The 144179-nt window shown below is 42.8% G+C and overlaps 2 protein-coding genes across 3 annotated transcripts; one reads left to right on the forward strand and one right to left on the reverse strand.

Annotated features, from left to right (window-relative positions):
* Window positions 1–883: 883 nt before the first annotated feature.
* XRN2 (5'-3' exoribonuclease 2) lies at window positions 884–87272 on the forward strand. Of its 2 annotated transcripts, XM_030558127.1 has the most exons (30): window positions 889–1066; window positions 15493–15620; window positions 15704–15815; window positions 19918–20029; window positions 21520–21578; window positions 21656–21745; window positions 22923–22995; window positions 23112–23162; window positions 23538–23695; window positions 24162–24236; window positions 24331–24464; window positions 24593–24650; window positions 24745–24852; window positions 28129–28173; window positions 29688–29825; window positions 33882–34000; window positions 36537–36672; window positions 48660–48767; window positions 48849–48938; window positions 49432–49504; window positions 53257–53340; window positions 55502–55599; window positions 55689–55768; window positions 57570–57626; window positions 62052–62120; window positions 62203–62337; window positions 63883–64016; window positions 74144–74213; window positions 80767–80911; window positions 86685–87272. In XM_030558127.1, exons 1-30 carry the CDS (start codon window positions 992–994, stop codon window positions 86745–86747), a joined length of 2877 nt encoding a protein of 958 aa, XP_030413987.1. In that variant the 5' UTR covers window positions 889–991; the 3' UTR covers window positions 86748–87272. The 2 variants fall into 2 exon arrangements, with proteins under 2 accessions (XP_030413988.1, XP_030413987.1); XM_030558128.1 differs by lacking the exons at window positions 63883–64016; window positions 74144–74213; window positions 80767–80911; window positions 86685–87272 and having other exon boundaries at window positions 884–1066; window positions 62052–62124; window positions 62203–62274.
* Window positions 87273–94214: 6942 nt separating this feature from the next.
* NKX2-4 (NK2 homeobox 4) lies at window positions 94215–97052 on the reverse strand. Its single transcript, XM_030554316.1, has 3 exons — window positions 96668–97052; window positions 94434–94882; window positions 94215–94355 (listed from the first exon to the last, which is right to left on the reverse strand). Exons 1-3 carry the CDS (start codon window positions 97050–97052, stop codon window positions 94215–94217), a joined length of 975 nt encoding a protein of 324 aa, XP_030410176.1.
* Between the last annotated feature and the right edge of the window lie 47127 nt (window positions 97053–144179).

The following is a 144179-nucleotide window of genomic DNA, read 5'->3' on the forward strand; positions in this document are numbered from 1 at the left end:
ACACTCTCTCTGTGTGTGCGCACGCACGCCAGAGAGATTCATGCTACCGGTGGGTGTAGAGGACACCAGTAACTCAGACACAGGTTAGGGGTTTGTTACAAGAGTCGGTGGGTGAGATTCTGTGGCCTGCGTTGTGCAGGAGGTCAGACTAGATGATCATAATTGTCTGTTTTGTACGAGTCAAGCAGCCCTCAGCCCGATCCTGCTGGAATCCTGCCAGCGCACAGGCGTCATGTCACAAATTGCAACAGCCACAAGGGATGGGGGCTTCCTTTTTGCTGCCCTGTCACGACTTGCTGCCTTGTCCCTGGGGGCACGGGGGTAACTCTTCTCCCCCTCGCTGTGGCTCTGCCTGGCAGGGCCGTAACCCGCTGGCCTCCACCCCCCCCCCCGGGTTCTGCAGCTGTCTCAAGCCCACCTGAGGGCAGCGGCTTCAGCAGATGCCACTGAGCATGCTCAGTCCGTGAGCGCATGCGCAGTGACAACTCGGCGGCCCGTTCTGTCAGGCCCTTGGGGACAAGCTCTAGGGGGCGGACAGAGGTTGGCTCCGCACGGGCGAGCCCCTAACGGCCCACGTAGCCTGGCGCCCCCCGGGCTGCCTGCAGTCTCAGGCCCGCGTGTGGGAGGCGGCGCGGGAGGGGCTACTGAGGGTGCCCGGGCCTGAGGCGGGCAGGGCCCTGCGCACTTCCCGACTCTGCTACCAACAGGGCAGCTCCCCCCTCAGCAGGGAACAGGGCTGGCCCCGCCCCTAGCTCCTCGAGGGGCGGGGGAAGCAGAGAGCCCGCACTGCGCATGCTTGAATATGACAGCCCGGAGCCTTTTGAGTCACGTGACTTAACCCGTTCACTGCCACCCTCTCCTCCTCTGCCTGCCAGCACTTTCCCCCCATCATGCCTCGCGCTGCCCCTTGCCCCGGAAGTCCGGTTGTTGCCGCCGCTGCCTGGATTCCAATTCCATCTAGGCGGCCGCCGCTGCGTCCCCAGGCGGGGCCATGGGAGTCCCGGCCTTCTTCCGCTGGCTCAGCCGCAAGTACCCCTCCATCATCGTCAACAGCGCGGAGGAGAAGGTGAGGCCGGCCCCGCCCCGCCCCGTCCGTCCCGGGGCTCGGCCCTTCCCGGGGCTCGGCCTCCGTCCGCCCAGCAACCCTCCCGCCCGCCCGTCCTGGGGATCGGCTCCCAGCAGCCGCCACCTCCCCTCCAGGCCCAGGGCTCGGCCCCAGCGACCACCTGCTCCCTCCTCCCGGGGCTCGGCCCCAGGACCCCCCCCGCGCTCGGGGGCCCGGCCGCCCATGAACCACAGACACCCCCTCCCCCCGTCCCAGCTTCCGCTCATTCCACCTGGACTCCGGTAGCTGCGGCCGGGGCTGACTCTGTAGCCATTCCAACCCCTGGGTCGAGCTGGGAGCCCGCTCTCCCTCTGGGCCGGGAGCTCTGGCCTGATCTTCAGCTCTCCCTAGGTGAGTCTCCTCAGCCCAGCCCAGGCTGAGTGTGGGGATACAGCCACCACATCTTTCAGCGTGGAGATCTGGTGATCCCTTGACTGTATTGCACTGTGTGTGTGTGTGTGTGGTGGATGTGCCCCCACTCAGTCACGGGGACGGGTGCCCCCCCCCATTATGTTAGGCACTGTACAAGTATGCAACAAAGACACCATTTCTCTCCTTGTGAACAAACAAAGGGCTGAAAAACTCATTAGTATGCTGCAGATTTGTGGCCTTGCTGTGTTAAAGTGCATGGTCAGTAGTCTTTTGATACATTTTGGTGGATTGATTTATATCTAGCAAATGCTGGCTTGTCTTATTTAGTGCTAACTAATCCTGTGGCACTGTGCAGGTAATAAATAATAGGGAAGAAGCTGAATAGTGGTGCCATTCCAACATCAGCCTGTTAGTTCTTTGAATGGAAGCTTGAAGTTTTCTTATTATGTGACTGCTGCTGTTTCCAAATGTTCTGAAAACTGGACCTTTTATGTAACATTTCTTACTGTATTTTCTGCAAAACTCGAGAGAACTGAGCTTTTTTGCTGCTAAGCTATAGTTAGTATCAAGTAATGATTTTTGTGTTTCCCTCTCCCATGCCCTCCTGGGATTGTAAGTCCTTGCTTGCTGTCTTTTCTGCTTTCCCCCTCTTTTCATTTTGCGTGGCACAGAAGCTAGTACGTCATATTTATTATAAGCGCTTTTAGTTCTATTTATGCCATCTTCTGTTGGCACTATCATTAATGACAATTCAACTTTAGTTACCAGAAAATCATTATTGCTTAATGACTGACTGGATGCATTGCCAAAAGTGAATCTGATGGTCTTTAGCACGTCTGGTCATTAATTGGCGTGAAATGTCTGACCTAGAGGTCACTGTTGCTGCTATTAAACTTTGGCAAAATGTGGAAAATGTAAAGGAAAAAGTACCGTTGAAAGTTGAATGACCTGATGCTGTGGAGATGGGGTTCTGTTTATAGTGCTGATCTCTTCTGGGTTGTTAGGCCTGTACAGTAAGTAACCAGTAGGAAATATTCTGTAAGATTTATAATTGTTAACAAACTGCAGAGATGTGGAGAGATCACAAGGTTTTTTAGCATGTACAAAACAAGTGACTGAGAACGCTTCTCAGCTGCAGAGTTTTAGGTTTTAAAGCAACAAAGTTAGATGTAGTTTTACAATACTGATACAAAAATAGCAAAGAATCCTGTGGCACCTTATAGACTAACAGACATTTTGGAGCATGAGCTTTCGTGGGTGAATATTCACCCACGAAAGCTCATGCTCCAAAACGTCTGTTAGTCTATAAGGTGCCACAGGATTCTTTGCTGCTTTTACAGATCCAGACTAACACGGCTACCCATCTGACATTTTTGTATCAAGTATCAGTGTTTCATCATAACCAATTACAAATAAACTTGTGTAGGCTGTGATATAAAAGTAACTATTGTAGACGTCATACTTTAGGGGTGGAAATGGTGTAATGGGAAATTTTGGAGGAAGAATGATTGGGCACATTTTGTTCACTTAATCTTTTCTCCTATATAGTCCTCAAACCACGTAATTGTGCTTATGTTTTCTCTGACTTTTCTTCAATTTCTTCATAATTTTTTTGGTATTGAGAGGTATAACTGTACTCTGACCTCTTGGAAGATTTTCAGGTGTTTCATGATCTCTTACCTATCCGTTCTATTCTTCCAATATTTAAATGGATGATTCAATAGCTTAATAATGAATATTGTCAAACAGTTTTGGTTTTTTTTCTGTCAACGGTGGAGTGGGGGTGGATTAACTTCCCTTACAGCAGTTGCTTGAGTTGAGTTTAAGTAATAACTTCTAGATTGGGGTAGGCAAACTGCTGCCCAGGGACTGCATATGAATCTTCAGATATTTTAATCTCTCTCTTGAGCTCCGGCTGGGGAGTGGAGTCAGGGGCTTGCTCCATGCATGCTGGGGCTCCATGCAGCTCCCGGAAGCAGCAGCATGCCCCCACTATGTATAGGGGCAGCCAGGGGACTCTGCACACTGCCTCTGCCACTCCCGTTGGCCAGCAATCGCAGCCAATGGGAGCTGCAGGGGCAATGCCTGTGGACGGAGCAGCGCGCAGACCCACCTGGCCATGCTGCCGCACAGGAGCCGGAAAGAGGGCATGCTGCTGCTTCCAGGAGCTGCTTGAGGTAAGCGCCGCCTGGAGCCTGCACCCCGACCTCCTCCTGTGCCCCGCCACATCCCTGATCCTCCTTCCGCCCTCCGAACCCCATGGTCCCAGCCCGGAGCCCCCTTCTGCACCCCCAGCCTCTCATCCTCAGCCCCACCCCAGAGCCTGCACCCCCAGCTGAAGCTCTCACTCCCTCCTGCACCCCAACCCCCAATTTTGTGAGCATTTATGGTCCGCCATACAATTTCTGTACCCAGATGTGGCCCTCGGGCCAAAAGGTTTGCCCATCACTGTTCTAGATGAAGGTCTAGAAACTGCAGCTTTTCTTGCTTCACTGTGAAAAATCAAGCAACTCCTTCCTATTTTTCTTGGGTTGGAATAGGAGCCAAACACTTTGTGTACTCTCCATATAAGATAAAGGAAAAATGGCAAGAACACAGATTGAAGATTGGTAGTTTTCAATATTGTATCACTTCTCTTTTCAAATGAGCTTCACAAAGATAACAGTGACAATAAAATGCACACTGAAGATGACATTTGTAAGTACTTTACTAGTTAAATAGCACTTACAGAAGAGAGAATTTTATTAAACTAAGGCAATTCACAAGCAAAAACCTTGAATTAATGTTAAGGTTGCTCTCATAAATAAACTAAACCATAAAATATTAGGAATTTAAGGATTAAAAAGGAGTAAAAGGCTGCAAAGTCAAGCACTCAAATTAGGAAATGCCAAAGTGCATTTATTTTGATTTAAATCAGATTCCCGTGCAACCTTTATTTGCCCCTCGTGTATGTATGTGTTATGATAGTCTGACACGATCTCCCTTTTAAATCAAACAGGACGCCAAGGTTGTTGAGTGGGGTAGGATGGATGTGCTGTGGGACTGGATCAGTGTAGTAAAGAAGTCTGTTTTCTATAGGGTTCCTGCTTTTTTTTTTTTTATTGCGGACGTTGAAGGTTTGTGATGAATGAGGCAGGGAATTGCAGGAATAAGGGCGATGGCCTTGTGATCAGGGCAGTTGAATGCTGCCCTAGAGACTGGGGTTCTATCCCTACCTCTATCCCAGAGTTCCTGTGTGGTGCTGGGTAAGTCGCTTTACCCCCCCCCAGACTTTTCATATGTAGGCACTTCTGCATCTAACGAAAGGCTGTATCATAATGCATACACACCAGGGAGTTAAATTAAGGTTGCATGGGCAATGTTCACTCTGGTATTTCCTAATGTGAAAGTACCTGATTTTGCTATCTTTTTCATCCTTAAATTTAATCCTTAATTTTGTATTTCCTAATTATGGTTTTTAGCTTACTGATGAGAGCAGCCTTTGTTTGTGTGTATATCATTGAAAAGCTATTTTCATTTGATCAGACATCTGTGGAAGGGTAAAAGAAAAATACATAAAATCTTTATCTTACTAAGATTGTGATCACTTTCCCATCTTTTGTAACTACAATCTTCACATCCTGGACAGCTCTTTGAAGAATTTAAAGTATAATTGTGAGCGTGACTAATGTTTGGGACCACACTAATTGGGTGTTTTTTTAAAGTAATTGCTATTATGAGATTGCATAGAATCATGGGAACTAGAAGGGACCTCAAGAGGTCAGCTAGTCCAGTCCTTTGCACTCTTGTCAGGAGTGATTATTATCTAGACCATCCCTGACAGGTGTTTGTCTAACCTGCTCTTAAAAACAAACAAACAAAAAAACCTCCAGTGATGAGGATTCCACAAACTCCCTAGGCAATTTATTCCAGTGCTTAACCATCATAACCGTTAGGAAATATTTCCTAATGTCCAACCTAAACTTCCCTTGCTGCCAGGGTTGATAAAAATCAATGATTTTAAAAAATATTTTGATTTTAAGTCAGATTTTTTTTTTTTGGTAAAATGCTTTTCGAGGAAAAAAACTATCTAAAAATAGTTTTAATTAAGATACATTATAGCTCAAAGATCTCTCATCATGGAATTGGGATTATAAATTCTAATTCTATAGTATGAGACAATGTATTCATGTAAAGTTTAAGAAAAATTTGTAAATGAGTTCCAATAGTTCATGCATTAGGGACCCAATCTTATGGGGTTCCACACACTTCTGTATAGATTATGTAGATTAATCTTTCTATCTGCCCAATGGGACTCAGTGCTCAGTCTAGAAGATATCATGAGATGCTTAGTTTTGTAGCTCTCAAACTGTGGATTTCCTCTCCAGAGGTAACAACATGCTTGTTAACAGCAAAAATGTTTTAAATAAATAAATAATACATAGAGGTGAGAAATTACAGATCTCAACTCTGTTATCCCTCTGTAAATGTGTGTACACAAAGTCAATCCCTTACCTCTCTCTAAAAGTGCAAAGTTTCAAAAAGTTGAATGAATAGAAGATTATTGGGGGCAGTAGAGATTTGGACAAGGAGAAGTCTGGAGATAAATGTGAGAAGTGAGGGATATATGCTTGTTTTGTTAAAATATTGTATTTGTGCTGTTGGAGAGAAAAACAGAGTACTTAATGTTGTTTTAGTTAAATAAAACAGTTTAAATGTCTGTCTGGTGATGTTTTCCTAATACAGCATGGCAAGAAAATCCTCCAAATATTAATGATTAACCTGTTGAATTGGAGATCATAAATATCTGCTTCAGTTACCTTTGGTAAATGAAATAACCAAACAATCGTTAATTTTCTGATATAGCTGTAAAACTAATCTGAATTTTTTTTCTAAAATCACTGTTTAAAAATTTATAGTGTGTACCTTCTAAAAATGAAATCTACATCTATCTCTGAGTTGTGAAGAATATGTGTTAAGATTATAACAACCAAGAATGCACTTTTATGTAGAAATCCATAATTAAATCGAGTCTTCTTGACTAGTAATTTAAATCAAATCCTCCCTTCTTGCTGCAATTTAAGCCCATTGCTTCTTGGCCTATCCTTAGAGGTTAAGGATAACAGTTTTTCTTCCTCCTTCTTCTAACAACCTTTTATGTACTTGAAAACTGTTATCATGTCGTCTTCTCTTCTCCAGACAAAATAAACCCATTTTTCCCCCCAATCTTTCCTCATAGGTTGTGTTTTCTAGATCTTTAATCATTTTTGTTGCTCTTCTCTGGATTTTCTCCAGTTTGTCCACATTTCCTGAAATGTGTTGCCCAGAACTGGACACAGTACTCCAGTTGAGGTCTAATTAGTGTGTAGTAGAGCAGAAGAATTACTACTTCTGTCTTGCTTACAACATTCCTGCTAATACATCCCAGAATGGTTGCTTTTGTTTTGTTTTGTTTTTGCAACAGTGTTACAATGACTCTCTCATTTAGCTTGTGAACCACTATCATCTCCAGATCCCTTTCCACAGTACTCCTTCCTAGACAGCCATTTCCCATCTTGTATGTGTGCAGCTGATTTTCTTCCTGAGTGTAGTACTTTGTTTGTTCTTATTGAATTTCATCTGATCTGCTTCAGACCATTTTTCCAGTTTGTCCATATCATTTTGAATTTTAAACCTCTTGTGGAAACAGTTTATGGCAAATTTAATTTGTCAGATCCTGATGGTCTTACATTGAATAGTGACTTACTCCATGAGTAAATCCTAGTTTCCATGGGACACTACATGGAATAAAGTATATTTGTGATTGTTGGTATTTAAATCCAGCAATAAATTTAGAAGTTGAGTTGGATCTTGTGGAAGCTTGTCTCTTTTTGAAATATAAACATGTCGATCCTTGCTCTTTTACTTTACAAAGAGAGAGAAATAAACTTGTTAATCTTCAGTCAGTCTTTCTTTTATTCTTACTGATTGATTTAAGATATTACAAAATCCTGGGGAGAATATTAATCAAATTCACATGCCCTAATAAAGCAATAGCTGGAGGTCTATTTTCAGTTGTTTGAACAATTTAGTTATGTCACAAGAGACATCATTCCCAGATACTTCAATCCATTACAAGATTATTTTTCATTGAAAATTTGATGGCAGGGTATTGGTTATATGAGCATATAAGGGTGAAATAAAACCAAGCTGCTTTACAAAATCTTAAAAAAGAGCCTGAATATAAGCAAAATATAATCTTGAAGGTGAAGCAAAATATCACCAGAGGGCAATTTTATCATATAGTTCAATATCATATAGTTGTAAGCCTTTTATACCTGAATCAGTTAGCTATAGTGAGATATTTGATTGAAAGAACAAACAGAAGTGAAGAGAAGACAGCTGTCTTGTCCCATTATATAATCTGTCAGACTTAATACTTTTTTTTTTAAGTGAAGCTCTCAGTTGACTAGGAAACTTCATAATATTATATCTTTGTTCAAAGATGAGTAGAAAATAACTGTGGCTAACAGACCCTGTCAATGCATCTGATATAAATTTTTGCTTAATTCTCCATATTACATAATGTTCTTATTTTATGATTAGTCAAATAGTCCGAGATGTACCTTCACTGATCTGGATGCGTAGTAGAAGGGAGAATCAGAGAAAGAAAAATTAGCTTTATAAAAGGCTGAAATTATCCTGATTATAAATCTTGCCATCTGATTTCTTTAATCTTGAGTATTTTTTAAACATTGATTCTTGCTTCAAGAGAAAAATACTGGCAGGATTCTTTGTTTTCATGAAGTATGGACTATCTGTAAAAGATGTGAAGCAAGATGCTATTTTTTGACTTTTAAAACTAGAGTACAAGTTCTTTTGGATCTGGTGCATGATCTGTGATATTTTGTGCTTTCAGTTCTCTATTTGAATCTGGTAATACAAGAAATGTAAAGTCTTACCAAGAATGTACAGATATGGGAAACTGATGATTTCATTGTAAGGATGCAGTCAGTGATGATAGTGCATAACAGTAACTCAGAAGAGATTTCATAAAGGTTCTTTCAGACTACGGAATGATGCCACATGAGTTCGAGAATCCATAGGATGAGATCACTAACGACTGCCCTCATTTATTCCCATGTTCATAATCTGAGCACAATAAAGTGAAGTTTGAACAATATTTGTTGTTATTAAGGCTGTCGATTAATCGCGCTTAACTCATGCAGTTAACACAAATTAATCATGATTAATCGCACTTTTAAACAATAGAATACCAGTTGAAATTTATTAACTATTTTTGGATGTTTTCTACATTTTCAAATACACCTCTACTACGATATAACGCAACCCAATATAGCACAAATTGGGATATAACGCGGTAAAGCAGCGCTCACAAAGGGGTGGGGCTGTGCACTCCAGTGGATCAAAGCAAGTTTGATATAATGCGATTTCACCTATAACGCGGTAAGATTTTTTTTGGCTCCCGAGGACAACGTTATATCGAAGTAGAGGTGTATATTGATTTGAATTAAAACACAGAATACAAAGTGTACAGTGGTTATTTTATATTTATTTTTTATTACAAATATTTGTGCTATAAAAAGCAAAAGAAATAGTATTTTTCAATTTATCTCAGACAAGTACTGTAATGCAATATCTGTCATGAAAATAGAACTTACAATGTAGAATTATGTACAAAAAAAAACTGCATTCAATACTAAAACAATGTAAAACTTTAAAGCCTACAAGCCCACTCAGTCCTACTTCTTGTTCAGCCAGTCACTCAGATAAAAAAGTTTGATTATATTTCAGGAGATAATGCTGCTGGCCTCTTATTTACAGGAGATAATGCTGCTGGCCTCTTATTTACAATGTCAACTGAAAGTGAGAACAGATATTCACATGACACTTTTGTAGCAGGCATTACAAGGTATTTACATGCTAGATATGCAGGGCCGGCTCTAAGTTTTTTGCCGCCCCAAGCAAAAAATTTTTTGGCCTCCCTCCCATCCCTTTTTTTGACTTTTACACAGAAAACTTTGCAAATGTTTCGTTTCTTCCCCTTTTTTTGTTTGACTGTTTAAAATTAAAAAAAAATGAAAACAGAATTTGTAGTTAGTGAAATAAAACAATTTCCTGCTAGTGTACTCATTTAATTTTAACAAAATCACGATTACAAACAATTTGGGTTCAACTATACACTGTAATGGAAACCGTTAGTGTCTTCCAGTGTGCCCAGTTTCTCATAAATTAAAAGAATTTATATGAACTGATTTTTTTTGTGTGTTTATACTTGCATAGTCTTTTAATAATGCAGTGAAATCTAAATTGTTTGCAATGGTACTTTCAATTGACAAATGATTTTTGAGACATGGTGGTCCTCAAATAGTTTTTTAGTAATTTCAGTTTTGAGAAACTACGCTCACCAGAAGCCACTGATACTGGTAATGGCGACTTTTTAAAAATACTTATTTGAAGTATGAGAGAGTTTTTCTAATTCTTTTTGCTGTCTCTCTCTTTGTTACCGGTAGGCAGCACCGGAGTGTTTTTGTCCCTGCATTTTAGCCCTATAACCACTGGCACCGACGCCACACGGAAATTGGTGCGCATGGTGCTGATAGGGCAGCACGGTACACACAAGTAATCGTGATTCCTGGTTTAATTAATCAATAACTGTTAACATTTACACATTTATGTATGTTCGCATTATGACTGACCGTGTCACGATGTGACAGGACTTTTTCATGTCATGCTCCTATCATGCTACTGGACATTTTTTGATCTGCATGTATTTTTCCATACATTGGTGGATTTTTCCGAAAAAAGAAGGATGGCCAGAATGCTGCCCCTGGAAATGTGCCACCCCAAGCATATGCTTGCTTTGCTGGTGCCTAGAGCCGGTCGTGCAGATATGCTAAACATTCGTATGCCCCTTCATGCTTTGGCTACCTTTCCAGAGGACATGCATCCATGATGATGACTCTCGTTAAAAAAATAATGCATTCATTAAATTTGTGACTGAACTCTTTGGGGGAGAAGAGTATGTCTCCTGCTCTGTTTTACCCGCATTCTGCCAGGTAGTTCATATTATAGCAGTTTCGGATGATGACCCAGCACATGCTTTTCATTTTAAGAGTACTTTGACTGCAGATTTGACAAAACGCAAAGAAGGTACCAATGTGAGATTTCTAAAGCTAGCTACAGCACTCAACTCAAGGTTTAAGAATCTGAAGTGCCTTCCAAAATCTGAGAGGGATGAGGTGTGGAACATATTTTCAGAAATTCTAAAAGAGCAACACTCCGATGCGGAAACTGCAGAACCCGAACCATCAAAAAAGAAAAATCAACCTTTTGCTGGTGATATCTGACTCATGATGATGAAAGTGAACATGCATCAGTCTGCACTCCTTTGGATCGTTATTGAGCAGAACACATCATAAGCATGGATGCGTGTCCTCTGGAATGGTGGTTGAAAATGAAGGGACATATGAATCTTTAGCCCGTCTGTCAAGTAAATATCTTGAAATGCCAGCTACAACAGTGCCATGTGAATGTCTGCTCTCACTTTCAGGTGACATTGTAAACAAGAAGCAGACAGCATTATCTCTTGCAAATATAAGCAAACTTTTTTATCTGAGTGACTTGCTGAACAAAAAGTAGAACTGAGTGGATTTGTAGGTTCTGAAGTTTTACATTGTTTTGTTTTTGAGTGCAGTTATGTAACAAAAAGAGAGTGCAATTTACAAATGTAGATGCAAGATAAAGAGATTGCATTATGGTGCTTGTATGAGGTGATTTGAAAAATACTATTTCTTTTGTTTTTAAAGCAAAAATATTTGTAATAAATCTAAAGTGAGCACTGTACACTTTGTATTCTGTGTAGTTGAAATCAATATATTGGAAAATGTAGAAAAAATAAAATATTTAAATAAATGGTATTCTATTATTGTTTAACAGTGCGATTAATCACAATTAATTTTTTTAATTGCTTGACAGCCCTAGTGATTGTATCAGGCCATTTAAAAATATTCTCGACTTCTGCCTTGAGATGTAGTATATATTATACCTTATAACTGAAAAGACTTTAACTCCCTTTCTCAATGCAACTTTTTAATGTTGAAAGTGTTTTTCTCAGCAGGTAAATGAAGGTGATACCCTAAACTTGCTTCAGGGTTTAATGCTCTGTTATTACAGTCAAACTTTAATTTCACTTTATTAAGATTCCCATAGCATCATCTTAAGCTATACACACCAGTTGAATGACCAGCACCATTACTGAGTTAAAACAGAAACATTCAGGAGCATGATCTGAAATGTTTCCAGTACTGAAACTTGTCTTGTTGAGTTAAACACTGATTCTCAAGAGGGAAGTTAAGCAAAATCTTTAGGCTGCTATTCAATATCAGTTACTACACAAACTTCATTTTGAAGCATTCCTGGTTGCTATGTCTGTAATGTACCTGACGCTCAACTTCATTTCCTACCTTTCTGTAGCTATCACCTGATCAAACGTATTCCACTTTCCCACCCACATGCAAACACCTTACTATTAACATAGCTATTATACACCAGGTTATCGCTTCCCCCTACGGCCTTCTTTCCTGTACGCACTCCTACTCTACACTTCCCTCTCCCAGCAGTAATAGCTAAAGATATTTGAAGTGGCTAGATGTGTTGTGGGGGGGTGTTTTGGTAATGGAAGTTCTAGAAGGTAGGTATTTCTAGGGAAAGAGTCTCATTGATGGGCTTTGGATCAAGCCTCAAGACACAACTGTGCAGTGATCACTTAAAATGTGATTATTAACAGCTTTTGCAGAGTGTCAATGGTTTGCATCATTTACCAGGACTGGGAGAAATGGTCCATGTTTGCTGCCCAAGAGGGAATGAGTTCGTTGCATGAGGAGCATAGAGGCTGATTCCGACTTGGGCTATGATTGAATGCCTCTTTTGTATAAAAGCTGCTCGGATATGTCTATGGGTTTGTTTGTTTGTTTGTTTGTTTTTAAAGTAGGATGACATTGCATTGTCCTTATCAAGGCTGTGGAGGCAGATCTCAATAGAAAAGGTGATTGGGTGTTCTAGTACTTGTAGGCTGAGCGTACAGGTGGTTGTGGGGCTGTGTGCTCTTGGTGTATGGTCTTTTTCTGAGTGGCATGCACTTAATATGTGTCAGGTGCTACCACAATCTAAATAACCAACGACAAATTGTAATTGATTTATGGAACCATAATTTGGCCCCCTTGTGCCTGTGCATTGAGTCTCTAATTACATGATCCCATACATTTTTTTTTTTTCAACAGAATCTCTCCCCTTCAGTGCACAGGATGAATGATGCTGAGGGAATAAAGCAGCTTTTCAGTATCTTTGTCCTTATCATTCAGTGTGTGGCCCCATGCCTGCCTTACTGCATTATTTAGTTCTCACTACACTGAACACAGAATTATTAATTTCCTCAAGGGATTTTCTGTGGTGCTTGCTGCCATAATACTGGAGTCTCACAAAGAACAATCAGTTTGTCTTTGGAACACCTTTGTGAGGTGCAGGGATGGTTGTATGGGGAGATTAAGATCAGAACTCACAAAAGTCTCCACTAATTTTGGGCGCTTCAGAGATCAGGCCATCAGGAGTATCCTCGTCCTAAGTTTTAAGACACTATAGTACTACAGAGGTGCTAGAGCTCTTCAAAAATAATTTCTAAAATTTTAATAATGGATAGATTAGATGTCCTTAAATAAAAGGACTGTGACTGCTCCCCTTATAAATAGTAAAGAGGCAGGACCAAAGCATGACTGATTGTGAGACAGTAGAATGACCATCTCCAGAAGTTTGAAAATTCAGAGGTTTGAAGCCTGTAATCTGTTTGGCTTTCAGTGCAATCTATTCAACTGTTTGTTTTTGGGTCTGTTCATTAGATAAGGGCATTTTACAGCGTGCCAGACTGGAAAGAAGAACTTGGGGAATGAAAATTGGAAACTAGTTATTTGGCTAAGGGAAAGTAGAGTAATCAATTTTGTATTGTTATTGGTCACAAAAATAAAGACATCAATCTGCTTTGGAGACACCTTCCTCAAACTGAAGGGTGATGGGTGGTGTCTGAGCATCCCAAAACATCTGGTAGCCAGTGGACAGAATGAGATGTCTTCCCTCCCTCTCCACAAAAGGGAAAGCTGACTACTGGGGGGAAGAGGGTTGGCAGGATCACATCTGTCTGTGTACAGGGAGCAGGAGGAAGCTAATCTTTCAAGGCCAGGCTTAAACTCTTCTCACACTTTGAACTATAAATAAAAGTAATGAAGACGGTTAACTCCAAAGCAATCTGCAAAGAGTTACAAAGGGATCTCACAAACATGGGTGACTGGGCAACAAAATGGTCGATGAAAATCAGTGTAGATAAATGCAAAGTAATGCACATTAGAAAATATAATCCCAACTATACATTCAAAATGATGGGGTCTAAATTGGCTGTTACCACTCAAGAAAGAGATCTTGGAATCATCATGGATAGTTCTCAGAAAACATCCACGCAATGTGCAGCAGCTGTCAAAAAAAGCTAACATTGTTAGGAACCATTAGGAAAGAGATAAGACAGAAAATATCATGCTTCTATATAAATGCATGGTACACCCACATCTTGAATACTGTGTGCAGATGTTTTTACCTCATCTTAAAAAAAATAATCTATTAGAATTGGAAAAGGTACAGAGAAGGGCAGCAAAAATAGTTAATGGTATGGAACAGCTTCCATAGGAGGAGAAATTAAAAAGAGGGACTTTTCAACTTGAACAAGACACGACTAAGTGGGGGATACAATAGAGGTCTATAAAATCTTGACTGGTGTGGAGAAAGTAAATAAAGAAGTGTTATTTTTTCCTTCACATAACACCAGACCTAGAGATCATCCTATGAAGTTAATAGACAGCAGGTTAAAACAAACAAAAGGAAGCACTTTGTACAATGCACAGTCAACGTGTGGAACTCTTTGCCAGGGGATCTTGTGAAGGCCAAGACTATAACAGAGTTTAAAAAAAGAACTAAAGTTCATGGAGGATAGATCCATCAATGACTATTAGCCAGGATGGGCAGGGATGCAACACCTGCTCTGAGTGTCCCTAGCCTCTGTTTGCCAGAAGCTGGTAGTGGGTGACTGGGGATGGATCACTTGATGATTGCCTGTTCTGTTCACTCCCTCTGAAGCACCCTGGCATGGCCATGGTTGGAGGACAGGATACTGGGCTAGATGGACCTTTGGCCTGATTCAGTATGGCCGTTCTTAACTCATGTTTCCCAAAGTTAGAGGGAAAGCAGGTGCTTCTTTCCTATCCCTTCACAGTTATCAGATGCTTAGCATAATGAGCATGAGTGCTTCTGCTGTGCCCCCAAATCTAATAAAATAAAGACTGGTCATCTGTTCACCATGATTTTGACTCTTCTCAAAAGAGAGGGACAACTGAAAAATAGTGGTGTCTTTTTGTTTGATCTGTGCTGTAAAGCTAAATATTTAATATTGGAGAAATAAATAATGGCCCTCGTTTATCTAAATGTGCCAGTCCAGCTCTTACATAAAGTTTAAAGACTTAAGTAGGACTGATATTGTAAAACTTCCTACTGATTTATAACTGTAGACAGGCTTCTGCGTCAATCAGATTTACAGAAGCCATGTAAGGTCCTGCTGGCTCTACAACGTTCTCTTTTGCAACATTATTCTTGCTTTTGTGGACAGAGGGGAAAAATATAAACATGTTAAAGAACAATGTTTAAAACTCAGTTATGTTACCTAATTGTAGTGGGAGTGTTTTGTTTAATTGTCTGTGGACATATAACAACATATAATGGTTGCCCAGAACCATTTTTAAACAAAGCCTATTTTGTAGTGTAGACACGGTCTATGTGTAATTGTGTTGTGGGCTGACATGCAACTGCTCTTTGCTCCTTCACCTTTTTATTTTTATTTTTTTTTAATCTCATTTGGGTCTGACGTATTTAAAGCTTCTTTGATAACAAAATTGTTGGAAATATGGCAAATCCTGAAAGGCTTGTTATTCCTGTGTTCACAGCCTAAAGAATGCAATGGCATCAAAATTCCAGTTGATACCAGCAAGCCTAATCCCAATGAGGTGGAGTTTGATAACCTGTATTTGGATATGAATGGTATTATCCATCCATGTACACATCCTGAGGACAAGTAAGTGACTCTTTCATCACTTCATAAATAGCTTGTATTATATATTATCTGAAACATTAACAGGATATCTTGTTAAATTGTAGACCAGCTCCCAAAAATGAAGATGAAATGATGGTTGCCATTTTTGAGTACATTGACAGACTTTTCAACATTGTCAGGCCAAGACGACTTCTCTACATGGCAATAGATGGAGTAGTAAGTACCGAAATGTTTGTCCTCTTTCCATGTAGTACCTAATTGCAATGCTAAGGTTGATTCCGTCTGCTTTCATAAACTTCAGTAGGCAATAATTTAGCTTTTCATTGAATGTGTATTGTTTTAATTACAACACCCAGTATTTGGCTAACACTTCACCTTGACATATGTCAAAGAAATGTTAGCAAAGAAAGCTTTCTTGTCTAGTGTATTATATCGGGGTGGAGGGTTGTGTGGGATAGCTTCTGCTTTGCTTCATCAGCGCACAAGTCCATTGTAAATAAGGGCTGGTCTAATGGTCCCTTCTGGCCTTAAATCCCATGAATCTATGAAATCAGTGGTAGGTTGTGCCGCAAGCAAGCTTTAAAAGATTAGAAAAGCCTACAAATGGACACTCAAAATTTAGCAGCTAATTTAATTGTATTGTAAAAGATTTAAATAACTCAGCTACATTTGTTGTTTGACCTTCTTCCCCAGCGTGCCTTGGCTGACTTGTATACAGTGCCCTGGGAAACGAGTTAATACAGGTGTTCTGGTTGAAGGAGCAATCCAACAAAAAAGCATTATTCTAAGTATTCCATTTCTGATTATGTAACCCTGTCAGTTACACTAAAATTTGTTTCACAGACTCCAGATCTATTTTTCTCAGGATTGTAGCTGTGTGTATCTATTTGAAAGATTTCCTCCCTCCCCCCTGCCAAATTGTAGATCTTTAATATCATTTGTGGTGGTCTTATAAACGTTTGTATATGCACTCTATTACGTTGTTTATCCTTAAAAGCAAACAAACTTAAATAAAATGTTATCTGCTAGAGATTTTAGGATCCTGTGCCTCGTGTTACAGTTTATAGTATTATGCGGTAAAAAATGTCATTAGTAAAACCTATTACTTGTGTTTTGAATTGTGTTTAAAGAAAGTTCATACTAAATTTCTCAGTTTTACAGCACTTGTAAGTTTCATGTGTGTTGCCAGGGAAATTTTAAATGCTTACATATGGTGCATGGCTGAGACTTGGATGCTACTAGCACCCACTGCTGAGTTTTCTCACTGAGAGGCACTTGGCAGCATTATAAAAGGCCTTTCTACCTTCAGTCATGTCTCTTAAGTTGCATCCTACCTCGCTAGCAGATGCTATGTATCAGATCAACTTTGGCAATGATGTAGTGGCTAACTTCTTTGATCAATGCATTATTGAGCAGTAATTGGGGATGGATAAGGAAAATAAAGGGATGCATTGCAGCAGACTGCTGTTCCCGTCTGCGCAGAACTCCTGTGATCAGTGTGAGCAGCAACTTTTCCCATTACTGTGAATAATCAGCAGAAGCTTCAGCAGACCCACAGACAGTTCTGGGTAACTCTAGTGTAGATTCAGATCTGGGCAGGCACTCATTCTCCCTTCTCCTTCCCATCCCCTAAAGACACGGGGAGATGGCAAAGATCTAATGAGGAATATCCAACAGTAGAGGGTAAGACATAAGAGGAAAAGGAATTCCCAGCCTTCCTTTGTGACAACAGTCTTGGCTTGGATTCAAGTATCTTATCGGACTGCTTACTTGGTTCCTCCAGATAGTCCTTCAAGGAAGTCCCTAAGAAGCATCATCTTGAGAGTACCTCCTCATCTTGATCATTTACTGCTAACTAATGCTTTGCTCTACAACATACTAACGTTTCCACTTGTTGATATGTTTTTCCTCTGATTTCCAGGGATCTTTGTTGTAACCTCTAATGTTCCTATGGCAAAGCACAACTTTTGCCTTGTCTGGGTTGGGACTAAGAGAATCGTGTTGCCGTGCTTTGTAGAAATCCCAAAACAACAGAGGTAAAGACAGCCCATCAACCTGGTAGAGCAGAAAATATTCAATGGGAGCTTTGCCAATTTTGCGGGGGAAGGGAGCACTTAGCATTATCTAGTTGTTAGTAGATACACCTCTACCCTGATATAACGCTGTCCTCGGGAGCGAAAAAATCTTACCGCATTATAGGCAAAACTGCGTTATATCAACCTTGCTTTGATCCGCTGGAGTGCACAGCGCTCCCCCGCCCCCCCGTAGTGCTGCTTTACCGCATTGTATCCGAATTCATGTTGTATCGGGGTAGTCGTGTATTCTTGAAAGAGCCAGGTGTGGGCAATATCCAAAAAAGCATTTTTGCTGAACTGCAAGGACCAGATTCAGTTAGAACACTAGTGTTCTTTGCCAGCCAAGTGAATGGTTTAAGGGAACAGCTGGGTTTGTCATCTCTGCATTGTGTTCTAACTTATTTTGTTGAGGACACACTGGTAGGTTTCAAAGTGGACTCTTCCATGTTTACCCCATTTCTGAAGATCTTATATTGGGGTGCTTCACAGAGAATGTGGAGTCTGAGTCCTGATAAAACTAGAAATATAGGCATGAATAAGCTACAGCTGAAGAGGAAACTGATGGGTAGGCACCTAGCCAAGCAGCTGGAAGTTTTGCAGAAGCTGAGGCAAGGATGGAGAAAATGGATATCTGCTTCTTGAGTTAAGGGAATCCGTTGCTTTGGGATCATCTCTAGGTCTGAAATTTAACTGTAACAAGAGAGAACCTTATACTTTGAGTTCAGAGCCTGAACTTCAGGAATTTCCCTTATGCTTGCGCACATTTTCCAAGTCTCCATAAGGCATCAGATCAAGAACTCAAACCAAAGTTGAAGGAGAAGGGAGGAAATCTATTGTAAAGTTAACATGCAAAAATTTATTTTTGCTAGTAATAGAACAATCAGTACATAATTATCCAATCCTCGATTTGTGTTTAATCCACAAAGACCTTGAAAAATGAAACATCTAGATTGTAGCACTGTAATTCTTCAGTGGATATTATGTAAAATTATCTTTAGAAATTTGAGCTATGCACCTCCAATACTACTTTTCTTGGGAATGAGGAAGTAATGGCAGAAAAACTTAATAGCAATATAAGCCCATAGCATCTAGCCTTCTGCTCCCATTTGTAACAGAGGAGAGACTTTCTTTTTGATAGCTCTTATGAGAACAATCCCTGGAAAGGGATGAGAAAGTTGAAAGATACAAAATACGACTTCAGATCAGGAGAAAGTTTTTTTGGGGGGGGATGGGGGTGGATCTGCTACTTTCTGCTAATACAGCCTCCCAGTTCTAAAAGAAGAAAGGACGGGCAGTCCCTAAAAGAATGGGAGTGGGACTCTGGATGTCAAGAGAAAATTGGGAGCAGAGTTCCCTAATTAAGTTCTGTTCAGGAGCTGGTGACTACTTAAGAGTTATGGGAGGCTGTTGGCTTTACTGGTTCCCTGGTACTTCATGTCCTGAGATGAATGCTTTTAAGGTTTCTAGAGATGATACCTGAACAAGGCTATTGATACAGGTGAGTGACTAAAAGGATGGCTGAAGTCTGAATCACCAGAAGCCTAAGGGCTTGTCTACACTACCATGTAAGTCTACACCACTTCTGCATTGTTTTGAGGTGGAACAATTACGTTGATGGGATGGCAACGTGCTCTCCCATTGAAATAGTGTGTTTTCACCAGACATGCTACATCGATTCATGGTAGTGAAGACAAGCCCATAGTCGTCTTTAATGTTCTGAGACTGGAGATACTAGGACTTTATTTTCAAAGTCCATAACTTTATCCTAGACCACATGAGACAGCCAGGAAATCCTGAGTCACTACTATTAGTTTGGGGTCACTGCAATTGCAGTGGACCTGGCAGACCACTGTGACACGTCAGAAGCTTCTTGGAGAGCATATTTTGTTTTCACCTGACTTTTATCAGCCAGTGATGGTGAAGGCCAAGTAACAACATTCTTTCCCCCTTCCCTTTTGGAAGTTGCAGACAACTTGCTCAGAAGTTGGCTCAGCAAAGGACACACAGTGATACTAGTGCTGGCTTCCTGTGGTCTTACAGCTATGGGAACTCATTTGGGGGAGAAGGAAATATGTAAAAGAAGGGAAGAGCCAGCTGGAAGATGGAAATTTTTTACGTGATGTATTGTCTAAATAACCCCATAAGGCTGTGTTGGGTGTTACCAAGTCACAGAAAACAATTGAGCAGATAAGGAAAAAAAACATCAAATACAATGTTGAGTAAAATACTATAACACGTTTTAGGCTCCCCGTGCAAAAATGAATCAGCAGAGGTCCAGGAGATTCAGAGCATCAAAGGAAGGAGTGGAAGGTGCAGAAGAGAAGCAAAGAATAAGACAAGAAATTTTATCAAAAGGTACAGATGTTTGCTTCATATCTGATGCTACTCAGTAACTGATGGCTTTAAGTGTGAGAAATTGTTTTGAAATAGACATATTTTTTAAGTATAGCAGAGGCTAGAAACTGCAGAAAAACATAGGGCTCTGTGACTGTTTTTTCATTTATGCCACAGGCATGCATGATATAGTAACTTATGAAAATACATCCTTACTCCAATGAACTTACAATCTAAAGCAGGGCTTTGGAGCTGTGCTCTAGCTCCAGGCAAAAGCCTGCAGCTCCGGCTCCGCTCCAAAGCCCTGATCTAAAGTAAATTGTGCAAAAGAAAAATGTCTCTTCTTTCTCCCATGCACCTCTTGATTTGTTTTCATTTTTTTAAAGTTACGTTAGGAGAGGAGGAGTGGTTGTTGTATGGAGAGCTAGTCAAAAGTGTCGTGGAGGAAGAGTGAAGATGCTTGTCGCATTAAATGAGAGGCAGTGGTATAAGGCACAGCGGTGCAAGTAGGGAAAGGAGACATGGGGAGCAATATTGTGAAATGCAGAGCAGCTGGGCCTGAGTAATGAGCCGTAGTGAAGTGTATTGTTTTGATGCCGAAAGTCACTTGAACTCGATGTGGAAGGAAGGTGCCTCTGAAGGAGCTTGAGGATTGATGTGACGTGATCTGAATGAAAGTAAAAGGCTATTTATTTTAGCTGAAACATGCTGGCTGAATTGGAGAAGTGAGTTGGCAAGGCTGGGTGGCTACAGGCAGTCCATGTGAGACTGCTATGATGTGAACAGGTGTCCTTGCATTGGACTTGGAGAAGGAGGGGAAGACTTTAGAAATGTTAAGGGAGAAGTAACTGGATTTGGTGAGAGCTTATATGTGAAGATAGAAGAATGGGAGGAGTCAAAAGTGACCCCAAAGTTATGAGGTTCAGTGACCAGATGGATAATTAGTGTTGCCAACAATGAAATGGGATAGTGAAGAAGTTATAGGAGGAAAGTTCTTGGAATCCAAGAACAGCTTTAGTTAGAGGAAGTCGCTTCCTGGCACATTCTGCCCAGCATCTTGTAGCAGGGAGAAGAAGTTATCTTTGCAGCTACCTGCATGAACTATTTCATGTTTGCAGTGATGGTGTAGCAATGTTGGTCCCAGGATAGGGGAGAGAGAGAGAGAAAGAGGAGTGAGGTGATTTCTTTTATTAGACCACCTTTTGTTGTCAGAGACAAGCTTTTGAGCTTACACTTTTTTTTCTTCTCACCCATCTTGTTTGAACTACTTCATGACTATCACTAAGTCTTGTTCCTTGTTAATTCTCTTCTTATTTTGATGGAAGATAACGCAGTGGTAACAGCAGCTTGCTCTTGGGTTGGTGGGAACAAAAAATAGTTTTTATTAGAAGGGCTCGTGTTTTTTGTTCACTGTTTCAGATAAGCAATTTGTTTCTAGATAATTCTACAAAAGTGGTGTTAATTTCTTATGATTTATTTTTGATGTGTTTTTGTTAAACCTTTTTCTCTAGGTGGCTTTCTTCCTCCAGAAGAAGTGAAAGAGAGATTTGACAGCAATTGTATTACACCAGTAAGTAGTCTTGTTAAAACCAGCTACTGCTAACACCTAAATGATGGGTTAATTTATTTTCTTCTATCACCTTTTAGGGAACCGAGTTTATGGACAATCTTGCTAAATGCCTTCGCTATTACATTGCTGATCGTTTAAACAATGACCCAGGGTGGAAAAATTTGACAGTAAGTTTCACACTTTCCTATTTCAAAAACATTAGGTTGGGTATATTAGTCTGAACTATAGTATGATTGAACAGTGTAAATTTAAACAGTAGATTAGCCTTGTCTTCTGGCACTGTGGTGTTATTTGAGATGGGGGTAACTTGTACATCAAGGTTTTTCACCTAAGAGATACATTTCATCCTAATTACACCATCCAGTAGAGCCATTTTTATGATTTTATATAAAAATAGGGTTTAAGGAGCACTATAATAGGATTTGATATTGGAAACCAAGGTACATTGTCTCTATAAAGACTGTATGAGTTAAGACTCTACCCTTCCATTTCCCCCCCCCATTCTTACAGAATGGTTCCCCCCCCCGCTTTTTCTGTATTGGATTTTTAACTTGTGTTCTGCCTCTTATAGGTCTCAGGCCTGAGTTCTTTCTCACTTATTGCAAGTGATTGGAAGAGAACACAATACTAAGCAACCAAAATGATTCCTATCAATTTTATTATCTTGTCTTTCTGGCTTTCCTGTTTTTCCCATCAAATCTTCCTGCTGACTGATAGCACTGCATTTACTGTGTGTTGAGAGGGCAGAATATCAGCCTCTTTAGAGACAGCTGACCATTTCATTTACCCTAAATGGGCTGTTAAAATGTGTTCTAACTGGGGGGCATTTCCCTCCATAAACAACTGAGTTTGTGAACTTCACTGTTGGTCTGTTTGGGTACTTGTATGGTCCTCATCACAGTGGTATCTGAGTGTCTGGGTTTCCAGAGTTCTAAAGGAGGTCTGTGGGGGTCTCATGCATGTTTACACTGCTGGTTGTCCAGTGCAAGTTTTAACTGACTTTTAAACTTTCTTAGAAAACATTGGATACATTAGCTAACTGTCAGTCCTAGTAACTTTATGTACTCTATGATGAGGTTAGTGTATTATTCTAATAGAATTGGTAGAAAATCTGTTTGAATAAAGTAATTTATACGAGTGTAAATAACAAGCGACTCTTAAATTGGGTTCAGTGAGTATAATTCATATTGAAGTAAAGGCAATTTAGATGAAATTACTAAACATTTCAAGTGTTTTGCATTCATAGGGTCAAGACACAAAGATCTTAAACGTTTTCTCACTTCTTAATGTCAACAGCACAGTTAAAAAAAAAAAAAAGTTTACATGGCTCTAAACGTTTTACAGGTTATTTTATCTGATGCGAGTGCTCCTGGTGAAGGGGAACACAAAATCATGGATTACATTAGAAGACAGAGAGGTAAGTTAACTGAAATGTGCATACTTCTATTGTATACTTGTAAGACGTGTTCAGAAGCATTGATGAAATTGTATATAATAGCTTGATTTGAACACACTTATTTTTCTTTTGTTTAGCTCAGCCAAACCATGACCCAAACACTCATCATTGTTTGTGTGGAGCTGATGGTAAGTCCTCCTCCTTTGCTAGCAATGCGTTTGTTGGTTAAGCTTTTTAACATTGGCAGTTTCCAGATGGTGAATAAGTTAAATGCTTAGGTTGATGGATGCATTCAAAGTATCCCGTGGATTGGTTAATGTATTTTTGGAAGTTCCATTTTACCTTTGGGGGCAAGATCCAGTATTATCCCTAGCTGAAGAACTAATTTATACCTGTAGTATCAAACGACACTGATTTTTATAGGACAGTATTTCAAATTGTACTGAATGCACCCACATGTCTTGCTCGCAGTTGTTTAAAATGGAATACACTTGGTTCTTTAACTCATATACAAGCCTTAATGTCTACTTTTCATTACTTATTTTTCTTGCTCTGCTTGATAGCTGATTTGATCATGCTTGGACTAGCTACACATGAACCAAACTTCACTATAATCAGAGAAGAGTTTAAACCAAATAAACCCAAACCTTGTGGTCTTTGTAATCAGTTTGGCCATGAGGTTAAGGATTGTCAAGGCTTGCCAAGAGAGAAACAAGGAGAGGTAAGAGTTTTTTAACAGTTTGCAGTAGTTCTTTGATTGTTGGCTCAACTGTAGTCAAGTTTAGTGTCCACAGATAGTGGGTTTAGTTTTTTCGGGGGTGGGGAAGGGAGGGGTTTGCTGAAGTACAATAGCAGTAATATCAGTGGAATGCCTGACTCTTCTCTTTTTTACTAAAAAAAAAAAAAAAAAAAAAAAAAACGTTTGCACCACAATAAAGTGTCAGTACAGTGCTAATTTGAAACCTACTCACTCTTTTGTTACTAGTTAGCTGGGTAAATCCACCATTAAAGTTGATAGGCAATTTGTCAAAGTAAAAACAGAAGGAAAAATAGTATAAAGACTTCAGGAATTGGACTTGCACCTCTATTCTTAATTCCTTTTCGATTAAACCTTTAATATTAAGCCAAAAAGTTTTAACGTGGGCCAGCGTGTGATTAATACTTTTCCATATTCTTTTGTATTGCAGCATGATCAGTTTGCAGATTGTCCTCCTGGCTCTGAACAAGAGTTTATCTTTATCCGATTAAGTGTGCTGCGAGAGGTATGCAAAATTGTTTTGTAAAGCTGCTTTATGTAAAGTCTATTTGTAGTAGCATCTGACAAACTTCCTAATGTCTGGGTTTTTTTTATTGCAGTATTTGGAAAAAGAACTAACTATGGCCAGTTTACCTTTTACTTTTGATATTGAGAGAAGCGTAGATGACTGGGTCTTCATGTGTTTCTTCGTGGGGAATGACTTTCTTCCTCATTTGCCATCTTTAGAGATCAGGTATGTAAAGCAACTGTATATACAAGAATAGATTTATTTACATTTGTTTCTATAGATATATCTAGCATAACTGTAAACAGGAGTGGCGTATAGACTAGATTTTAAGTATGTTTATTCTTTATTCACAGAGAGGGAGCAATTGATCGTCTGGTTGGCATATATAAAAACGTAGTGCACAAAACTGGGGTACATTTCAACTTTTGTGTTGCTATTAAAAAAAAAATCCAAATTTTTCAGCGGAACCCCCTCCGCCACGTGTATTAACTTGTTTGTTTTGCAGGGGTACCTCACAGAGAGTGGTTATGTCAACCTCCAGAGAGTACAGATGATCATGTTGGCTGTTGGAGAAGTTGAAGATAGCATTTTTAAAAAGAGGAAAGATGATGAGGTAAAGCATTTATGATTTTGAAGTTCAGCTTAGATGGCTTTTATGCAGTGTTTAGTAGAATTTAGGAACAGTTTTCCTTGAAATGTTGCTGTCAAACTGTCCGGAGAGGCTCGCAAGCATGAGTGCCAACCTCGGGGCAGTGTGTCACTTAACTGTTTGTATGTTGTAGAACTAGATTTCACTAGCCAAGTAACAAGTGTGAACTCCTAAAGCACTGTAATGTGGAGTCACGGACAACCTCCTGGGGTACTCCGATCTGTCTTACCAGCGGGTAAGCTTACCTTTGTGATAGATAATCCCTTACCCCAGGCATCATGGCTATATTCAGGTTACTCCAAGGCCCAAAGGACCAGTCGATTATCCCAGGTCAGCTGTACCTTAGATCTCAAACCAAAGATGATGCTTGTAGCCAATCCTATAATACTAACTACAGATTTATTTACTAAGAAATGAGTTATTGACAAGATTAAAGCAGATCAACGTACATATGAGAGTCTTAGGTTCCAAAAGGTAATAGCTGCTATAATATGCTAGCTCTATATGTCCTTTACGGTTGACCCAAGCCAAGCAGCTTGGGGATCCCTTGCTTATGCGTAGAAATTTTTGCCCTGTCTGAATTCCAAGCAACATAGTGATAACAATTCCTTCTTGGCTAGTATTTTTATGCCTTTCCCCCCATGTTCAAATAGTGGGACGAGAGCTTGGACATGTACCCTCTTCGTGGGTGTTGGGGAAGCAGTCAGCCAAGTATTTTGTCTGCTGATGTTCCACAATGGCTTGTTTGGTGTCTATAAGCCACATTTTGTGTGGGAGGTGATGACACCTCTTGTGGTAAATTTAATATTTCACACTTGGTAATGCTTCTTTCCTTACTGGAGTTTTATAGTTAGTTTTTATAGTTGCAGGGAAAACACTTAAATATTACCTTATAATATGAGACACGTTATAAGCATCCTACATAAGGATGCAGTATTAAACAAGCATTTCATAAAGTCTAAACATTAAATACTTTTATAACTCTATCAGTTTTAACAACATTAACACAGGCAAACCAGGCCAGTTTCCAGCTGTGCATCTATCAGTGTTTAGTATGGCAAGAGCTGGCATCTGGTTTGCCAGTATCATCACAGTTACCACTTTGAAAATGTCCATTGTATTGTACAATAATACAGGAAACACTGATAATGAAATAAGGCTGGTCTCTTCGCACACAATTCCCTTTCCTACCTCCCCAGTCTCCACTTTGGGTCATCCTGCTGAGCGAATAATTCGATGGCCTTTCTTTGTCTCTGCCAATACCCAAACAAGACTGTTGTGAAACTGACGTGATTTTTTTTTTTGTTTCACTGCTGCCCACAGTGTAGTGAATAGAACCTTTGAAAACAGACAAACCTGCTTAGTTTCTACTTTGCGGCAACATGGGAAAGTTTTGAGCTCTAACAGGCACTGGAATGGTCTAAAAGATAAGATTTCACTCCACTGGGTATTTTTCAGTTCATATTTAGTTCTTTTCAATCATAATAATTTGAAAATTCTTCTTTTAAAAAACAAGCTTTTTTTTCTTGCCGATGGCCAGTAGGTGAGTGGATTTTCAAGCCCTCCATAATTAATTCATTACATTAGTTGAGGGAATGAGGCTGGCACAGTACATAACACTACTGTAAAGACAGTCCTTGACTTGGAGCACTTACTTCTGTGTAAAGGCTGACCATTTGTTCACTTTTCTGCTTTGTGTCAAACCTGTTAGCTACTCTGAAGGGTTCTTCAGAATTTAATTTACCAATGACTATTTTCGTATTCTGAAAGCATTAACTATTAATGCTTTTTAGAATACAAAAATAATTGCACTTGTTCAGTCCTGTATCACTTGTTTAAAGCTTCTTTACTTTTATGGATTTTCAGTTACATTTTCTTCCAGTGGGTAGATTTTTGACAAATTTCCTGCTAAACGTGTCGGTGGCAGCTTTGTGCATTGTATTAAACTTAGTTAAGTTCTAGAGAAATGTATTATGTTTGTGTTATAATCAGTAAATCAGTGCTGCTTATTTTGAGAAGGGATCCTTCAGCTGCTTCAAGCAAATTCGACTTCTTGGTCAACAATAACTCACTACACTGCAGCATATTCGTAGCACATGGGTTATATTGCTAGAAAGTACTAGGCAAACAATCCTAAATAGCTTATTCATCAAAAGGAGAGTAATAAAACCCCTCAATCAAGAGAACAGGACTATGCTAAGTATCCAGTCAGAAAAACATTGTTTCAATGTTGGCAGGATGTATTGTATGTCATAACCATAATCTACAATTCTCTCAATATAATATATCAAACTACAGTACAAACTTAGCACTTGTAGAAGAACAGGCTTTGGAGCAAGATCCAGGATCTTAAAATAAAAAAGAAGGGCAGGAATTTTTTGAGCCACTAGCAACTGTGGCAAGGAACATGTATCTGTGCTGAGTTACCTGTAGCACCTGAACTTCTGTAGTATCTTCACCCAGGTGGAAAGACGGGCAAAACTCTGTTTTGGCATCTTCACATATGTGCCTTAAAGGCCTTGTTGTCCCAGTGCAATTTGCTGAGTATTGTGAGCCATTCTGAATAGGCATCATGGCTACTGACCTATGAGGCTTGCTGAACTGAACTCTTCCCTGTCCCCACCTAGGATTACTGGTCTATGGCTTTTCTAAGCTACACTAGCATCCTATGGAAAACATCCCCCATTCTATGAACACTTCAGTTTTGGGGGATGTTTTCCATAGGATGCTAGTGTAGCTTAGAAAAGCCGTAGACCAGTAATCCTAGGTGGGGACAAGGAAGAGTTCAGTTCAGCAAGCCTCATAGGTCAGTAGCCATGATGCCTGCTCAGACTTGCTACTTAATCTTTCTTTGGCCACGTCCAGACTAGGAATTAAAATCGATTTTAGATACGCAACTTCAGCTACGAGAATAACGTAGCTGAAGTCGAATTTCTAAAATCGAGGTACTCACCAGTCTGGACGGCGCTCCATCGATGTCCGCGGCTCTCCGTGTCGATTCCGGAACTCCATTCGGATTGATGGAGTTCCGGAATCGATGTAAGCGCGCTCGGGGATCGATACACCGCGTCCAGACTAGACGCGATATATCGATCCCCGAGCAATCGATTTTAACCCGCCGATGCCGCGGGTTAGTCTGGACGAGGGCTTGGTGTGGTGATTAGTGGAGGGACTCAGGAAATATTTTCCTAAAAGACTTGTAAGACTAGGTTATTTTAATTGAGTTTACTCTTGTTTTAGGAGAACTTCAGAAGACGACAAAAAGAAAAAAGAAAAAGAATGAAGGTAAATTTAAGATCTTACTTTTACAGGCATTTTTATATTGTGACAAACAGAAGTTTAGTCTCATTTCAGTAACTTAGATAAAACTGCTGTAACAACTGCATAGTTTTTGCCTTACTGTCTTACAGTGTTTTACAAAAACCTTTTTCTTTTTTTAAAAATTGCAGCATTGAATGGAAAAATCACATAATTAAATCTAAACCTATTTAAAATGGGAGGGGGAATTAAGTTGCTCAAGGATAACAATAAATTTGGGGCCTTTGGAATATAGGTACGTCTGTATAATGTGACTACAGTATCAAATACTTTACAGTACCAGTTGCACAGAGTGATTGTACCATTGGGTTACAGTGTGTCAGCACAGAGGACAGAAGATGCGCCTCTCAAATGAGAGCCTGATTAAGAGTTTAGTAAACTGACTACAGAAAATTAAACAGTTAATGCTAAATCAAGCTTTAACCTTTAAACAGGTATATCAGAATTCCACAACAAGGTTTCCTCTGCAAATGTAACTTGGTTACATTGTGACTAAAGTATATGTGCAGATTTATTCACAGTAATACAAAACACCAGTTATTCACAACGGCAAAGTGTGGATTGTTGACAGCCTTAACATGTACTTGTGCATGTTAAACCCTTAAAATTGCATTTAATTTACGTTTTTTGTACTAAATGTCCTTCCTAACTCTTTAGAATAGATTCTTGCATGTTCATTTGAATCTAGGATTTGTACAATAAACATGTTACTTGATAGCTCATTCAAATAGGTGTAGCTTCTTTACAATGTGATCTAATGATCCAAGAAACCCAGCAGGTCCTCACTGTGCTGGGACTCTTGGCTTCAAGACAGCATCTCTGTGCAGTACTTCTAATATGTCAGAAGCCCCTCAACCATTTCTCAGAGCTTGATGTCTCTTTCTATTTCCTTGAGGCACAAAGACTCTAGATATACAGTGGAGGAGTGTCATAGGATCATCTTCACTTCATTTAACCAAAGTTTTTCCAACTTTATAATGCCCCATTTCATTGAATGTTACGTACATATCAAGTCTAAACTTTAAAATAAGGATCAGCTGAGTATTGCTATCAGAGTGCAAGAAAATGATTTATCATCTTCCTTGAAATGTAAATCCTATTTTTCACGCTCTTAATAGCAAGATGGCGTTTCTTTAGTTAAAAAAATATATATTTTTTTCTTCTGATGTTTTTGGAACTTCAGTACAAAAATGTAACTTTTTGAGAGAGCATTTAATACAATCCTTGAAAATAGGAAGCCCTGAAATTGTAAGTGCCATCTTATCCAAGGGTATGTTTTACATATATAAGATCTTGCTTAAACATACTTATTCTAAGCTGAACTGAATAAGTAATTGTGATCGAACTCTGCTCATTTTACATTCTAGCAACTGATAATCTAAGAACTCTAAAAGAATATCAGCTATATGTGCTAATTTTTATTCTTGTAATCTCCAATATTAGATTTATATCACTGTGTATGTATTTGTTTGCTTTTGTAGAGGGATCAGCCTTCTTTTATTCCTGGTGGCCAGTTTTCCCCTCAAGCTTTGGGGAGAGGAAATAGATCTAGTCCTCAAGCAATCAGTAACCCCAGGCAGACAGCCTATGAAATGAGAATGCAAGACAAACAGAACTCGGTGAGTGAATGTTTAGATTTTAGTTATAAATATAAGAAGGAAAAAAGTAATGAATATACTAATGTTACAATTTACTTCTAAGCTCATAATCACTCCATTTTTACTTTACTTCTTGAAGAACTAACTTAACTAGTCAAGTTTTTAATCAGTTTTCCAAGGCTACTTAAGTCAAGTTTAGTTCATTTTCATATTTCAAATATCATTGATTAAATATTTCTGAAAAGGTAAATATAATGCAAAGAATGCCCTTCCAATCAAAAATAAACACTTTTAAGCAAACTTGAATCATTATGCAAGATTATGGAGTTGAGGCTGTTGTGAGCATGGGATTTAAGAACATGCCGTATGTAGAAATGTAGGAAAAATAAAATCAAACTAAGCAACTGAATTGGGGTTAATTTTTTTTTTAATTATTCATATTGCTAATCTTTTCATTTTTACTTCTGTCATGGTGTGTGACCTGTTGAATGCCAGATCAGTAGGGCTTTCCAATCTCTAATTAGCAAGATATTGTTGGTGGAATATGTTCACAACCTTTTTGTGGTTGTTTTTGAGGTTATAGAACAGTCACTGTAAGTGCTTTAAAATCTGTTTGGTTAATCAGATTGCCAGGAGATTTGTTGCATCTCATAGAGGCACAGAATATGTCAATGGTCCAAATTTGGGGCCCTTTGGCCAAGGGATTCCTGAGCCCCTGGAAAACAGCTCTTCTTAAAGTTGACAATTTCTAGCAACTCTCCCCCAACCTCCTCCACCTCCTTCCCACACAGCATTCAAACCAGTGCTCAGGTTGTTGCACCAGGGTCTCAAATGCTTGAGAGTGATCTCTAATACAATTGCGTGCTAAGCCTCACGTGTGTTCAGGAGCCTGATGGATTACTGTGAGCATGTGCAGATGGGTTAACAGAATTTTTAGTCTTCAAAGTTTCACCCTAGCTGGATAGCTGAAGGTGATAAGCAGTGGTCCTTTTGAACCTGACCCATCCCACCTAGTGTCATTCTGAGTGCTACCTTGGGCAGGAATTTGAAAAAGGTTGAAAGGCATATTGCTAAAATCGGTCAGGGTTGTGTGTGTTGGATGCTTGCTGGCAGTAGAGGAGGTGGGGGTGAATCTGAGTGAGAGGGGCTTGGGGTTACATCTAGGGCAGTGGGATAAATGGAATGAGTTGTAGGGCAGGAGTGGTTTGTGATCCAAATTTGGGGCTGTTTGAACAAGGGATTTGTGAGAGAGAGCCCTGTGATCCATTACACTTGTGAAGTAGGTAGATGAGCCTTAGCCTACCTAACTGGAGAAGCAGATTCTTTTTCAAATAACATTTAAACTTGATCCTCTCCCCCCCCCAGGGCTAGTGGGTGCCCTGCACTCTTTTGGAATAACCCTCAAGAATTTGAGATGCTGATGCGATGATTTGAGCCCTGGCTTGATCTTTGTGTCTTAAAGCTGGCCTATTCTGGCCGTATATTTAGAGCACAGATAGTGATCAAACCAGGGCTCAGATCATTGCACCACGGTCTCAAGTGCTTGCATGTTAGTCCCAGCAGAATACATGTCACTCATTTTGCCCTCTGGGGAAATCAAAGTACAATGCTATTAGAAAAAGTTTGCTTCCCCAGTTAGGTATTCCAGCAAGCATTTGAAGATCCATGTGCCTCATGGATTACATCGCGCATGTGCAGGGTGAGAGTTCAAGAACGCTGCAAGGCACCTGAGCTCAAACAGGACCTCCATAACTCCATGGAAATGTTCTGGCCACTGAACCTGAGCAGCACACAGGTACTGAGTTCAAATCCATCCCAGGTTGGAAACAAACAAACCAGCTATCTCCCAAGACCAGTGAAAGCTCAGTTTTACATAGTAGGGTTTTTTTCCTAATTTTAAATGAAAATATTTTTCATTGGAGACATTAAATTTGGATCAATGTATAATCTATTCTGTGTAGGTTCTTATTCTATGCTCATATTTTGTATGATGCTGGCTAATGCCAGAGCTAGTCATGTTAGCTTTAATTTTCTGTATCCTTTAGTGATTGATAAAAAAATAATCACACCCTCTTGGTCCATGTAGTCTCTGTTCTAGCCCAGGAATGGGTATAACATCCAACTTCCACTCCAGTTCAGGCAGGAAAAAAGAAACCTCTTACAATCCCACCCCTGTGAAATGTCTGCCACAGCTGAATATGCTGGGTTCTTTTCTTGTCTCCAACAGATGGAGATAGCATTCAGGCTGGCTGAAAAATGGGTAGTTATTGTCTCTTGGAACAATTCTGTAGACTGTCCTTTTTGTAGGATTATTTAATTTAAAGTGGGATGTTCTCCAGTGGAGAGTATTTTAGTTTCTTTTCCTCTGTGCTCTGAGTGAATACACCTGTGAAGTTGTAGGAAAAATGGCAGTTTATCTATCAAATAGTGTACCTTTCAACTTATTTTCATTCTTAGTGCAGTGGAGCAGGGGTTCTCAATCTGGGGGTCAGGACCCCTCGGGTGGTTGCGAGGTTATTACATGGGGGATCATGAGCTGTCAGCCTCCAGTCGAAACCCCGCTTTGCGTCCAGCATTTATAATCATGTTAAATATATTTAAAAGTGTTTTTAATTTATGGGGGGTCGCACTCAGAGGCTTGCTGTCTGAAAGGGGTCACCAGTACAGAAGTTTGAGGAGCACTGCTGTAGAGTGTATTAAAAATACTCATCCAGTTGTATACTTTAGTATTGGTTGTCAGTGTTACATACAGAATGACTCTTTGCACATACATAAGTTGTTTAGCTCTGCTTCGTTCAGTGGACCTTAGAAGATGTCCACACTTAATATGCACCTAAGTCAGGCAGCTCTACATTATGTACAGTCTCCCTTTTGAGCACTAGTGGTAAGAAATATCTACTGTGTATGTGCAAATTGTTCTCCCCTGCCTAGTGCCTTGTAATTTAGCCAAGTTCCAAACAGTTTTTGCAAAGGCTTGCTTCACAATGGCCAGGTTTGAACTTCCTAGATTCTGTTTCAGCTATAGTGCTGTTCAAAAATCAACTTTCTATAATGCAGAGGAGTAGCTTCCCTGCTGCTCCAAATATATAAAAATAAAGACTGAACTGCTAATTATTTATACTTTCTAAAAAATGTATTTACTTAGTTACAAATTTCCCATACCTGCCTACGGGAAAACTTTTGGAAAGTTGAGTGACTGAAAACTAGAGGTGGTTGTTATGGAAACATTTAACCAGACTTGACTATAGAAAAGTCACTCGTATGCAGTGTATAGTGAGGATTCCCCTTTGGCTCTATTTGCCCATCCAAACAGTAAATGTACATTTCAATAAACATTTCTCTATTGCTAATAAGTATTTTTTGTCTGGTAAGCCTGGGTAAATAAAAGTTTGCCATTTTAATTTACTACTCGCTTTAATCCTGAAATTTTGTATTTTAAAGCAAAAAATGCATTAAAATTGTTCTTTTGAGGCTTTCATCAGAATTTTAACTTCCTAGCTCTTGTCAGTTCGTCACAATCTTCAGTGTTTAAGTTTTATTTATCTTAAATATCTTCTAACTGTGAGCTGCAGAAATGAGAGAGACTTCCTAAAACTTTCTTCCATGTTAAGATACTTTTATTTGAATAGAGCTCACTTGCAATTTGCAGAAATATTTTAAATTTGGCTGCCAGTTCTGTAAATTCTAAGTCCTCTTTATGTTATAGTCTGTATATGTGACCTGTTTTGCTGCAGTCATAAGCAGAAGTCATAAAATAAGCCTTGTATCCAATTGTTTTTTCTATTCCTACTGTTAGACTGGACTATACCAAATGTTTTGTGCTTTGTCACAGAATTTCATATTTCGTTGTTGGTTTTTGTTTTTACATTCCAATGTTTGATTCCTATTATAAAACGCTATTTCATGCTAGTGGACTTCCTAATATTTTATGATCGTATAGTATGTAGTTTTTTGTTTTTGTTTTAAGTAAAAATAACAAATTTTCTTCATTCTTCACACAAAACCATTAATTTTTAATGAATATGAAATGCATAATAAAACCCTTTTTCCTGTGTTTATATCTGATTATATCCCTAGACTCCTTCTTCATCTCCTAATACTAGTTTCACTTCTGATCGCACCCCGTCCCCCGCAGGAGGAATTAAGCGCAAAGCAGAAGACAGTGACAGTGAACCTGAGCCAGAGGATAATATCAGGTGAAGCCATTTTTTGTAGCACTTTGTTAGCAAATTGCTGAAGTAGATGCAGCCTAATTAATGCTATTTAGCTTAGAGCAGCAGTGCCTTCAGATGCTTTCCTATGATCTTTTTATCCATGAGTAATTAATGTGGAGGGTTAGAATATTCAGTAAATTCCAGTGAGATGTGTAAGCTATAGCTGTTAAATCTAAGTATCTAGATTAGTATGCATACAGGTTTTTGTCCTCCAAGCCACTACTCCCTTTGAGACCAAGCGCTAAATTGGCTAGACATTCAGTGTTTAGCTTTGATTATGTGAGCTGAATGCCACTGTTTTGCAATTGAGTTTTTGAGCTATTTAACCCATAAAGTTCAGTTATACTAGGTGTGTAGCTTTATTTATATTGATTACCGAAATATGTTTTTGGGTTTTTTGAAATATTGATTTTATATTGGGTATGTGTGTTAGCTATGAGCAAGATGCCCTTTGTTTACATAAATGAATAAGGTAGGAATAAGGTGAAAGCAGATTTAGCCAACTCAAATAAGGTTTGAACCAAGGTCTCAAAAGGTGAAAGGCTAGAGAAGTCCACTGTCACTTCATTCCCTATTTAGAATAGCGTCATGAGAAATGTACCAATTGGGGGTTGGCTTTTTTTGCGGCGGGGGGGCGAGGGGAGGACCTAGGTATAGAGAAGAAGAAACGTTTATTTAAGTGTAGCACATTAAAATCTTAGCAGGGTGCAAAGTTTGGGTAACACATTCATCACTGCATCCTGCATTCCATATTTGATCAGTGTCCTTTGATCTTATGCCAAACTATTCTTTCTTTTCTTTCCTGTGCGTTCACACTGAAGTATAAATCAGCAAGCAGGAAACCTTGATTTAAATATTTGTGATATTTTTGCATTTATACTTATTAATTTTCCTAAAGACAGGTTTATTCTCATTTGGTGCAAATAAACATGTTTTAATATATATATTGACCAAATATAGCCGTTACACTAAATTAGTTGTTACTTTTTGCTAACCAGGATGCACTGTCTGTACATGTATGATGAGCTATGTATTTGCTTAAATAAACATTTATTCATGTTCTTAATCTTTACATTTTTATTATGTTAGAAAATTTTGAATGATCCATTTCTTATCTACTAGACTGTCATTTTATTTGTAATTTGTGCAAACTGCATGAAGTGTTAACTATAGTTAGTGAACACACTGTGGGCCAGACTTTCAAAGATATATAGGTGTCTAAAGATGCAGTTAGGTGCCTACTAGGTTTTTCAAAAGTTCCTAAGAAGCTTATATGCTTAATTCTCATTTAAATCAATGCAAATTAGGCTCCTAGCTGGTTTTTCAGTAGCACCTATCTACATATTTAGATGCCTAAATACCTCTGAAAATTGCCCCGTGTCCTTCAGGTTTCTAGAATTAGTAAATCTCATCCTCTCACCTGGTTTTTATTCATAGCTTGGAAGAGGGAAACAAGCTTGCCTATTTTATCAGCTGCCAACTGGTTTTTCAACTTTGAACTAGTCCAAATGAAAATACAAACTGCTAGTTAAACTGAAACCAGAAGTAATTAAAGCAAAAGCTTTGCTGCACAACAAACAGGAAGTACTTGCATTTGGGAAAATAGCAGCACTTCCTCCATTGTAAAGACTGAAAATAGTATAGATCAATGGTTCTCAACCTATTGACCATTGTGGGCTGCATATGCAGCTCTGTGTTTTGTGGGCTGCATCCACGCAATATGTATACTACCTGTATGGTCCCGAGAATGTCACATGGGCTGCTGCTGTGTGCTGATTGGGTTGCAAGGGGACCACTGGTATAGACAGATAGTGCAGTACATGAGCTTGAGTTGACCTCAGAAGTTAGATGGTTTTCCCCCTGATTCTGTATATAATTGGAAAAGAAGCTCCCTTGTTAAGTCCTTAAAACTTGAGGAGAGCGCTCTGATGCAGCATGTCTTTGTTTAAATGCTTTTAATAGATTGTAGTAAGTTTTTAGGTCTTAACATAGGTTGTCATAGCTCCAAATTTTAAACAGGTTTATTTACTTTTAAAAATAAAAATGTATTTCAATTTTTAAAATTTTTTTTAGAACAATCTTTACCCCTTCAAGCAGGGTTCAGGGACAGCACTTTTTGTAGAAATCACAATGCTGTCCAAGCAGCAGAGAATAAGGACTAAACTGCTTCTCAGGGTGTTACTCCTAAATTTTCAAGTTTGGCTTTCCCAGTCATAACTTTCATCTCAGTCTCTGGCCAGTGTGTTTACTCCTCTGGCTTTTGGGTCTCCGTCAGTTCCCTGCCCACCCTCCCTAAGCCCAGGTTTAAATGAGTAGAAGACATTGTCAAACATCAAATGGTAATTTAGGGTGTAAGTGACTTTAAATTGATGCATCTCTTGAGGTGAGATGCTCGCCATACCATTACCCTAACGTTAGTACAGCATTTGCCTTAGCTTTCATTGCAAAATATGTGACATTTTAAATATATAATATGAAAACAATTGTAAACTAAAATCTAATTGTGCTTCTTGTGTAGGTTATGGGAATCTGGTTGGAAACAGCGCTACTACAAGAACAAATTTGATGTTGATGTGTCTGACGAGAAATTCCGTCGTAAAGTTGTACAGTCTTATGTTGAAGGGCTTTGCTGGGTTCTCAGATACTATTATCAGGTACTTAAATTTTTATTCTATGAAGTTTAATTTTCTTCCATTTTTGCAGCCCATCTGTCTTTCAGTCGATAGTGGCTGTAATCTGTTACAGATCGATAGGATTGGTGCTAGGCCCCCAGCTTTGGAACAGTACCTTGGAGGAACCCCTTCCACGAGCCAGACTCCCAAGGGGTCTCACTCTTCCTTCAGGGTAGGCCTCACTGCCTCCTAAGACTGAACCTCTGGGCTGCAGCTCTTTGTCACACTGAGCTCTGTTCAGTCAGTCCAGCTGAGGGAAACCTCCAGGTAGAGACATGTTTTCTCTTCAGGGATTAAGGCGCCTCCACCTAGTATTTACAATGACACTCTTAACAGCTTTTCAGAACAGCAGGGTTTATTAGTCAACTGGACACAGCATAGGACATCTTTAGGGTAGCACGGAGAAATGATGGTTAAAGCATAGTCCATTCTGGTTAACCCAGAGGCCCAGCTAAGCTGTAATGAAACTCCATTTTCAGGCTCTGTCGGATGTTCTTAGTCAGTTTCCAGATGCAAGGCCACTCCAGCTTCTTCCAGAAGCCAACTTTTATCCATCATACCTTCCAGTCCTTTTATTTTCAAGCTGGGGTCTTTACTCAGCTTCGTTGCTGAGAGGCAGAGAAATCCACCTCCCCCTGGGTCCTTTGGTATGTCAGTTTCCTGATGATTGGGTTTTCTACTGTCTTCTCGGGTTTTCTGTTGATATGGGGTTTGCCAGTCCTTTTTAATGACACATTCAGGCTCTCACAGCCAGGAGACACACAGGCCTATGTCTGTTTAGCCTGTGCTATGGGCAAACTTATTCCTTTTTCCCCACTGGCAAGCCATGCAAAATACATAGGGAACTGAGGCACATGTAGGATTCATAAAATATTACAGAAAATTAACGCTTAATCACAACATCAATAAGTCATTTTAATATTTTCTTACGGTAGTCGAACAGCAGAGGATTGTTTCTAAGGGTGTAAAAGCTGTTTGAGTAAATACTCATTTAAATGTCTTGCACTGTAAATATTTGAAGCTACCAAGCTTTTTCTTTGAATTGAAGAAGATAGCAATGCAAGGGCTGGTAAAACTAATTCCAAATGACCAAATGAGTGAAGGGGAAAGAATGCAAAATGCTTGTAAGAATTTGAAAGGTACAGAATTGTCAGTCTTCTCTGTGGATTGTAGTGATGTTACATGAAGTGCATTATAATTGAAGGAATCTAGATCTGATTTAAGTCTTTTGATAATTGAGATGTCAGATTGGCAAGAGATTAGTTAGACATATTGGGGATTGTAGCAGTGATGGTTAATAACTAGTTTCGTGCTCTGAGAACAAAACAAGTTGAAGTTTGTATGAACTGGGAATAGATAGTTTAAATAATATCAAGTAGCAAAAATAGTATGCAGTGGTGGTTTTTTTGTTTGTAGGGTGTCTTCACTGTTTAATTGTTAGTGCTATTTCAATATGAATACGTGATATGTAATTTGGGTTATATTAACTAAATACAAAATTTATTACCAGTTTTTCTTGCTGTTTAGATCAGTCTGCTCGGTCACTGATTTTAATTTGTATTTTATAATGAAATACTCCATTTAGAGGTGGAGGTTAGAGTGAACAGTGTTTTAGGTTTCAGGGAATCTCGAAAAGGCCTGGCATCTGGTGTAGCATTTTCACTTTTATCTAGGTAACGAGGCAGGGTGCTTGCCATTCTTTACATTTTGAGGTTGCATGACAGCTAAGTATGAAGGTTAGAAAGCATGATTGCGTGACCACAATCCACGGTGCTGTGGCATTACCCTCGTTGGATGCAGTTAGTATATTGCTTGTGCACATTCACGCTTGGCTCCTTGCATCAGAGCTGTGCATATTCACCAGGAGTATTTGTTTTGATGCACAGTGTGGAGCACCGTGGGTACGTATCCCAGTGTGCAACTCGCAACCATCCAGTGAACTGTCTTTTTTGAGAAGTTTTGGCAATGTATGGTAGGACGGAAACAAGTTGTGCCGGGGTGACTGGAACTCTGGGGTCAAGTTCCCATATCTTGCAGCTTTCTCCACTCCATACTATCCCATAATTTTAGCTCCTATTTTGAAAATCCCATGAGCCCACATGAGATTTGTCACTGTCTGCCATCTGACAGAAGCATGGAGCCTGCGCAGCTCTACATTATTGTCATGAGCATTACAAGCACAGGACTCTCATTCCTCAGTATTTTCAGATCCTCAAGAAGAGCCATGGGGAACATGACGACTTCCTGATAAGCAGATTGCTGTGGGACGTAGCAAGAACCAATTCTGAGTGGTTGGTGGTGGTCATGGAGTGCTGCTTCTGGGCCTGAGAAACTAGCGCTGGCTGATGGTTGGTGGGACAGCACTGTAATTCAGGCTTGGGATGAGCAGTGGCTGCAGAACTTTGGGATGGGCAAGGCCACGGCCCTGGAATGGTGCCCTTAGCTTACCCCAGTCCTCCATTTCTGGGACACCAAAATGGGAGCTGCACTGACAGAGGAGAAGCAAGTGGCGACTGCACTGTGGAAACTTGATACTGAATTGCAGCTGGTCAGGGGAACTCCTTTTATATTTGGAAAATCCATCCCGGAGGCTTTGGTCATGCAAGTGTGCAGGGACATTAGTCATCTCCTGCTGCGCAGGACATTGACTCTTGGCAGTGTTCAGAGCATAGTGGATGGATTTACAGCAATGGAGTTCCCAAACTGCAGTAAAGCTATAGATAGCATGCACATCCCTATTTTTGGCACCAGACCACCTTGTCACAGAGTACTTCAATTGACAGGCTATTTTTTCTATGTTGGTGGATCACTGGGGACTCGTCAGACATCAGAGTGCATGATGGAAGGTGCATGATGCGCACATATTTAAGAGCACAGGACTGTTCAGAAAGCGACAAGCAAGGACTTTTATTCCCGACTGGCAGATTACCATTGGTAATGTTGGAATGCCAATAGTTTCCAGGGGGAACCATCCTACCCTTTGTTCCCCTGGCTTATGAAGCTGTACACTGGCCTACTTGACAGTGCCAAGTTGAGATTCAGCTACTGGCTCAGCAGGTGCAGAGTGACTGTTGAATGTGCATTTGGTAGGCTGCAGGAATGCTGGCATTGTTCTCACTGACATCCAATCTTGTGAGTAAATGGTATCCCAGTGGTTATAACTGCATAGTTGTGACCTATATAATATCTGTGAAGCCAAGGGGGAAAAAGCTCCTGCAGGGGTGGAGAGCAGAGATGATGCTGAGTTTGAACAGTGAGACTCAACGGCTATCAGAAGAGCTCAGCTCAGAGCTATATGGCTCAGGCAGGCTTTGAAAGAACACTTTTTAAGAGCAAGCTACAGTAATGTGGTGTTTTGTGGTGTACTGTGCTCTACCTGGCTTTGCAGTTTGGAGGCCTGCTAGTTGTGTGGTGCTTGGTGTACATCTACGATAATTGTGCTGCTTGTCACTGATCCTATGAGTTGTCACAGTCTACAGTAACAAGTGGGTGCTTTCACTGCTGGCAGGCATTCTGCAGCACCAGCTGGGAACTAATAAAGATGTATTATTTTCCAAACACTAGTGTTATTGAGTAATGAAAACTCTTTAAAAAAAAACAAAAATCTGTGCAAGTTAAAAGCAAATATATTAAGTTCTGTTCCATCGACTTATGGCTGTAAAGAAGGGGAAGGAACAGTCATTTCCATTTTAGCTACACATGTCAACTGTGGCGCACTCAGGTCCGTATGTGAAGCTGTCCCCTGGTGTGGAGTGATGGGGGGCAGAGGGGTAAGTGATGTGGCCCCCTGATGCCATATGGAATGTTTGGGCTGGTGTGTAGGGGGGTGCTACATTGGAATGCTCCATGGACTGCAAAGGGAAGAAAGCCCATAACTGTTGAAGCTGTAGGTCCGCAAGAATCTGCAGTGTTTTTGTGTTGGCAGCTGAAGAAGCCTCATTATGTCCTGGTGCCTCTCCCTCTTCTTTTCCTGCACCTTTCTCCTGTCCGCTCTCTCCTTCTCCATGCAGTATGCCATTTTAATCCTCCTGACCCTCTCTTCATGGTCCGATGCAGCACTGGCTTGCAGGATCTCTCTGAACATGTCATCCCGAGTCCTCTTCTTTCTCCTCCTTATAACAAGACATGCTTATTGATGCTACTTCTTTTGAGTTCTTGTATATAGTGCAATTCACAGCTCCAGCCATGGTCAGTATGGTCTGCCCGGGTGAGGGGAAATGAGGAGGGAATTGCTAGGTTGCATGAAACTGAGTATCCGACAATGGCACTGAATGCTGGCACCACCTTCCACAGGCAGTGGGGATTTTCGCTGGTATCTCACTCCTGAGGGTGACACAGGCAAAGAGAGCACAGTGGCTGCTGGTAACTCGAAGCTGCCGCGGCCTATAAGGCTGCCATCTCTGGAAGTCTTTTGGGAGAGGATTTTACTGGGCACCTCCATGAAAGTTTTTCATTGTGATCTCTCAGGAGGATTCAAGGGACATCCCTGTATACATAAACTGCTCCGCACGGTCCCCTTTCCTAGCTCTACAGGGGAATGAAAAGCAGATAACGCCATCTCTTTGTTGAACTGCTCTCTTTTCCAGTACAAGTGATTGAATGAAAAGTGAAGAGCTGTGTCCTGTCCCCATCCTCCTCCTCGTCGCTGTTCACACCAATGGCCCATGAGTTAGGCTCCTCATAGCTATTGGCAGCAGTGTGGAGGGTGGTATTACATGTAGCTCTTTGTCAAAGCAGCCAGTCTGCAGCTTGGCATCAGATCATCTGGTGCCTTCTGATATGCCTGCCACTGTTCCTTCACTTCCATGCAGCACTGCTGCTGATCCTTGTCATACCCCCTTCTCCTGGATCCCCTGTGCAATCTGCTTGTAAATGTCACTGTTTCTATGGCTGGCCAGTAGCTGTGTTTCCACAGCCTCTTTTCCCCATGGACAGGACATATTGGATCTCCTGGGCCAGTGCACACCTGGAGCACGTAGCCGGCAGGATCAGCTGGGCAGTTGCACACAACAATGGAGAGCTGCTAGGTGTGCTCACCAAGCTGGACAATCAGGAAAATTTTCAAAAATTCCTACGGTGTTAAAGGGGGTGGAAGGAAGAGTAGGGGGCTGCTGGTCTTTGTGACCACTGGGTAAAGGAGTTCACAGTTGTAACCAGAGTGGTCAGTGTTGGACACTGGGGGACAGCTAGCTGCTGGAGAACTGTTAGAGTTGACATAGTGAAAGTAGTATCTGCCTTCACACTGCATCAACCTCAGCACATGGATCATGGGTCAGCGCCACTCGGGAAGATGGGGTCAGTATGTCAGCGTAAAGGAGAGCTTACATCAGTGGGAGACAAGAAGTGTAGACACTTGCACAACTAGGTCTGCGCAAGGCAACTTATGTGGACCTACTTCTGTAGTGTAGTCCAGGCCTGAGTTGCAGCTGCTGAGGACAAGCTGCCTATTTTTTTTTTTTTTTTTTTGTGAAGCTGTGTGGCTGATTTGCTGAAGAACTGAGTTGGGAGTGGAGCTCCACTTCGCTTGTGGGGCCCTTCTTGAAGAGGGGGATTCTTTCACCTGAGTCCAGAACACTTCTGTCAGGACTGCCTTTAATTGTGCAGATCTCTGTGTTAAGCCCTGCTCCAAGCCAACTGCCTTTCTGTTTAGTATGGCAGTGTGGATTCTTAGAACTCTCCTAATGTCCATTTCTCTCCTCTTTACTTTTTTTTAACGAATATGCAAATTAGGTGTGAATGGCTGGCCGACTGCCAACGTGGCATTCAGTATTGCTGTGATTGTGCAGCCCAGACAAAGGGCAATGTGAATCATAAATGGAACGAAGAGGTTTATAGGAGGAGAGAGTGACAAAACAGAAATTATGTAGTCTTGAGAGAAGATTTAAAAGGTGACTGAAGTATTTACACCTAGCTCAGGGTTATAAAACTCAGCTTGCTATATATAAGGAGGTAAGGGCTCATAAGTTAATTCTTTTGGAGCAGTTTTCGTGTTCTACTCCTGGGGGAATTCTGCACCGCTGCTCAGTGTAGATTTTCATTTCTTCCCTGCCCTGGAGAATTGGTGCTGCAGAGTTGCCGGCCACCACTAGAGGCCTGTAGTGAGGTGGACGGGCCTCCCTCCTCTGGAGTGAGTGAGGGGAGCATTACATGTGGCACCAGAAGTGGGGATTGTCGTCCCCTCCCCTGAGATAAGGGGACGTCTCGACCGCCAAGTGGGGTAGATGCTTCCCTCTACCCCTTCTGAGAGATGCAGAAGATGGAAGTTGAAAGACTGATTAAGTGGCTCGCAGAAAGCCAGCAGCAACTACTGCAACAGCTCGGCAGCCAACAGCAGCAGCTGGGGATCCAGAACCGCGAACAGCAGCAGCAATGTCTGTAACAACTTGTGGCCCTGTGGGCGACCCCAGGACCTCCTCACCCCAGCGCAGCCTTGGGACCTCCGGACCCTATCGTACCCCTGCTCCTGACCTAGATGAAGCCTGATGATGACCCCGAGACCTTCTTAGTCACCTCTGAGAGGGTCACCTTCACCGCTAAACGGCCGACGGCCCAATGGGCCACACTACTAGCCCCGTATTTGCCCGGCCCAGGCCGCCTACCAGACACTTCCTGGGTCCGAGGCCCGTGACTACGCACAGCTGAAGGCCGTATCCTCGACGTCCTGGAAATCACCCTTGAAACCTTCCGACGATGACTCCGGGAGACCTATCCTCGTCCCCGGGTGATAGCCCAGCAGGTGAAGGAGGCCTGCTGGCGGTGACTACAACCAGACCAGCATATGGGGGTCAAGGTAGCAGAACAAGTGGTGCTGGAGCATTTTTTTGTACATCTTGCCAGTTCGTGGAACAACGTGGGTCATGCGCCATCGGCTGACAATGCTGACCTGGGCCGTAGCTCTGATCGAAGACTTCCTAGTGGCAGAGACCCCCATAGGACCGGGGCCCCAGCCTCCACGAGCTGTACCCACCAGGTCCCGGGGGAGAGAGCTTGAGGCCAGAGGAGCGAGCCCTGGCCGAACCCACGATCCCCTGACAGACAGGACATCGGCAAAGCCAGCGGGTGTTTTGGAGGGAACGGGGGCCGTCGGTCGATGCTTCAACCGGGGGGTGACCCCAGCTTATGGAGAAGTTCCCCAGGACACCTATGGCGTCAGACCAGCCCCAACATCCAGATCTGGGTCCGTGTTTTACCTGTGACCGCTTTGGACACTCCACCGGGTGTGCCCTATGATGGACTGCAGTTTTGTGGAGGTCTGCTCGGGGGAGACCCGGGACTGGAGGAGCTTTACAGAGATCCTGTTGGCCATGCGAGGCCGGGCCTTACCAGGGCGAAGAGCCCTCAAAGGGGAACCCCTAGTGGGAGACAACATAGCCCCAGCAGACCCCAACCAGGAGGAACTCTGGGCCGGTGGCCCAAACCCCGATACCCTGGAAGAAGAGGGGAACCTGGACAGCCACCCCCTGAGGGGCCACCCCTGTTAGGGGCAGACTTCAGTTGCGACCAACGGGAGGATCTGACCCTTAGTCGTGCGTTTGAACAGTTGGTAAGGGCTAACGGGACCCTGACGGTATCCCATCAGGCCATTACCTACCCCCATTTTGAGCTGAGGGGGAACCGCCTATATCAGATCAACCAAGAGTCCTCAACAAATTGGACTCGAGCACAGCTTGTAGTCCCCTGCTGCCATTGCCGAGTGGTCCTGCAGCTGGCTCACGATGTTCCCGTGGCTGGCCATTTGGGCCACGAGAAAACCTTGGCCCGATTCTACTGGCCCGGAGTACATAAGGAAGTTCAAGACTTCTGTGATTCATGCCCTAACTGCCAATGAGTTGCCCTAGGGGATACCAAAGGCCCCTCTTATCCCGTTTCCCATCATGGGCACTCCGTTCGAGAGAATCGGCATCGACATCGTGGGGCCCCTGCCTAAAGAGTGTTGTGGGGTTCCAGTACATCCTGGTAGTCCTGGAGTATGCCACCCAGTTCCCAGAGGTCATTCCACTTCAGAATATCACTGCCCAGACAATTGCCACCGAGCTCCTGAAGATCTTCACTCAGGTCGGCCTCCCATGAGAAATCCTGATGGATCAAGGCACAAACTTTACATCCAAGCTCCTCCGTCAGGTCTGCGACCTCCTGGGGATAAAAAAGTTACAGACCTCAGTCTACCACCCCCAGACAGACGGGCTGGTAGAATGCTTTAATTGGACACTGAAAGATATGCTGCAGAAGTTCCCCCTGAAAGAGATGCGCCAGTGGGACCAGCTGATTCCCCACCTGTTGCTAGCCCTCCGGGAAGTACCTCAGTCTTCCACCAAATTCTCACCCTTTGAACTGCTGTACGGCCAGCAGCCCAAGGGGCTACTGGACCTCATGCGGGAGAACTGGGAGCAAACACCATCTCTCACCCACAACCTCCTCCAGTATGTTCATCAGCTCCAGGAACGCCTGACCCAGGTGGGGAACCTGGCAAGAGAAAACTTACAGAAGGCACAAGAAGCCCAGGAGCAAACCTACAATAAGGGATCTGGGGAGAGGACCTTTGTGCCAGGCGACAGGGTCCTGCTGTTCCTCCTATCAGAGGAGTCAAAGCTCCTAGCTCAGTGGCAGAAACCATACGAAGTCCTTCGACAGGTCGGACCTGTCACGTATGAAATATCCCAACCCGAACGGAAAAAGAAAAAACAAATATACCATGTCAATCTGCTAAAGGCCTGGCTGGAGCAGGAGGGGCTCCTGATCACCCCGTACCCCCTGGACCCTGAATTAGGACTGGAACCACCAGATCCCGCTGACTCAGAAGAGCCACAGTTGGGGGATATCCTGGCCGAGGAACAACTGAAACAAGCCAGGGCCCTCTTGAAGTCCTTCCCAAAAACTTTCACCTCAAGGCCGGGGAAAACAACCTTGGTGCAACACAAGATACAGACTATGCCAGGGGAAGTTATATGCGAGATCACTAGACTGTTGCCACGCCAAATGCGGGACCTAGTCGAAAAGGAGGTACAAACCATGCTCGAACTGAGGGTAGTGGAAAAATCACAAAGTGACTGGCGCAGCCCCGTCGTTCTGGTCCCAAAATTGGATGGAACTGTCTGTTTCTGCATTGATTTTAGAAGGGTCAACAACATTTCAAAGTTCGATGCTTACCCAATGCCATGGGTCGACGAGCTCCTAGATCATCTTGAAGATACCCAGTACATCAGCGTGCTGGACCTCACAAAGAGGTACTGGCAAATCCCCCTGAGTTTGAGCGCCCATGAGAAGACGGCCTTCGCAACCCCAACCGGATTATATCAATTTACACGAATGCCTTTCTGTCTTCATGGGGTCCCAGCTACCTTCCAGAGGCTGATGGACTGGATCCTCTGGCCACACCAAGCCTGTGAAGTTGCTTATCTTGATGACATTGTGATCTACAGCCACAACCGGCGGATCACCTCAACCAAGTTGTCACCGCCTTACGAGCCCTCTGGGATGCTGGATTAACGGCCAATCCTAAGAAATGTAAAATTGGCTGTAGAGAAACGACCTCCCTGGGGTACAATAACACACTCACCAACATTTACTTAGGCATAGTTGGAAGTTAAAATAGTAGACTTTAGCTTCAAGTGGCACTACTAAGAAAAATAACCCAAGATCTGGGGGAAGGGAGGGGAAGCTCTACACAGACTTTTTAGAGCTTCCTTTGTATGTTGTACCATATTCCTAGATGTTTGGGTTTCTCTTGTTGTACTCTTCTGTAGGACTACTATTTCTCAATTGAGTGAATTCACTTGTAATCCCTCCCTTTGTTTCAGTGCCTTTAAGATAAGGAAAAATGTAATTTGAGGTACATGTAATACTTCTGTTGTACACAAAAGCAACACTGTTTTGAAGTTGCAGCAAAGGTGGTTTGTACCTTTACACACTTGGCATGATGTGTGGCATTCCAGGCGTCTCTGGGCCCCAAACCCCAATATTAAGAGAATTTAACTTTTCTTTCTCAAAATAAGCCAAACTTTGTTGCCATGAAAATTAATCTCACTTCTGTTCTATCAGTCAAAGATCCTTTCCCAACATGGGATCTCAGATTAGTATTGTTCAGGTTGATGGAGACACCTTTTGAGTCCTTGAGTGTTGGATCATTGTTCCATCTTTTGCCTTAAGAGAGCATTCTTCATCACATTTACACTTGTGAGGAGAGTGAGTTGTGAGATTTGATTGACAAAGTTATCCAATGACCACATACTAATTTCCTCTTCAAAGTTGTAAATTATGCTTTTTGCTCCTCCCCAAAGTATCACATGCATCCTGGGGAGACATGACTTCATACTGAAAGGTTATATGGAATTTTAAACTTTTTCTTAAATGGGACCAAGACTTTGAAGTCACTCAGATGCCCAGATTTAAGGGGATCAGTGTTGAGGGGATACTGTTTCCACTTAATTTTATCCACTTAGAAAGATGTTATGTAATAAGTAGCAGATTTCAATACATAATGTCTGAATACCTGTCTCTCTTCTGGCTCATTTAACTAATACCAAGACAGCATCTGTCTGCCTAAGTAATGTTTCCATACTTGATATTTGCAGGATGCAACATCGAGTTCTGTTCACATCTTTACAACACTATTTTTTTTGACATGACATCTCAAACGGATACCATAAGAGGGCAGCTTAGCAGTCACTATTTATCTAGAACACCTCAGCCTACCATCTTGGGGAATGTATTGGATATGTAGAAGCCACCTTATATATACAAGAAGAGGTTACTTGTAACTGTAGTTCTTCAAGTAGTTGCCTGCACACATTCATACTTCTCTCCTGCCTTATCCTTTTCCTGAGATTTCTACTCTTAGATACTGTTGCAGTTGGGGCTGCATGCCCCTCCTATAACGGCGGCTACCAAACATTCAGTGCTGCAAGGAAGGCTTGTGGCATGGCTTGTTAGAAGGTTCTGAAACTCTATTGTTCCAGAAGCACATGGCTCCAGGGGAATATGCAGAAACTACACTCAGTAGTAACTACTTCTGATAAAGTGACCTCTGTTCGTTTTAACACACACACTGCAGACAAAGTATACACAACCAAGGATTAAGAATTAGGACTAGAACTACGTATGTGCTTGTATGCATTGTGAGGAGAGGGGGAGTGTGCCTGTAATGTCGGAAAAGTCATACTTTAATGAGTAAGGTTGCTACTTTGGCAAGAGTGGCTGTTGGAATACTGTTCAGAGAACCTCTTCTGGATGTGTTTGTGGATAAAGCAGTTCTTTCTCTGGTAACAGGCACAAAGGATGTGTTGACATAAGACTTTGTCTCAAAAGTTCTTCGGGAAGTCCCTACGGTCTCCTTCACTGCCCATTGAATTTAGCCTTCTGCTGAATTATTGGGACTCATCTCTTCAGCCTTGACCTGAACTTTGGTGGAGTAGCCCAATTCCAAACGATATTTAGAACTAGCAATTCTTTCCTCAGTGAACCTGGGAGGTAACTTTCCTAGTTTTGTGACTAAGGATACGAGTCTGTCATGGATTCAGTGACTTCCCAGGACCTCTGCAACTTCTGGGGTAGGAGCTGTGGCTGGGGCTGGATCAGCACCCTTGGGGCTGGAGCAGCAGCAGTCAACCCTTGCCACAGAAGCAGCAGCAGGGCTGGTGCAGCTGCTGGCGGTAAGCCCTTGTGCCACCGGAGCAGCAGCAGCAGGACAGGAGCAGCTGCAAGCCTCTGGCTGTGCTCTGTTTTGTCTGTTTTTCCCCACCCCGGCATTTTTAGTCAAAGTCAGGGATGGTCATGGGCTTCCGTGAATTTTTGTTTATTGCTGCAACCTGTCCGTGACTTTTACTAAAAATACCCTTGACAGAATCTTAACCTTCTCCATGACACATGGCTGTAACACTGGTGCTCATCTTTAGATAGCCACTAATAATATATGTGACTATTTATCTCCTCTGAGCTGTGTCATTTATTAGTCTCTTGTCTTGCAAAACTAGGGTTGTGCTTCCTGGAAGTGGTACTATCCTTTCCATTATGCGCCATTTGCCTCTGACTTTGAAGGTATTGCAGACCTGCCCTCAGACTTTGAGAAGGGTACAAAACCGGTAAGAGACATTCATTTATTATTCTGTCTTTTAATAAGTTATTGGAAGTCACTCACATTTTTCCCTTTTTTGTTTTGGCAGTTCAGACCACTTGAACAACTCATGGGAGTATTTCCTGCTGCTAGTGGTAACTTTCTACCACCAACATGGCGGAAGCTCATGACTGATCCAGTAAGAATCCTTTCTTTCTGCTACTGGTTTGTCTTAAAGGAATAATACTGACCGGGGAAAGTAACAGTTTTACTTGTCTGGTCATACAGCTTTGTGAAACATGAATCTTTTTGTTTCAAATATTGGAATATATTAAATGACTTTTCCTGAGCCCGTTTCTGTAGAGACAAACCAAAATCTCCTCTGATTCCAAGAACCCTGCAAATTATTTCAGGAGTGGAGGCCTAGCGCCATTTTTCTGAACTCCCACCAAATCCTACCCCGCTTGTCTTGTTTAGTCAATCCTTGACTCTCTGTTGGGTTTGGGGGGTTCCCCACAGCCTTCTAGCTTGGATGGTATTTTATAATACAGTGTATTCCTTTTCATTAGCCATATTAAACAGTTTTGTGTTAAGCAGGACAAAGAACAGAGAAGGTTCATCCAGCTCTATGCAGATTTGTGAATCCACTTCCTAATTGTTTTTAATGGTCTTCTGATTTTTCTCAAATGCAGGAATCAAGTATAATTGACTTCTACCCTGAAGATTTTGCTATTGATTTGAATGGGAAGAAATTTGCTTGGCAAGGTGAAATTTAAGATCTTTTTCTATTTGAACTTGAAACCTTAATCTTCGTATTGGGGGGTGTCTGAAAAATATGAACAAATAGGAAAGAGTTTTAATTAGATAATGATTAATGAGATTTACTGTCATATATTTGAATGCATTATTTAAGGAAGGAAAGAGCATTTTACAGCAGATTTTTAAAAATAAATTCATGTGAAGAGCCAATTATGATTCAGTAACTGATCCAGGATTAGCAATGATTAATAGTAATTTTAGCAGTCATTCTGGACTAGTTAATTTTGGCCAGAAATAGATTAATCATTTTTCTATTCTTTATCAACCTTATTATATAATTAAGTCTTTTGTCTCCTTTGCATTTAATTAATGGATCATATTCTGTTCAATCAGTAGTTCATTAGTTCCTTGTGAACAATGCTGTAGGCAATAAAGAAACATTTCAGGTACATACAAACTAAGAATGAAGAAATAATGTATAGTACTTAATGTACTCTTTTTTGTCTTTTTAAAATATCAGTTATATTATTCTGTCAATATTTAAGTTAGGAGTTTTGCCAGTTAAATACAACATTGCCCTTTCATGATACGGCTAGGCAATTATGTGCCCTCCGTCATTGTAGTGTCCTCCCAAGTGTCCAAAAATACCAATAACAAAACATAATTTTTTTCCCAAGTTAATCTAATTCATATAGAATAGCTCGGTTGTTTTAGTTGGTCTACTAATTATAGATGCTGCTAATGATCTTGCTCTAGAAGAAATGGCTACTAATGATTCCTGTGCATATTGCTTATATTAGACAATAGTGAGGAAAAAATACAATTACCCGTGGTGCAAACAGTTGTGCAGAGACCTTTCCACAGGCTCTGGAGTGTGTTCACCCCAGATCTGAACCTAGATCTCCACTGTCCTCTCCCTTTTTGCCTCCAGTGGGTTCATGCACTTTTTCTGACTTACCACCTTCTCATCTGTAGCACCCTCCTAGCTTATGTGGGCATGGTAGGGCCTGGAGGAGGTGAGACCTGGTTGCTGTGTAATGGAGAGAGGTGCTTAAGTTTGCAACAGAGATTGGAATGGTGTTTGTGATGGAAATTCAGGCTGTCTTGGTCAGGTAGTAGCAATGTTCTAGATACTACTTGAATATGGTGGATCTAGAGCTAGACTGAATTTATTCAAGGATAATGCCCAGATTACAGGTCTGAGAGACTGGGACGATGATCATGTTGTCCATGTGACAGAGATCATCAAGGGATGGGGCAGGACACAAAGAGCACAGTTTTGGGACTTGGACAACCATGAGGAGATGTCAAAAAGGCAGGCAGGGACATGGGTTTGAATAGAGAGTGAAGAGGTAGGTTTGAGAGTTATTTGCACAAAGTTGATGGTCAAAGTCATGCAAGTGAATAAGATTTGCCACTGAGGGAGCACCGAGAGAGAGAAAAAAGAAGGCATGGAAGATAGCCTGTGGGATAGTTACCAAAAATTGACGGGAGATAAATAGAACCTTCCAAATGAAACACTGAAAGTCTTATTAGAGAGGTGTATTTTATCATCATCCATCCTCTCCTCCTTATTAGGACATAGGGAATCTCCATTTATAGATCCTGCCCTGAGGGATATCCACACCACATGCTCCTCTGCAGCTGTTGGCTTTCCCCCAGCCCTTAGTTTAAAAACTGCTGTATAACCTTTTTAATTTTAAGCACCAGCAATCTGGTTCCATTTTTGTTTGTGGAGCCCATCCTTCCTATACAGACTCCCCCTTTCCCAAAAGTTTCCCCAGTTCCTACTAAATCTAAACCCCTCCTTCCTACACCATTGTCTCATCTACGCATTGAGACCCTGCAGTTCTGCCTGTCTGTCTGGCCCTGCTTGGCTCATTTAGCCACTTTTCATAGTGGAGTGCAAAACAGTGGATCTTTGTTCAGCCATTCTACTAACAATAGGTGTGTAAATCCCCTTAACAATTAGTCTCTTGCAGTTTTGTTCTCCTAGTTGTTACTCTTTGCACACATGCACCCTCCCCCTGGTTCTGATCCTTTCAGGGAAGTGGACTTGCTTGCTTTGGAGCCAGGGCTGGCTCCAGAGTTTTTGCTGCCCCAAGCGGCGGCGGGGGGCGGGGGGGGGGGAGTCGCGATTGGCGGCAGCTCCACCACACCGCTTTCTTCTTCGGTGGCAATTCAGCAGCAGGTCCTTCCCTCCGAGAGGGACCGAGGGACCCGCCGCCGAAGAGCCCGACAATGCCGCCCCAAGCACCTGCTTGCTGAGCTGGTGCCTGGAGCCAGCCCTGTTTGGAGGGGCATGATGTGTTAACCTTGAGCTGAACTTTGTAAAGGATACTTTCGTAGTAATGGGTACCTGGAAAGGTGCAATGCCATGTGTTACTATAAATTAGAGTTCTAAGTCTTATTTCTGAAATTGTCCAGTTCTAAAAAAAAAATTAATTCAGTTTAGCAAGTAAATACTAAAGATTAAAGTTTTTAAATGAAATAATTGCTTTAAAAAGTTAAGATTCCTGTATTAAGTATATAGAATTTCATTTCTGTCTTTTGTGGAGTATGGTTATAATCAGAAGTGACTAAAATTGGGATTCCATACATGTTTTCTGACTTCTGTATACTAGTTTGTTAAAATAAAATTAAATGTCAGCATTGCAAACACAGCATGAAATCTGAAAATCAAGCTATTCTTGTATATAACATACAATGTTAACATGTAAAAATAGATGCAATATAAAAATGACCCTAGGATTGCTGCTGTCACAATTCAGTGATGCTGCACTTGTATTCCCCCTCCCACCAAGGGCACCGGTTTTAGGATCCTGAGCCATCACCTCCCTCGGGCAGAGACCTGCATCTGTGCCTTCTCACTGGGGTTTTTCCAGGCTGCCAGTCCCCTTCCTATAGGGGTTTCTATAGAAAGTCAGAGTGCCAGAGCAGTCCTGCTTTGCCTTCTCAGAGGCTTTAAACAGTGTGATTAGCCATGGTTTTAAGTTACCACATAGCTAAGCAAGGACACTTACTCTGAAGGTGAAAGCGTTACAGAGAAAACATTAAAACAATAAAAGAATCTGCATGCATGTTACAAAGTTATCAGCGATCACTCCTCCCACCCCTGCTTCCACAAGTGCTCTGATCAGTGTCAGTCCTTTCAGCCCTTCCCTAAGGATTGGGGCCTTCCCTTTGGATAGAAGCTCCTGTCAATTTGCTGGATCAGAAGGACATCTCGGAGTCATTTTAAACTCAGGCTATACATCCTTGTCTGTTGTCTTTGTCCTTTGGAGAATCCATTTTATACTTGTATCAGCAAGTCTCCCTGGAAGGGTGGTACCTGTCTGGAGGTGTTACAACCTAAGTAAATTTGCCTAATCACCCCAACCCCTGTACCGTTCTTAATTCCTGGACGAGCTCTCCCATGGAATTACATGCAGTCCTTGGCCCACAATGATACAAACTGAATGCAGTAAGATACTGTAGAAAATTGCCATATTTGTCAAAGCTGCTTATGTGGTAGTGGATTTGTTTTTGTTTTTTTTTAACGCTTTTCCTAAAGTATTTGGAAAATTCTGGAACAAACTGGAATTAAAATTTTTTTTCAGTGTTGACTGAATCCTTTTGACTGTTGCTTGGGTTTTTTTCTCACTTTCAATGGAAGAAATCAATTTAATCTATCGTTGTTAGATAAGCAGGGTAACTTGGTGACTTAGCTCAATGATTGTGAAAGTTTTGCATCAATACTAATAGCTTGTTTTAATTAGGTGTTGCTCTGTTGCCATTCGTTGATGAGCGCCGTCTGAGAGCTGCTCTGGAAGAGGTTTACCCTGACCTCACTCCTGATGAAAGTAAGAATTATGATATTTCATTATGATGACGGTGATCGTTAAGGCTTTCATTATTAGTGTACTTATCTTTCATGCAGTATTAAAACTCAAATGAACAGGATATAATAGATGGCTGCTATTGATTTCCTTATGTCAAACCGCAACCTTTGCTCCACAAATAATTCAATGGCTGTAAATGGAGTGATCTTTGCTATAAAAACAGAATTATCAGCCTTCACTTGCACTTATTAAAATTAAGCAGATCCATAGCAGAATTTTAACACAAAATCTAATTTTCAGGTTATTGTATGAAATGATTGAGTTGGTACGCCCTACCTGAATGACAAATTGCTAGATGAACACATTTTAATCAAAAGAATGCACTCAATTATTTTCTGTGGTGAGACTGGTTAAAACTGAATGAGGATACACCTGTCCTCTGTCCACTGGACAGTTTGTGTCCAATCAGGATACAGGAATTTTCATGACCAGCTTCTAAGCTCCATGTAGGCGGATTCTTCCAGGTGAGGTGCCAGCTCAAGGTGGCTGTTTCAGTCTGCTTCTGTCTTCAGGGTGGAAAGCCAGGATAAGAAGCTGAGAGGAGGGAAAAAAACCAGTCAGGAACTATAGACTCTCCCCTGGTGTCAGTGCCACCCTTCAGCTTCCTGTTGTGGACCCATTTATGAACAGAGTTCATCAGGTCCACATTGCTACAAGTTTCCCTGGTGGCTTCAATATGACTGGGAATGGGGCTGGTGCAGGTGCTCTCACAGTAGGTCAGGAAACATACCTCCATAGAGCGGGACATCTCACAGTTGGCCACCATGCCTGAGTACAGGAGAAGGAGGAAAGTAGTTTGGAGGGGGATGTCAAGATTACTTTTTCCCGCCCTAACCTCCTAGAGAGACTAAATCCAAGGGCCTTATTCCGACTCAGCCAAGCTTATGCAGTTTCCTTCCCAGTGCTCCAAAGGGGGTAGGTTGGAGCTTTATCTTCCCCAGTCTAACAATCTCCTCCATACAGCCTCCTCTCAGCTTGCTTTCACTTCTGTCCCTCTCCCATCCTACGCTGGGACTCCTCTGCCATAGGTGGCTGTTGAAACCAGGGGATGAATTGGCCAAAGAATGGGAAGGCTCTATCTCTTTCCTTTCCCAGTCCTATCAAGTAAAGGATTCACAAAAAAAACTAACGCAGAGTCCTTTCCATGCATCTCACTGTTATCCAGATAGTAGTGAAAGACTGCTCTGTCCTGAACACAACAGCTGTCATTCTTACATTTGCAAAAGAATTACAATCATAAATAAACTTTTCATGCCCTCCTGGTTCTGCGCCTGAAGGTGGATTTAGTAGCACATCTCACTCCAAACCTCTTCCTTCTCTGGAACTCTTCTTGAACAGGGGTAAAAGCACTTGGATGCAAACAATACCACAGAGGAGAAAAGTGTTGCCATCCTTAGAAAAAATCCTGAAACTTGGGTCAGTCATCAAAGGCCCAGGGAAGCCTCAGCACATATGTTTGATCCTACATAGAGACAATTCCCTTCTCAGACCTTTCAGCAGTTCCTCTGCTTCTGGATGCCAGGGAGAAGAACCTAGAAGCCTGCATTCAGATCCTAGTCATGGTGAAGAAATTACTATTATGGGCTTGTTGGGGGAAAGATTGCTTCCCTAGGACCTCTCCCTGCTTTCATATTGCTCTGCATTTCGGCCTGTTGGGTGGAAAGTTAGGGCATACTAACACACAGGTCCCTACAGGATAAGAGCAGACTAATCTATATTTTGCAGCCTTGCAAGTCATTAACCGAGGAGACTTCCTCCACAAAGCAGATTGTCAGAGCTCCTAATTCCGATTGGATATCTCCGTTCTGATGGACAGAGGCTAGGGCCACATTGATTTGTTTGTACAAGTGTGGTCACACCATTGCAAATAATTAGCAGATAAATATTTCCTTGATTGAGACCCATATCCCCCTCAAAAGTGCAAGCCATAGAGAAGAATTTGAACTTATATCAATGGAGTATGCATTACAGTATCTCCTTAACAGAAATGAAACTTTCAGTAGAGAGTTAGTGAGCTACTGCAGACACTTGTCAACAAAATGGTGCTGTCTTGGCATATATTGCTGCTTTAAATTTCCTTCATGCTGAATTACGGTGCTATTTTCCCTTTCTCCTATTCTAGACAGAAGAAATAGTCTTGGTGGCGATGTTCTGTTTGTTGGAAAACATCACTTGCTTTGTGACTTTGTTTTAGAACTGTACAAATCCAATAGCACAGAGGTATGTTACGTTTTGTTCTAAGGTTATTGCATTTGTGGGAGGGAGTGGTGTGGTTGTCTGCTTCAGCTGAAAAAGTATTTTTTCTATAGCCAGTGGATATACCCCCTGAACTGTGCCATGGAATCCAGGGAAAACTTACTCTGAATGAAAATGCAGTTCTTCCAGATCAGTGAGTATAGCTTTCAGTCTGAGTTGTTTGCTGCTGAAGGATACTTCCTTTAGCTGTGTCTGAACTAAAACAAAACTCCCCCCCTCCCCAACAAAAACCCAGAAAAGTCTGACTTCTCTAAATACTGGGCTTTGGAATTAAGTACTGTTTCCATTAGAGTTCAAAGCAGGTTGCTTGCTATTATCCATTTAAAACTTCAACTAGTGTTTATGGTTTTCCAGTCCCATTGCATTGCTCTGCTTTGGAAGGATTTGCCTTAAGACCTCTGGAAGGTAGTGGGCTTTAACATGCTCGAGAAAGTATCTTCATTATTTATGAAATCAATAGAGGTCATCCTAATTTCATTATTTGCCTTCTGGGAGAGACGGGTCTTATGTATTTGATATGAAGAGAATACTGTGTACCACGTACTACATGGTAAACTTTAACAGCTGAAGAGCTAGTGGTGGTGGGGGGGAGCAGGGGAGAGATCATAAGTGGGACTACTGTCTTCAATAATCTTGTGGTGTTTGGGTGTCTGATCATCTTTCAGTAGATCAGGAGAATCTTGTTCCAGTCTGATGTTGAGGTTGCAGCACTGTGTGCTTTACTGGATCATGCCCATCGAAATTTTATATCATTTGTCTTCATACTATTGTTGAATTCACTAGAGAATAACCCAGAGAAAAGCATGCTTAGTTGTCTGTCTAGGGCCTAGCAGTAAATTAGGAGCATACCCTTTCGATGCGTAATTTTTAAAACGTTCATTAACACAGAGCTTTTTAAATGATGTATTAAGTTAGTTTGTGAAACCCATTTAAATAAGATGCTGAAAGCTCTGATAAACTTTGATTAAACACAACAGGGAAGCTCCTCTAAGAATAACTTCTTCCCAGTCACCCTGATTTGTGTTGATCAACTAATGTAACTTAGGCAAGAGTGACTAATATAGATCCCCACTTCTGGGTCGTTAAACATTGAGGAATTTTATCAAAATTTCCTGCAGAATTAAAGCTGCACCGAAGGGAGCGGTAGTGCAGGTGAGATCTGGAAGAATTAATGCTAAGCAGCTGTGGGACCTGTAGTGCACTCAAGGCACCAAGTTATGGAAGCACTGTCTACACCAGTCCTCTCATAAATCTATCATTGGTGTAGCTGTAAATCAGTGGCAAGTTTTTGCTAAAATTTCCTAGCATAGATGCAGCCCAGGAGAAGGGATCTATTGCCGTATTATACTTAGAAGTATTCTCCTGGAATTCATGTTTTCTGAGGGTAGTAATACACACTTGCCTATGCCTTGGTTTACTGAAGCTGCAGTTTTTGGTCAAAAGGAACTAACAAGTAGATGGTGATCACTGTGCCCAACCAGGGGGGTGCACAGCACTTGTTGATGACCTAAAGGTTGATCCAGTGAGCTATTTAGTACTCTGAAATTGATCACAGGCAGGAGTATGAAACAGGGAGTGAGGCTTTTATTGCTGTTATCTTCAGAGGAGGAGCATACTTCTGATTAATAACAGAGGCAGTTTCCTTCTGCGTGTCAAGTTGTTGACTGCTTGGATTTAAGGGGCACAGTTTAGTTAGAACTGTGCATCCAATGTAGTCTACTTTAATTAGAAAGGAAACTCTTGCATCTTTTGGAAACTACTGTTAAAAAGATGTAAGAACAGCTAGCCATTGGTTAAATTGTAAAGCGATACAATTCTTCAAAACTTCAGTGTGTGTGGGTTATAGATTGCTTTGTTCAGACAGGAACGTGTGAATTATAGCAACAGTCTCAAATTGGGGAAAGTGAAGTTGGTAATTTTTTTCCTTTCATTAGGACAGTAGAGTCTCCTGTTCCATTGTTGCGTGATCTGACACAGAATTCTGCCATCAGGTGAGTTAATGTTGTGTGAATGTGCTAGTGGTTGTGGGGTGTTTTGCTTTTTTTTGCTTACTGAAATGTATCAATCCAAGCCCAGTGTAATCTGGGGTTCTGTAGCTGTTGAACTTGCTCCAGAATCAGCACCTTGTCATAGATTGCTTCAGAATCTAATCTCTTATGCATGTGAAGAAAACATTAAAAGTTAACCAAAGCTACAAAATGTTGTTAACTTTACCTTGTGTTCTGACATGAAGCATGAACTTTGTCATGGTAGGCTGCTGAACCTGAGTTGTCCTTCAGAGAGTATAAACAAGTAAAAAATGCCTCCAACATGTCATATTAAAATCTTCATTTGCATTTTAAAAATATTGCAGGAAATATTCATGACATTGTGCCTATAATGGTGCTCTATCAAACTGAATTGATTTTTGTAAGGGTAAAGATCAATAAAGTCAAATTGACAGTATCCCTTTTTAAAGTTAAACTGCAGTGTAATAGGTTGGTGTCTCAGTTCTTTGGACTGTCCCTGATCTGTAAGAAACCCTTCATACAGCTTTCCCCAATAAGGTTGTCCTTAGGGTTAAACTGAAGAATAGTTCTAAGGGTTTGTTCTCCTTTTTACCTTAATCAGGGAATTTTCCTTTCTCCATGACTCTAGGGCTCTAAAGTTTTACCTTAATAGGGTAGCTTTTTAGAAAGCCACCTACTGCTTGACCCTTTTTGTAGCACTATGTGCTGTGCAAAGGTCATCTGAAGTTAACATTTCTCAGTGAGTCAAACCCAGTGTCAGTCTGATGTGGTCTAAAAGGTTTTCCTCTGTCTGGGATTCATTTCCTTCCACTCATTCCCTTTACACATTGTTGAGGGCTTAAGCAAACCAAAGGGCTTATACCTATGGAGTTATGGTATAACAGATTTTCTCCACTTGGGTTTCTTTGTCCACGTCTTTACTCTCCCCAGGGGGTCTGGTGGCAAAGTTTTATTGCTTTTTTATAAGAAGACCCTTCAAGAGACCAAAGCCCAGAAGACAAAATTCATTTCCTTGTCTTGGGGCAAGGCCCCCAGCCATCTTGCCTCCTTGACTACATGATATTCTGCACTCTTTCCAGTAATCATATCCTAGCAGTTCCAAAGTGCTTTGGGGATTTACCAACCGCCCTACACTGGGCACACTGGTCTCAGGTCCTAAATAGAGGCAGCAGTCTTGGATTACTGCCCTCCCTAGAGCAATTCCTCTCCCTGAACACTCAAATTCCGAGTCCTATAATTGTATTCTTGGCAGAAAATGCTGGAATAAGGCACTGCCAGACTCTCATGCTCCCTTGACAAGCCTTTAAAGGGCTGTTATATCACAGTACAGGCATCCTCTGAAAACTCCTTTGGTCACTGGATCCTGAAGGCCGTTTCCTGTATTTTATTAAAAATATAAATAATCAATACCATCATTGGTGGAAGCTCATTCTCTTTCATGTATCTTTTCTGCTGTTCTGACTTAACGCCTTCATTTGATGATTAAAGGGAGTCTGTCCCCTCTTCTTAGTCTTCTGTTCCTTTTGTGCTATGGCTTTCTCTGTCCCTGTAGTAGAGCCATAGACTGACAGATGGATTCTCCTATGAGAATGGGACCACTTTTCATCTGTAAATTGGAGTCTTCACAGAGAATCCTGCTAATGCATGACAGTCCTCCTGTAATCTGTCATTCCAACTTTCTCTTTGAGGTTGGTGGCACCTGGTAGTGTTTATGGGCCTACTTTGAATGCATAGGTCTGTATCTATATGTGCGGGGCCTGATCAGTAATGTTGGTACAGATTGACAGATGTCTTCTCAGAGAAGACCAAGTGACAGAAAAAACAAGTATCCCACTCATTGTGAAATCTTCACCTGTAGCCACATTTCTTGCAATTTGGCCTACTTTTTGTTGCAGCATATGTAGGAATAAATGTTGACTTTGCCTTAACCATGATATTCTTTATTCATCATGAAGCATACTGTTGTCCAACCAGAACCATACAAATCTTCCAAGGATAAATCTTTAGTCACAAAAGATTGAATTACTCATGCACTTGACAGTAAATTGATTTAGAACCAGAATGCTGTAGGTCATTCTGATTTGCTTTAAGTTGGTGCATTACAATAGAGGGTGTCTAATGCTGCACCTGTAACCTTTCACTTCTGGAGATATATAAAATATTTGAGAGAGAAAATTAGTCATGGTCTGTGTACTCCCTAGTCTCAAATGGGGTATAGCATGGCTCAGTTAGATAGGACTATCTGCTTGCAGGTAGTTCAAGGCTGAAATATCCAGGATGCGCCTGTTCAGGATATTATTAAAAGGACAACATGGTCAAATGGGAATTTGGTCACTTTCTAGTAACAAGTTAAAAGTAGTGTCAGGTACTACACCTACCGCAGCATATTTTTTCTGCTGTAAGCCTTTCCTTCCTTGTTGCGGTGCTCCTGTGAGATACCAAAGGCTTTGACCCTAGTTTGTATCAAGACCCATGGCACCACCCTGCAGTTCTTTCCAGTCACCAGAGCATGTAGTCAGAATCCCTCTAGCCTCCAGCTGGTTTTCCTTCTGACATGTTTTCCTTGTTGGAAACAAACATTTATTATCGTTAGAGTAGATTTATTGCTGTTTCCCTCGTAGTTCTCCTTTTTCATTATTCCTTTTAGTGCGGTAGGTACCCTGCATTGACATAGGGTAGCCAGTGAGATAACAGGTTTCAAATGATGCGCTCCATGTGATTCAACAATGTCTATGCTTAACCCACACATACATTGCCTCTGATGCCTGGGTGACGCTAAGCTTCTCGGCAGGTACTCTGTGTGTCACCAAGGGCTAGAAGAGATGGGAAACCAGGCTCTGGTCACTTCTCATGCAGCAGCTCTCCAGAGTGATTCAGAATGACTTGCATCAGTTGGCACCAGGCCTTTCTTGGTTAAGGCCAAGCCAGAGTGCCATATCCTTAGGTGTGCCAGAGCTATGCCCAGCATACTTGGGGGGGGAGGGGTATACCTTTCCACCCCACTGTCCCCAATTCCAGGGGCTGTTCCACTGGCCCAAGGTAGCCAGAAGAGTGTGCCCCCGTCACCTTGAACAGCTTACTGTACTGAGTCTACAGAATGCCACTGAAGCCAATGTACATATCCACGTATTGGAACAGGCAGCTCAGGTGGGATTTGGGGCGTCCTTCATCAAATGCAAGGGGAAATGGTACTATTCCATGGAAGAGAGTCCCACCAACCCTTTCACTTGCTGGCCAAAAGATGCTTCCTCGAGTGCACAGTTGGCAACTTCTTTCAGTTTTCCCTCCCCTTCCCTTTCCAGAGGGAAAATATGCAGATACAAGAATATTAAATACTGATTAATAAAAAGACTTTATTTACTCTCTTTTTTTTCATGCTTCCTTTCCTTGTTTATTATTTGTATTCACATAGCACCTAGGAGCCCTAGTCAGGGACTAACACCTCATTATGTTAGGTGCTGTACTAGCGCAGAACAAAGACTATCCCTGACCCAAGGAGCTTACAGTCTAAGTCTCTTTACCTCTCAGTCAGCCCACCAAGCAAGCATTACATAAGAATGTCCCTACTGGGTCAGACCAAAGGTCCAGCTGGCCCAGTATCCTGTCTTCCGATAGTGGCCAGTGCCAGGTGCCCCAGGAGGAATGAACAGAACAGGAAATAATCAAGTGATCCATCCCTTGTCGCTCATTCACAGCTTCTGGCAAACAGAGGCTAGGGACGCCATTCCTGCCCATCCTGGCTAATAGCCTCTGATGGACCTATCCTCCATGAACTTATCTAGTTCTTTTTTGAATCCTGTTATAGTCTTGGCCTTCACAGCATCCCCTGGCAAGGAGTTCCACAGGTTGACTCTGTTCCTGTGCATTGCTAACTTCTGCAAGAATGTGAAATACTGTGTGTGGAATCTTCAGTCCCCTTCTTTTCCTCAGGTGCCTGTGGATGTGCTGCTGCACCACAGGATTGTTTTCACTCTATTGATACATAGGATCCCTGAAGATGAGCTCTAAAATGAATGATCTTCTTAGCTAGAGCTTTGGTTTGGGCCTACCATGTTTAAGGGCTTGCAAGGTGCCCTTTCCCTGTTGCATGTAGGACTAACAACTCCACATCCATTCCTGGGCTGACATCTAGTGCAGGGAGAGAGGCATCCCTCTGGAGTATATTGGGGCCTGTTTGAGCCAGTGTATCCCATATGCCCTTGCCTGCACTTTTTGCTGGAAGTTTTGGCATGATGAATAAACAGCACACCAATAACTTGGCAATTAGAAAAAATAATTCAGTTAAGTACGCTGCATCACTTCTGTAAATAATGCAGGAAACTGCTATTTCATTAGGATAGTTTGATCTTATGTATCAGGCCAAATGTATATCCAGCATAACTATCTCAAATATTTTTTTTCTCTTAGTATCAATTTCAAAGATCCACAATTTCAAGAAGACTTTGTTTTCAAGGCTGTAGTATTACCTGGAGCAAAGTAAGTAATTGTCATCTTTTTCCTTCATTTTTATAATGATGCATAGAGAAACAAACTATTGTTGTCTCTTTTTAATATTCAGAAAACCTACACCAGTTCTGAAGCCAGGTGACTGGGAAAAAACCAACAATAATGGCAGGCCTTGGAGGCCCCAGCTTGGTTTTAATCGAGACAGAAGGCCAGTTCATTTGGACCAGTCTGCATTCAGAACTTTAGGGTGAGTAGCAGTGAAAACACTTAGTGAAAGTAGCAATTCTTAACTGCTTTGCTGAGATGCCTTTTATCTTTTCTTTTCTAATAATAAAGGAATATACAATGATCAGTGGTTAAAGTTGGTGTTTATATGTGGGTCACTTAAACAATTATATATTGAAAATCAATACTGATGAGTTACATTTTCAAAATGTTCTTAAATACTTGAATTTTATAGTCGGCTTACATTCTTCTGGTTGATTATTTTTTCTGTAAAGTATTTCTAATTGGCTTTCCTGCTGTGTTTCTTCAACTTTTGCTTCTCCAGTACTCCTTTGAAGTACTGGAAATTACAAGGAGAATATTACAGAGAAGTAATAGTTAAGATTGTGTAACTAGAATTGGGATGTCTTCCATGTTTTTGTTTTCTTAAATGACGTTCGTTCAGAGTTCATGTGGTCTGCCATAATCCATTTGATTTTGATAGTACTTTGGACAAAGATGGAAGTCAGTTCACCACGTTTAACTGATGATGTGGCTCCAAAATTCCAAATGATTTTTCTGAGTATTTAGGAATCCTAGATAGTAATGCTGCAAGCAAAAGGAATGATCTGAAATTTATACATCGGAAACTAATGGTTAGGTTTGTACTTTTCTAAGCTGAGGTGCACAGGCAGGCATGTATAATTTTGAATCTGCTTGTTGGGGAGAATGAGTAGAGCTAACAAGCCACTATTGAGTATTATCAGCGTAGAAGTACAGAAAATGCTTTAAAGGAGGTTAACATTAACATTACCAAACAGCCAATTCAGACTGTCCCAACCGTTTGAACTGCTGGGCTTCAACGTCTTTCTCAAGGAGGAAGACAAAGGCACTAAAGATAGATAAGAGGCTTGGGGAAGGGAGAGAGATGACACTTGTAGAAAGCCAGGGAAGTGGGAGTCTCTGTCCATTGAATTGTGGCCTGGAAGAAAGATGAGGAATGACAAGTTGCAAGCAACACTCTTCCTTCCATTCACACCCTGGGAAATAGAATTGTTTCACTGCAAGTGCACATGAATCGCTTTCCCTCTTGCCATGCTTTGCAGTCACAAAACGACAGCTATGTTGAGAACATGATGTCTTATTAAAACGTTAATTAAAAATACAAGAAAATTCCCAAACAAACCAACTTCAAAATCTTAGTGAAGGTACTTCTACAATGAAACAGCTCTTAAATGTATCTGCATTTTCATTTTTTCTACAGAATATGTATGATAGTTACCTAAACTTTTACACTGTTTGTGCAAACCCCTCCCCCCCCCAAAAAAAAAACAAAAACAAAAAACTACTTTTCTTTGGCAAGCTGTGGCATAAGAGAATTTTCACAGTAAACAAGTAGGTCATAAAATGTGAGTTTCACATTTGTGCATGGGACCTTTACAGGTGGTGCATTACTGCACTGCTCATGAGCATCTCCATCAGCATGCTGGAGAAGCTGCATGTTTGACTGGCTTGGTAGCAGCTGTTCTAGTAATATGGCTTTGAGAAAATAACTTTTGTACCACTTTCCATTTCTTTTACATTACAGCCATGCAATGTCACGGGAAAGAGGACAGTCAGGAAGTGGAGTCTACAGTAATGCAGCACCACTTGGGGCTTATCAGGGAAACCCATACAGACCACTTCTAGGTGGCCAACCACAGATTCCTAAATTGTTGTCAAGTAAGTTTTTTTGTTTTGTACCCCTTCCTCCCCCCTCCCGCATTATCAAATTTAATGAATTTTAAAATTGAACTGTCTGACTTTTATTTTGCTACAACTACATAGTATTCTTCATGATAAAATTGAAGGGCTATTTGGTTTAAGAGCACATTCATGGGTTGCTGACTATAGGAAAGGCACTTAGAATGGTTAGGAGTTACAAGACTTGAGTAAAGTGAATTATGTTTCTGCTTCTTCCTGGGTTCTGATACAGATTCCCCACTGTCCTGCTTTGGAGAAGGGAACCATTTTATAAAACAAAAAGTGACAACTGCTGTAACTGTGCATTACAGCACGAGCCAGTGCTCAGTCTGTGACTATGGTGTAGACAGATGCTTTTTTTTCAGTTTCTTGTCATTCTCTCTCCTCCCCTCCCCAACCCCCAATGTTACAGGTGCTGATGTTGTATGTTAGCTCAGTTGTATTCTTATGTTGGGAGCCAGCCTGTTAAATCACTGCTGAGGAAAGCATTTTTAAAAATTCACTTCATGGTGTTTCTATTACATTGGCAGAAAACAACAAAATAGAAAACTAGTTGCCTGCCAATATAAAACAGAAAAGTCATCAATTTAATTTAAAAGAAAAGACTCTTTTCTCAATCTATGAATGAACATGCTTTTTCAGAAAGTAGAAGTACAACTACTAAAATCTAGCATCAGCATTCCCTAAAATTGTCCCTCCAAGAGATTAACTAGGAGGGACTGGAGATAGCGACACAAGCATCTGTGCTACTAAGTACAGTTGCGGGGGTCCACTGGCCAACATCTGCAATATTAATACTGTACTCTACTATTGGAGCAGGTGCATTTGTACATGTAGAGTTGCCATAGATTCCAAGGCCAAAAGGGATCACTGTGATCATGTAGTCTGACTTCCTATATAACACAGGACATAGAACTTCCCCGAAACAATTTATCTTTGAACTAGAGCATATCTTTTAGAAGAATGTCCAAACTTGATTTTATTGCAGGTGATGGAGAATCCACCACAATGCTTTGTAAATTGTTCCAGTGGTTATTTACCTTAACTGTTAAAAATTCATGCCATATTTCCAATCTAAATTTGTCTAGCTTCAATTTCCAACCATTGTATCTTGTTGTACCTTGTCTGTTAGATTGAAGAGACAATTATCGGATATTTGTTCCCCATGTAGGCACTTACAGACTCTGAGCCTGTCACTCCTTAACCTCTTCTTTGTTAAGCTAAATACATTGAGCGCTTTGAGTCTATCACTGTAAAGCGTGGCTGCAATCCAAAAAGACCATAAGACATGTCTCAAGGCAACTACCATTATATGTAGCCTTAAAAAAATTAATTGCTTGCTTTGTCTTTGCCAAGAACTAGAATATTGAACAGATTTCATTTTTTTTTTATCTCCTTAAATTGTTACCTCTGCATTGTGTGTTAGTGCTTTGAAAACTTTTCTCTGTATGAGGCAGAAAGAAAGGGTTTAAACTGTTATATAGTGGGAATTTGAAACGTTATTCCTGTTCAAAGCTCCGTCAGTTATTTTAAGACTCTCATTACTCAAGGGGTTCTGAATTTTGAGCCCATTTCACTTTTAAAATAAGTGTGAAAGAAATGTCTCGACCTATTTATTTTGTGTTGATCTAAACTAAGTTTGAGATTTGCAACATCTCATATTTAAACTGTTGTGTCCCGCACAGGAGGGTTAAGAAACTTGACCATCTCTTTGTACTCAAAGGGGAAGGAAAAAAACTGTTTTTCCTTTGTGCCTCTCTTTAGCACTACATGAGCATCAGCACTTTTTGAGGTAGCCATTCGAATGTCAACACTGACATTTTGCATCAAAGATGTTTAGCATAAGAGTTACACTGATGTTGATTGAACTGTCTAGATCGGAAAACTCTGCTCAGAGTAGCACCAAATACAGTGGAATCCTGTTTAGCTGATCTAACTGGGACTGGGGCCAGACTGGATAATAAAAAATTCAGCTAATCAGGAGAATCGGCAAAGAGTTTTCGCTGTTGTTTTAAGATGCGGAGTTGCTTTTAAACTAGCTGCCCCATCTTGGAAAAGCATTCAAACATTACCCCCTTTCTCATCTACTTACCTGCTTAACACAATATACAAACCCTTAGTTTTGCAAATAATGTTTTGTTCATTTAATAACAAGAAAACTAATGTGAGTTTTTAACAAGTTGTACAGGTACTGGTCATTTTTACACTCTAACCCTGAACGTTATAGCGACTGTCTACAACAGTGTTTCTCAACCTTTCTGTTGCAATTTACTGGGGCCTCACACCACAGTGGCCCCTGCGAAGCTAAGTTATATGCTTCAGCCCTGGGTGATGGGGACCGGGGCTAAAGCATCAATTTTCCATATTCCTGTGTGTGCACACTGGTGGTTCGATTAATGCAGAGAGCTGGAAAATGGAGGCTCAGGTAAATGGGGTTCTGCTGTAGTCAAAATCCTATTAAAGGGAATATGGATACTTACAATCCTAGAAAATATTGAAAAACTTCCAAAAGATAATCTTTAAAAAGTCCTCTTTGCTTTAATCATTGGTTATTCAATGTATGATTAGAAAAAAGTATCTGAGCTATGTGGGATAATGGATAAACTTCCCTGACTCTCACCTTACACCTGGTTAAATGTTAATAGTCGTGTTCTGAAATGAATTTAGTCTCCTCCTACAACCCTGCATTAACCTGACATGCCAATATGTTTGATGTGCCCACAGTTGCTCAGAATTCATCTGTTTTAAAGGCCTACGTCACTTAGGGGTTTCACTTCCAAATGATTGATCTTGTGTTGCTCTTTGTTGCACCGCTTTGATGCTGTTCTGTATGGTGATAGTGTAGTAAATTGTTCTAAGATCTTTTCTGTAAAACTGCATTTGTACTTCTTCAAGCAGGATTGTGTTGTTGACTGTCAGCACACCCAATGTTAGAAACAGGAGTGGTGGGGGAAAACTTGGTGGGCTTTAAACATGTAGTGTGTTTAGAATTGAGTGGATAACCTCTCATGGACAACAGTGAAACCTACAGGCTTTGCCAGAATCCTGATCTCTGAAGCACCAGCAGAAAACGTGTCAGATGTGGATTTTGTGTCCTGGACAACGGAGCAGAACAGCAAGAAAAGAGACTGAGCATAGGGAGTAAGACTTTCTTTCCTAAGTTCAGGCCCAGTTATCATGCTTTCATGCAGTTATATTTTAAAGTAGGCTTTTTTTACCCTAAAATGGTTAATCATTCATATGTTGAAACTCTTAAGCTTTCCACCTTCCTTTCTCCCATGATCAGACACTGCTACATGCTCAATCTGTTTACAGTGGGCAATAATGGTAGCAGATGTATGGAGAGAACTGGGCCTCAGAGAGGCAGGAGGAAAGTTAGGTGAACTGCCTGAAAAGGTACTAAAATGATGACTTTCATTTCTCTATTGAATTCTTGGGAAAACCCATTTTGGAAAACAGATGAGCGACCAACCTAGTTTTGAAGAGTTGGGACAAACAGACAAGAGAGGGCAAAAAGCTAATGGGAAAATAATGTTATAAATTTGCGGTACTTTTAGCCAGCTTGCACGCATTCATGAGAGAGAGAGCAAATTAATTGTAGAATGGGAGAGTGTCGAACTTTATTATTTCAGTAATAACAGAAGTCCCAGGAAGTGGAAGTGAATAGTTGAGATAAAATAATGGTAGCCATTTTAAATTAAACATATTGTCCAGTCCCAAAGTAAAGGACTGCAGGATCAAACCTTTAAATTTTTGAGGTATCACATTGCACATACAGCCTTCCCAGCTGCTCTAACCAATGTGGAGTGACTGTGGCTACTAAGAATAAGAGCAGCCATACTGAGTCAGACCAAAGGTCCATCTAGCCCAGTGTCCTGTCTTCTGACAGTAGCCAGTGCCCAGGTGTTCAGAGGGAATGAACAGAACAGGGAATCATCAAGTGATCCATCCCTTGTCTCCCATTCCCAGCATCTGGCAAACAGAGGCTAACGACACCAGCCCTAACTACTAACTTTGATTTTTTTTAAACAGTGTTTATAGTAATCAGAAATAGAAGAGAATGTGTAATGGTGTGGAGAGAAGAATGTGATAATCAGAATGAAAGGCATAACTGTCTTTTGCCTTGATCATAGGAAATACTTAGACTTCAAATCTTTGTGTTCATCTGAAGGGAGAAAAGGAAACAAATGTTGGGATTGAATAACCCATTTGGAGTACCATGAGTATCTGGTACTGATTTCTGCATTTTTGAAGATCATGTCTTGGCAGTTTGAGGGAGAACTCTCAAAGCAATCCTCTGAGCCTTAGATACATGGATTTGATCTATTCATTTAGGTACTTACGTTCTTGCATCACCATAGCATCTGAGTGCATCTCGTATAGAAGACACTCCAGATACAAATAGCATTATTCCTTCAAATTCAGGAGGCTTGAATCCACTGATCAATGTCGAATTCCAGTCCATCGGTTTGTTTCAGGAACGATCTTGGGGTTTCCGCTACATTTTTCCCAAAGGAGCCCCATTCTACCAATCGGAAGATTCAATAAAAGAGAAGATCATTCCTTGAATGGGTCCTTGGATTTGGTTGGTTCTCAGATCCAACACTTGCCAAGACAAGAATATTTTGTATTCTCATTTGAGCATCTATTTCCAAGGATAATAGTTCAGCTTTTTTTTTTTGGAATGCTGTTGAAGTCTCCCCTTCTTTTGGTGTGGTTCTGCAAATCAAAAATCCAGTCTATTCCTAATGTTAGATTTTCCTTTTCTGTCATTATTACTTCCCTAGTGCCGGTTTCCCTACTCTTCCATTGCATGAAGATTGATTCTTGTGCCCCTGGACTTTCCCACCCATGTAGGGAAAAGGGATGTCAAGTCAACAATCTTATGGGCAGTTCAGCTTTCCTTTAACATGTGGCATCAATTGCCATCTTCAGTCCTCTTAAAGGCATCTTTCAAAAAGCAAGGAAAGTAAAAATGTTGCCGTTGTGTTTGCCATTTCCTAAGTATCCTGAACAGAGTATCCTCTGAATTGGAGGAAGAGGAGGGACAGAAGACTAAGAAGTTTCCTTACTCTTTACCAATTTCTGTGTTGCCTATTCCCTTCTCTTCTGTTGATGATACTGAGACTTTCCAGGAGATATCTTTACCTCAAGCCATGAAAATCTAGTTTGACCTTCCTACTACACTCAAGTTATTTCCTAACTGCCCTAAATTTGGTGGCAGTGGACTTGAGGCTTAGTATCCACCTCTTCCAATACTTCAGTGATTGGTTAGTGAGGGAGCAGATGCTGTAGAGTGTACAATCTGGTTTGCCAAAGACTTACAGGGCATAAGGATAAGCCAAGAGAAATCCATTTTCAGTTCTACTCAAAAGATGACCCCTGGTTGGAGTATGCATAGTGTCAACAATAGCAAAAGTTGACCTTCCTCAAGAAGGATCTCAGGAAATGCTTGGTGGTGTCCAGTCAATACCTAGTTCATGTGTTCCTGAGGCTCCTGGAATTAATGGCATCATGTATCTTAGCTCAACTCCCATTTGCCAGGTAGAGAATGAAGCCCTCTGCAATCCAGTAATGATACATCAAGATACCATACAGACTCTAATCTGATGTTTTCGGAAGAAATCTCTCTTCAGATCACTTTTCTGTGGTCCTACTAATGAATGCCTCAAAGAGTGTGGCCCACAACTGGCCTGCTGATGACCCATAGTAGATGGGCTTCTGTGGATCTCTGGTCATACACATATTCAAGCTGAGAGCAATTTAGCATTTGTCTTCCTTCAGTAGACAGTAGCCCTCTTACTAAACTGTAGCAAACATGCCATATGTTTTTCCTGCAATACAAATGATTCCCAAGGCAATAAAAAAAGGATTGAGCTTTAATTCTACTGCTAGCTGTAATTCTGGCTAAACAGGGTTTTTGGGTACTGTGGGCTTCTGGATCTAGCTGTGGCAGCTTTCTTATACCCCTCTCTCTCTCTCAAAACTCAAGGACAAATGCCTCACCAACATCCAGAGGCTCTTCGACTGGTGTCTCAAATAAGCCTGAGGACAAAATCTTCTGCCAGGAGTTCTTGGAGATGATATTGAAAAGTCACAAGTCTTCAGCTGGGCAGTCCTACACTGCCACGTGGAAAAGATTTTCTAAATGAGACACGCACACAGATTATATCAAAAGATTCTTTTTGTATTACTATAAAACAACTACAGATGAGGACAGAAGATAGGCCTTGATGAGTGGGAATAGTTGTATGTCAAAGATAGTAATCTGACTAAAAAGCTCCCGGAAAACACACACTCTCAATTTTTGTCTAGTTTAAAATGTACTGGGAAAAGTAGAGATAACGCAGTTAAAACTGTGGGTTGAGGAAGCGAGATTTTATTTTAGGAGATTTGTATTTTATATATGATGAGGTAAAATGGGACTCTAGAAGGGCAATGTGTTCAATCAAACCACCACCTCTTTTTCAAGAGCCTGCTGTGGGTGTTTCTTACCGTTGTTCTCTGATTTGACTTTGATGTGCCAATTTTCAGTTGATGAATAATTGTCTGTGTGCTGATAACTTGGGGGAGTCAAGTGCAGTCTGGTGGTACTGTGTGAATGGCATATTTGGTTTCTGCAATCCAGAGTATGTGATTTATGACTTTCATCTCAGTCAGTAAACTTGTCAATTAGCTGCATTTGAAAAGTGATTTTGATTAGTGCAATCAGTAAACATGAAATCTTGTCTTTGATTGCTACACTGATTAGATAAATTGTTACTTAAGGAGTTGCTGGAGAAGGCAGTTTATATAGCTTTATAGCTCTAGGAAATGCCTAATTTGTAAAGACCAAAGAAAATATTAACTGTCGTTTTTTCCTCTCCTGCTTGTAGCTTTTTGAAGTACCATTCACTTTCAGGCTTTTTTTTCCTTCTTAAAGTGATCTTCTGTCAGAAACATGCAAAGAATGGTAATAAGTTTGTTTTAAACTCTACTTCATTATTAAGATATTCCTGCTTGTGAATACTTAATCTGCGTGTTCCTCAGTGCTGTACAAGGAGATGTGATCAGAGCTACTTCCTGAAGGGGGCTGTGTCCTAACTTTTCAGTTGGAGGGGAGGGTTACAGAGCTTGAAACACACATACAGCAGGTGCTTGTGATTCGGGGGTCAGTACGAAAGATGCACCCTATACCTTGTGGGGACTAATTTCCTCTCATTGGAGGGCTTTCCTTGGACTTCACGGAGGAGCAGAGGATATGGAGTTTTTATAAGTGAGTGTTGAATTAAATGTGTAGCTCTCAGCTGCCAGGAACACAAAGGCAGCTTCTTTCATCTGCATGGCCTCCTGGCTGCTTGGAGTGCTCCCCTACTTCCTAGCTGCAAAGAAAAGAGGGAGCACCCCATCTCCATGCTGCTGGAAGTGTGACGTGTCCTTCCCCTCCACCCCACTCTCTATCTGTGTACTAGACAGGAAAGGGCAGTTTGACTCGCCTCCTTTTTCCCCACCCCCTAGACTCTCATACTGCTGCTGCTGTCCATCAGCAGACACACAATAATCTGGTTAGTCTGTCTGAGTTCTTTTACAGCTGTATCTGAGTGGCTCCCAACATTATAAAGCGTACACATTAAAAAAAAACAAAAAAACCCTTTTCCCTATAGTCAGCAAGGACTGTATTTAATTTTTGTTCACTAGTTGGTTCTTTTTGCGGGGTGGCTGTGGGACAGCTAGATCAAAGGGAGTTTTTCATCCCAGCCTCCTCCAGCAGTGAGTTCCAGGTTTGTGGGTCAGCTGCTGAAAGATCTGTCTCCTGAACATAACTCTGACTTGGGAAGTTCTTATTTTGTTTCAGTGGCATGCATCTATTGTGCCTAGGTCATGTTAGCACATCGTGAGGTGGTCCCTGAAGTAATTTGGGGAAGAGTCTCCTGGGGAGCCCTTAAAACTGGGCCCAAAAACCATGAATTTGACAAGGCGTTCAATAGGGAGCCAGTTAAAGAGATCAGAGTGCTGGAGCGATGTTTCTGAGCATATGGAACAGCTGTTAGTTTGGGAACCCGGTGACCGTATTATTTAGGTACTGAGAACTAAGGAATCTAGCCTAGAGGTCTTATATGGCTGGATCACCATGGTAGAGTCCAAGCCCAGGAATGGGGACAGTTTTCTTGACAGCTATGAATGGAAAAGTGGGGCCATTTACCAGGACTATGAGACACCAGGTGGACAGTCTAATTAAAAGAATTATGGGCATACCTTTGGGTTAAATATTTAATCCTGAAATGCAGATCTTTCATTTTGCATTTCTTTTCAAATGGAGTTTGTTTAAAATTAAAGTTTGAAACTATGGATCATGGAAGATTGAAATGGTCAGTATAGTCAGTACTGTTCCCTGCAATACATACTCAAGAGCTTTGGTACTATCCTAATTAGAATGATGAATCCACTTCTCTTGAAGTGTCCTATCCTCTATAATAGACCTCACTGTTTAAACTTTCTGATTAGTCTATTTTTTCCTTTTCCTGATTTGATCCCATAAATTCCCCAGCCACTCTGGTCACCCTAAACCATTGTTTTTATATATAATGCATTATCTTCAAATTAGCAATTAGTTACAAGTTAAATGAGTTTGGGGAATCTCAGTCTAGTCTCTAATGGATATATTGTCCACGCTACAAGTAACTTTGTAATCTAGCCTATGTGAGCATGCCTCATTCTGATCAAAGGAGGCTCAAGGCAGGAAGAGCAGAACTGTTGGAGATCAGAATTTATTTCTACCAGCAAAGCTGTTATCTTCAGTAGGACCTGCCCACACTACAGAGTTCTCTCAAGTGCTACCATAAAAGGTTTCTGTTCACGTCAGACCATTAAAATGCACAAGCAATCCAGCCTGAGTTCCTAGAAGAGAGGCTAGATTTCCCCCTATCCATGCTTTTCTTAAAAGCTCAATTGGAAACGTAAATGTAGAGTTCTATCAAAGTATTGCTAAGCTTTGGTGTCCTTGAATATTGACAATTTAACGGGGTATTACTATCCTATCAAAGCATATCCATTAGACAACTTCTGGAACCAGCTGTTATAATTAGGTCACACTTACACACCATTGAAGATAATCAAAGATGTCACTGAAACCGAAGCTTTTGACTGATACACAATTTAAGTGTTGTGAACTGACCAGGGAGCTATTGATTAGATGTTTCTTTCATCCTGTTTACTGGTCAATTTATTTAGAAGAAGAGCAGCCATTTAATTGCATGTCTTATTAAAGCTAAGTTGTTGCTGGTACATCTTTGTACAGAGTTAGAGCTTGAGTACAAGAAAACAATTGAAAAGTGGGTGGTCCCTTTCATTACCGTTTCTTACTGCTGCAATGCCATGTGCTCTGAGCCAGATTTTACCAATTTTTTTTCCATCTGTATAATAACTGTTCAGAAGGGCCCATAGTAAATCATAATATTCTGGTGGCCAGACAAAGTTGAAAATACAGCATTCTTAAATCATGTCTCCACCCTATCAGCTTTCAGGTTGTAGGGTGAATAATTCAGCCTAATAAAGAGGACAGAATTATTGGTTGATGCTTATAAAAATATTGCAGTTCATTATCAATTTGCTTTCCCCCCCTCTAATTACAAAGATCACACATCCTGGCATATTGGTGAATGTATTTGGTGGTAATGCTAAATGTTGTCTGAAAGAGGCTTTTCAAAAGTTGTAGTAGAAGTCATATGATTTCTTTCGTTGTAAAAATTCCAGAAAATGTGTACATTCAGAGGTTTAAAACATTAACCAGTGTATTGGTCCCAGTCATTGTAATTTTTTCCTCTTGATTACCTGAAATTTAGCTTTCCATTGTGTATATTAATAAGATACAAATGGAGAAACTCTGCTCTTTCACCGGTTTCAAGTCACAGTTACTCCGCTGAAGTCAGTGGAATTACTTTACTCAACATTGGTGTAACTGTAAAAACGGTGGCCCAAAAGTATTTGGCAGCAAGTCCAATTTGGGGTTTTTTGTTAGTTCTCTGAAACTTTTAAAAAAATTTTTTTAACACGTATTTAACAATAAGTGATATATGGAACTGGTTTTTGCATATTGTTTGACTTTTTTGTTTTGTTTTATTATACAGATCTACGGCCCCAAGAATCATGGCGAGGTCCCACACCTCTGTTTCAACAGCCACCACAGAGATATGAAAGGTATGGCCACTTAAATTTTGTAAAAAGTTTTTAAATATTTAGCTCCCTCATAGTCCACAATATGTTATTCGTTAGTCTTAAAACTAGGCTTTTTTTTCTATTTAAATATATTAGTTTTTAAAAACAAACTGTTACAAGATATTAAATCCATGATGTATTTTTATTGTGGGTTGCAAAATTCAGTATTTCTCTTTTTAAAAGATTGAGTTTCTGGCTAAGAAAGAAAGCAAAAAAGGAAAAAACACGTTCTATTGAAAACCAAAAACTTCAAAATTAACTTTACTGTTGATGCTTTGGTTACCATTCTTGGATCTTTGGCCTTTATCTTATTGAAGCTTTTGAGATACCATGAAATTCAACACAGAGAGCTTAAAACTGCATTAGATTTTTATACAGGCTAAACAAATTTCTTTTTAGGAGGGTTGTGGAGCTTAATGAGGCATAACTAATGGTGTTCCACTTTTATCATTTCTGTGCTGGAACCACAGCATTAGTACAGACTAGCCATTGATTCTTGCTACAAACCTCTTGAAGTCCTAATCAGCTTCTTTGGTACAACTTTTTCAGGCCTGACAAGCCTATTGTAGGGCAGTGTCACTGTAGGTCAGTAGTTATTAGTTGCCACTGAAAACAGTTTCTTTAACTACTTAAGACTGAACTGAATTAAATGCAGAAGGGACTCAGAGGAGGATTATAGAATCTGCAGTCCAATAAGTACCATGGAATAGAAAGAATGTGACATGGTTTGATAATAAGGGATGTTTTACATGTGTTCCTTCATTGATAAGTTGTATTCCCTTAAGTCGGATGGACTTTACAAACTCCAGGATATCTGGTGCTATAAATACTTATATCAAGATATATAGTGCAATTTTCGAATACATATTTAAAATGGACACTAACTTCGACACACTATGTTTACTTACAGCTGTTAATGCTGAAAAGAATCAGACTGGGGAAAAGTTGTTGGGCTGATAACAAATATGCACACCTTCCATGGCAAGCATTTTTATCTCTCTCAAAATCAGTCCAATTTCCCTTTAATTTGCCATGTTTAATGTGGAATCTTGCCTTATAAACTTTATTTTCAGGATTATTTTCAGCAATGTAACAAACTGAAATACCTGATCTTAACTAAAAGAAGGTTTACAAATAACTTTTGTTTTTTTTTTAAGGAAACAGTACTATGCACTTCGGTAACTTGTAATGTTTTTTTACAATGGTAGGAATTTCATTCTATTCTAGAATGTCATTCTGTTGGGCTGCTAATTTCACTGATTCAGTATAATTGAACTAAAATTTCTGTTTTGGCTTCTGGATTTCCAGCTTCACACTTCCACCTCTTCAATCAATGCTGGCGCGCGCGTATTATAGTTTTATAGTGGAGAGGTCTTGGCATGGGGGCACAGAACTTAATTTCCTTTTAACATTGGAAAGATGCTTGTACTTTGGGTCCAGACATCTGGCTATACAGCCTCACTTGTATAGTTAAGGAGCCAGTGATGCCAACATATACCTTACCCAGTGTGCTTTCAGTATTGTAGGGGGTGGGATGTGTGAACATTGTGCGATGTGCTAGTTATGTCACAATGTGGAGATCGCCGTTCATTTCTTAAGCTTCCATTTTCAATCTTCCTCCAATCACTTGATGGGACTGAAGTCGTTCATGCCATGGCTTAGCCAAGAAGGGAATCTCTTTGGCAAGTTTGCAGAAAATCCTTCCAGCTTTTAAATGAAAGTAAGGTGGCTTGTCATAAATCAAGATTTTTTTTTTCTGGTACTTTTTTGTGTTCATACCTCTTCGATTTATGAAACCACTAGCTTGCCAGACTTAGCTCCCCAGTGAGGACAAATACACCCACCATGTTCCTGACGATACTTGATTAGAAAGAAAAAAAGTTACAAATGTTTACATGCACTGAGCATTGACATTAAATGACTTGTCTTACTAAGTTAAGCATGCATCTAAAAGGTGATGGGCCTGAATATTTGCATGTTTGAACAGACTCTCTGCCCGTGCTTCTAAAGGACCTTGAGATTGGGGGAGAGTTGGTTGTAATAGACCTGATAATCATTTAGACCTGGGACTCTTTTATTTGTTCTAATGCCCTATAGAGTCGTAGTTTTCAGCTTGTGGATAGCTACCCAGCAGGAGGGAAGTTGCCATCAAGTTTTTGTGATGGGACACTGCTGTCCACGTGCTGTTTTGCCACTGCCTGCTCCTGCTGATTGTTCCTCCTCTTGCTCTGCCTGGGTTGGGGCAAATTGGGAAATGAATAGGCATTGAAATAATAACATACAGGGGGAGCAACACAACCAGGAAGAAACTCTTCACCTAAAGGAGGCAGGACTGGGAGAATGGAACCTCCTCCACTTACAACAGCCAGCAGGGAATATTGATGTAGTCCCATCCCTGCCAATGAATCTTTTGAGGAGCCAGTGAAGCAGGTTCAAAGATATCTGGAAGGCTGGGTTGAAAGTGGTCAGATTTTTGGCTTGCAGGAGGGAAACTTGGTGCTTATAAAATGCTTCTCTCAGAATCAAAATAAGCATGTTATCTGTACAGGAGTGTGTATGTTTGTAGAGCTAGTGGTGTAACAGTCTCAAAAGTATATGTAGGGGGAATAAATTATTAAAACCACAGGAAGTTACTGATGAACAGAGCAGCTGCTGCATACTTGCGAACAAACAGTCTTGCTGATCTGAGAAGTTCTGATACAGTCAATCTAAAATCTGAAGCATTTTAGGCCTGATTAATACTAAATAAGCATGTGAGAACATAGGTGCTGGAACTAGAGATGCTGGGGGTGCAACTGCACCCACTGGCTTGAAGTGGTTTCCTTTATACAGAGTTGACAGTTTTGGTTCAGTGGTTCTCAGCACCCCCACTATAAAAATTGTTCCAGCACCACTGTGTGAGAATGCTTTGTGTTCGAGGCTTGTTTTTTTTTCAATGGCAGTAGCTGGACTTAATTACTATATTTTAGAAGCTTTATATATTTAATGTTATTTGTGGGCTTCATTGATCATACCACTAGAAAGCTTGAGAGATCTGGTTTGAGCCTCGCTTCCTAGCATTTCAGGGAAGAGAACACGATCATTTCACTGAGTGTTGATGGCATAATTTGAAAATCTAAACTAAGCTAGGATTGTTTTAAATCATTTGAGGTCTGAAATATATTAACATTTTTTTATTATAGAACACCTTCCTAAAGCAACCATAACTGTCACTTACCATGTGTATTAGGGTTTCATTACACAATCATACAATATTGGGTAATGTATCATGTTTTGTCCTAATTCAAATACAGCACAAAGGGCACTGCCCTTCTGTCTGTGACTCTGTATGACTGCATGTATATTAAGGGGTCAAGCTATATATTAAGACAGAGCCTAGATCCAGTGGTAATACATATGCACAATAACACAGAATTTATTGCTGTGGAAACTGTAACTTTTAATTTTCTGATTTGTCAGATTAAAATGTCAACTGTAATCTTGCATTAATATTGTTTTGGCATATGAAGAAGGTGCATAACCTAATGAGCGAAGGACAGAATGGAAGTCTGGATGCTGGGTTTGTTGCTGTTAATACTATGTAGTACTTGCACAGCATTTTGAAAATGTTAGATGCTATATAAATATTCAGTAACTTAAAAGGTTTAGCTAAAATCTTCTGATGATACTAAATAGCTCTGTTTTACTTTTACAGTGGCTTGAAAACAATAGAAATATCTAACAAGCTTTTAAATCTATGAAACACTCACAGTACATTGTCAATCCATCTTAGTAAGCACTCCTAATGTGCAGTTTACAAAATTACACTGCTAAAGTTAATGTACATTTTGCCTAATACAAAAATATATTGTGTAACTTTTGCCCTGTATGCAATAACTGTGAATTGCTAAAATCCTTTCTGAATAGTTGTTGCTGTACATGCATATTGTCTTATAAAAAATCAACATATTGGCTATTTAATTACTGCTTGGGGTGGTTTGGGGGGAGTTAAATACTCCAAATTCATGTTACGCACTTAACTGCCTGAATAATTTAACTTGTTTAGGATCACCTTGAGTTACAAAGGCACAAATGCTTTTTAACCACAGTCCCTTGGTATTTGCATAGAATTTAAACATATTGATTTAAATGGAATCTGTTTTTAAAATTTTACCAAGAGAGACCTTACAGAAGCCTAGCCTACATAGACTTTTGTGGCAAAGTGACTTTATAATGGAAATGTTGGCAAACTTACTGAAATCAAATGATTGTTAGTTAATGAAAGACCAAAGTTCATGCTACTTAATGTTCATAGTGTTTTGATGGAATTTTCTCCTGTCACCACTATGATTTATCTGACAAAATATCAAGACATATTTTGAATCCACTGTTTTACCTTAAGATGAGGATATTATTTTCTTGAAATATAAAATAAAAACATTGTTAAACATGTATTTAAACTAAAGGAATATCTCCACATTAGTCTTAGGTGATCTTGAGTGCTTAATTCACCTTGCCATTGATTTTAAATAATTACAATATTGGTCTGACTAGTAAATGTTTCAGATAACATTTTATGAATGCATAGTCTCCTGTTTGAGATGGAAAATAGGTAAAAGGGGTTTATAATTCAGCAGTAATTAAGGTTTTGCTTCTGTGCAATGTTTAGTTCTGTTTCTGTAATATTATTTTGCATATTGCTTATAAGTGCCAACTATGCATCCAGCATCTAGCATGAGTTGTACTTCATGTTAGGAATCTTGTTCTTTTATCTCTGTGGACAGTAAGAGTTCTTATTGCCTAGGTTTTGGACATCATAACTGTTCTTAAAATCTGGCCAGATAAAGTAAACATAATGCAATTTTTACAGTGTAAAACTAAAATGAATGGGAATAGGAATTTAAACATGAAATCCCCTCTTTAAATGTGTACTTTTCCCCCATCTTGTTATATTTACCTTTTTGTGTTTTCAGAAACAGCTTGCCATGATCAATGCACTGGCTTAATATAGACTTTGTCTCCATTCCTATCAGTGAAGTTCATATTAAACTGCATTAAAACGTTCCCCACCCCCACTAGTCCTTCCCTCATAAGCCCTACGCTGATCTTTCAGCTGTTGTACAGGCAGCTATGTGTAATATGCTTTTATAATCTTCAAGAAGGAGAATGTGATCACCTTATTAAAACCCTGAGTGCTTGCTTGAGTAGAGTGGGGTCAAATTCAGCCTCGGTGTTACTTCATTGACTTTGGTAGAATTCTGGCAGGGATGACTGTAGTATCTTTAACCAAATGGATCCAGCCAGAGGTTTTCAAAGACAAGGAAAGTAATACTAACATTAGTGTCATTACAATCAATTTTAAAATTAAATGTTTGTCCAACATTTTGATATTTTATGCTAATTACTTTCCTCATTTGCTCAGAGATCATAATAGAATATCAATGTATACCTGTTGAACAGTAACCAAAACAGATTTAAATTTACAGGATTTGTATATGAATTGCAGTGAATAATATCAAAATTTTCTAAGGAAGTCTCTTTGCCCTCAACACAATGTTGTATGTGTTCTCTGCAGAAAATGTGGATTTTGGATTCTCTAGCATTGGAGAGATCATGTCCTAAGCAGCACATGGCTATATATTTTTGTGAATATTTGTAATAAAACAAGGATTTGATATGTCTGTTTTATATGTATAATTTTAGACTAGGTACTCGGAGGCAATTAAATATTTCTCATCCTAGATTACTAACAGCAAGAAACTAGGTTAAAATAAATGTTGAATTTGTGTTCCCATATAAACTGTACACCAAATGTCAGTCAGTCCGTGCCAATTAGTGCTCATGTTGCTAGGTCACCATGGTCAATTGAAAACTGCATCAATAGAACTTGAAAAGGTTTCTTCCCGATCAGACCTTCTGACATATTGAGCAGAATAATGGATGGGAAAAAACAGCCAAGGCCCCTACCCTAGATTCAAAATACTCAGCAGTAAGAATTCATTTGCAACCTGCAATTAACTAGAAAGAATGGACTCCCAGAAAGAGTCTGGACATTTAGAAAATAAAGCTTCATTCTCCTGTGTTGCACATGTTTACTCGTTGGATAGTGTGTTACATTTAGCTAACTCAGTGATGTTTTGTTTCAAATCTACATTGGCAGTCACTGCAAACAGACTGGAAACCTGCCTCTAAAATACAGGATGAGCAAAATCCTTTTAGGGAGTTAAAAAAAAATCCCTGACTCTGCAAAATTGAATTTGCATTCTTTCAAAAGCATCTGTTTCTCCACCTTAGTATGTTTGAGAGTGACGCAGTGAGTAAACCTGGTCTGATAGTTAAAATGTTGCAGGGCTTCTTCCTTATACGGTGTGAGCCAAATCATTTAGAGGCACTTGTAGCTCCTATAGATTGTAATATGACTATGCAATTAACACGATAGATCTGGGCTTAAGCAAATCGAACCATTTATTATACATGTCTACAAAAGGTTGGGCTTTGTAATATGAAGTTATATATAAATTAATAACATGCTATAATACACATGTTCTTTACACAGAAATTCTGGGGCTGCCCCTCTTATATCTTGGAACCGCATGCTGCAATCCCAGGGTGCAGCATTCCAGCAAAATCAGTACCAAGGACTAGGTGGACCAATGAATTACCCCCACAGACCTGATGATCGAATGGATAGGGGAAGACAGGTAAAAAAAGCACTGTGTGATTGTACATTGTTTTCTTCTGGGTCACTTGTGCAGTATCTGTTTTATGGGAAAAGGGAAAATACTCACCGCAAATAATTCTGCAAGTAAAATCTTCTGTTTCATTTTAAAGCTTAAGATGGTTCTGTTTTAGGGGTTTGTCTTTAGCACCTCCTCATAGGTGAACTGAAGGATATAGCAAACCCACACATTTAAAGCATCTATCGTTAATTTTTTTTTCTTTTTGCTGAAAGATACTGATTTGACTTAGCCTGGAAACTATTGCCCTATTAGACGCTAATAGCCAAAGATGTACAGGTGTACGCATGTGTGTAGCTAGCTACTCTTGGAAGAATTTGATTTTCATTGGTAACTGTCAGTAACTGTTGATTTCACTCTAGCCACACAAACAGATGAATAAAATATTTCCATCAATGATGATCAAAACTTACAGCTAGGCAAAGAAAAAATGCTGCTGGAGAACTTTTGGGAGTTTGATTCAAAGGATATTTACCTGGTATATTTTTGACACGTAGTGATGACGATTAATATTAACAGTTATAAAACTTTAATTTTTTTAATATAAAATCTGTCATTAAGTTGTCTGAGCTCCCCATAATTTACTTCAACTGTGAACATTTAAATTGATAAAAATAGGAGGGCTTAAATATCAGTGTTATCTGTTGAAATTATAAGTAAGCAAACATTAGAGAGTTCATATTCAAACCTTAGGTGGTCTTGCCATCATTTTAAAAGTACAATATATATGTATTAAACATCCAAAAACAAGAGCATATCGTTCTCTGCACACATTCTCCTCTAGTTTCCCAATAAATTGGTAACACATCAGGATGCACAGTTGTACTAGAAACCTTGGGTACAGAAACTGTGTGGCATAGCACAGTAGTAAAACACGCGATTGATGTCCTGATTACACTTTAGGCAGCTATTTGAGTATGAGGCAGATGCTGTCTTTTGGAAACCAGAGCTTGTAGTGCTCAACAGGCAGGCAGGCTACCAAGTAGCAGCTGGAGAAGCAGTAAGAATTATCTCCCTTTTACCTGCTGGGTACCCATGTTGTTTTCCAACATGATGTGTAAGCAAAGGTGTGAGCCATTAATAAGAATGTAAGTATACCTTTGTCTTATTTTCGTAGGGTCTGGCCCAGAAATACTACTAGTGACTAGCTCCCAAGGAGGGGAACAGTTTTCTCTTTTTAGTGTCTTCTGCTGCCCACCAGGCACTAAAATGCTGTGCGTGGTGCCCTTCCCCCTCCCACCCCCCATCCCCATGTGGCTGAAAGTTTGAAAATACTTTCCTTTTTATCTTTGTTCATTTTTAAAGCAGTTTCTCATACTCTCCCCCGCTCCCAACTGTAGAAGGATCTAGTTATTATCAGAAGGATAAGTTCTGGCCTTTACCACACATGCTGGGTAACTACCCAAGCCTCTTAGTGATGAATCAGTTGCATTAAATCTGCCTGCCTTCAGTTTTACTCTGTTGTAACTTCATTGAATTCAGTGTTATGCCAGTGTAAAACGAGTAATACAACGATGAGTCAATATCCGTATCTGCTTTGCTAGGGTAATTGCTTGGATACAAACTTATATTTCATGTCTAATGAGAAAATTATGCACTTAATTCTGAAAATTCCGTTTGGTTAGCCTACAAGCCTATTCAATATGCAATATTGTTGTAGTCATGTCAATCCCAGGATATTAGAGAGACAAGGTGGGTGAGGTAATATCTTTTATTGGATCAACTTCTGTGTGCTAACCACTTACGCTAAACACCTGCTTGATTCTGTATTTAGCCATGACACTCTAAGTACCTTCCCTAGCCCTGAAGAAGAGCTCTGTAGCTCAAAAGTTTCTCTCTCTCACCGACAGAAGTTGGTCCAATAAAAGATACTATCTCACCCTCCTTATCTCTCTAATAAGCCTATTCAGAGCATTAAACCGTTGTCATTTAGTGCTTGCTAGTGTGAATTTCCTGCTGTGGCTTTTTCTCCCCATCATGTTTCCCTTCTCTGTTACAGTGGATCATTTTTACTTGAATGCTCTATAAATGAGTTGATGATTTGTAATGTGGCTGTTTAAAGCAACTTACGAAAACACCCCCCCCCCCCACACACACACACACCAGCATAATATACATTTGTGGCAGTCTCTGGTAGTCGTGTTTACATAGCTCATTTAAATAGCCCTATTTCAAGAAGATGTAATTTTTGTAATGGACTTTTCAAATGTGGCATCAACCAAAGTGTGTGACAACAATGAAGCTGCTTTGGCCATCTCTGCTCTAGGGAAATTCTTGATAAATTTCCCACCGTTACCAAGGCTGAATCAGTGATAGGAGCCCGGGGGAGGCAGCTTGTCAGCTGCCAACACTATTTCCATCCTCACGTCTCTAGTTTTGCAGGATTACGTGATGCTGAAACATCTGCAGCCAGCAGATGAACTGCCTTAGTGCTCCTAACGCTACACTCATTCAGAAGAACCTGTATTAGCAACAGTGAGATCTTTCTCTGAACTAGAGACCTTTCTGAAAAAGCTTTAAAGATCAGTTTGGTAATGTCTTTAGTTCAAGCTGCTTCTCTGGTTTGGAGTATGACAGGGAAGAATAGGCTTATCAGGTATAGGCCTGTTAGCAAAGTTTAAAACACTCAGGTGTGGCTTTTAAACCCTAGTGTAGACAAACCATTTTTTAACACTATTTGGCCTGTGTAGAGGAGATCAGATTCCGTGGGTGCTAGCCTGGGGCACTGACTGGGCTGTCACTTCTTTTAACATAGTGTGATTCTATCTACAATGATTGATTGGCTAAACCATACTAGAACCTTCTTAATCTACACCACACTTCTTAAATACAATGGTTGAATTTTGCTAAAAGATATGTATTGTCAGGGTGAGTTCTGGAAAGCTTTAATGGAATTACTTAAAATGGATTTTCACCCAGAAGCTTGAAAACCAAGAATAAATGCGTAATTGCACCAGTCCACAATATGAGCTGTTGTGATAAGTAAAAAAGGAATGAAGTATTCTCAGGGCTTGGGAAGTAGGGGGAGAGCACTGAAACCAAACTGGAAAATTGGATACTCATCCTCCCTCTGCAGTCCCAAACTCTGCTCCACAACCCTAGAATCACCAGATATTTCTGCTAAACAGATCAGTGAGCACTGGAATAGTTCATTGTTGACATTAAAATTATAGTCACTATACATAAGGGTTAACAGTCCACTGAGAAAAGTAGAGATGGTGCTTCTCAGAAAAAATGTTTGTATTGTAGACTCAAGAAAGGAGCCCTGCATCAGTTCACAAAGAAAACCTTCCATATGTCATCTTAAGAGCTCAAAACAGGATATTTTATGAAAACTAGTATTGATGGAGCTAGCAGAGAAGTCTGGCATGGTGCACTCTGACAGACCAAATTATTATACGCCAATAGATTATTTAAATCTTTCCTTGTCCCCTCACAATTCTAGCAGATTGTTCCCCTGTTGCACTAGATAGAAGCCACATTAGACAGCAGACTTACTGAATTTCTGATATTCAAGTCTAGTGTCATAAATGCAGGACTTATCTTCTGCTTGATCCTGCAGTGAAGTTCAGTCCAGGCAGTGACGGCGTTCCTGGTCATATTCTAATATGTGATAGTAGTAGGGGAGATACAACTTCAAGCCAAGAAGGCTTACTTTTTTAGAAGTATCCTTATGTCAACTTCCCTTCTGTGTAACCCCTTTTTAAGACGGTTGCTTTTGTCTAATTTTTGTAATTAAGCCTTCTTTTATTTTTTTTTTAATGAGGTTTTAGTTCACATTATGGTCTTGGGGCGAGTAAATACTGATGTTACATTATAAGCCACATTAGAGTTTTAGGAGTGCAAAACAGTGTCTGAAACTGGTGTTATCTATAAATGTCGAAGCTTTAAAGCCCTGAAAAAGGCTTAAAACGAAAGTGGACACACTTTTTATAGTAGCATAAGTAATTATCAGCTCCCTTCACCCCTAAATCCTTTGCAACGGCATGGCCCGCAGGGGTTAATACATATGCTACCACGGAGTGCTCACAGAACTGATGTGACTGTCTTTGGTGCAGATCACTGTTGTAGCAGACTTTTGTAAATATACCTTACAAACACAGCAGAAGTGTAAAGAATAAAATGCATTGTATTGCAGACATACTTATCTTAATAGTTAGCCTATAATATAGGAATTAAACATTAGGAATAATTCTTTCCTGTGCAACTCTGTATCAGAGTCTAATTGTATGATCATATACAATGTTTCTTGCAAAAAAAAAAAATATATATATATTCTCTCTCTCTCTCTCTCTCTCTCTCTCTCTCTCTCTCTCTCTCTCTCTCTCTCTCTCTCTCTCTCTCTCTCTCTCTCTGGTGCACCATTTTATTCTACTAAGAGACTTCTAAAGGAATGCACTCAACATGATTTTTGTTTAAATTGATTTTATTTTTTAAACAAAAGCTTCCTGTTAGAGCACGTTTTTAAACCACTTACTCATCAATCTCTTTTAAATGAAGGGATGGATGGTGTGGAGCTCTGTTTAGAAAGGGCTTGGGGGCTGCGCAAGAATAACACCACCAGGCTTGGATGAGCCGCTCCTTTTGCATTTGTTTGCCTGCTGCCCTTTGGAGTCAGTTTAGCTGCAGCTCTTACTCCTAATCACCCTCTGGAAAAGTCTGGGGAAAGAGCTGTCACCATCTCTCCCAGAGAAGTGACAGACGGTATATACCTAGTGTGTCACATCACCAGAATAAACTGAAAATAGAGGATTGTAACTTTCCTTTGGCCTCTTATGGTAAAGTTTGGGATTATTAGTCACCAAATTTTCAGTTTGGAGGGAGATTCAAGTTGACTGTCTCTCTAAATCCCCTCAAATAAACTTATCACCGTGAATCTAATGTATTGGGTGTGGCAACTAAATTAAATACAAATGTATATCTAAAATGGTAACCATTTTCCTTGAAGTCTTCTGTACTTTCAGTACTCAGTCTGTTGACATGCATTGATATCATGTCACCTAGTATTTTAAATGCTACTTAAAATGGAACTGATGCCTACAAGAAGCCAGCACAACAGAAATGCATCCAACAAGAAAAGTCTCATGTATCTGTAAAAACATATGGTTTTTGCTTTGGCAGAAGATCAGCTGTCTACAACTAAAATATACAGACTTGGACTTGTATTTCAAAACATTGTATAAATTAACCATAATGAGAAGGTTAAGATGACACCTAGGTGTCAAAGCGCACCCTTACTGTGCATGCTGAAGGTATTCTACTTTCCACTATTAGTCCGTGTAAAATGTGCGTGCGCACGTGTGTCTATATATACAGAATTGCAGAGCCACATTTTCTTCATGGATTTACAAAGTTTGCTTTTCAAATCCTGCTCTTGTTTTCATTTTGCATCTTTTAAATTCCACTATCACTGGAAGCAAAAGGTTAGCAGGTACTTCCGCAGCTCAAATCACCCTCAATGCTGCCTTTTGGCTTTCTCGTTTAGGATTATTAAATCTTTTCCAACACACATGGAAGTGTGAGGTTGGTGTTGTACAGAATTCATTCCTTGTGTAGGAGCTGAAGTGTGTGTATTCAGGAGAGCATTTGTAAACACTATTAAGAGATGTTTAGCTCTTTCTTTGGTCTCTTTCGGTGTAACTGCTTTATTGTTTCAGTTTTGCATGGAGTCTGAAGCTAGGCTAACTTGTTTGCTGTGACAGTAATCCAGAAAATAAACCCTTGCTTTTGTTTGCAGGGATATGGCCCTGGGAGGCCCTACCCTTTGCCACCTCCCGCTGGAAGATACAACTGGAATTAGACTCTTGAAATCTTCCGTCATCAAAATCTGTTTTTACAATAGTTGTGGAAAAATGAGGCATCTTTAAGAAACGTACTAGTAGTTTTTAAACTGCAATATGTGTTTTAACTGTGTATATTTCTTACTGATAAGATTTGATTTTTTGGGGGGGGGTGAAGGGTTTTTATGTTGCTTTGAAACAGTGTACTGGAGAAGACATGTAAAGCACTTACTAATGTGCTTGAGAGAGACATTTCATGAAGTAGGAGAACTGTTCTGCCTGTATACTAGCATATGCCTGTCAATTGCAAATCAAAACATCCTTTAATTCACAACATAAGAGCCCCAAAATAGATACTGATTTTTAAAGAATGCCTAGAAATAGGGTTTTATTAGCTGTGAAGGTAGGCACAGTGGGCAGTCTAAGAAACACAACATGTAAAGACACGCTTTTGTCCGTATTCTTTTTAACAACACTTCATTGATGTATTTCTCTCTCGAATTTGATTTCTGGACTTCTAAGTAAACACGTTTCAACTTTTACAACTTTTGTCTGTTGTGTTCTTGTTCTTATATGCCTTTTACCTCATAGAATATGAAATTAACAGATATTTTACAGAATCACGTTTTCAAACAAAGGTTAACAAACCGTTAGCTAGCTAGTAAATGGGTGCATTTTTTAGTAATTTTCAAAGGGTTTTGCATTCAGTGTATTGAATATTGAAATATTATCTTTTTACTTGACTGCCCTATGAAGTGGCTTTTGAAAATGTGCATTGGTATTAAGTGGCTTATGACTCTTTCCTCTGGAATATTTGTGTAATTTTTATCTAAATGCAGATGCACACTTTTATTTGGTATTAATAACTTGGAAAATCCTCCTCTATAAACATCCATATTTTTCAAAGTCTCCAAACCTTTTAGTTTGCCCATAAAAAGTAAACAATTCTCTGCTCCTAACATACACCGTGCATCAGGTTAAGTAAACTATTTAAAAATGGATGCAATATCGCTAAGTATCCCATTTTATATTTTTCTTTAATATGTACATGTTCATATGCATAACTGTAGCCTTTTTCTATGCAAGTATTTTTTTAACTCTTACACAAGGTTATAAGAAAAAGTCTCTCCTGGACCATCTAATATAGGCAGTTTAGCTGTGTCCTCCTTCAAGGGCGTAAATGTTAATACTCAAATATAAGGAAAAAGACCAGACTAACGTAACCTTGAAAGGACAAAATCCTGTACCTAGATTCATTTGCATGTGATTGGGGATGGAGCAGAATACTACTTGTGATTAAAAGAGTAGTCATATTGTTAGAAACTGATGTATACCATCAGATTGCAATGGCCTATAGTGCATTACATTAAAATGTTGTGTGGGTATAAACATTTGCTATTGAACAGAACAGGAGCAGCAGTGAAACTCAATTTTCAGACACATAGGCATTCTCAAAGCACAACCTCGTGTATGGGTGTTTTTAATATCAAATCTAAAGAAAATGTCTGTTTCTGTTTATCCTTTTCAAATATGACTGACAGCTGAAGTGTTATAGAATAAACCACCTGCAAATGGAAACTGAATGCACCTTTGTACCTGGGCTTCGCATCTTTCACAACTAGTGTACGTGTCGGGAATTTCTGGTGTTTGTAGCAAATAAGTGCAATTGCATGTACACTTATTGTCTATTTGCTTGTTCTGTGCATTGCATCTTCTCCGTAACCCCTTCAGACAAGTGTCATTGTTTCTTGCAAAGCAGAAATATATAATTTGATGGTGCAATTGGAGTATTGGTGTGACTTTCAGAAGGTCATTTTTGGGCATGGCCTTACAATTGCATAAACACATGGCCAGTTGTCTCCAAGCATCAAAATTGCAAGTGCAGTAATTGTGTGTGCATAGTTAGATGTGCAATTGCACACAGGCTGGGTTTGGCCAAGGTTCCAGTCTGTGACAGTCCATTCTTTAATAAGGATTTCAGGAGAGGGATGTAACTCAGATTTATTCCTGCACAAATCAGTTTCACTTAGAGAAAAAGAATTCCCTCCACTGCAGGAATTACTGGCTGAAATTCCATAGACTAGCTGTGTAGTGCATGAGGTCCTAGGATCTGAATAGTCCCTTCTCCTCTGGCAACCTGCTAATGCAATAGTCTGGTTAAAGAAAAAGCCTCCCAGGTTAGCAGGACAAACTCTGGTGAGGGAAGAGGGGTTTGGAGAGCTGGTTTTAGCACCGATTCAGGGCAGGAATCTTTCAGGATCTACTTGGCCCTGAGGGAATGTTTCGAACAGATAGGAACATGTTTACACACCCTCCAACCAAAGCGACTGCTGTGTCCATGGCTTAAAAAAAAAAAAAGTCCTTTCACGGAGGAGGGAGGGGATTTCCTTTTCTCTGCGAGCGGCTGCTTACAATGGCTCATAACCCTGGGCCAGTCCTGACATTAAAACCGCACCTTCCTCCCTGCATTTGGCTGAGCTGGTCTAGTTTCTAGCTTTTTGCTCCCATCCTGGGGAGCGGGCCGCTAACGGCTGTGGGAGTGGGGAGAAAGGCTCGGGCTAGAAGTCGATGGAGCCCCTGGGATGGATCTTGAGGTTGCCAGCAGCAGGCAGGAGGTTGAGGGGACTCAGGCTGGATGGGAGCAGGGAGCCGTGAGAACTGGGCTTTGGAGAAACGAAGGGCGGTTCGGTGCCACCTCATTTGAACAGCCCCTGGAGCTGTAGTGGGGACGCAGTATGGCCAAGGGCTGCTGGTCAACTCCCCTCCCTCAATGCTCCTCGGGCCCGTTTCTCACCCCCGCTTCCATGAATACACCGAAAAGGGGAGCAGGTCCATACCGGTGCGCTGAAAGGCAGACGACGCTTTTCTATGAATTCTCCGTCCGGATCCTCCCAAGACACGCACTGGGGGCAGCCCTTTGCAAAGCCGCCTTCAGAAACCACAGTGACTACCCCAGAGCCACTGAAGTCATCGGGAAAAGCTCCCCTGCACTCCCAGCGGGGCCGGATGGGGCTAGTGTAAACCGCCGTTTTGGTTTAAACGGAGCTTGATGGGGGAAGGCTCCGCTGCGGGGCTCCCGGGACCTGCCTAGCTCCCTGCCTTCCTCTAAAAACCGTTTGCTGCCATTTATTTCCGCAAATGACCTGTTCTGGGGGAAGCTCTCTGCGGGAACAGCCTGGGGGCAATGCTCGCTGGGACCCCCCCCCAGGGAGCCAGCGCCGATCGCCTTTGCAGGATGAAAACTCTCGGTGCCTGCTGGAAATCGCATCCTCTCCTCGCCCAGCCGGTGGGAGTCCTGCCACGGAGCTCACAGTCCTCTGGCTTCCACCTGATGCCACGGTGGGGCCTGTCTGTGGTTAAAAAAAGTCCTTTAAAGTAGAGACTAGGCAGGACCAGTCCCTGGGAGCCGAGAGGGCTGGGGGGCACTTTCCTTTCCTCTGCAGCCAGCTACTCTCGATCGATCATAACCGCTTGGCCAGGCCTGGCAGCAGCCGGGTCCCCCTTGCCTGGCTGGACACAGCACGTAGCAACTAACCAATGTGTGGCCTGCGGGCACCCACGCGCGCTAGGACATACCTCGTGGGGGGTAAGGCCACGGCCGTGATGGACCCAAATCTCCCCGTGACTTCCTTACAGGAGGGGTAGAGCACAGGGCGTAAGAGCCGGCTGCGTCCCTCCCAAAGGAAAACAGAGACCAGGGGGAATTAGCAATTGAGCAAAACGTCCGATCTCCAAATCCAGCTTTGGCTTTGCCCTCTAGTCAGTCCCACCTGGGGCTTCTCTCGCTCCCACATCGAGCTGCATTTCGGCCCGCGGGCGAGCGCTTCCGCCCGTGGTGGCCGGGCATCGCCTCTCTAACACGCGTGGTTAAAGCCCCCCAGCCCGGCGCGAGGAGGGACTCGCAGCAGAGAGCCAGGTACGTCGCTCTGCCCTGGCCCCGAGCGCGCAGGGCGCAGCCGAGACAAAAGAGGGCGGGCGGGTGGGTGGCACCCCGGGGTCTTGTCTGTTTCACGCGCACCTGCCCGCTCGCCGCGTGAACTTGCAGGCTCTTTCCAGAGCTCAGCTGGAGCCAGTGAGCCCCTCTCTGAGCCGGCCGGAGCCCAAGAAAGCCTCTGACCCCCGCTGGGCCCCCTAAACTTCCAGGGGGGCTTTGTGCCGCTTGGCCCCTTTCCCACTTGGCTCCTCCTCTCTGGCTAACGAGCTGCACCCAGGCCGCGCGTTTGGACTCGGACTAAGGGTCTGGGAAGCCCCAGTGCAAAAGGAATCCCGCTGGCGCCGGATCAGACAACGCAGCTTAAAGGCCGGGAAGGGGGAAGCTCCCTGCCCCCGACCAGGGGGTTGCTAACTTTTAGGCAGCCGCGTTACCCGTACGTTACAAGGTGGGTGAGGTCATTCATTGGGCCAATTTCTCCAGGCTCCGCACAAGAGCCCTGTGCGAGCTGGAAAGCTTGTCTCTTCCGCCAGCAGAAGTTGGGCCAATTAAAAAAATATTACTTCGCCCACCTTTGTCTCTGCTAGAAAGTACACACAGCCCTGATTCGATCGTATACATTTCAGGGATGATAGACAGACACAGTCTACTCAATCTGTCTATCTAAGCACCGAATCAGAATATGCGGCGTGTGTGCATGCATATACACAAACCCATAACTGACGTTTGTACCTAACCCTATTTCCCCTCTGTGATATGTAGAGAAAAGGTTATCGCTTTATATTTATATTTCCTTCTTATTTCACTGGAAGCTGCAAGCGAAACATAATGCGTAATCACCCCATAGCATGGTGACGACAGATTGTTTGTTTGTTTCTGCCGTCTCTTTTCTCCGTTATAGTAAAGTCCCGCCGTTTCTAGTCTACCCGGGAAATGTTGTAAAAGGTCACAATCTCCTAAAGGTTTCAATCTGCTCCCTTTCTCCACCGCATTTCTTTATGTAAAAAAAGATTTTTGTTCCAAGAGGGAAAAAATCAGGCTTGCAAAATGAACGGATTATATGTCTGTATCTACCTAATCTATTTCCCCAGACATTTTTTAAAAATGCATCTTCCTTGTCAAATAAATCATAAGTATCTTACATTGAAATAGTACCATCAGATATTAAAGAAAAAATTCTGAAATGAATGTTCTGTCCCGGAAGCGCATAGTAAGTACATTGATCAAAATAACAAGCATTTTCCATATCCTTTCACTGCACTCCCAAGCATACACCTTTATGTTATTTGCAAATCCTTCGTTGGTATCCAGTTGTATGTATAGATATATATATTTTCAGAGATCATTCTATGGGTCTATAGTACGGGCCATTTATTCCTCAGTTTGATTTTTTGCGTACCTCCAGAGGAATCCAAAAATTACTTCTTTTTTAAATAATCGCAATCAAATCACAAAATAACTTGTTCTAAATGTTTAAAAGTATCCGTTTGGCCGAACACTCATTTAGGACGTTATATCCAAATTATTTAAAGGGGAGGGAGCGCGAAGCAGATTATAAAATCTCTTAGCTATAAAATTTAGACCAAAAATATTTAAGAGAAAAAAAGCAGCTGATAAAAATGCAGTTAAAATATTACATCAAAAATATGTAAGCCAAACCACCACCTCCCCTCCGCGCCCCCAAATATCCAAGGCGATTCAAAATAGACCAAAAACATTCAGTAAAAACATCATAAGCTATAAAATCTCTCATGCTGAGGTTCTCTCTCTTCGGTGGAGAATGGATTTCACTGATTTGTTCTGATAATTTATAAAGCACACCTTTGGTACTGATATTCCATTTATTTGCATTAATTAAATAACAAATTGCTCTGAGTGTATTTAACTCCAGGCATGATTTATTTAATTAAATCATTCTGCAACTTGAGTTTTCACATCGAACACCCAAAACATACTAGTGTGTAAATAAACAGAAGATCAAATAAAACCCCTAAATAGACCTACCTAACATAAAGTAACAGAATCGCCTTCACTTCTTAGAGAGAAAAAAAATATTTATGGTTCTCTGAAGTGACAGTTAAAGATCAGTTAGGAACAAAATTTGCTAATATTACGAGGCAAAAACGTCTTTTGTACAATTAAAACAATTTTTTTGTGAGCAACCGCGATTTCTTATATTATAAAAAATTGCTGAAAGTCTATGGTTTATTCAGTTTCTTTGCATTCTTTTTCTTTTCTTTTTTTGTAGTCGGGAAGAGACGTGAGGAAGAAAACACGTTGTTGTAATTTATTTTCCTTGATTTTTTAATTGTCTAGAGCCGGCATAATATTTCGCATTCTACCTAACCGATGTCATGTTCAGGGTTTGGCTGCTGTGCATTTCAGGTTCCTGATCTTTTTTCATTTCCCCCTCGTTCCTAGCTGGCAATACTTCAGTGCTTTCTACTAACAATATTTAGCTTCGGGTAAAATTCTACTGCGATACCAAGAGCAGGTCACACATTTTGGAGGAATTTTTCTGAGTTTCTTTATTTCATCAGGTCTAATGTAACTTTCACCGTTGGGACGGGTCACATATTACACGTAGTGAGAGGGTGGTTGGTTTGTCAACATACATCCAAGTTCTTATTAAATAATAATAATAATAACAACAATAAAAACTTTTTTTTAAATCTGAGCATCAAAGTTCAAAAGCTCTTCTGTAAAAATATCCTCAGCGGGTATAATACAAGTCTTTTTTTTCCAGCTGATTGTTACCGTCGCTTTTCTTTCCCTGTCACCTAAATGGCAGTAACTGTTCTCAGCTAACATTGCTGTCTGCTCATCGACCTTGAGTTACAATTCAATTTACTTTCAATCAAATAATAATGAAATTGCACTTAAGGGGCACCCTTATAAAATTAATTCTACCAGATAAGTTGCACTTCAAACGCTTTATTGTTCGCTTTCAATTGGTTTAGAAGATAGAGACACCAACCGACTGGGGGTTTGTATTTTTGAACTAGCCTAAAAAAAAAAAAATCGGAGACTTTACGGTGGGAAACACTAACTCTTGTCAATCTGCTGCGTCAGCTTTTACTGTGGTTACTGGTGCATCACACCAGAGTCGAAGGCAGACGCTCAGGGGGGAAGTCCTCACCTGCACCAGGGCAGTGGCCTAGAGCAACGAGGGTTTTTTTGTGGGGTTCTTTTAGTTCTGTCTCCCCCTCCCCCGGCCCCTACATGGGCGAGACTTCGGATCAGCCTTTCAGCGCCACCGAAGAAGTCGGCGCCGGCTCGCACACGCTCTGCCGCCGCGTTGGCAGCTCGGAGTCAGAGACCCGGTTGCAATTCGAGTCTTTAGAAAAAGGAATCATCATGATAATACTTAATGATTAATCGTAGAAAATAAACTCGACCACGACAACGAGAGCGGAGGAAGGCGCTCAGATCTTTCCCTCCAGGGGCGGCCTCGCAGGGAAGAAAGCCGCAGGCGCCAGCGCTGTTGGGGTGGGTGGCGGCGGGGGGTGCGCCTGGCCCGCTCCCCAGGCAGTCCCAGGCCGGCCCCCCTGCCGCGTTACCACGTCCTGCTGTAGAGCAGGTTGGGGTTGACCAGGCTGCTGCTGTAATCGACGTTGGCCGTGTCCATCTGGGCCATGCCGCCGACCTGGCTGTGGAGGGAAGGGGGACTGGGCGACATCTCCTCCAGCTCCGGGGCCTGGCTCAGCGAGCTGACCTGCTGGCTCTGGTGCTGGTGCGCGGCGCTGCTGGACGCCGGGAGCCCCCCGCTGGAGGCGCCCTGGGGCGCCGGCTGGTTGGGCGCAGCCGGGGTGCTGCCGAGGTTGCCCGGGCAGGGTTTCCCGTCCTTCACCAGCACCGGCACGGCCACCCGCCGCGGGGAGGGCTGCTGCTGGCACAAGCTGGTCTCCTGCTGGAGCTGCTGCGTGGCCTTATCCTTCGCCTGCCGCTTCATCTTGTAGCGGTGGTTCTGGAACCAGATCTTGACCTGCGTCGGGGTGAGGTGGATCATACTGGCCAGGTGCTCCCGCTCCGGCGCCGACAGGTACTTCTGCTGCTTAAAGCGCCTCTCCAGCTCGTAGACCTGCGCCTGGGAGAAGAGCACCCTCCGCTTCCGCCGGGGCGCCGCGTGGAGAGGGGCCAGGGTCTTGGCCGCCTCGGCGATCCCGCTCAGGGTGCCCATGCCTGCCATGTTCATCCCGGCCGAGGGCCCCATGAATCTGGAGACTGAGCAGAAGGGAGGCTGAGAGCTAGGCCGGCCCGACGGCAGCAGCGAGCCCCGGCTCTGCCTCTGCCTCTGCTGGGGAGGGCAAGTCAGCGAATGCAGCGCACGGGCCTGGGGTGGGGGGAAGACCTGCCCCCCGCCACCGGGTCTGAAACCTCGGCTGGCTCGCAAGGGCGTGGGGTGCCGCAGGGCACGGGAAACAGCTGTATCTAATCCCCAGGCAGCGCGTCTGTCTGTCCCACAGACCCCGTCTGTCTAGCCCCATACACCTCTAGTGATCTAAATAGCTAGCCTCATCCACCCCATCTATCCATCCCTATATCTATCATCCATCCCATCTATCCGTCCCTATATCTATCCATCCATCCCCACACTCACTCCATCCACCCCATCTATCCATCCCTATATCTATCTATCCATCCATCCATCCCCCCACACACTCCATCCACCCCATCTATCCATCCCTATATCTATCCATCCATCCCATCTATCCGTCCCTATATCTATCCATCCATCCCCACACTCACTCCATCCACCCCATCTATCCATCCCTATATCTATCTATCCATCCATCCATCCCCCCACACACTCCATCCACCCCATCTATCCATCCCTCTATCTATCTATCCATCCATCCATCCCCACACTCACTCCATCCACCCCATCTATCCATCCCTATATCTTTCTATCCATCCATCCATCCCCCCACACACTCCATCCACCCCATCTATCCATCCCTATATCTATCCATCCATCCCATCTATCCGTCCCTATATCTATCCATCCATCCCATCTATCCATCCCTATATCTATCTATCTATCCATCCATCCATCCCCCACCACACTCCATCCACCCCATCTATCCATCGCTATATCTATCTATCCACCCATCCATCCATCCCCACACACACTCCATCCACCCCGTCTATCCATCCCTATATCTATCTATCCATCCATCCATCCCCACACACACTCCATCCACCCCATCTATCCATCCCTATATCTATCTATCCATCCATCCATCCCCACACACACTCCATCCACTCCATCTATCCATCCCTATATCTATCAATCCATCCATCCATCCCCCCACACACTCCATCCACCCCATCTATCCATCCCTATATCTATCTATCTATCCATCCATCCACACACATACTACACCCACCCCATCTATCCATCCCAATATCTATCTATCCATCCATCCATCCCCCCCACACTCTATCTATCCCCCAACACACTCCATCCATCCATTCATCTATCTATCCCCCACACTCCATCCACCCCATCTATCCATCCCTCTATCTATCTATCCATCCATCCATCCATCCCCACACATACTCCATCCACCCCTTCTATCCATCCCTATATCTATCTATCCATCCATCCATCCCCACACACACTACACCCACCCCATCTATCCATCCCTATATCTATCTATCCATCCATCCCACACTCTATCTATCCCCCAACACACTCCATCCATCCATTCATCTATCTATCCCCCACACTCCATCCACCCCATCTATCCATCCCTATATCTATCTATCTATCCATCCATCCCTACACACACTCTATCTATCTATCTATCATCTATCCCCCGTTTCTCTAGTCAATACCGACCGCGCCTGATTTGGGGTAAGGACCTGTGGCTTCCCCAAGCCAAGAAAGTCTCAGTCTGGGGGCTGTGGGGTACCCAGAGCCTCCAACCTTCTGCCCTTCCTCTCTCCCTCCCGGCAAAGCCCCCCCAGCCCGGCGTCCCCGGCTCCCCCCTGCGCCCCACTTACTTGTGGAGTACCTGGGGTCCGGGTTGGCCCCGTACCAGCCGCTGGCGGCGGCGGCCGCGCTGTTCCGCATGCTGTCGGGGTAGGCGGGCAGCTCGCCCATGTTGCCGAGCCCCCCGTTGCAGTAGCCCCCCACGGCGCTGTGGGTGAACTGGGAGACGCCGTGCGGCATGTGGTAGGCGCCGGCCGCCGCCCCGTTGTGGCCGCTTATAGCGTGTTGCTGCATGGCCGGGGCCGCCTGCGCGCCCTGCGCCTGGCGATAAGCCCCCAGCGGGGAGCCCAGGTGCCCGGCGCCCTCCAGCGCCCCGAACTTCTTGTAGCTCTCCTCCATGGGGCTCAGGATGTCGGTGACGGAGAAGGGCGTCGTGTGCTTGGGGCTCAGCGACATGGCTCGGCCGCCGAGCAGCGGGGGAGCTCGGGGGGGCTCAGCCCGGGGCGGCTGCCGGCTCCCCTCCGGCCGGCTGGCTGCGCCAAGAGAGGGGGCTCCGGAGCGCGCCGAGCGCTCGCCGCGCAGGAGGAAGGAGGCGGGAGGCGAGCCCTGAGCTCTCTTATCTCGGGTTTATTTTAGTCCGGCGCCAGGTTTACGACAGACACTGGGGGGCGGAGCGACAGCCCCAAGGAGCCAACAACCGGCAGTGCCCAGGGGCGGAAATCCAGTTCGCTCCCCACTGCACCCAGCGCCTTGTGCTCCGCTTCGGCCCCTGCGCGCCGGGCCAGGTCCCCGCGCAGCGCTGGGCTCCGGCGGGGCGGTCCGAGGGCGACTGGGAACCCCCAGCTCGCTGTCTCCCCCGCCCCGGGAAAGAGCCCGTGGGTTGGTCCCCTCCCCACCCAGTCTTCCTCGCACAAGCACCAAAGGGAGCTTAGGAGACGAGGTTAGGAGGACTCTCCTCTGCCATTGTAGAGGCGCCTAATTTATGCGTCCTTGGGGCTCTTAAGCATCGTTTGATGGCAGCGGCGGGGGACTTCCAAATTAGCTCAAAGTATCAAAATCCAGAGGCGAGCGAGACTAGCCCCCACCCCGAGACCCTCTCCTGTAAGTAGCTGCTTGTACTGGGGAGGGGGGCGCATTTCTGCCTAGGGGCCCCGGCTTCCTACTTCCCCGGTCTGCGGGGGCCAGGGCGCGCTGTGGCGAAGGCTCCGTTTCACTTCTGCGCCGCCAGGCGTTATAGCGGAGATCCGGCCTCCCCCGAGGCGTGTAAACCCCACCCTTTCCTCTCTCCCCCGGTTCCCCGACCAGCGTCTCTCACCAAAGAGACTAAAGCGTTTCGGTTTCGTTGAAGCCGTAAGAACCCCCCCCCCCCCCCCGAAAGTCACTGAGAAGCCTCCAGGCGATGGATAACGAGCGTCCGATTCGGGAACTCAAGCCAGCGCTGCAGAGTTAGGATTTAAGAGCACGAACACGGACAGTCACCACCACAAGGAGCCCCAAACAACTCCCAGAAACGCCGCAGCGATTCGATTTGAATCCAGTGTTGTTTTTGTAGGGGATGAGTAAAAAACGCCGGGTGGGAATAAGACTGCGGAGGAAAATAGAGAGCGGAGACCTCAGTCCCCGCAGGGACAAGCCGTGGTGAGTGAGGAACAAGAAGGTATCAGATCCTCCTCTGCCCACTCAGATCCCAGCCTGGGGGTGATCTTATTAAACCAGCAGCTCTGCACAGATTCGCCCAGCGGGGTTCCCTCTGGCTTGAGCCCGATGTCTGCCTGGATGCGTCTCGGTCTTGAAAAGAGAAAATCTCTCGAACCGACTTGAGCATAAACACCTGAAAGATCCCAATGCTTTACCCAGGGTGCCCGCAGGTACCGGGGCAGAGCTCGCCAGGCGCCGGATAAAGACGAACCTTGTTCGTTTCCCTCCGGGCTCAGTTTTTCTTAGTGTCTCTGTTCCCTCCAAGTACACAGGGGTTTTACTCTAGAAAAGAGGGGCCAGCAAGGGCAGCCTCTTACCCGCAGCAGCCCGCCTGAATATAGCGCTTTCCCCCACGCCCCGGCCACGGGTACTTCCTCAGATCCCCGCTCGAGAGCCCCGCGCCGTGAGCCTCCCAGCGCGTTTTAGAACGAAACTTGCGGGGCGGGTGGTGGAAACCGTGACCCGAGGTCACTTTCCAGAACCCGACCGAGAATTAGCCCCTATGGAACCCGACAGGAATGCCCGCACTTTCAGTCCGCAGATGCTGCGAGATACAGGTGCCGTGCGGGCTAATTCTGTGTCACCCCGGGCTAATTCTTTGAGTAGCGAGTGACTTTCATCTCTGGGAGTTGAAAACTCGTAGGGGTGTGGGGGGCTTTGGTTTTCTGCAGGCGAAGCAATACCTCATTTAACGCGAACAGGGCCAGGCCCCTGGAAAAGTTTTTGCGTTGCGGACGAAATGAACTTTCGTACGGGAGCTGTCAGCTCAGCCCACGTGCCTGGCTTGAGAGGCGTGGAATTGCCCATAGTCCTAACGCCACCCGCAGGAAATTTAACCCCTGGCTAGGAATAAAACAACCCCCTAGCCCAGGCTGTTCGCCCTGGATCAGGAGCCCCCACACTCAGCAGGGAACGGTTCTTGCTTGGGGCCCGCTCCGCACTGCGGGACTGGCGCTTGGAACAACGGATCAGCTTGAATTTGCGTATTTACCTGGTCAATGAACGCGCCACGAATGGTTCTGAAAAGCCCAGTTACCCAAAAGCCCAGCAATTCACTCGGTTAATTATGTAATTCTCCCCAGTGCATCCAGGAGAACCAGACAAGCCCCCAAAAACTAGGCTCTAGGGATCAGGGCTGACTGCGGCTAAAACAACCACAAAATGGTTCTCAACGAATTGCCTAAATGGCAACCCTCGCTCGGCCAGCTTTTTTAACCCACTCAGGCCAACCGAGCCTTTCTGTCATTTCTGTGTGGACATAGACAAATCCAGCCCAATACATGCAGCACAGGGCACTGCTATATTCTGCCTCGGGATCTCTGAAGAGTCTGTTTGCTGCGTGTATGGCAATGATCCAATGGTCTTTACACGGGAATTATCAAATGGTATTTACATGTCTATGCACACAGAGAATATTGAGATGTGATGTATAGAAAGGAGATGTAATACTCTGCATATTGCACACAAGCCTGTGTGTTGTGTATATTTATAGAAATGTACGAATGTAATAGCGACTACACCCACCCGTGTGTGTGTGAGGGGGGTGTCTCTACTAAATGTATACTCTTTCTGTAAGGCACATATCGGTGCTCCCGGCCTGCCCTGGGGGTTTTGAAGCAGATCGATTATTTGAGAGCGGGTTTTCTCTGCTTCACACCCAGTTTGCTGCCCGCTCCGCTCTGCCAAGAGCGGGCACCGAGCTCCCGCACTGCGCTGGCGCAATGCAGAGGCGGCTGCGGGGACCTGCACGCCACCCAGGGTCACCTTTCGCCCAGCTCCCCCCGCGAGGCTGCGCGCCTTGCGGCTGCAGGCAGTTTTTAGGCGCCGGAGAGCAAGGCGCCCGAGGTGTCATGCATTCACCCGCCCCCCCGAGCTTTTCGCTTGCCGTCCCTGGTCATTAAGGTGACCCAAGACGTTTCCTGGGGCGCGGGGCAGGCACCTGCAATAGGTTTGCTGGCTGCAGGCAGGCCGCCCTCCCCAGACCTGTGTCTGGGAGCCCTTATCCCCCGGCGAGAGCAGGATCCGACCGGGTTCTCTCCCCTTCCATGTGCTGAGCCTGCCTCTCCTTTCCCCTAAGCGGGTCCTGGTCGTGTCCCCCCTTGCAAACAACTCATTGCCCTGGCAAAGCTCGCAGGGCCCGATCCTGCACCCTGCTCCCCACCCCAGACTCCCACAGTCTCCAAGTGCGGAAGGGAGGCATGAGCCGGGGCCAGAGAAAGTCACTCGTCTCCTTTCTATGCGGGGAGCCGCAGAGACATCGGTGCGGGTGGGTTGTGGAGGTGGGACATCCGGCCGGGCCCAATCTGGCATTTAATGTCACTTAGGTACAAACCAGCCACGGGATTAAAAAACAGAATAAAGAGACAAAGACCCAGGGAATGGGCTGGATCCTCCAGGTACAACTCCCACTGAATACAATCTGCAGGCGCGGGCCCGCGAGCTGGAGTGGGTTGTTCTCCACACCTGGTGTCTTGCCTCCAGTTCGTTCCCAGGTTCCTGCTTTCCCCTCTACGGATCTGTGTTTATTTCCCCACTAAAAAAGCTGCTCGGTTTCCCCCCTTTTTAACGAGATGAGCCATTCGAGGGGGATTCCAGCTACTAGGAAACCAGGGCCTCCTAACTGCGGCTGGAAAGCAGGAAGGGGAACCGACCTGACAGCAAGAGTTTGACTTTGCCGCAGAAGAACCTGAAGGCCACACGCTGGGCTTCCCAGGCAGGACACAGCCAGGCAATTTGACAAGACCATGGCCTTTGGGCTGAGTGATGCTAATAGCCGGAACCGAACTCCTGCGGAAGGGAGAGGGACGAGTGCCATTGAAATCTGGAGATAAAACCCAGGTCAAGCTTTAAGCAGAGATCGGGGATGTTTTCCTTACTATCCTGCTGGGGCCAGGTGTCCCAATGGCTGCCCATCACCCGTGTGGACCTGGGTAGCTTCAGGGGTAGGCGAGCCAGGCGATGTCCGGCGGTTGGAGACAGACTGTCATAGTCCAAGGGGCCCTGATTGCACCAAATGCCCGATCGTAGGGCAGAGGCTGCAGGGGGATCTCTGGGGTCAGTTCTGCGGAGGGAAAACAAGGGGGTGTGGGGGACCGGGTCCCATGGACTTCAATGGAGCCGGGCCCCGCTTCAAGAGTGCTTCGAGGTTACTGACACACGAAGAGAAAAGTGTCACTAGCAGGCAGCGAGGCTGGGACCCGGATTTCCAGCCCCGTATGCAGTTGTGGGAGGATTTCACGTTCATAACTAGAGCTGGGGAGAGCTTCCAGAGCCTTACACGTCTTCAGCGCCCCCCCACCTACTAATACCCCCCCTTCTAGTCACAGCCCCCCGCCCCCCAGCACAGCCCCCAGCTCCCTGCCCGGAGAAGCCAGCGAGCGCGCTGCAGGGCTCACCTGCAAACACGCTCCACTTTAGACAGATGGATTCGCTCATTGGGCTTAACGGGGCTACTCCCCTGAGTAAAGTTACTTGTGTGGGCCTGCTGGATCCGGGCAAACCCGCTGCTGAGGGGGCCCAGGGACTGCCACCCCCACAGGCGTGTGCCTGCAAACACCAACAGGACCTGCGCTGGCGTGAAGTGAGTCCGGTGAGTTGCAGGATCGGACCCGTCAGGCAGCGTGTGACAGTATTTTCACACCCACCCTCCTCCCTTCTTATTCCCACATGCACCCTGCATGACTGTTCAGACTCCCCACTGGGGGCTGGGCTTCTGTGAACCTCTGCGAAGTAAAACAGATTCATTCCTGAACGCTGCTGGCTCATACAGTGATTCTAAAACAATTCACATTATGAATGATGTTAGTTACACTACGAACTTTTGAAGGTCTTGGTCAGCTGGAGTCCCTTAAGTGCCGGACCTATGACTAGATAATCATCGCTCAGAACCTGTTTGACGGGGTAACCCTAGAATTTTTATTTAATCTCCTGCTGGGGCCATGTGTCCCAATGGCAGGCCATCCTCCCTGTGAACATGGGTAGAATCAAAGGTTCAGGGGTGGGTGGAATATTCCCTCTCCTAGCCAGCTGAGTAGCTAGTTGGCTAGTCTGTGGGCTAATTGGCCAGTCCGTTTCTCTAGACCACGTGGGTATGTACAGGGGACGCACATGGTCATCTGCCCTCACCCCCCTCGTGGATAAGTTTACAGGGTGAGGGATTGATGGATAGAGGCCACAAGATGAGCTTTATGGTCTGCAAAAAAAGTGGTAAATAATTAACTTGTCTTGGCCCCTACTCAATGTCAACCGGGGTTTGATTTACCGTGAAGGCAATGGAGCCTTCTGAATCGGTTTCCTACTGGAAATGGTGTACCGTATCTGATTAAAGTAGGACCACACAGATCATTGTTGCAAACACTGTTATAGATTTGCAACAAATCTTGTCTAAAATGTGGCATGTAAAATGTCTCTGAAAAGGTTAGGTTTCGCTGAGTGTGATTATGGTATCTGTATGCATGTATCACTTTTGTATTTGAAGTTATGAATATTGACTCTATTCCTGGATTTCAAATGTTTGCTCCTGGGGTAACACCTACAAAGTAGTTAGCCAGCACATCTAGGAGGCACTATTCAAACTGAGTGGCCCATCAAAAGGACACTTAACTCACAGTGGACCATAGGAGACGCCCATCTACAATGAGTGAACTGTCCTGTAAAGGTGTCTAGAATATAGGTAATGGCTTCTTGCAATGACTGAGTGAAATTGGGCATGAACATGTGACTTGCCCATGTGACTCCAAACACTATCTGGTCACCTGTGAGTCTCCACTAGCTGGGCTGAGGTTTTTGTTTGAAACAATGGGTTTCCCGCCACACCACAGAGGATATAAATGGCCCTGGAAACCCCTCCATTTTGCCTCTATCCTGCTCCAGCCTCTATCCTACCCTCTGGACTATGAACTATACTAATGAGAGTATTCTAACCACTGGACTGAGGGTCTCCCAATGATTTGGAAGCAGCCAGAGACTTGACTTAAGCCAGCAGTTTATTCCATCACTACTACAAGCCTGGACCAAGAACTTTGCAATTACTGTATGTATCTGATTCCTTTAACCAATTTTAACTTTCTTTCTTTCTTTCTTTCTTTCTTTCTTTCTTTCTTTCTTTCTTTCTTTCTTTCTTTCTTTCTTTCTTTCTTTCTTTCTTTCTTTGCTATGCTAAAGGACTGGCATCAGCATGACTTTTGGGTAAGATTTAAGTTATATATTGACCTGGGTGTGTGGCTGGTCCTTTGGGATCAGAAGAACTTTTAGTTGATGAGACTGGTTGTAAAGAACCACTCACCTTTACATCCAGTGTTTCCGGTGGTAATATAAGGACTGGAATGCCGGAAGAAACTGCTTTTATGACTTCTTGTTAGCCAGTGTGGTGAAATAGAAGTTTACTTTTGTTGCTGGTTTGATAGATCTTATGGGGGATTAGCCACCAGTCGTGGGGTGTATCTGCCTATTTCTCAGCGGTTCATCCTGAATTTGGCATCCTCAGTTGTGATCCAATGAGGCACTTTTACACATGGAATTTGTGCTGCAGCAGAATTTCGGTGGTGTTTCAGAGACAGTCCACTTATGTCAACGTGGACAGCCGTAAACCATGACACAGATTGTGGAGGACTGCAAAATTACCCAACTTCCTGGAGGTCTTCATGCCTTGAACATAGTTGATAAGAACACTGTGGCTTGGCTTGCTCAGATTGCATGCACCAAATAAATAAATAAATAAGATCTTGTTCATTGCAAGTTGTGTTAGCATGGTAGTGCTAAAAAGAACTAGATACGTTCATGTGCCCTAGCCACTAGCCCATACCGACTTGTAGTGCAGCTGTTTTTATAAAGACAGGAAAAATCCATTGAGCATGTTTGGTTGAAGAGTTTAGATTGCCCTGAATTTCTGAATCAGAGATGAAGGGGTAGGTTAACAATATGATATGGGAGCATCTTTGGAACCTTTTATTATCTGCTAAAAACAAAACATCAAAATCAAAACCAACCAAAGAGAATCTTTGACAATATTTAACACTAGGCTTGTACCGGTGCAGACTGTAAGGGCTTGCTCGAAAACCCTTTGGAGTTGACAGAAAGAGGCTCATTGTTTGCAACAGACTTTGGATCAGGCTCTGCAAAAGCTTGAGGAACTAGGTATTATGTATGAAAAGACATCTCGGAACATTAATTCCAGAGGACCTGAGCTTTCTAGCTTTACTCAAGCAAAACCAGAGTGGATTTAAGTTGCAAGTTTTTTTTTTTAAAAACAAAACAACAGCACAAAATTGTACTGATGTGTTTACATGAGTCATATGCTACACACAGTCTTGAAGAATGTCATTTTAATAATAGAACTACAAAGATAACTACCCACAAATAAAATGCAAACCAGTGATTTCTATAGTACATTATAACCAAAGATATTCCAGAATATAAAAGTTTCCAGTTGTAAATCACTTTAAAGACCAGTTAGTCTTTTAAGATGAAAGGGGAAGTGTCAAATTAACAATTCTGCCAACTAAAAATCATCCTCAGTCTCAGAGATTTTGTCATCTTGTCCATGATGACACAATTATTTTTGTATGATTAAAATCTAAAAATAAGTACACCGCTACCTCAATATAACGCTACCTGATATAACACGAATTTGGATATAACACGGTAAAGCAGTGTTCTGGGGAGGGCTGGGCTGCGCACTCTGGTGGATCAAAGCAAGTTCAATATAATGTGGATTCACCTATAACACGGTAAGATTTTTTGGCTCCCGAGGACAGCGTTATATCAAGGTAGAGGTGGACTTCTGATCTTCTAAGCTTCAATGCAGCGAAGCACTTAAGCAAATATATAACTTTAAATATCCCAAATGATCCTGCAGGCTTCAATGGGAAGGCTCACATGCTGCAACTTAATTATGGGTTTAAATTTTAGCGGGATTGGGGTATTAGCGAGCACTGAACTTTACCAGAAACAAATTGCAACCAAAGCACTTAATTTGCTTGTAATGTTCAAAAAACTTCAATTTAAGAATCTGTGCTTGCATGCATCTTGCCCCCTAAAGAATTCTTAATATCAATTTCTTTTGAAAGATCTCTTTCCCTCCTTTGACAGTCTATTTTTAAATCTGCCATCACCAATAGGTTGCAAAGCACATGGAAAGAGCACGATACAATTTCTTTCCCACTGGCTATAAACACTTGCCAGAGCTGAGGCACCTGGAAGGTGATATGGGTGCACAGCAGGGACTGGCAGAGCAAAGATATGGTCCAATATTTCTCCCAAAAGACTTGGCGTCCCGTTCTGCCAGCTGTAAAGTGCATAGGATCTCATAGAATGGCACATGTAGTCAGGTACTGGTTTTGAGTAAGGGTCATATGGCTGAGCCCTTGGTGAAGAACTACCCATGTTCATACCCTCTAAAGCCATCGACCTTGCAGACCGACAGGTCTCGATTTATTCCCTCACATTATTTGTGGGATACATAAGGGGCCTGAGCGAACTTTCATTGCTGTCAGAGGGTGTCTCATTTCATCACATTTTGGGGGACAGGGATTAAACTGTATAAAGTAGCTAAGGTATTTCCCCCATGCTCTGGATTTAAACCAGTGTTGTACTTACACTTGTCACTAGCTGGAGGCAGAGCCTTCAGAGGACACACCGATATTTTCAGCCACTTTCTTATCTCCACCCAACCCTAGCCACGCTGCTCTTCACTGGTGATGCTTTGCGGGCAAGCTGCGCTTTTTAGGTGCGATCGATTGCACAGGAGAGATATTTAGCAACATGGAGACCACAAAACAGAAACGCACCCTCAGATGTTAACGTGTGCAATGGACGTCTAAGCTAGTCAGGCTATGGGCCTGATCCAAAGCCCATCAAAGTCAACGGAAAGACTCTTACTCCAGTGACCTTGGGATGCTGTATCCCCACGAATCATGACCCAGCTTTGGTTTGGCCTCATTAGAGTCCCTGCATAAAAAGTGCACGGCCTCATCTGAATGCTCATGGTTCCCACTGACATCAGCGCTCAGCGCCTAGATGAAAATCCGGCCATTGGCTCAGAGGTCTCTGGTGTAGCTCCACCAGCGGGGATCTTGTCTCCGCAGGCTGTGCTCTCTCTTAGGTTAGGCTGTTGGTGTGCAGAGCCCACCACCTGCCATGTGGACCAATAACGTCTCATGGTGTTCTTGTACTCCCTCTTCTGTCTAACCATTCTCTCTTCAATTTTGACTGTAATCCCCTGGGGGCAGAGACTGTCTTTTTGTTTGGTGTATGTACAGCACCTAGCACAATGAAGTCCCGGCCCATGACTGGAGTTCTTAAGTATTATGGTACTATACATAATAATTAAAAGCAATAATAATAGCCCCTAGTAGTGACATCCTCAGAAGAAGGCAAGACCTGAGGCCATGGATGTCAAGCGCTATGGACTGGCAGCTTTCGAGGATAATTGTGTCCATAGACGGCTGGGCTGGGACTACATGATATGGTCAGTATAGCCAGGCAATAGCATTTGAATGGAATGGCGAGACTGAGTTGCACATAAGCCACAGTTTAACCGTGTTATAACTGAGTGACATTCTGTAGGTGAAAGCACTCAACGGGTGGTTGAAAAGAAGCGCTTGTAAAGCCTTTGAACAAGTGTGGCATTGAAAACCACTTGCAAGATAGTGGCTATAAAAAAATACAATGGGCCCGGTGTCGATCGGCACGACTGCCTGGCTGGCTGTGGGGTAGTGCTGCTTTGCACCAGAGGAGACCAGGCAAAGGCCCAGGGCCGGTTTTCCTCTTACGAAAGCTGCTCCTCCTTACAGGGTAACAAGCACTTCACACTGCCTTGCCACGTGCTGTGCAGCAACCCAGGGCAGATCGGTTACTTTGGACAGTATTGTGCTGGGAAGTATCAAGGCCTAAGAAATGTTTGACGTCTTCAGAGGACCCATGTGTGTGCTCTCCCCAACCACCGAGTTCTGAACAGCCTGGGTCAAGTTCATCTGTGGAAGAACATGGCTGGAATCGGTGGTGTTACCCCAGGGATACCATTGATGCCACTCGATTATTAATTATTTGTTTGTATTACAGGATTGCCCAGAGCCCTTGCCCAAGATCAGAGCTCCGTTGTGCTCAGCATGGTGCAAACACATAGAGACACATGCCCTGCTCTGAAGCAGAGGGGCAACCAGAATTTTCCTGAGCAAGCCCAGAGCTGGGCCTCCCCTGCACTGCACCCAGCCCCACACATTTTCCCCTTTGTGCTCCCGCTCTGCTGACTCTGCACCCAGCCCTGCCATCTCACATACACTATCCGCCTGCTGCCCCCTACCGAGCCCCAAACTCTTACCTGGAGAGGTGGTCAGGCTGAAGGGCAGTGTCCCCAGCAGGGGCCAGGCAGTGCTGGGAGCCTCAGATCCCATCTTCCCTCTGCATCCCCAGGAAGCAGAGCCAGTCTCTCCACTGCCTGGGTACTGGGGGTTCCAGCTTCGCTTTTCCCAGGAAGCTGAGGGTGGCTGGCACCCATGGACACTGGAAGGACTGCCAAGGTGGTGATGAGGTGCCAAGCAGTCACATGGGGTTGGAATGCGGCTCAGATTTGGCTCAGCCACCCTTCCATCATGGCAGAGGGGCTCCCAGGCCAAATCTGAATGACTGCAGTTGCCACCTTGCACACGGGGTTGCAAGGCAAGTTAAGGCAGAATGAAAAACTTAAGCTGCTGCAGAATTCAGCAATCCTCTTATAAAGTAGCATATTTAGGCCAGGGCACATAACGCCAGTGCTCCAGGATCTGCACTGGCTGCTTATCTGGATGGAAGTTAAGGTGTCTTTTTGTTTATTTGGAAAATAACCCTGCAAGAGGCAGCTGCCCAAATGCCATTCACTTTCAATGGGAGATGGGTGCCTAGCTCCTTTGGGACCTCCAGCCCAAATGACCTAGCACCTGCCTGCTTGAGAGACCACCTCTCCCCTTGGGCCACACCACTGCTGTGATCAGTGGGGATCCTAGAGCTGGGCCCCCCACAATTTAAAAGAAGTGAGGGGCTAGCAGTAGAGTAGACCTGGGAGGAACTCTGAGCTTTGGAATTCCCTGCCTTGCTTGGCTATTTGTTGAATCTTCAGGGCACGGTGCGAAGCCTACGTGCTTAAACTTACATTTTTTATCTTGGGGGCATAAAATTAGGTTCCTGCAACCATCTTTAGGCATCTAAATAAAAGGGCCATAACAGTTAATGGGACTGGCATGTGCTAAGCATCTTTATAAAGCAGGCCGCTTGATTTTAGATGCCTAAAGATGCATGCAGCTCTGAGCACCCCGGTTTGAAAATGTTGAACTTGGGCGCCAGGGAGGGAAGAGGTTTGTGGGGGAGAGGCATTCTGCTAGAGGTGTCAGACTTGTCTACATGGCAACTTACAGTACTGCAGACTGGAGTGTGAGACTACAGTGCACCAGCTTGCTGTGCACGAATGTCCCACGGGGACACCGCCGGGCGCAACGTAGCATATTACTGCTTCCAAGTGCCTGGCACCAAGCTGCATTCTGGGACTGTCACTGTGCCATAGCGGGGGCCACACGGGACATTACTGTTTGGCAAGTGGGTGCACTGTAGATTCACAGGAACTTGCTGTGGAGACAAGCCCTTAGTTTTATAGAAGTGGGTTAGCTGCTGTTTTTTGCTTGAGGAAGCCCCGCCCCTCCATCCCTGCAGAGTATGCTCCAGCTGGACACAGGATTGAAAAGGCAGCAACCCAGCTCAGAAGGGGAAGGCTGGAGAGGACAGACTTCCCCTGCAAGCTCCTGCCAAAAGGGGAGAGGGGTGCCTCCCTGAAGTACCAGGACTATATACGGAGCTTGGCTGTGGCTAGTTTTTGGTTTCATTTTTCCTTTTCTGGGACCAGAAGTGGAGGGAGTGACCCATGGAGGGTAACTCAGAGGGTCTGACTCCTTCTCCTTCCTAGGACCCTGAGTCGTTGCCCGGTGGAGTGCGCAGGACTGGGTTCCTTTACCACTATCCCACAACTGAATGGATGCTAACCATTTGGCCACCCAACCCACCGAGGATCCTACTACACATCTTTAGGTAGGTATTAATATGAATCCAAAGAACTGAATAAAAATTAGAGCTGGTCATAAAATGGAAATTCTGTCCAGTGGGAAATCCCAAGATCTTGAAATGTTGTTTAATCCAGAACTGAGATGGAATATTTTTACAATGTTTCCTTGATTTTTCATCTTGGCCTTTTTTGAACTTTGATAAGGTCAACACAGTGTGTTTGGCAGAGATTTCAACTAATATATAATACAAATGGCAGTCAAGATGAAGCCTTTCAAGCTTATCAGAATGAATATTTTTGACAATTTTTCATCAACCACTTAGACCAGAGGTAGGCAACCAATGGCATGCGTGCCGAAGGCAGCACACGAGATGATTGTCAGTGGCACTCACACTGCCCGGGTCCTGGCCACCAGTCTGGGGAGCTCTGCATTTTAATTAATTTTAAATGAAGCTTCTTAAACATTTTAAAAACCTTATTTACTTTACATACAAACAATAGTTTAGTTATATATTATAGACTTATAGAAAGAGACCTTCTAAAAATGTTAAAATATATTACTAGCACGCGAAACCTTAAATTAGAATGAATAAATTAAGACTCGGCACAGAACTTCTGAAAGGTTGCTGACCCCTGATTTAGACAAAATCAATACATTCCCATGAAATAGTTCAATTTTTAGTCAAATCAACATTTTCTGAGGAAAAACAACGTTTTATCTGAAGATTTTGACCTGCTCTAATAAAAATCATTTGACTAGCGTGGCAGAAGTTTCATAGAAAATCTGAAAATCATTCTCATAATCAAAATTTATAAGGTAATTTATCTTAATCAGCCATTAAATGCACACAAATGGATTGTTTCTTTTGAAGTTTGTAAGGACTGCATTGTGAAATGTGATTCCAAAGAATAGGAACACTAAACAACCAACCAATCAAACAGCAAGAAGTCAATTATTAGATTTGAATTCTCTGAATTATGATTGAATCATTAAGCATTGCGCATGTCATGGGAAAGATCACCTTGGATTAAAGATCTGTTTGGGAGCACATTGTTTATTTCACCCATCAGCTTGGCCTTCTGACCACAATGGCGGATTATGGTTGTTTTCATACATAGGTTGCTGTTGCTATTTTTGCCAGTGTCTATTACAGTAAAGATACTGACCTTGCAAGATGCAATTGACATATGGATGAAGGCTGAATTCTTTTTTATAAATATTCCAGTATATATAATAATTTCGTCCTGTGGCAGTGCTCCGAAAAGCGACATTTTTTTCTAAATAATCAGTGATAGTGCTTATTGTTGAGTTACAGTGTTATGATCTGTTTACCTGGATTCAGCTTTTACCAACAATTTGCAGAGATTGAAAGAGGCTTTGAAATGGAGGCTTAGGAATTGCTTTCAAAAGACATCAGCAGATTGAAAAGAAACCTGGGTTTTCATGCTCACTGAAATCATTTTCACACAAAACCCAGATTTAGTAGTTACAAGTGTTGCTTAATGACCCTGTTCATGAAAGATGAAAAATGTTGTCATAAAGACATTCCTCTTTTGGGTCACAGATATTTAATGTATGAGTCAGGATGTGTATTGCCTGCCCCTATCAAAAGGTGAAATCAAGTACTTATCAGCAGGCAGGTATTTATTGATTTCACATTTGCTTTAGGAAATACCACCCCAAAAAAGGCCTTTCTATGCTGACAGGAAAGCATTCTTAGATTCACAAATAGAATTACCCTTTTCTTGCTTTAAGGAAATGGCAGTAGCTTTCTTCTGGTAGACCCACCAGAGAAACTATCCGCTACTTTTTTAAGGCCTGATACAAAACCCACCAAAGTAAATTGACCACATCGTCTTGCCAGTATTCCAGCAGCTGTCTCAGTACTGCTATATACAGAGGCAATATTACCACCTTATTCCTGCTTGCTCTTGGTTATACATCCCAGGCTCACATTAGCTCTCTTAGCTACAGCAAGATCCTGGGAGCACATGGTCACTTGGTTATCCACTCTGACACCTAAGTCCTATTCAAAGCACCTTCCAGGATGCAGTCTCCCAATTTACAGGCATGACCTAGAGTCTTTATCACTAGAAGTAGAGACCTAGTATATGGCTTCATGAAAATACATGTTTGAATGAGCCCATCTTACCAAGCCACCCAGAGCACTCTGCATAATTGGCCTGTCCTTGTAATTATTTACCATTTGACCAATTTTTGTGCCATCTCAAAGCATTACCAGCAATTATTTTATATTTCCTCCCACATCATCAATAAAGATATTGGATAGTACTGGGCCAAGAACAACTCCCTCTGGAGCCCCACTAGAAACAAGCTATGGGCTGATGACGCCTCATCTGCAACTACTTGTTGAGATCAATTTTTAGTTCATTTACTATAGGTTACGTTGATGTTGGATCCTAGTAGTTTTTTTAGTCAGAATGCCTTGCCTCACCGAAGTCTGAGTACACTGGTACCTTTATTAAACAAATTCTAATTTCATTGTGCACCATCAAGTTTGTTTTTAACAAGACGAATTTCCAATAAAGCTGTGTTAATTGGCATTCATTATGCTATCACCTTTTACTTCTTTAATAATTGCACCCCCCCATCAGCCTTTCTATGGGCTTGATGTCCGACTGACAGTTTTTAAACACTGGTAGAATTTTGGATTGTTTCTCAGTAATCTGGAACTTCCCCACTGTTTCAAAGTTTGCTAAAAAGGCGCCACCAATGGTTTAGAGAGCAACTTAGCCACTCCTGGGTGCAAGTTACCTGGTCCTGCTGATTTCAAAAAGTTTAATAGTTGCTGTTTTAACATCCTCCCTGGTTACTGACAGAATTAAAAAAATATCCCAAAGTAGAATACTTCATTCAGTATCTTTGTAAATATACAACACAAATATTTATTAAGCACATAGGCCTTTTACTTGTTTTCTGCATCTTTATTGAAGATTATACCATCCATATCTAGCAATAGACCTAGCCCATTGTAAGGATTCCTTTTTACTGTCTATGACAGGGTGGACTAGGTCCGGAGGTGCCCTGCTGGAGGCCTCATGGCCCTGTATCACCCTGCCCCAGAATAGAGCAGCTAGGAGTCCTCCAGGCAGCCTAGAATGGCTGCAGAGGAGCAGCCAATCAGACGGACTGCTGGAGTGGCCAATAAGGGGCCAGGAGGGCCAGATAAAAGGCAAGCAGCAGAGCAGGGCCTTCAGTTGCTGTGTGGATGTGATGAAGGAAGATCAGGAACATCAGGACCATGGACAGCGGACAGCTCACTGCAGAGCGCTCATCCAGCAGAGCAGTTGCCCATGGAAGGCTGCTATAGACCAGGTGCGTGATTGGCATGATAGAATAGCAGCAGGACCATGAAAAGGTCAGCATGGGTAGAGTGAGCCTAGGGGGGCAAAGCACAGAACCTGGCCAGACCAGATGAGGTTACTGAGATGGTCTGGCCTGCTGGTCTGGTTACAGACTGAGCCCAGGGAGGGGTGCTGAAAAGGACACTGGCTGAGGGTACCGAGATGGGCCCCAGCTGGGTGGTTGAAGAAGGCAGTGCCTCTGAGAAGCCTAAGAGCTACGGCCCCATACCAGGGTGGTGATAAAAATTCAGGACTGTATATCCTGGAAGGGGAGACTGTGTACGTAACTTGGCCGGAGAGCTGAGTTGCTGAAGACTCGCCAAGAGAACCATTGGGTGCTCATGAGAGGTGGGTGCCACCCTGAGATGAGACCTAAAATGAAAAGCAAGCTCACACTGAATCAACCAAAGGAGGCCACCTGTGAGAGGTGGGTGAAACCCCTGAAAAGAACTGTGATTGCATGTACATCCCCCAAAGAAAGAGGGCACTCACAAGAGGTGGGTGCCAACTCCATTACTGTCCTTAACCTTACTGGCTGGAGACTTTTCATTGAGACCTTCAGCTTCTCTTATCAGTTGTCTATGTCTCTTCACTTCTAATTTATGGTCATTGCTATTAACTTACCCTTCTTCCATTTGTTATATTGTTCTTTTACTTTTTTTTAATTTTCAGCTTTCATTTCCATTCTTGGTCAGGATGGTATTTTTAAATGAAATCTTTCATGATTACGGAATTGTGAGGGTTTTTTCTGGGCAGCTAATAAAGTTTAAATCAATTTCCAATTATCATGCAGATGTTTTTTGTTAAAAATTTTCTACCCACCCAACTAATTGCTCATAATTGTTTTCAGCTTTTGAAAATTGGTCCCTGTGTGTGTGCATACGCACGTGCGCGCACACACACACTGATCTGAACTACATTCTGTTTGCACATAATGAAAGTAATTAGCTTCCAATCACTTGTACCATGGCAGCCACTAAAACTTAGTTCAGTTATCAATTCATCTTTTCTGAAAGAGGTCTAAATTAGAATTACTCTGAGTTGGGTGTAATACTTTTTGTGTTGAAAAATTAGCTATAATCTTCCAAGGATGTTTTACTAGCGGCAACATGAGGCTCCTCCAACATGCCACCCAGACTGAAATCTCCCATGATAATGCAATTTTTCTTTCTACACATTCTAGATAGATGCTTAAGGAGCAGCTCCTCCTGCCCTCTTGTCTGAGTCGGTGTCTATAACAGACGCCATCCGTAACCCATCTTGTGATTTAACTGTCACACACTGATCCATAATCATTCCAGGTCCTGGGCTTCTGAACTGTTAAACTCCAAAGCAGGTAATGGCATGCCTAATGCAGGGATGCCAACTCTGATCCTTCTACCCACTCTGCCTTTAACAAATAGGGCTGTATCCAGAAGTTTAAACATTCCATCCACGAGCTAGTGAAAAGGATCAGCAAGCAGAGGAATTTTGTGAGGGAGTTCTCCAGGTGGAAGCGAAGTGGCTACATGACCCTTTGGGGGAGTCTGTCTGCTCATTTATTCATTGTTTGCTGGGTTAAAGATGATTGCATGGTCTGTTTGGCGGGGGGGCTGGGTGCTGAGCCTAGCAGCCCACTAGGCCAGGCTGAGAGCTTCCCAACGAGGCTCTAGTCTGCCATTCCTTGGTCCCTGACCCCTTCAAAAGCCCTTGACAAGAGGGCAGGGCTAACCCAGGGAGAACAGGGGATTAAAAAGACAGTTTCTAAGCGACCAGAGGAGCTAGCGACCCGGGGAGTTTTGCGAGGGAGTTTAGAGAGGGCATGTGAGAAGCAGATACACCTAACAAACATACTCTAAACTTAAGCCAACAACCTTCCTCACCAAAACCCCAAACCCACACCTTATGAGAATGCAGCCAGCAGCCCAGCAACAGAGTGGGGACTATTCAGTGTATTGCACTGAATGCAGCATGTAGGATTATCTGCCTTGGGCAGGTGGCATATGTGTACATTTGGTGCAAGCAACTCATGGCCAGCGGGGAGACAGTACAGGCTCTTGAGTCCAGAGTGGCTGAACTAGATGAGCTAAGGTGGGGACGGAGAAGTCCATAGATGGGACACGGTAGAGTGGTCCCACCCCCAGTCTGACAGCCTCTGTGCTGTTGAGGAGAAGGGCTGGCTCCAGAGGTTTTGCCGCCTCAAGCAGCCAAAAAAACCCCCCAACCCTTTTCCCCCCAAAAAGCCATGATCGCAATCTGCAGCAATTCAGCGGGAGGTCCTTCGCTCCGACCAGGAGTGAGGGACCCTCCCCCGAATTGCTGCCAAATAGCTGGACCTGCCACCCCTCTCCGTAGTGGCCATTCCAAGCACCTGCTTGCTAGGCTGGCGCCTGGAGCCGGCCGTGATAAGGAGGATAAGTCTCTGGGAAGGAGAAAATCAGGCTGGAGTGGAGGGAAAAGACCCCATAGTTGGGACCCTCCTTCCAGGTGTCATGGTGCCCTCCTGCTGACCTGGGGAAAAGAACTCAAACAAATGTGCTGTAGCATAGATGGCCATAAAGCAGAGGGAAGAAAGGAATGGGGTGGGGGAAGACACTTTCATACTCCATATCAGATTCACTCACTTAACACCACACTATGGGAGCTTTCTATAGCCTATAAAACTCATGAAGTACACCCACAAAGCTCCAGACACTCCTGTCATTGTCATAAACAGATAGCTAAGGGTTAATGTCTCTTTCACCTAAAGCACCTGACCAGAGGACCAATCAGGAAACCGGATTTTTTCAACTTTGGGTGGAGGGAATCGTGTGTCTGAGGTCTTTGTTTTCTGGCTGCCTGCTTTCTCTGAGCTTTGGAGAAGTAGTTCTGTTTTCTAATCTTCTGTTTCTAAGTGTAAGGACAAAGAGATCAGATAGTAAGTTATATGGTTTCTTTTCTTTGGTGTTTGCATGATTATAAGTGCTGGAGTGCTTTGATTTGTATTCTTTTTGAATAAGGCTGTTTATTCAATATTCTTTTAAGAAATTGCCCTGTATTGTGTCATCTTAATACAGAGAGACTATTTGTATTTTTTCCTTTCTTTTTTTATATAAAGCTTTCTTTTAAGACCTGTTGGAGTTTTTCTTTACTTCAGGGAAATTGAGTCTGTACTCACCAGGGAATTGGTGGGAGGAAGAAATCAGGGGAGATCGGTGTGTGTTGAATTGGCTAGCCTGATTTTGCATTCCCTCTGGGGGAATAGGAAAGTCCTTTTTGTTCCAGGACCGGGAACGGAGAGGGGGAGTCATTCTGTTTGGATTCACAGAGCTTGTGTCTGTGTATCTCTCCAGGAGCACCTGGGGGGGGGGAGGGAAAAAGGATTATTTCCCTTTGTTGTGAGACTCAAGGGATTTGGGTCTTGGGGTCCCCAGGGAAGGTTTTTCAGTGGGACCAGAGTGCCCCAAAACACTCTAATTTTTTGGGTGGTGGCAGCAGGTACCAGGTCCAAGCTGGTGACTAAGCTTGGAGGTTTTCATGCTAACCCCCATATTTTGGACGCTAAGGTCCAGATCTGGGACTAAGGTTATTACAGTCATAGATTAGGAAACTACTCACTCAATCACCAGAGACCAGAGCTGTGTGAATAACCAATTTTTCAGTTCACTGTCAATTCTGAAAAAAAAATTCAGGGGAAAAAATTGTTTCGGGTTGACCCTTGTATGAAATTTTCTGAAAGTTTTGGCAAATGGAAAAGTTGAAAACAATTCATTTTACTTTGAACTAATGTTCTTGTTCAGCCAGAAACCAAACATTTTGTTTCAGTTTGGAGCTTTTAAAAACATTTTTAATTATTATGAAATTTAAGACAATTTTGAAACAAAATCAAAAAAATTAATGTAGGAAATGTCAAAATGAAACAGTTCAACTTTTTTCTGATTTCTCCTCCCCACCCCCAATGCAAACAATTTGGTGAATCAGACACAAATTTGCTAAATGTTTTGGTGTCTTTTTTTTTTTTCTTTTTTTTTTTTTTTTTTGTTGGAAAGTGTTGTGGATAAAAATTTTCCCTCAGGTCTGTCAGACACAGGGAAATCTAAAAGTGTTCACATGTACAACTCCAACAGGACTGAAAGCATCACATGTTCTTTCTTTGAGGAAAAACAAAAAACGCAGGAAAGAATTACTAGTTAATGATCACTACCGACTTCCTTTATCGTACCAATGTCAGTATGGTCAAGGTGACTCTTTGGTTTAGGTTTAGATACAGCATTGAAGAGGATATCACAAAATAGATTTGTTGAAGAATCCTTGCCTTTGGCTTTAAACTCAGAATACTATACTATATAAAATTAAAAGTAACCATAGTTACTTGGATCTTGAGCTCAGAGGCCAAATGGAAGGGACTTCGGAATGGCAGTACAGACCGGGGCATGAGTGGCGTTAGTGGAATGCTCTCATGAGAGGTGAGAACACTGTTTGTGCTGGCAGGGTGAGTGATTTTTCCAAGGGCTGGATAGACACTGAGAAGGATGGCTTGTGATTATGGCACTGGAATAGGGCTCAGTAGGCCCACGTGTTATTCCTGGCTCACCCACTGATGGCCTTGGACAAGTTACTTCATCTGGGTGAAATATTCTGCCCTGCGTTATGCATCAGGTCAGACCAGATGATCGTAATCTTCTGTTCTGGCTTTATGTGGCTCGATGATAATGAAAGAACTCCTCTGACAAGCCAGCACACAGGGGCACCCTCAGTTGTTTCACGTGGGATGCACCATGCACGGGGCCTCTGGGGATTCCAGTCCCAAGTTTTCTTCTCTAACAAAACTCCAGCCCAGAGCAAGGAAACAAAATGGAATTACCCACTGCCAAGCCCTAAACGTCTGCCTTCCCTAGCTCTGCCCCTGCTGGTGGTATGCGCCATGTGGAATGTGCATGCAATGTCGAATGCTATTGCCTGCATGGGCCAGGGGAGGGGCTTGGAGAGAAGTGGGCAAATTCACCCATTTATTCTGCTCCTGGAGCAAGTAGGTGAGGGGAAATAGGCAGAGCTGTGTCTCCACTTCCCCTGGTGTCTGGCCAGAGCAACTGAGCTCTGCAGGGGTATTGTAATTGCCTGTTCTAGGCCAGTACAGGAGCAAGGAGAGAAACGCTTGCATGGCACCTCACATAGTAGTATAGCAACCACAGATGCTTGGACAGACAAACTACACTCAACTCTAGACGCAGTGGCCCAGATCCTTTGAGGTATTTTAGGTATCTAATGGGATTTACTCATCCCTGCGGTGCCTCCTTTTAGCTGTCCCGGGGATTAATTCTGCTAGCCAGTGCACCCTCTTCTGGTGGTGTCTCACTGTCGTCACTCCTGCTCCAGGACCCACATCACTCCCATGACCACGGCTTCCTCTTCATGACACAGGCCTCCAGCCATAGTGTGCTCTGTTCTCCCCTCTTCTGGGAGAACTGCAGTCTGCTATCCAGCCACTTCCCTCACTGTGGCAAGTGGCAGCCAACTGTCTGGCCACTTCCTCAGTGGCGAGGAGGGTGGGACCTGGGTGTACCCCACCTACTACTCTGGGTCCAAGCCCAGGGACCCTGTAGATGACTGCCACTTGCTGCATCCCCTCTGACTCCTCAGTTCATTTCCCTGGGCCACTTCCCCATGGCCCCGAGCAACCTCTTCACCCTTGCCTCAGGTCCTCAGTCTGCGAATCCCTGCAGCCAACAAGGAGCCATCTTTAGCTTTCTGGTGCACCCCCAGTCACTGCTTGCAGCACTGCTCTGTCCAGGGTGCTAGTTCCCTTCTGCCTGGCCAGGAGCTTGAGCTTCCCTCATTAAGCTCCAGTCAGCTACTGGACTTGCCCTCCCTGCTGCTCTTCTTATATGGGCCTGCCTGGCCCTGATTTGGCTGCTCCTTGCAGCTCCTTTCCTATTGGCTGCTTTTTGTGCAGTCTCCCAAGGGCTGTAACTCCTAACCGGCCAGTTTGGGGCAGTGTCTAACTCCAGTTGAACTCAGAGTAGGTGTAGGGCAGGGGTTCCCAAACTTGGTTTGCAGCTTGTTAAGGGTAAGGTCCTGGCAGGCCATGAGACTCTTTGTTTACCTAAGCAGCTGTACCTACAGCCGCTTCACAGCTCCCAGTGGCCATGGTTCACTGTTCCTGGTCAATGGGAGCTGCGGGAAGTGGTGGCCCAGCCAGTTTGGGACCTTGTGGTGTAGGGTGACCATATTTCCTAAAGTAAAAATGAGATGGCCTGGGGCTCACCAGAACTGCCTCCTGAGCTCCATGCTGCCTGGGGCTGGCGCTGATCCCTCAAACCTCAGTGCACAGCACCTCGCATTGCTGCCCTCCTCCCACAATGTTCCTCTGACTCTTTTTGGTAAACTGGGCATTTGTTCATTTGCTCTTCCCAACTGATGAGTTGGGAAGAGCAAATGGGACAAATGTCTATTTTTGTCCAAAAAGAAGTCAGGATGTCCAGGACAGAGCTTAAAAAGGTGACTGTCCCGGTCAAAACGGGACATATGGTCAGTCACCCTAGTTAGGTGTCTAAGTATCTTTTTGAGATCTGGGCCAGAGGTCTACAAATATTCATTAGAAATGTCACCCTGAAATATAACTGAAACCTGTGAAAAGCCCCAAGGGCAATGAGGAAGGCTACTGAGTGCCACAGGGTAGTTCTAACAAGCTTATTTGTTGGGGGTTTTTAACTGAGGAAGCTATTCAGAATGTGTCAATAGTATGCAACAATTCACAGGATGCAAAGCCTTGAACAAACACTAAGGTCATTTAAAAAAAAATGCCATTATTCGGTCCAGTGGCACTTATGTAGGTTTAAAACATGCAGGTTTTTTGAAGTTTCATCAAAACAACAAACAACAATCAGATGGCTAAGAGGTCCAGACCTCATCTGGCTAATGTTAAAAGACTTCATAAGATAAGTTTCATTCTTTAAAAAAATTGATCACCTTTACTTCTCTAGTATTTTTTTTCCCCATATTCGAGGCTTTTTTCTCTCTCCTAGATTTGATCATCATGCTGATGAACTGAATTCTTTCTGCTCCAGTGTGTATGTGGGGATGAATCTGAAACAAAGTGTCACAAGGTTTCTCAGCTCGGTCATCACCATGGAAGTGCTTTCTACAAAGTTATCTCCGCATTGGGGGTCATGGGGGAATCCTTACCTTGAGCTGGGAGAAGAAAACAGAACAAACTGCAACAAAGACACAATGGGACCAGACAGTTCAGGGATCAATGAGATACGGAGTCTTTTACCTCAAGGAGCCTGATGTAGATCAGATACAGTGCCAGATCCTCAGCTATGCTGAACACATTCTTGACACAGCTGAAGAAGGGGAGCAGGGAAGGGGAAGTTGCTCTAAACCATCTGTTTCCTTGACTCTAAGGCTGTTTGGAGCCAACACAGGGATTCTCTAAGCAGGGCTGGTTCTGGCTTTTTTTTGGGGGGGGGAACCCTGCAGGGCAGCCAGAGCCAGGGTGCAAACTTTCAGCTAGCGGGACTCCCTGCACTGCAGAAATGCCCCGGGGCAGTGGAGTGTGCACCTCAGTTAGCAGGGGGGAGGGGAGGGATCAGGGGGGAGAGAAGAGGGGCAGCCAGAGCTTCCTTCAACCGGGGTGCTCATCACTCAGCCCTTCCCGCCGCACCGCCTGCTGGGAGGGCTCGGTGCCGCTCCAGTCGGCGGGGAGGGAAGGATGCGGGCTGCTGGGCTTGCTGCAGACCTGGCACTGGCTGGGGCAGATGAAGTGCACAGCTGGCTCCCAGCAGGGTGCTCCTCTCCTCCGTGCCACCACCCCCTACAGGGCGGCCAGAGCAGCAAAGAAAAGAAAAGGGCGGCCTTGCCGCCCTAGGATTGGAAGGAAGCCGCCCCTTAGAATCTGCCACCCCAAGCATGAGCCGGCCCTGTCTCTAGGCCCTTATCCAACCAAGAACTTAAGCATGGGCTAAACTTTAAGCACTAACTTCAGTGGGGCAATTTGTATTTTCAGAGTTAAGTGTTTTTTTGCTGGATCAGAGTCTAAAAATTCCTGTCTTCCACAGTTCCATGGGGCAAGCTGCCATCATGCAATTTGCTCCTGTCAACTTGCATGCTATGGGCTAAATCCTCATGTGGTATAATTTGGCATAGGTCCATTCACCTCAATGATGCTATGCCATTTTCCACCAGCAGAGACCCTGGCCCTATATTAGAATGATGAGTGCATAGCTGAGTATTTGCAGTCGCTTCATAGATAGCAAATCACCGAGTTAGAGGAACAAGAACGCTGATTGGCACCCGCACAGTTTAGTATTATATGGACACAAATTGGAGAGAGGCCAAGCCGCTGTTCAGAGGGAAATTGAGGGTCATATTCCCAGCAGGAATAAATCAGGGAAGCTTCATTGAAGTCAGTGGGCCAGATCCCCAGTGCATGTAACTTAACATGTCTCCATTTGGTGGAGCTGGGCCAATTCCTACCCGCTGGGGACCTGACCTATTGGCCATAATGTTCAGCTTTAAAACTAACGTGGGAAATTATTTGGGCTTCTGAGCCCTTTTTTGTGAATCTTGCCTAACAATGGTTTGGGGCTTTGCCCTGCAGCCTAGACACACTCAGTCCCATAACCTCAATGGTATTTAGAGGTCTAAATACCTCCTGACATCTGAGTATTTTGGGGTTATTTTACCCTGCAGAATCAGGTCTATTGGCGGGTATACATGCTTCTATTGCTTGAATATTGATAGGACCTTTATTGTCTTCATTCTAGCATTACACTTCTAATTAATTAATGGCATTTTATACTAGTCATTTTTGAGTGCGAAGCTGTAAAAGCTGGCCAGCAGTTAATTAGTTCTCCCTATGCAAAGGATAGTAAGAAAAATATTTTCTCGAGGAATCCTCATTCTGTTCATTCAGAAAGGTCTTACCTGTGAGCTGGCTTAAGCCTTGCTAGATTTGTACTTTGAAAAGATGCTTTTGTCAAAGGGCAACCCCTTGGAAAAGAGGTTTGAGGGCAAAGGTTATTTTAGTGACATTGTTGAGTGGGTGGTGCTTAGAGCTTGTGAATCCAAGGGAAATCAAATATCTAAGCAACTCCCATCCTGAAGGATTTTTTCCTTCTGTTTTTAAATACGTATTCCCCTTTGTCTTAAATCTTTCTCCAGCACTGACATACACCACCAACGAATCGTGGATTTACTCATCTTTCATACTTGGTATCCCAGTCAGATGGGAAAGAGGTTTTGTTAGTATATATTTTGATTTAAAGACAGAAGACTTCTGAGATTGGGAGTTGTTAATTGGTGGTCTTATTGCCATATTGATTGCTTGTTTTTCCACCTATTGCCTCTTTTCATAAACTTAGATCATGATTAACTTTAAACGCATCAGTAGTTCCCTTGGCTTCAGTAGGAGTAGCCATGTGCTTCAAGTTACTGGTATTCATAACTATCTGCAGGCTCAAGGCCTTAGATTATAAGCTCTGTGGGGCATGGACCATCTTCTCCATCTAGATGTGAACTGCACTTAGCATTGTGGGGCCCTGATCGCTTCAAGAGGGGACTCTAAGCACTAACGTAATGGAACTGATAAATACTATTACTGAGAGTTATCTGGAGCAAGGGACGTTTCTTCTTTCTTTGTGTGTGAGGTGCTAGGACATTTTGGGTCACTAGTCAAATAAAATAACACAAGAGGATAAGCAGACACTTTCTCCAGCAGACAGAACCCTTGCTCCCATGGGTTGATTTGTCATAAGCAAGATTTTTCAAATCTGTTTAACTGTTACAAGTGAAACATATTAAGGTTCCAGAGCTGGTATTACAGTAATAGAGGTGACACACATACAATAGAGTTGACATTTTATTGGGGAAAAAAGAAACCTAAAAGAGTGAGGTTTTATTTGGTTTCTTTTTCATCAGTGACACTAAGGCACAGAAGCTTTGAATAGCCATTGAGATCATCAATGTAATAAAACTTCATACAACTACAGAAGCTCAAGGAAAGTTAGTGGGAGTGGAGAAAGTTTGTGTGGCTCAAAAACAAGTCTCTCTCCAACAGAAGCTGGTCCAGTGAAAGATTTTTTCTCTCTGGGGAAAAAAATCAGTCCACTATAGACTTGAACTTTGTTGAGAAATCAGGGTAATAGCTTGTTCAACAGTACATTCAGAACATTTAATCAATCCTTGACCATGGCATATTATTGACCATTATATGCAGAGTCTTGGCTTCTAGTCCTGATTGGATGCTTTTAGCAATAAAGCCAGGAAGGGAGTGCTTTCATACTGGACAATACACCATTTACTAATCCATTTATAGACGCTCTTCACCAACTTTTGCCCTCCAGTTCTACATAGGAAATTGCATTGTCTTGTGTTGAATAGGCTTTGGCAAAATCAAAGAACCGTTTTGACGCACAATTCACTAATAAGGAAGAGAATTTTAGCATAGAGGGGAAAAGCACACCAATGTGATCATAGGGAAAAGGAAACTAAAATGTCAATATTCCCTTGAATGAAACAGCCGCCTGATCACAACAGATTGAGAAAAGAAGCAAAATTACTGTCATACCTTTTGAGCATACAGGAGATTTTTTTTCCTAAACTTTAGTGGGGCCATGTTCTCAACTGATGTAAATCAACATGGCTGCATTGTAGTCGATAGAGAGAGACCAATTTACAGCACCTCAGATGCATGTCATTCATACTCAGGTTCATATAAACGTAGACCATTTTCAATAGGAACTGAATGATTCCAATTTCTTGTTGGTTTATCAAAGTTGAGCCATTCAGTCGCCCATGCACAAGGCTCTTCTGATATGAGTCACCAAAGAATGAAAATGAAAATGTCCTTAAGTCTTTATTTTGTGGGTTTTTTTGGCCAGATTTGCTCTACATTGACAAGAAGACAAAAAAAAGACAATTATTATATTTAAGAAAATCTTGATTTTTTTCCCCCCAGTCCTTCTCATGATTTTCTGGGACCTGACTCATGATTTTGGAACACTTGGAGTTGGCATTATTGCAGTCTCCTGCTAGCCCCCTAAAAGAGAGAATGTGATGCTGTATCCTGGAGCAAGGATTGTCTTGTTTTGTGTTATACAGGGCCAAACCCAATGGGATTTTGGTCCATGATAGGGCTCCCAGGTGCTATGACAATACAAATAAATAATAGTAAAAATAATGTGGTGGTCATTAACTGGGAAGAAGGTAGAAGTGGACAAGCAGACAAATAAATAGAAGAACTGGACCTAAGAATAAAGGAAGAAACTTCCGCAGAAGGATTGGTACCCATCCTATGTATCAAAAGCAGAATTAGCTTAAAACAAGCAATGGATATGAAATGGTCCTTTCATCTTTGGAGTTGTTCATAGACATACCAGTGAGCATATGCTGTAAGGTGAGATGTAAATGCCTGATCTTGCTTTTGGAGCCTAGCTGCAGAGTGTATTCATTAGTTCTCAATTTTTTTTTCTGTGGACCACTTGAAAATTGCTGAGGGTCTCAGTGGACTACTTAATGATATTTCCAAATGTTGTCTGTATGTTAGCTAACTACTGTAAAGCGCTTTGGATAAAAGCGCTATATAAAAATAACCTTAACACTAATGTGTTTTTGTTCTACAAATAAAAGCACACAACTCACATTTTAATATCCCTAGTCTTCGCCTTTCTAATGCGATGGATGTGCCCTCTCTCCCCTGCCGCGGCAGCCCCCAAGCTGGGGCTGTGAAGGAGGGGCTGTCTCTCCCCAGCCACAGAGCTGAGGCTGGAAAGGAGGGGGGGTCTCTCCCCTACCACAGCAGCCACAGAGCTGGTCCAAAATCATACAAGAAACTCTGTGGCAGAGCAGGGAAACAAGGCCCTGTTTTCCAAGCTAATGTCTCAACCACTGGGCCATCCCATTGCTCTGGGTCTTAGGTTCAGTCATACTGGAGTAAGTCGGGTGTTTGTGCACTCCAGAACAGATGGGCAAGGAGGGGGTGGGCACCATGGCTTCCCTCCTACACTCATTGGCTAGTGCAGGGGTGGGACTGGAATGTAGCAATTTAAGGCTAGTATAAGTCAGCCATAAATTACTGTCTCCTTGGAAACAAGGGAGGAATAGGGAAGGAGCTGGGGCTCCCAGAGTCACTCTGCCTTCATTGGGGTGCTGCACCATACTTCCCCTTACTGTAGGCTGTTTCCTGTGGCCTGGTCTAGTCCCAAGTCTATCTGTCTTCTCAGATGCTATTCTGACCTCCTCGTGCATCAGAAGTTTATGGCCTGTTCATACATGTGAAAGTTACAGGTCCAGTGCAAAGCTTTGTTTTGACTGTAGAGAGGTAACACAGCTGAAAAAGGAATCAAGGCCACATGCAAAGCTAAATGTAAATGGTTTTAACTGAGCTGACAAACTGAAAGTTATTTCATATTAAGAAACTATGAATTCAAAGCAATTAAGTGCAGCTGAGTAAATGTGTTCATCTGAAATATCGTCCAAAAATGTCATTTTAATAATGCTGGACAGCATGTTTCCTATGAAGCCTTTGCATTAATCCTTTATAAATGCACCAATCTAGGATTCAGATAGATAGGACCAGATTCTCTGCTGCTGTGGAGCTTCACCAGTTTCCATCAGCAGAGGCACTGGATCAGACAACTTCGTCAGTGTCAAACTGAGGACTGAGTTGGAACCTTTCAAGCCGTCCTGAGCTGCATGTAGCTGAGATGCTCCAGGAACAGAGCAAGGACCAAGTTGTGCCTCAGCAGCAATGAAACAGGTGAATTGATAAACTTGTCTCCTAGTTAAGGAAATACCTGATGCCTTGAAGAGAATTTCTGTATCAAGGTAGAAAAAACTTGGTGCTTAGCAGTAGGAGCAAAATGATCTTTGAGTGAGAGCAGCTGTGTCCTTGCTTTGTCTTGTCTGCTTTATCTTTTGATGCTCCCAGCATTAGCACTGAAACTCATGGTCACTGCATACGTAAAGGTACCGGCTGACACTCTGCATACCCTCATTGCATTGTACTTTTATTGCGTTTTAATGTCTGCTCTCTCTTTTTTTCTCTGGGTTGACACAACTGCAATTTACATCACTAATGAGAGGCAAGGATTTTCTCTACCATCAATATTCTTTATCTGATTGCTTTCTCATGTTTTTTTTGACCTCTCTTTTGTGGCTTTCCTTGACTGTCAGCTCCACCTACTGTGCACTCATGTGCCCCCCTCTCTCTTCAGTGTGTTGTGGGTGGGTTTTGAATTTAGAATCAAGATGTTTTATATTTCTTTTGGTAATAACTAACCTGGCTGCCTGTCATTGCAGAAGAACAGACTTACCAAAAAGGCTTATGCCTTGACCCTGCAATCACATCCATGGCAGTGGACCAGGTGCTCGTGTAGAACCCTGTTGACCTCAGTAGGGGCTCGGAATGGATGCAGGGGTCTGCTCGTGCATGGCTAATTGCAGAATCAGAGCTGTGGTTACTATGGTGATTGTCTTTGTTCTTTGTACAGCACCTGACGCAGTGGAGTCATGGTCCATGACTGGGGTTCCTTGGCATTACCACAATAACAGCAGCAGTGATAATAGTTATATAATAACACAGTGCTTTTTGAACTGAATACATTTTTAAGAAGACTACAGCTCTGTCCTTCTTTCTCCAAGTCTAATGGCTTGTCTACGCAGTAGGGTAGTCATGTGTTGTGCATTAACTGGTCTGTGTAGACCTTACTGATGCACACAATGCACAGCACATTACCCAGCTGTGTAGACAAGCCTTTAGATAACAAAAGAATTGTTCGAGGAAATAAATGAGGATCTCAGCATCTGAAATGCTTTTCAGACCTGTTGATAAAAAAAAAAAGTTACAAGCCCCTTATTGGCTTCTTTCCTTCTTATCTCCTTTAATTTAAATAGCACATCCTCTTTAGTCTTAGGATTACTTAGCCTGGTACAGCCCATTGACATTTATATTTCTAATGTAATGCTAAAATATAGAGATTACATTTTGGATCAACACATTCAGTTCTTAAACCCTGAAAGTAATTATCTTTGGTGCACGATGAAATGAAAATATTAACAGTCAGCAAATCTATCGTGTGAATACTAGGCTGTGTCATTACTTCTAACCTTACCAGCTGTTTTCAGGAACTTAGATCGTGACTCTAAAAATTCCCTTTAGCCAGAAACGTCTAGGGAAATCTCAGATGACCCTTCTCTTAGTACTGATGCTTTTCATTTATTTCAGCTCTTTGATTTACACGGATATTGCGAAAAGCAAAGGCTAGATTCTGTCCTCAGGTACATGCTTGCAACCACAAGTGGGTTTGACCCAATAAGGTTTGTTTAACAGGAGCAATGAGCGGTGACATGGATTCTACACAAATGAGGTGTGACATGAGACTCCTGCCAGTCTAGAAGTGCAATTTATCAGTAAGACCAGGTCATACCAGAACTGTAAAACCTTTTACATAACTTGTAAACTGCAGTAGCATGTTGGAGTGCTTTCTCCTTGCAGAATTTAATGTGCCCTGGGGATTCACCATTGGCAGAGGGCAAGGTGGTCTTTGCACTATCATTGTCCTTCCTGACTTCCACCAGAGGGAGAGCATCTTGAAGTAGGAGTCCTGCTGAGAAGATGTGCTGAATCAATGTATCCCTCCAGGTGTCCTGACCAGTGATACCCACTTCTGCGGCTGTCTTGCCTGGCTGCATGCCCCACCCCATGGAACACCCATGGGGAAAAATTAGAGGGTGCTCTGCACCCCTGGGCAGCCAAGCTCCCCCCCAGAGTGCGCTGCATCCCCGCTTCTCCAGCTACGTCCCAGTATTTCCGCCCGGCCGCCACCAAAAAGTTTTTTGCATGCTCCAGGAGTGTGGAGGGAGGAGCAGGAACATGGTGTGCTCAGGGGAGGAGGCGAGAGAGGTGGGACCAGGGCGGGGATTTGAGGAAGGAGTCGGAATAGGGGCAGGAAGGGAGCAGAGTTGGGGTGGGGACTTCGGGGAAGGGGTGGGGCCTCAAGGAAGAGTGGGAGTGGGGCCAGGGGCAGAGCAGAGGTCAAGCACCCACAGAAAACAGGCGAAATCGCTGCCTATGTCCATGGAGGGGAAATTGCATATGCTATAGTATTGGAGGACTAGTACCTCTTTCAGGAAACAGTGTCGATAGCCTTCTTTCAGGTGGCGCTACACAGCAGGCGACAATGGCTGACCATGTCGAGATTTCACATCAACCAACTGTTGGGTGTGGCTGCTTTGCTTCAGAGCATACGCCCAGCAAGAGGGGAGATTGCGATGAAAAGGAAAAAGCCCTGCTGAAACTCAGTAGCAGCACTGCAATCACCATGCTTTAGGGCCAGATGTTCAAAAGTGCTCTGCGTGCGGTTATTGTCCTTCGCCACTTAATTTTGTTGCCTAAGTGGAAGCTGAGCTCTTCTGGAAACCTAGACTGAAGCTTGTTGATTGTAATGCAATGCTGAACACATGTTTCAATATAGCTGGGGGGAGTGGGGGTTGTTTTTGTTTTTTGGGTTTATGGCATGGGCAAATGGGATCAACAGAACCTGCTGGTTGCTGAGTACTTTTGAGTATCTAGCTATATCATTTAGGTGCTTTTTTTGAAAATCTAACCATTTGTCTTGCAACGGAGGGAAAAGAATTCCAGATTTGATACAGTACAGTCCCTTCCTGCAGTGGGTCAGGACAGGATTTCTTCCCTCAAAGTATTGTTTTGTTTAGGTGTTTCCTCCTTCCTTTGCAGCACTGGAGGTGACCACAGCTGGAGACTGGATGCTGGGCCAGGTGGACTGGTGCTCTGAAGTGGTACTGAGAATTTTCTCTCCTGTGTTCTTGGCTGGGGCCTTGCTCACATGTTCAGGGTCTGATTGCCGTATGTGGTATTAGGAAGAAACTTTCCCGCAGGGCAGATTGGCAGTGACCCTGTTCTGTTTTGCCTTTTTCTGTGGTATGGGGAACAGGTTGCTTGGTGAGCTCACCTGGGAATATCTCACTTAATCAGTTCCCTGTCAGTGCAGAGGCCTTGAGCATCGGTGTATCTTGATCCTGCCTATTCTTTGCCTCTGGCACATAATAGTTTAGTCTCCTGTGAGCTGTAGTACTTTGGTCTAATTTCAGTGGCTGGGTTTAGTGGGTGGTGGTATGCAGGAGGTCAGAGTAGATCATCTAGTGGTCCCATCTGGCGTTAAACTCTATGATGAGTGGATGTTTTATTAGACCAAGAAGAATGTTTGCAACATTTAGCTGTTAAATAAGTAGGAGTTCATGTCTGTTTACACGCAGACTAAGCCATTGGATCTTTCCATCGGAATATGTTGCATGATTTGTAGGCACCCAGCAAAGATCTGCTACTTTCATAGCGACCCTAAGGAAACGGTGGAACCCCCAAAAGTATTTTCACTCTGAAGAGTTGGCCGAGGTGCTGTCAGAAGCCAAACGTGCTTTTTCTGAACCAGGTTCTTTTGTAGCTAGAAAGATCCTAGCCTTTACAAAGAGAATGTGGACCATCACTTTTCACATATGTAGCAACACGCCTTTGTGTCTGCAAAGCCATTTGTGCAAGACACTGAACTACCAGAAAGTAGTGATTTCACTCAAGTATAATGAAGAGTTCATTCCTGATGATCCTCTTCAAGCCTCCATGGTCAGAGGTGTAATGGAGGTCTACTTAACTGATCCAGACATCTAATTTATGAAAAACTTTTTTCAGAGCTATGCAGTTAAACTAAATCAGTGAGATACTTCGAGGTTTCCAGAGTGAGACTTGATCTCAACCATGACCTTTCTTGACCCTCCAAATTCAAAACCCCAGTCAAGAGAAATCATAAAACTTTTCAAGAGGTTCTTAGAAATTCATGTACGGTTTGAAAATAAGTCAATTTCTTTTTGTGAAGAGGAATTTGAGCTGTTCTGATCTGAGCACTGCTGTTACTTGTCTGCATTTGATTTCATTTATTCACTAATTTATCAGCTCACAAGGAGCTGTCTCATGTAGCTTTTGGGTGTTTTTAGAGCTCAGGTACATGTGATTTTTGCGTTCAGTACCATGAACACTAACATAGTTTTACACATAACTTAGGGAAGCAGTAAGCTCCCAGAATGTTGTGTGAAGCCAATAGGGTCTGAGGTTAACCAGTATCAGTCTAGATCAGGGTCTTAAACCAAACTACCATGTAATCAGAGAGGGAAGAGAAGAGTTTAGGTTCATCAAGTTTGTGACATTAAGAGTCCCATTTCCAATTTTTTTTGGCCAATTTTCATGTACAAAATTGAATGCAGCATTTTATGCACAAAACAGGTATTTGTGTATCCTACTGATGAGCATGTGTTACAGGTCTCCACTGTGCTGCATCCATGGATATGTCTGTTCCATCACAGTTGGGGAGTCATACTCTTTAGCTCAAGCTCATGTTTTTAGCTCTGGGGGGTTGTCTCAGCTAAGATAGTGGCTGTTATATTTGCACCTATTATTAATGGTGTCTTAGAGACTTCAGGACCTGATGCAAAGCCCATTGAAGTCTATGGAAAGACTCCGATTGGCTCCCAATGACCATTTGCACGTGTTTATAACCAGCTTGCCCTGACAATCACAACATTATGCACACAGATGGAGGCATGCAATTATGGGTCCAATTCTATGCATTCAAGTGTGTATTTTAAAAAGATGTGCTCGATTCTTGTCCCTGCCTATTGAAAATTGTTATGGACTGATGATACAATAATTTTTTAAATAATGCAACTTGATGTTAAAACAGATCAGAGGTCTTTATGCAACATGCACAATTGTATTGGTTAAAGCCATTTTTCACTTACATTAGTGTTAAAGAGCTATTTGTCCCTTTGAATCCAGTAGGATTATTGGTGTGTGTTTGCAGGAGTGGGGCCTAAAACACTCTTTCCGTGTTCTTACAACAGAGGTTGCCCAAATCTAGTTATTTTTCAATGTTGCCAAAAAGAGCTCCATCTCTTCAGAGCATAGATCTTGGTTGGTTTTTTTTTTTTTTGGTTTTTTTTTTCAACCAATAGGAATTGTCATATAGTTGTAATTCCCAGAAAATGAGTGTTTGGTAGCAGAAATCTTGAAAGACCCTACCCAATGACATTTCTACTGATATGATGTATACACATCTGCATTCTACAACTAGATGATGTCATAACACAAAATATTGTTTTAAAAATGTAACACAGGGATCAATGAAAGGTTTAATAAAACAAGTGTATTAACCTAAAGCTGTGGGAAAATATTCCAATCCATAACATTTCCATGTGTCATATTTTTTTTGTTAACTTGTGGTGATTCGAACATCAGACATTCTTGCCCTTCAGCAAAATGTTTCTATTATCTTTTAAGAGACCTGAATACAATTATGAATCCTTATTCAGTGTCTGCTGTGCTAACAAATAATCACGCATACCTCTTGGCTAGTGACTCAAGATTCAGTATTTGATTGAATGGTGCTATTCTGAATCCAGGTGTCATACATATCATATCCATATAATGAATTTGCCATGTAAAAAGACTGCCATAAGATCAGGGTCAAAAGACCAGAATAATGGGGGTCTATGTCAAATGAGTGAGCAGCCAGTTATTAATGTCCAACTCACATTTCTGGAAAAGGCTGATATTAATCATGCTTTGCTATCTGGATAGCTCCACGTGTGGAGCTGGTTGTATGTTGTCTTATTTTACAGCTACGAGGTGAAATAAATTAGATAAAGGACAGCTTCAGTCTATTGTAGGAGAAAAACGGCATTTGCGTGGTGCTAACGGCAAAGTCTTTGTAGGTAACATGTCGTTCTCAGGAATACACAGGTTTTTATCCAGACAGAGAGGCAAATGACAGCCTTCATTGTTGGCTTTTTCTTTTTAAAGCCATCTGTCTGTGGCTGAAATTCCTGGTAAAAGGTTATGGCAGAGGTGAGCAAACTGCGGCCCATGGACCACATCCGGCCTGCAGGCCTGTTCTGCCTGGCCCCTGAGCTCCCGGCTGGGGAGGTTAGCCCTTGGCCCTCCCCCACTAGCCTCCCTCCCCAGCAGCCACACGGGCAGCGCTCTGGGCAGCGGGACTGCGAGCTCCCGCAGAGCAGCACGGCAGCATGTCTGGCTCTGGCCGGGTGGCGCAGCTCCAGAAGTGCTGCTCTGAGCGGCATGGTAAGGGGGCCGGTGCCATGGGGTTGGATAAAGGGTGGAGGTTCAGGATGAGGGGCAGTCAGGGGATGGGGAATGGGGGGGTTGGATAAGCATAGGAGTCCTGGGGGGCCTATCGAGGGCAGGGAGCAGTGGGGGGGGGGGTTGGATAGGTCAAGAGTTCTCAGGGGGCAGGCTGTTTGGGGAGGCAGAGCCTTCCCTACCTGGCCCTCCACACAATTTTGCAACCCCAATGTGGACCTCAGGCCAAACAGTTTGCCCACCCTGGGTTGTGGGCTCAATTGTGACTTTGGGCACCGGGCTGCAGAAGTTGCTCTGTCACATCCCAAGAGGCAAGGGGACTTGGGCATACCACTGAGGAACAGCCCCTTCCTGGCTTCCCCTTTGTTTCCAGGGGAGTGGAGAAGTGAGGGGGAAGGTGGTAATTTTTGGGCAACGGTAGATTACAGCAGCTCCAACCCCAGTGCAGATGCACAGGCCAGCTAATAGGGGTGTGCGGAGCCAAGACTCTCTGCCTTCTCCTCACCCACCGGCTCCATGGAAGGAGGAAGTGGCTACACAGAATCTATTTACTCCTGTGAACCTATGTCCTGTGTAGGGGTGAGAAGGAGGTTCTTATTCCCCTGTGAGGATGTGCAGCTCAAATCGCAATCTAGCTCATAATGCCCAAAGGTTGCATTAGCCATTGTTCCAGGCATATGAGGCAAAGTTCACCCTCAGGGCTACCTTTGCACTAGGCCTGCCATGATGGAATTCAATGGAACATCAACAGAACATGACTGGCAGTCCAGCTGCAGGCATAGAGAAGCCAGTGGCCAAGGGGTTCATCCATGGCCAGTTTTCTTGTTCAAGGGGGAAAAAAAAAAACCTTAGCATGACGCAGCTTCCACCAATCCGAAGAGTCCCTTTCTGTTAGCTTTGTCTATGCAGGCCCGTTTTGTGCTTGTTGACAAAGATATTTCTGTTTGGAACATAGGTCAGAGCCAACCACAGCTTCTGCACATAATGAACCTGATTCTTCTTTAGAAAGCATCTGTATGTACAGCTATATAGGTAGAAAAGGTTAAGAAATCTTAACTATAAAACTTTATCTTTTAAGCACTGAATTTAGCAAATTCTTAAAAACCTGGTAGTACTGTTCGTCCTCCGCCTTGCTTCTGGCCATGCACTTTGTGTTCAGCTTTATAGTCACAAACACAATCAGGCATTTGACAATAAACCCAGAAAAAAAAATCATGAAGGTCTTTGGGATCAAATAGGGTCAACAGATATTTATCTGGTGGCCCTGGTAACTGGAATTATAAGTAGGACAGGCAACTGTGTTGCTCTGGAGCAACAGCATGTACACTTAACCCACCAGTGACAATAGATACCTGCTAAAGGTCTCCTTGCCTAAGGCACTGACTCAGCAAGGTACTTAAGCATGGGCCTAACTTTAAGTATGCAAGTAATCCTATTGAAGTCAAATTTAGCCCTGTGCTGAAGTGCCTTCTTGAATAGGGACCTATGTCTGCTTGGGTTAGAGGGGGGGAACAAGAGGATTAACTCTATAACCAGTGCTTAGAGCACTCATCTGGGCTGTAGAAGATATAAGTTCTAGCTCCAATGACTATTTATTTTCTACAGAGTGGAACAACTGCACCAGGAAAGACTGAAGATACCCACCCCCTTTCCCCAGAGTATCCTATAGTCCAGTGGTTATAATAATGGGAGACTTGGGCTTGAATCCTTGCTCCACATCTGGTATGTGGGGGAGATGCAAACCTGTTTGTCCACATCCTGGTTTAATTCTCTAGCCACAGAAAGTTATAACGGTGGGTGGGAAGAATCGCCTCAATATTTCTTGAAAAATGGCTGACTTGGCTTAAGCACCCAACTCCAGGAGAAGAACCCTGGCTGGGAATCCTGAGCAGAGATAGGCACCTCCCTGCAGCCTGGAGTTAGACACCATAGTCCCTTTGAGGGGTGGAGCTTAAGCCAATACCCATCTCCTTGGCATTTCCTAGTAGCCATTTTAGGTGGCTCCCCATTCAGGTTGCTGGCTTTTGTGAATGCCATTCTTAGTCTTCTCATGTATTGGGCAGGGAGCCTGAGTGTCTAATTCAGGAGTGTGAATTCCACTGGGCGCAGGGCTCTAAGTCCCCCTCCCCACCCTGTGAAACCCAACCCAAGTGCCCAAGTCACCATTGACATTGAGACTTAGACTCCTTAGTCAGTTAGGCCTTGTACCGCTGAGTGAAGCAACTCTTAAAATATGGGCCTTAGGCTCTTTTGAAAATGTTACCGTAAGCCATGCTTCACTCCCCACTAAAACGCACATACTTGATTTTTATTTTAGGAGCTCTTTTGAATCCACCCAGTGTAGAAACATTAATTGCAGGGCAGCTCAGAGGCTTGCCTTTCATAATTCCCATCCCACACCCCAAAGTTAGTGGAAGAAACCTTAGGAGCTTTGAAGGATCTCCTTGTCATGACAGATGTCCATGTCTAGTTGGCAGCCGGTATCAAGCAGAGTGCCCCAAGGGTCGGTTCTGGGGCCAGTTTTGTTCAATATCTTCATTAATGATCTGGAGGATGGCATGGACTGCACTCTCAGCAAGTTTGCAGATGACACTAAACTGGGAGGAGAGATAGATATGCTGGAAGGTAGGGATAGGATACAGAGGGGCCTAGACAAATTTGAAGATTGAGCCAAAAGAAACCTGATGAGGTTCAACAAGGTCAAGTGCAGGGTCTTGCACCTAGGATGGAAGAATTCCATGCACTGCTAGGGACCGAGTGGCTAGCAACAGTTCTGCAGAAAAGGATCTAGGGGTTACAGTGGATGAGAAGCTGGATATGAGTCAACAGTGTGCCCTGTTGCCAAGAAGGCTAATGGCATTTTGGGCTGTATAAGAAGGGGCATTGCCAGCAGATTGAGGGACGTGATCATTCCCCTCTATTCGACATTGGTGAGGCCTCATCTGGAGTACTGTGTCCAGTTTTGGGCCCCACACAAAAGAAGGTGCCAGTGGAGGGCAACAAAAATGATCAAGGGGCTGGAGCACATGACTTATGAGGAAAGGCTGAGGGAACTGGGATTGTTTAGTCTGCAGAAGAGAAGAGTGAGGGGGGATTTGATAGCTGCTTTCAACTACCTGAAGGGGTGTTCCAAAGAGGATGGATCTAGACTGTTCTCAGTGGTGGCAGATGACAGAACAAGGAGTAATGGTCTCAAGTTGCAGTGGGGGAGGTTTAGGTTCGATATTAGGAAAAACTTTTTCACTAGGAGGGTGGTGAAGCTGGAATGGGTTACCTAGGGCGGGGATGGAATTTCCTTCCTTACAGGTTTTTAAGGCCGGCTTGACAAAGCCCTGGCTGGGATGATTTAGTTGGGGATTGGCCCTGCTTTGAGCAGGGGCTTGGACTAGATGACCTCCTGAGCTCCCTTCCAACCCTGATATTCTATGATGCTATGATTCTATGTCTACATCTGTGTGAATAGAGAAGGTGCCAGCTGATGGTGCTCAAAAGTACATAGCATAGTTTCTGGGGTTTTGTAGGACCAATAAAACTTGTGCATAGCAAATGGCTTCCTTTGTGCATGTCATTACATCCGCTCTTAACAACATGCACATGTGCTTTTTGTTAGAGCGAGGTACAGTATCTATAGAGCTTTGCTATTTCCATATCCTACTAAAGGTCTGGGGGCATTTAGAAGATTGGGAAAAGGGAAAGACTCTAGGTTTCACTACAGGCCTGATCTTGTAAGAGTGTCCTCAGTGCCCACTGAACTTAGCTCAGCTCCTCTCAGAACCCTTTAGAGTAACAGGCCCTTATGATTAGTTATATTATAGTAACTGGAACATGCTCCCAACGAAGATCGATGTGCCAATGTGCTAGGCTCTGTACATACTCATAGGAAAAGACAGTCCCCACTCCCCAAAGAATATCAGCTCTGAATGAAGTGGTGGGAAGAACAGAAATGGAGTGTTAATAGCTCCATTTAACAGATTGGGAATGTACGGAAAAAGACAGGGTTAAGTAACTTGGCCAAGGTCACAAAGGAAGCCTAGGCAGAGCCAAGAAGTGCTCAGGGCTACTGAGTCCCACTCTAGTGCTTTAACCACAAGACCTGTCTTCCTCTCGGCTTCAGAGAAAATACTGCATTAGGACAAATCTCATGATGAAAAGTGTAATAAATTACAGCAGGTGTTAAGTGGAAAACTGGGGCTTCCCCATATTAAATAGATGGGAAAGGCCAGTGTGGAGATAATTTCTATTGTATTGTGTTTCCCAAGAGTGCAGAAAACCAGTTAATGGACATTTAAATTTTATGGATTGGCATGCTGGGATTTCAGCTTGGTTAGAGAGCTGCCTGTCAATTATTTACAAGGTGAAGTGTAACTCTGCCACTTAAGAAGAGTGGGGGAAAAAAGGCCTTAAAGGAATTTCTGTGTCATCTAATAGAAAAATGTATCACTGGAAACCTGCCCATCAAGCCCTGTCCAGCACTTTGGTCATGTGCCTCTCCACTTAAGTCTGTATGAAACAGTGATGTGATCAAGGCCCACCAAGTATCCTTCAGAAAACATTTGATGCGGGGAAATGATGGGAGTTGATAAAGACGTGGATAGCGCTGTGTCTGAAGTGGAACTTAAAGTAAGTGCTGAAAGACTCTGAAAAGCACTGACTACAATTAAGCACTTAATCAGGAAGCAGCTGCAATTTTCTGAGGCTCAAAGAACGGAATCAAGAAGTGCAGATCCAAAGATGTGGAGGCAAAAATGCCTCTGTGGCAATTAAGATCCATTCTGCTCAAAGATCGACAATGGCATTGTTGAACTCCTTTTGTTGCACAGGTGATATGCTGGATTATCTAATATGTAAACCATTGTGCCCAAAATGCCATTCAATAAATAAAACAACTTCTCCCATTCACCTATTAGCGATCCCTGGGAGTCAGTTTCTGATATCTATTTTAATTGCTACAGTTTTCAAATATTATTTTTCCCCCCAGCATATGGAAATAAGGCAGAAGTATTTACACAACACAACAACGAATGAATGATATTCACAGGAACATAGGAACTGTCAAACTGGATCAGACCAGTGGAGTCATCTGGTTCAGTAGCCTGTCTCCAAAAGTGGCTTGTGCCAGGTGCCTCAGAGAAAGGTTTCAGAAACAGGAGTAGGCAGTTTTGGGGTTACCTGCCCCAGCCCTTTGCTTAACCCCCTTCAGTTAGAGACTGGTTTCTGACATATACACTATAATCTATAGTTAAACATTCTGTATGAAATGATGAAGGAGCTAAAATGTACATTTGTATTTCCATTGCAATGCTCTGCTGCCCTTACACGGGAGGGACAAGCTTTTAAGAAATTCACAACCCAAGCTCCAGAATGTCATTTTGCTTTTGAAGCACCAGATCAGTGCCACATGCAAGAGGCATTAGCAGCTAATGCAGGGCCAATTTTTTTTTCAGTGGAACAGCTTTCTGTCAAAAACTGCAATTTTGTTGAACTCAAAACATTTCCCAGGAATGTGTCTACTTTGCTGAAACTTTTTATAGGAAAAAGTTGACGCAAACTGTGTCTCATTTTGGTTTGCTGATGTCAATGTTTCATTCTGGTGACATAAAAACATTGTTTTGACTTTATCATTTGATTAATTTAGTCATTCGTAGTATATTAAATATTCTCTATGTTCATATAATGTAAAACTGAAAGGAATTGAAATGATAAAATCAAAATGACATGTTTTACTTTCTCACAACGAAACAAGATGAGGATAGTGGCAGTGGTTTGGAGTGTTCATTTCACAAGAAATTTTGAAATTTCTGCTTGTCATTCTGATTCAGAACACACACCCCCATTAGAAAGTGGACACTTCCTGCAGAATGGAAATCTCTGTTTCCAAACAGCTGTTGTAGCAGGTCCTGCTGGTGCAGGATAGGGGAGGAAATCATTCTGCAATGATAATGCTAGAATGGATTAGGAAAATGAATTCACTGGGCTGCTCATTGAGGACATTGTCTGAGGAAGAAACAAATTCACCAGACTGCCCCATTTTTGCTGTCTGTGGGGAGTTGACCCAGAAGTCCACCTTAGAAGATGCTTGGGGGCAGGACTGGAGCTAGGGGTTTTAGCGCCCTAGGCACATGGCAATTTTGCTGCCCCGCGACTGGTCCCGCTGCTCCGGTGCAGCTGCCGCAGTCGTGGCTGTGGGAGGTCCACTGGAGCCGCGTGAGCAGCCTACAGTCCGCAGGCACGACTGCAGTAGGTCCACCGGAGCCGCCTGCCGCCCCCTCCGGCAAAACGCCGCCCACCAATAATCCTGGCGCCCTAGGCGATTGCCTCGGCCGCCTAAATGGAAGCACCGGCCCTGCTTGGGGGAAGAGAAGACCAGACTATTGCTAATGATGATAGAATGCTAAAGATACAGGAAAATGACTACAGCCAACAGGCCTTCAAAGTTTTGCTGAAGACTCACAGCAGATAGGAAACAGTGGAATGATAATAGTGGGGGGATATGGTTGGAAAGGTGCTATATAACCCTTAGCTATTCATTATTTACTATCCCCAAACCTTATCAATATGCAGAAAGGAGCACTTCAAAAGGGCACTGTGCTAAAATCAGCCAGGCCCGCCCAATTCACCTGCTGTGGAAACTGGGATCAGGAGCGACTCTAGACAGTTAGCCTCCCCAAGCAGGGTGGCATGCCATGGGGGGTGCTCTGCTGGTCGCCAGTCCTGCGGCTCTGGTGGACCTCCCGCAGGCGTGCCTGTGGAGGGTCCGCTGGTCCCACGGCTCCACTGAGGCGACTGGCATAGCGCCCCCCCGCGGCATGCCGCCCCAAATGAAATTTAATGGCAAATGAAATTTAATGTGGATAAATGTAAAGTAATGCACACTGGAAAAAAATAACCCCAACTATACATACAATATGATGGGGTCTAATTTAGCTACAATGAGTCAGGAAAAAGATCTTGGCGTCATCATGGATAGTTCTCTGAAGATGTCCACGCAGTGTGCAGAGGTGGTCAAAAAAGCAAACAAGATGTTAGGAATCATTAAAAAGGGCATAGAGAATAAGACTGAGAATATATTATTGCCCTTATGTAAATCCATGGTACGCCCACATCTCGAATACTGTGTACAGATGTGGTCTCCTCACCTCAAAAAAGATATTCTAGCACTAGAAAAGGTTCAGAAAAGGGCAACTAAAATGATTAGGGGTTTGGAGAGGGTCTCATACGAGGAAAGATTAAAGAGGCTAGGCCTCTTCAGCTTGGAAAAGAGGAGACTAAGGGGGGATATGATAGAGGTATATAAAATCATGAGTGATGTTGAGAAAGTGGATAAGGAAAAGTTATTTACTTATTCCCATAATACAAGAACTAGGGGTCACCAAATGAAATTAATAGGTAGCAGGTTTAAAACAAATAAAAGGAAGTTCTTTTTCACACAGTGCACAGTCAACTGGTAGAACTCCTTACCTGAGGAGGTTGTGAAGGCTGGGACTATAACAATGTTTAAAAGGGAACTGGATAAATTCATGGTTGCTAAGTCCATAAGTGGCTATTAGCCAGGAAGGGTAAAGAATGGTGTCCCTAGCCTCTGTTCATCAGAGGATAGAGATGCATGGCTGGAGAGAGATCACTTGTTCATTGCCTGTTAGCTTCACTCCCTCTGGGGCACCTGGCATTGGCCACTGTCGGTAGACAGATACTGGGCTAGATGGACCTTTGGTCTGACCCAGTACGGCCATTCTTATGTTCTTATGTTCAAGGACGCGCTTGGCGTGGTGGGGTCTGGAGCCACCCCTCACTGGGGTTGAGCTGATGCTATGTGGAAAATGGTACCATAAAGATTGGACAAAGAAGATGATTTCACAGATATAGAGTTCCCCACTGCTAAGACTTCTCCCCCCAGGCTCAAGAGAGTCATGTGTATCATGAATAACTTCTTGGCCATGCTCAGTCGAGGATCTATTTCAGTCCACCTGACTGTGCTGTTTAATTTAATGGTCACTCTTGGTCAGAATTTGGGATGGGACACAACTTAGCTGTAACTATGCATATTTGGGGGGGAGAGGCTGCTCCTCTGAGGTGCTGCCCACCCTCACTCACGTTGGCTTCAAGTAGCTTCATTAAAGATACCTTTGAGCCTCCTGCCTCCTGTTCTGTACCATGAATGCCAGGTTTTAGAATCCTGTACTAGGAAGTGCCCATTTAGAGTATATGGAGCCTTCCACTGGAAGACCTATCCTGCTGTAAAAAATGAACACTGAATGGCAAATGAGATTGGGCTGAAGGTACATCTATTTTACTCTGATTTTGTTTTCCCTTTTTTCTGTGGGGCAGTGCCCCAACTGTCCCAAAGGCTGAATCCTTACAGAGCTAACAATATTGTTCAATATAACTTTGTTTTTGTCCCTTTCAACCCTAACTCGTAGTTATATAATAAGTACCACTGGAAGTACTCTGGACTACAGCTGTTGTTCACTCCACTTGATTTTATATCATGTTGCTGGGTTCTACTGTTGAGTTTACCCTCATGACTTGAGAGAATAACTGGATACATTGCTAGGTGCCAATGAATGTAAAAATACAGTGCTGTCTATAGAACTAAGCTCTAGCTACATACTTACCAGTTCACTGGTTGTATCATGTCTTTTAATTAGGACCCGTTTCAATGTCCATTGAAGTCCTTGGGAATCTTTCCATTGATTTCAGTGAATACTGAATCAGGATCTTAGATAGTAAACTCTTCTGGGCTGCATACAAAATCTAGCACAGTAGGTCCTTTATCCTGGTTGGGACCTCTAGGCTTACTGTAATAACAATAAATAATAAGTCATCCCAAATTAAAGTTGGTGAAATCTTAATGCCCCACTACAGCAACAGGTATTTTGTATTTGCCATGTGTGTAAATCACCATTTATGTTAGGAGTATTTTAGAAAAGTTTGTTTAATATTTTTAATTGGAATTACATTTATTTTCATCTCATTGTGAAACCTGGTGCCTTAGCCCTGATTCAGCTATGTATTTAAGTATGTGTGTACCTTAAAGTATGTTGATAGTCCCATTGACGTCAGTGAGATTATTCACATTCTTTAATTTACACACATGCTTAAGTACTTAGCAAAATCAGGGTCAAAATTCCCAGTTCTAGCTCTTTGTGAACACAAAATATTAGACTTTAAAGCTGTAACATTTTTACATCTAGAATAGCTATGATTAAGGCTATGCTTTAGCCAGGTATTTTTAGTAAAAGTCATGGATGGCAAACAAAAATTAATGGTCCATGACTTTTACTATATACCTAACTAAAACTTGGGCTGGGGCGCTGCGGGTGCTCTGAGGTGGGGGGCAGTCCCAGGGCACTGCGAGTGCTAGGGGGTGGCCCAGGCCCCCCACTGGTGCTGGGAGGAATTGGCGAGGCTGGCAGGCTCCCTACCTGGCTCCCACTGGCATGTCATCACAGTTCCTAGGGGGAGGGGAGAGGAGGCCAGGGGGCCTCCACATGCTGCTCCCAGCACAGGCACAGCTCCCATTGGCCAGGAACCACAGCCAATGGGAGCTGTGGAGGCGGTGCCTGCGGGTGCGGGCAGTGGGTGGAGCCCCAGTCACTCCTCCCCCTAGGAGCTGTGGGGACATGCCAGTGGGAGCTGGGAACCCCCCAGGTAAGCTCTCCCCTGCACCTCAATCCCCTGCCCTAGCCCTGAGCTCCCCTCCAATACCCAAACTGCTGCTGCTGGCCCAGAGGCTTCCTGGTTCCGGCAGCCCCTGAGCCAGCACCAGCCATTGCAGAAGTCACGGAGGTCATGGAAAATCACAGACAGACACACTGCCTTAGCTGTGATTGATCCAGGAATGAATTTTACCTTTCCTTGGTATCAGACAAGTCTAATTTATGAGTGTGAGTTTGAGAGAAAGGGGAAGAGGAGGTGTGGTTTGAAGATTGTTAGACTAAATCCCAGGGGACAGTATTAGTGAGCAAAGGGAGGTAAAGTCTTCAAGAGGGTATGATAAAAAAGTTTATCATGTGGCTGTGCCATTTATACACATCTGTGGTGTTTATTTTTGTCTTCATAATGCAACTAGTAATGCACAATTATTATTCCTTCAGATGAACTACGGTGCTATGGGGAACTTTTATTCTCTGATGGCTCTAACAACAGGCAGCAGACGGAATGGGATACATCCCAGCCTATGCAAAAACATATACAGAATGTTTTGGAATTCTGCAACTAAAAAACGAAAACCTAAGATAAAAAAGAATACACAAAATAAACTGAAAGCCCTTGTATTCAATGATTATCTAAGACAATGAAATGTTCAAATTATTGAAAAATTATTTTGCACGTCTCCTAAAATTAGTTCCCTGTGATTTTTTGTCAACAAACATACATGCTTCTGGTATGAGTTTATATACCAATGACTGACAATTTGAGGATAAAATTAGAACTCAGAAGAAGACAGCATCTGGGAGATGCAATTTTAGCTTCTCAGATGGGTAAAAAATGAAAAGCAGTAGAACTTCATACCACTAATCTGGGACAAGTTTCAGTGTGGACTAACAAAGTGAACTAGTGAAAGCTGGAAGTGGGAGCTATATCTGATGACATCGTACCCCCTGAAGGCCAATGAGGAAGCACCAAATCATCTCCAAGAACCCAGGGATGCTCTGAAATAGGGCTGGGCACTCACTTTGGCTCCTAGTATTGATACTAATAAACCTCTGAGGCAGTGGAACTCTGCACTATCTCTGCCGTAGGCTAGACACAATCTGTGTTACGTATGAAACTAATCTACAATCCCCAATTAACAGCAAACCTAAGTAAAATTTATGCATATCCAGGCCAAATGAATTCATGTTTCATAGGGTGAAGCAAAAATATTATGAATGTGAGAGAGGAAAGCTAAAGACCTGATTATGTAAGCTGTCCAGACCCCTGCACCAATGGGATTCTGCCTGGGACACAGAGTTCCATACGTGAGCAATATCTTGCCGGATTGGGGACAGAGGTGCTAGACTACTAGGTAGAAGTAACAGAGCAATCTAACACTCTTTCTTTCTTCAATAGCTCAGCAAGATGGAATGGATCTATTTAAACAATGCTTTCAGTTGCTGCACACAGTAGAGCTGAAAATGGCTTTGGCCAAGGTAAAATTTGAAGGCTTCATTAAATCATCTCCCTTTCAAAAGCCAACCTCCAGATTAGAGCTGGTCAAAAAAATTTCAATAGAATAATGTTCCATTGGGGAAGAAAAAAAACCAGTTTCATTGAAATCTAAACACTTCATGGGAACATGTCAATCTTGAGACAATTTTCAATGGGAAAAAATCAGAATGATTTGTTTTGACTTTCTCATTCAATTTCAACAATGTAGCATATCAATATTTTGATTTGATAAGGTAAAACATTTAGTTTTGACTTAATTTCAGTAATTGCATAGAAAATCTTTTAGTATTGCAAATATTCATTTTAATATTATTATATTTAGTATTATGTATCAGATATATTATATTTAATGTTTATATACTATAAACATCATGAAATTAATCATAATCATAAAGTCAAAATGAAACTTTTTTACCTCATTGAAATGAAATGGTTTTACTTTAGAAAAATGAAATGTTTTGACATTATTGCAATGAAACATTTGATGGACTTGTATGTAAACTTTTTGGAATTTTTGTTTTGTGGGAAATTTTGAATTTTTTGCTCCAATTTAGAACAATTTTTTTCCAATGTCAAAATGTCCCAAAGAACAGAGAGGATGTTTTCTGACCAGCTGTACACTACAGCAAGGATCACATAAGAAAGAAGCAACTTCTAAGCAAAGCAAAAATTGAATAAGCTATATATAACCTAAGCCCATGTAAGACGGATGGTTACCCAGCAACTTTTTTTATGGATAATTTGTCCTTGCAAATTCATCACTGCAGTTTCCCAAAAAAGCAGTGCCATCTTGTTACATGAAGAGAGGTCTCATTACTTCAAGTTTGCAAAAAAAAAATTAAGGCAAAAATGGAAAAAAATGAGACTTTTACACTATGGGCCATATGCTCAGATTCAATGGCAATTTGTAGGTATGCGCAAAGCAAGGTCACCATTTTACTTGAGGAACAGAAGAAAGCATGATATGCTTTTATTATGGTAAAAAGTCATCACTCAAGTGCATCAAGAGGACAGAGAACAAAGTCTGAGTGCCTTTGCCTGCTCAAAAGATGCGGTTCTAAAATGAATGATATTACCATGAAGTGACTTCTTGCTATTGTAAAATATGGTAAACAAAATAAGGATGAGTGGGGGAGAAGGACAGGGTAAGATATATTTGTTTTTTTTCATTTTTTACCAGACTTTTGAAGAAGCATGACATTTGAAGACACACAATAAA

The sequence above is a fragment of the Gopherus evgoodei genome, chromosome 3 (genome assembly GCF_007399415.2).
Source record: "Gopherus evgoodei ecotype Sinaloan lineage chromosome 3, rGopEvg1_v1.p, whole genome shotgun sequence".
NCBI lineage: Eukaryota > Metazoa > Chordata > Testudines > Testudinidae > Gopherus > Gopherus evgoodei.

Coding starts and splice junctions, on each gene's coding strand:
- XRN2 (XM_030558127.1), top strand. CDS start 992: ATGGGAGTCCCGGCCTTCTTCCGCTGGCTCAGCCGCAAGTACCCCTCC. Junction 48,768..48,848: donor TTGAGAAGGGTACAAAACCG/GTAAGAGACATT, acceptor TTGTTTTGGCAG/TTCAGACCACTTGAACAACT. Junction 57,627..62,051: donor ACACAGAATTCTGCCATCAG/GTGAGTTAATGT, acceptor TTTTTCTCTTAG/TATCAATTTCAAAGATCCAC.
- NKX2-4 (XM_030554316.1), bottom strand. CDS start 97,052: ATGTCGCTGAGCCCCAAGCACACGACGCCCTTCTCCGTCACCGACATC. Junction 94,883..96,667: donor GGACCCCAGGTACTCCACAA/GTAAGTGGGGCG, acceptor CCTTCTGCTCAG/TCTCCAGATTCATGGGGCCC. Junction 94,356..94,433: donor ACCAGCCGGCGCCCCAGGGC/GCCTCCAGCGGG, acceptor TCGCTGAGCCAG/GCCCCGGAGCTGGAGGAGAT.